Consider the following 144,179-nt stretch of genomic DNA (forward strand, 5'->3'; position numbering starts at 1 on the left):
CTCAGACTGGAATTGTGATCTCGAGACAGGAATAGCAGTTGTGATTCCAAACGGGAATCGTGGCCTCAGACTGGAAATGTGACAACTAGGCTTGAGCTGCAGTTGTGATACCATACCGGAATTGAGTCTTCAGACTGGAATCATCACCTCGAGCAATGTAGAGCAGTTACGATTCAGAGCCGGAATTGGGACCTCAGACTGGAACTGTGACTTCAAACCTTGAAATTAAGTTGTGATTCCAAAGCGGAATTGTGGCCTCAGACGTGAATTGTGACCCTGAGCCTTGTGCTGCATCTGTGATACCAAACCGGAATTGGGTCTTCAGACTGGAATTGTGACCTCGAGACATGAACAGCAGTTGTGATTACAAAACGGAATTGGGGGCTCAGACTGAAATTGTGATATTCACCCTAGAACTGCAAATGTGATTCCAAACGGGATTTGTGACCACACACTGAATTTGTGACCTAGAGATTTGAGCTGCAGTTGTGATACCAAACCGATATTGGGACCTCAGACAGGAATTGTGTTCTCCAGGCTTGTACTGCAATTGTGATTCCAAACTGGAATTGTGACCTAAGACTGGAATCGTGACCTCGAGACATGAGCTGCAGTTGTGATTCCAAACGGGAATTGTGGCCTCAGACTGGAATGGTGACCCCGAGACTTGAACAGCACTTCTGATTCCAAACCGGAATTGTGACGGCAGACTGGAATTGAGACCTCGAACTTTGAACTGCAATTGTGATTCCAAACAGAAACTTTGACCTCAGAGAGTAATTGTGACCTCATTCTATGAACTGCTATTGTGATTCCAAACTGTAATAGTGACCTCGAGCCTTGAACTCCAGTTGTGATTCCAAACAGGACTTGTGACCTCAGACTGGAATTGTGACCTCGAGGCTTGACCGGCAGTTGTGAGTCCAACTGGGAATTGTGACCTCAGACTGGAATTGTGACCTCGAGCCTTGAACTGCAGTTGTGAGTCCAACCGGGAATTGGGGCCTCAGACTGGAATTGTGACTCCTAGCCATGATCTGCAGTACTGATTCCAAACAGGAATTGGGGCCTCAGACTGGAATTGTGATCTCGAGACAGGAATAGCAATTGTGATTCCAAACGGGAATCGTGGCCTCAGACTGGAAATGTGACAACTAGGCTTGAGCTGCAGTTGTGATACCATACCGGAATTGAGTCTTCAGACTGGAATCGTCACCTCGAGCAATGTAGAGCAGTTGCGATTCAGAGCCGGAATTGGGACCTCAAACTGGAACTGTGACTACGAACCTTGAAATTAAGTTGTGATTCCAAAGCGGAATTGGGTCCTCAGACTGGAATTGTGACCCTGAGCCTTGTGCTGCATCTGTGATACCAAACCGGAATTGGGTCCTCAGACTGGAATCGTGATCTCGAGACATGAACATCAGTTGTGATTCCAAACAGGAATATTGACCTAAGACTGGAATTGTGATTTCATTCCATGAACTGCTATTGTGAATCCAAACTGTAATTGTGACCTCAATCCTTGAACTGCAGTTGTGATTCCAAACGGGAATTGTGGCCTCAGACTGGAATTGTGACCCTGAGCCTTGAGCTGCACTTGTGATACCAAACCGGAATTGGGTCCTCAGACTGGAATCGTGATCTCGAGACATGAACATCCGTTGTGATTCCAACACAGAATTGGGGGCTCAGACTGGAATTGAGACCTCGAGCTTTGAACTGCAATTGTGATTCCAAACAGAAACTATGACCTCAGAGAGTAATTGTGACCTCATTCCATGAACTGCTCTTGTGATTCCAAACTGTAATTGTGACCTCGAGCCTTGAACTCCAGTTGTGATTCCAAACTGGAATTGTGACCACAGACTGGAATTGTGACCTCGAGCCTTGACCGGCAGTTGTGAGTCCAACCGGGAATTGGGGCCTCAGACTGGAATTGTGACTCCTAGCCATGATCTGCAGTACTGATTCCAAACAGGAATTGGGGCCTCAGACTGGAATTGTGATCTCGAGACAGGAATAGCAGTTGTGATTCCAAACGGGAATCGTGGCCTCAGACTGGAAATGTGACAACTAGGCTTGGAGCTGCAGTCATGATACCATGCCGGAATTGAGTCTTCAGACTGGAATCGTCACCTCGAGCAATGTAGAACAGTTACGATTCAGAGCCGGAATTGGGACCTCAGACTGGAACAGTGACTTCAAACCTTGAAATTAAGTTGTGATTCCAAAGCGGAATTGTGGCCTCAGACTTGAATTGTGACCCTGAGCCTTGTGCTGCATTTGTGATACCAAACCGGAATTGGGTCCTCAGACTGGAATTGTGATCTCGAGACAGGAATAGCAGTTGTGATTCCAAACAGGAATATTGACCTAAGACTGGAATTGTGATTTCATTCCATGAACTGCTATTGTGAATCCAAACTGTAATTGTGACCTCGATCCTTGAACTGCATTGTGATTCCAAACGGGAATTGTGGCCTCAGACTGGAATTGTGACCCCGAGCCTTGAGCTGCACTTGTGATTCCAAACCAGTATAGGGTCATCAGACTAGAATCGTGTCTTCGAGCCTTGAACTTTAGTAGTGTTTCCTGACAGGATTTGGGGCCTAAGACTGGAATTGTGATCTTGAGAGTTGAAATGCAATTGTGATTCCAAACAGGATTCATGAACTCTGACTGGAATTGTGACCTCGAGCATTGAACATCAATCGTGATTCCCAACATGAATTCTATCCTCATACTGGAATTGTGGCCTCAAGACTTAAAATGCAAATGTGATTTCAAACTGGAATTGTGACCTCAAGCCTTGAAATGCAATTGTTATTTCAAACCGGAATTGTGAAATCAAGCCTTGAACTGCTAATATGATTCCAAACCGGAATTGTGGCCTCAGACTTGAATTGTGACCTCGAGCCTTGAATAGCAGTTGTGATTCCGAACTGTAATTGTGACCTCGGGCCTTGAATTGCAGTTGTGATTCCAAACGGGAATTGTGGCCTCAGACTGGAACTATGACCCCGGAGCCTTGAGCTGCAGTACTGATTCCAAACAGCTATTGCGTCCTCAGACTGCAGTTGTGACTTCGAGCCTTGAATTTTAGTTGTGATTCCAAAGCCGTATTGTGGCCTCAGACTGGAATTGTGACCTCGAGGCTTGAACATCAATTGTGATTCCAAACAGGAATTGTGTCCTCATACTGGAATTGTGGCCTCATGACTTAAAATGCAAATGTGATTTGAAACTGGAATTGTGAACTCAAGCCTTGAACTGCAATTGTGATTCCAAACAGGACTTGTGACCTCAGACTGGAATTGTGACCTCGAGGCTTGACCGGCAGTTGTGAGTCCAACTGGGAATTGTGACCTCAGACTGGAATTGTGACCTCGAGCCTTGAACTGCAGTTGTGAGTCCAACCGGGAATTGGGGCCTCAGACTGGAATTGTGACTCCTAGCCATGATCTGCAGTACTGATTCCAAACAGGAATTGGGGCCTCAGACTGGAATTGTGATCTCGAGACAGGAATAGCAGTTGTGATTCCAAACGGGAATCGTGGCCTCAGACTGGAAATGTGACAACTAGGCTTGAGCTGCAGTTGTGATACCATACCGGAATTGAGTCTTCAGACTGGAATCGTCACCTCGAGCAATGTAGAGCAGTTGCGATTCAGAGCCGGAATTGGGACCTCAAACTGGAACTGTGACTACGAACCTTGAAATTAAGTTGTGATTCCAAAGCGGAATTGGGTCCTCAGACTGGAATTGTGACCCTGAGCCTTGTGCTGCATCTGTGATACCAAACCGGAATTGGGTCCTCAGACTGGAATTGGGGGCTCAGACTGGAATTGTGATCTCGACCCTTGAACTGCAAATGTGATTCCAAACGGGATTTGTGACCACACACTGCATTTGTGACCTAGAGATTTGAGCTGCAGTTCTGATACCAAACCGCAATTGTGATCTCAGACTGGATTTGTGACCCCGAGCCTTGAGCTGCGGTTTTGATACCAAACCGGTATTGGGTCCTCAGACTGCAATTGTGTCTTCGAGCCTTGAACTTTAGTAGTGTTTCCTGACAGGATTTGGGGCCTAAGACTGGAATTGTGATCTGGAGACTTGAAATGTATTTGTGATACCAAACAGGATTCATGAACTCTGACTGCAATTGTGAGCTCAAGCCTTGAAGATCAGTTGTGATTCCAAACAGGAATTGTGTCCTCATACTGGAATTGTGGCCTCATGACTTAAAATGCAAATGTGATTTGAAACTGGAATTGTGTTCTCCAGCCTTGAAATGCAATTGTGATTCCAAACCGGAATTGTGACCTCGAGGCTTGAATAGCAGTTGTAATTCCAAACGGGAATTGTGGCCTCAGACTGGAATTGTGATCTCGACCCTTGAATTGTAAATGTGATTCCAAACGGGATTAGTGACCACACACTGAATTTGTGACCTAGAGATTTGAGCTGCAGTTGTGGAACCAAACCGATATCGGGACCTCAGACTGGAATTGTGACCCTGAACCTTAAGCTGCAGCTCTGAAATCAAACCGGAATTGGGGGCTCAGACTGGAATTGTGATCTCGGGCCTTGAACTGCCATTGTGATTCCAAACGGGAATTGTGGCCTCAGACTGGAATTGTGATCTCTAGCCTTGAACTGCCATTGTGATTCCAAACAGGAATTGTGGCCTCAGACTGCAATTGTGATCTTGAGCCTTGAACTGCAATTTTGATTCCAAACAAGAATTGTGACCTCAGACTGGATTTGTGACCTCGAGCCTTGGACTACAATTGGATTTCAAACAGGAATTGGGGCCTCAGACTGGAATTGTGATCTCGAGACTTGAACTGCAATTGTGATTCCAAACTGGAATTGTAAACTCAAGCCTTGAATAGCAGTTGTGATTCCAAACGGGAATTGTGGCCTCAGACTGGAATTGTGACCCCGAGCATTGAGCAGCAGTTGTGATTCCAAACGGGAATTGAGACCTCAGTCTGGCATTGTGATCTCAAGCCTTGAACTGCAATTGTGATTCCAAACCGGAATTGTGACCGCAGACTGGAATTAAGACCTCGAGCTTTGAACTGCAATTGTGATTCCAAACAGAAATTATGACCTCAGAGAGTAATTGTGACCTCATTCCATGAACTCCTATTGTGATTCCAAACTGTAATAGTGAGCTCGAGCCTTGAACTGCAGTACTGATTCCAAACAGGAATTGGGGCCTCAGACTGGAATTGTGATCTCGAGACAGGAATAGCAGTTGTGATTCCAAACGGGAATCGTGGCCTCAGACTGGAAATGTGACAACTAGGCTTGAGCTGCAGTTGTGATACCATACCGGAATTGAGTCTTCAGACTGGAATCATCACCTCGAGCAATGTAGAGCAGTTACGATTCAGAGCCGGAATTGGGACCTCAGACTGGAACTGTGACTTCAAACCTTGAAATTAAGTTGTGATTCCAAAGCGGAATTGTGGCCTCAGACTTGAATTGTGACCCTGAGCCTTGTGCTGCATCTGTGATACCAAACCGGAATTGGGTCTTCAGACTGGAATTGTGACCTCGAGACATGAACAGCAGTTGTGATTACAAAACGGAATTGGGGGCTCAGACTGAAATTGTGATATTCACCCTAGAACTGCAAATGTGATTCCAAACGGAATTTGTGACCACACACTGAATTTGTGACCTAGAGATTTGAGCTGCAGTTGTGATACCAAACCGATATTGGGACCTCAGACAGGAATTGTGTTCTCCAGGCTTGTACTGCAGTTGTGATTCCAAACGGGAATTGTGGCCTCAGACTGGAATGGTGACCCCGAGACTTGAACAGCACTTCTGATTCCAAACCGGAATTGTGACGGCAGACTGGAATTGAGACCTCGAACTTTGAACTGCAATTGTGATTCCAAACAGAAACTTTGACCTCAGAGAGTAATTGTGACCTCATTCTATGAACTGCTATTGTGATTCCAAACTGTAATTGTGACCTCGAGCCTTGAACTCCAGTTGTGATTCCAAACAGGACTTGTGACCTCAGACTGGAATTGTGACCTCGAGGCTTGACCGGCAGTTGTGAGTCCAACTGGGAATTGTGACCTCAGACTGGAATTGTGACCTAGAGCCTTGAACTGCAGTTGTGAGTCCAACCGGGAATTGGGGCCTCAGACTGGAATTGTGACTCCTAGCCATGATCTGCAGTACTGATTCCAAACAGGAATTGGGGCCTCAGACTGGAATTGTGATCTCGAGACAGGAATAGCAGTTGTGATTCCAAACGGGAATCGTGGCCTCAGACTGGAAATGTGACAACTAGGCTTGAGCTGCAGTTGTGATACCATACCGGAATTGAGTCTTCAGACTGGAATCGTCACCTCGAGCAATGTAGAGCAGTTGCGATTCAGAGCCGGAATTGGGACCTCAAACTGGAACTGTGACTACGAACCTTGAAATTAAGTTGTGATTCCAAAGCGGAATTGGGTCCTCAGACTGGAATTGTGACCCTGAGCCTTGTGCTGCATCTGTGATACCAAACCGGAATTGGGTCCTCAGACTGGAATCGTGATCTCGAGACATGAACATCAGTTGTGATTCCAAACAGGAATATTGACCTAAGACTGGAATTGTGATTTCATTCCATGAACTGCTATTGTGAATCCAAACTGTAATTGTGACCTCAATCCTTGAACTGCAGTTGTGATTCCAAACGGGAATTGGGTCCTCAGACTGGAATCGTGATCTCGAGACATGAACATCCGTTGTGATTCCAACACAGAACTGGGGGCTCAGACTGGAATTGAGACCTCGAGCTTTGAACTGCAATTGTGATTCCAAACAGAAACTATGACCTCAGAGAGTAATTGTGACCTCATTCCATGAACTGCTCTTGTGATTCCAAACTGTAATTGTGACCTCGAGCCTTGAACTCCAGTTGTGATTCCAAACTGGAATTGTGACCACAGACTGGAATTGTGACCTCGAGCCTTGAACGGCAGTTGTGAGTCCAACTGGGAATTGGGGCCTCAGACTGGAATTGTGACTCCTAGCCATGATCTGCAGTACTGATTCCAAACAGGAATTGGGGCCTCAGACTGGAATTGTGATCTCGAGACAGGAATAGCAGTTGTGATTCCAAACGGGAATCGTGGCCTCAGACTGGAAATGTGACAACTAGGCTTGGAGCTGCAGTCATGATACCATACCGGAATTGAGTCTTCAGACTGGAATCGTCACCTCGAGCAATGTAGAGCAGTTACGATTCAGAGCCGGAATTGGGACCTCAGACTGGAACAGTGACTTCAAACCTTGAAATTAAGTTGTGATTCCAAAGCGGAATTGTGGCCTCAGACTTGAATTGTGACCCTGAGCCTTGTGCTGCATTTCTGATACCAAACCGGAATTGGGTCCTCAGACTGGAATTGTGATCTCGAGACAGGAATAGCAGTTGTGATTCCAAACAGGAATATTGACCTAAGACTGGAATTGTGATTTCATTCCATGAACTGCTATTGTGAATCCAAACTGTAATTGTGACCTCGATCCTTGAACTGCATTGTGATTCCAAACGGGAATTGTGGCCTCAGACTGGAATTGTGACCCCGAGCCTTGAGCTGCACTTGTGATTCCAAACCAGTATAGGGTCATCAGACTAAAATCGTGTCTTCGAGCCTTGAACTTTAGTAGTGTTTCCTGACAGGATTTGGGGCCTAAGACTGGAATTGTGATCTTGAGAGTTGAAATGCAATTGTGATTCCAAACAGGATTCATGAACTCTGACTGGAATTGTGACCTCGAGCATTGAACATCAATCGTGATTCCCAACATGAATTCTATCCTCATACTGGAATTGTGGCCTCAAGACTTAAAATGCAAATGTGATTTCAAACTGGAATTGTGACCTCAAGCCTTGAAATGCAATTGTTATTTCAAACCGGAATTGTGAAATCAAGCCTTGAACTGCTAATATGATTCCAAACCGGAATTGTGGCCTCAGACTTGAATTGTGACCTCGAGCCTTGAATAGCAGTTGTGATTCCGAACTGTAATTGTGACCTCGGGCCTTGAATTGCAGTTGTGATTCCAAACGGGAATTGTGGCCTCAGACTGGAACTATGACCCCGGAGCCTTGAGCTGCAGTACTGATTCCAAACAGCTATTGCGTCCTCAGACTGCAGGTGTGACTTTGAGCCTTGAATTTTAGTTGTGATTCCAAAGCCGTATTGTGGCCTCAGACTGGAATTGTGACCTCGAGGCTTGAACATCAATTGTGATTCCAAACAGGAATTGTGTCCTCATACTGGAATTGTGGCCTCATGACTTAAAATGCAAATGTGATTTGAAACTGGAATTGTGAACTCAAGCCTTGAACTGCAATTGTGATTCCAAACAGGACTTGTGACCTCAGACTGGAATTGTGACCTCGAGGCTTGACCAGCAGTTGTGAGTCCAACTGGGAATTGTGACCGCAGACTGGAATTGTGACCTCGAGCCTTGAACTGCAGTTGTGAGTCCAACCGGGAATTGGGGCCTCAGACTGGAATTGTGACTCCTAGCCATGATCTGCAGTACTGATTCCAAACAGGAATTGGGGCCTCAGACTGGAATTGTGATCTCGAGACAGGAATAGCAATTGTGATTCCAAACGGGAATCATGGCCTCAGACTGGAAATGTGACAACTAGGCTTGAGCTGCAGTTGTGATACCATACCGGAATTGAGTCTTCAGACTGGAATCATCACCTCGAGCAATGTAGAGCAGTTGCGATTCAGAGCCGGAATTGGGACCTCAAACTGGAACTGTGACTACGAACCTTGAAATTAAGTTGTGATTCCAAAGCGGAATTGGGTCCTCAGACTGGAATTGTGACCCTGAGCCTTGTGCTGCATCTGTGATACCAAACCGGAATTGGGTCCTCAGACTGGAATTGGGGGCTCAGACTGGAATTGTGATCTCGACCCTTGAACTGCAAATGTGATTCCAAACGGGATTTGTGACCACACACTGCATTTGTGACCTAGAGATTTGAGCTGCAGTTCTGATACCAAACCGCAATTGTGATCTCAGACTGGATTTGTGACCCCGAGCCTTGAGCTGCGGTTTTGATACCAAACCGGTATTGGGTCCTCAGACTGCAATTGTGTCTTCGAGCCTTGAACTTTAGTAGTGTTTCCTGACAGGATTTGGGGCCTAAGACTGGAATTGTGATCTGGAGACTTGAAATGTATTTGTGATACCAAACAGGATTCATGAACTCTGACTGCAATTGTGAGCTCAAGCCTTGAAGATCAGTTGTGATTCCAAACAGGAATTGTGTCCTCATACTGGAATTGTGGCCTCATGACTTAAAATGCAAATGTGATTTGAAACTGGAATTGTGTTCTCCAGCCTTGAAATGCAATTGTGATTCCAAACCGGAATTGTGACCTCGAGCCTTGAATAGCAGTTGTAATTCCAAACGGGAATTGTGGCCTCAGACTGGAATTGTGATCTCGACCCTTGAATTGTAAATGTGATTCCAAACGGGATTAGTGACCACACACTGAATTTGTGACCTAGAGATTTGAGCTGCAGTTGTGGAACCAAACCGATATCGGGACCTCAGACTGGAATTGTGACCCTGAACCTTAAGCTGCAGCTCTGAAATCAAACCGGAATTGGGGGCTCAGACTGGAATTGTGATCTCGGGCCTTGAACTGCCATTGTGATTCCAAACGGGAATTGTGGCCTCAGACTGGAATTGTGATCTCGAGCCTTGAACTGCCATTGTGATTCCAAACAGGAATTGTGGCCTCAGACTGCAATTGTGATCTTGAGCCTTGAACTGCAATTTTGATTCCAAACAAGAATTGTGACCTCAGACTGGATTTGTGACCTCGAGCCTTGGACTACAATTGGATTTCAAACAGGAATTGGGGCCTCAGACTGGAATTGTGATCTCGAGACTTGAACTGCAATTGTGATTCCAAACTGGAATTGTAAACTCAAGCCTTGAATAGCAGTTGTGATTCCAAACGGGAATTGTGGCCTCAGACTGGAATTGTGACCCCGAGCATTGAGCAGCAGTTGTGATTCCAAACGGGAATTGAGACCTCAGTCTGGCATTGTGATCTCAAGCCTTGAACTGCAATTGTGATTCCAAACCGGAATTGTGACCGCAGACTGGAATTAAGACCTCGAGCTTTGAACTGCAATTGTGATTCCAAACAGAAATTATGACCTCAGAGAGTAATTGTGACCTCATTCCATGAACTCCTATTGTGATTCCAAACTGTAATAGTGAGCTCGAGCCTTGAACTGCAGTACTGATTCCAAATAGGAATTGGGGCCTCAGACTGGAATTGTGATCTCGAGACAGGAATAGCAGTTGTGATTCCAAACGGGAATCGTGGCCTCAGACTGGAAATGTGACAACTAGGCTTGAGCTGCAGTTGTGATACCATACCGGAATTGAGTCTTCAGACTGGAATCATCACCTCGAGCAATGTAGAGCAGTTACGATTCAGAGCCGGAATTGGGACCTCAGACTGGAACTGTGACTTCAAACCTTGAAATTAAGTTGTGATTCCAAAGCGGAATTGTGGCCTCAGACTTGAATTGTGACCCTGAGCCTTGTGCTGCATCTGTGATACCAAACCGGAATTGGGTCTTCAGACTGGAATTGTGACCTCGAGACATGAACAGCAGTTGTGATTACAAAACGGAATTGGGGGCTCAGACTGAAATTGTGATATTCACCCTAGAACTGCAAATGTGATTCCAAACGGAATTTGTGACCACACACTGAATTTGTGACCTAGAGATTTGAGCTGCAGTTGTGATACCAAACCGATATTGGGACCTCAGACAGGAATTGTGTTCTCCAGGCTTGTACTGCAATTGTGATTCCAAACTGGAATTGTGACCTAAGACTGGAATCGTGACCTCGAGACATGAGCTGCAGTTGTGATTCCAAACGGGAATTGTGGCCTCAGACTGGAATGGTGACCCCGAGACTTGAACAGCACTTCTGATTCCAAACCGGAATTGTGACGGCAGACTGGAACTGAGACCTCGAACTTTGAACTGCAATTGTGATTCCAAACAGAAACTTTGACCTCAGAGAGTAATTGTGACCTCATTCTATGAACTGCTATTGTGATTCCAAACTGTAATAGTGACCTCGAGCCTTGAACTCCAGTTGTGATTCCAAACAGGACTTGTGACCTCAGACTGGAATTGTGACCTCGAGGCTTGACCGGCAGTTGTGAGTCCAACTGGGAATTGTGACCTCAGACTGGAATTGTGACCTCGAGCCTTGAACTGCAGTTGTGAGTCCAACCGGGAATTGGGGCCTCAGACTGGAATTGTGACTCCTAGCCATGATCTGCAGTACTGATTCCAAACAGGAATTGGGGCCTCAGACTGGAATTGTGATCTCGAGACAGGAATAGCAATTGTGATTCCAAACGGGAATCGTGGCCTCAGACTGGAAATGTGACAACTAGGCTTGAGCTGCAGTTGTGATACCATACCGGAATTGAGTCTTCAGACTGGAATCGTCACCTCGAGCAATGTAGAGCAGTTGCGATTCAGAGCCGGAATTGGGACCTCAAACTGGAACTGTGACTACGAACCTTGAAATTAAGTTGTGATTCCAAAGCGGAATTGGGTCCTCAGACTTGAATTGTGACCCTGAGCCTTGTGCTGCATCTGTGATACCAAACCGGAATTGGGTCCTCAGACTGGAATCGTGATCTCGAGACATGAACATCAGTTGTGATTCCAAACAGGAATATTGACCTAAGACTGGAATTGTGATTTCATTCCATGAACTGCTATTGTGAATCCAAACTGTAATTGTGACCTCAATCCTTAAACTGCAGTTGTGATTCCAAACGGGAATTGTGGCCTCAGACTGGAATTGTGACCCTGAGCCTTGAGCTGCACTTGTGATACCAAACCGGAATTGGGTCCTCAGACTGGAATCGTGATCTCGAGACATGAACATCCGTTGTGATTCCAACACAGAACTGGGGGCTCAGACTGGAATTGAGACCTCGAGCTTTGAACTGCAATTGTGATTCCAAACAGAAACTATGACCTCAGAGAGTAATTGTGACCTCATTCCATGAACTGCTCTTGTGATTCCAAACTGTAATTGTGACCTCGAGCCTTGAACTCCAGTTGTGATTCCAAACTGGAATTGTGACCACAGACTGGAATTGTGACCTCGAGCCTTGAACGGCAGTTGTGAGTCCAACTGGGAATTGGGGCCTCAGACTGGAATTGTGACTCCTAGCCATGATCTGCAGTACTGATTCCAAACAGGAATTGGGGCCTCAGACTGGAATTGTGATCTCGAGACAGGAATAGCAGTTGTGATTCCAAACGGGAATCGTGGCCTCAGACTGGAAATGTGACAACTAGGCTTGGAGCTGCAGTCATGATACCATACCGGAATTGAGTCTTCAGACTGGAATCGTCACCTCGAGCAATGTAGAACAGTTACGATTCAGAGCCGGAATTGGGACCTCAAACTGGAACAGTGACTTCGAACCTTGAAATTAAGTTGTGATTCCAAAGCGGAATTGTGGCCTCAGACTTGAATTGTGACCCTGAGCCTTGTGCTGCATTTGTGATACCAAACCGGAATTGGGTCCTCAGACTGGAATTGTGATCTCGAGACAGGAATAGCAGTTGTGATTCCAAACAGGAATATTGACCTAAGACTGGAATTGTGATTTCATTCCATGAACTGCTATTGTGAATCCAAACTGTAATTGTGACCTCGATCCTTGAACTGCATTGTGATTCCAAACGGGAATTGTGGCCTCAGACTGGAATTGTGACCCCGAGCCTTGAGCTGCACTTGTGATTCCAAACCGGTATAGGGTCATCAGACTAGAATCGTGTCTTCGAGCCTTGAACTTTAGTAGTGTTTCCTGACAGGATTTGGGGCCTAAGACTGGAATTGTGATCTTGAGAGTTGAAATGCAATTGTGATTCCAAACAGGATTCATGAACTCTGACTGGAATTGTGACCTCGAGCATTGAACATCAATCGTGATTCCCAACATGAATTCTATCCTCATACTGGAATTGTGGCCTCAAGACTTAAAATGCAAATGTGATTTCAAACTGGAATTGTGACCTCAAGCCTTGAAATGCAATTGTTATTTCAAACCGGAATTGTGAAATCAAGCCTTGAACTGCTAATATGATTCCAAACCGGAATTGTGGCCTCAGACTTGAATTGTGACCTCGAGCCTTGAATAGCAGTTGTGATTCCGAACTGTAATTGTGACCTCGGGCCTTGAATTGCAGTTGTGATTCCAAACGGGAATTGTGGCCTCAGACTGGAACTATGACCCCGGAGCCTTGAGCTGCAGTACTGATTCCAAACAGCTATTGCGTCCTCAGACTGCAGGTGTGACTTTGAGCCTTGAATTTTAGTTGTGATTCCAAAGCCGTATTGTGGCCTCAGACTGGAATTGTGACCTCGAGGCTTGAACATCAATTGTGATTCCAAACAGGAATTGTGTCCTCATACTGGAATTGTGGCCTCATGACTTAAAATGCAAATGTGATTTGAAACTGGAATTGTGAACTCAAGCCTTGAACTGCAATTGTGATTCCAAACAGGACTTGTGACCTCAGACTGGAATTGTGACCTCGAGGCTTGACCGGCAGTTGTGAGTCCAACTGGGAATTGTGACCGCAGACTGGAATTGTGACCTCGAGCCTTGAACTGCAGTTGTGAGTCCAACCGGGAATTGGGGCCTCAGACTGGAATTGTGACTCCTAGCCATGATCTGCAGTACTGATTCCAAACAGGAATTGGGGCCTCAGACTGGAATTGTGATCTCGAGACAGGAATAGCAATTGTGATTCCAAACGGGAATCATGGCCTCAGACTGGAAATGTGACAACTAGGCTTGAGCTGCAGTTGTGATACCATACCGGAATTGAGTCTTCAGACTGGAATCATCACCTCGAGCAATGTAGAGCAGTTGCGATTCAGAGCCGGAATTGGGACCTCAAACTGGAACTGTGACTACGAACCTTGAAATTAAGTTGTGATTCCAAAGCGGAATTGGGTCCTCAGACTGGAATTGTGACCCTGAGCCTTGTGCTGCATCTGTGATACCAAACCGGAATTGGGTCCTCAGACTGGAATTGGGGGCTCAGACTGGAATTGTGATCTCGACCCTTGAACTGCAAATGTGATTCCAAACGGGATTTGTGACCACACACTGCATTTGTGACCTAGAGATTTGAGCTGCAGTTCTGATACCAAACCGCAATTGTGATCTCAGACTGGATTTGTGACCCCGAGCCTTGAGCTGCGGTTTTGATACCAAACCGGTATTGGGTCCTCAGACTGCAATTGTGTCTTCGAGCCTTGAACTTTAGTAGTGTTTCCTGACAGGATTTGGGGCCTAAGACTGGAATTGTGATCTGGAGACTTGAAATGTATTTGTGATACCAAACAGGATTCATGAACTCTGACTGCAATTGTGAGCTCAAGCCTTGAAGATCAGTTGTGATTCCAAACAGGAATTGTGTCCTCATACTGGAATTGTGGCCTCATGACTTAAAATGCAAATGTGATTTGAAACTGGAATTGTGTTCTCCAGCCTTGAAATGCAATTGTGATTCCAAACCGGAATTGTGACCTCGAGCCTTGAATAGCAGTTGTAATTCCAAACGGGAATTGTGGCCTCAGACTGGAATTGTGATCTCGACCCTTGAATTGTAAATGTGATTCCAAACGGGATTAGTGACCACACACTGAATTTGTGACCTAGAGATTTGAGCTGCAGTTGTGGAACCAAACCGATATCGGGACCTCAGACTGGAATTGTGACCCTGAACCTTAAGCTGCAGCTCTGAAATCAAACCGGAATTGGGGGCTCAGACTGGAATTGTGATCTCGGGCCTTGAACTGCCATTGTGATTCCAAACGGGAATTGTGGCCTCAGACTGGAATTGTGATCTCGAGCCTTGAACTGCCATTGTGATTCCAAACAGGAATTGTGGCCTCAGACTGCAATTGTGATCTTGAGCCTTGAACTGCAATTTTGATTCCAAACAAGAATTGTGACCTCAGACTGGATTTGTGACCTCGAGCCTTGGACTACAATTGGATTTCAAACAGGAATTGGGGCCTCAGACTGGAATTGTGATCTCGAGACTTGAACTGCAATTGTGATTCCAAACTGGAATTGTAAACTCAAGCCTTGAATAGCAGTTGTGATTCCAAACGGGAATTGTGGCCTCAGACTGGAATTGTGACCCCGAGCATTGAGCAGCAGTTGTGATTCCAAACGGGAATTGAGACCTCAGTCTGGCATTGTGATCTCAAGCCTTGAACTGCAATTGTGATTCCAAACCGGAATTGTGACCGCAGACTGGAATTAAGACCTCGAGCTTTGAACTGCAATTGTGATTCCAAACAGAAATTATGACCTCAGAGAGTAATTGTGACCTCATTCCATGAACTCCTATTGTGATTCCAAACTGTAATAGTGAGCTCGAGCCTTGAACTGCAGTACTGATTCCAAATAGGAATTGGGGCCTCAGACTGGAATTGTGATCTCGAGACAGGAATAGCAGTTGTGATTCCAAACGGGAATCGTGGCCTCAGACTGGAAATGTGACAACTAGGCTTGAGCTGCAGTTGTGATACCATACCGGAATTGAGTCTTCAGACTGGAATCATCACCTCGAGCAATGTAGAGCAGTTACGATTCAGAGCCGGAATTGGGACCTCAGACTGGAACTGTGACTTCAAACCTTGAAATTAAGTTGTGATTCCAAAGCGGAATTGTGGCCTCAGACTTGAATTGTGACCCTGAGCCTTGTGCTGCATCTGTGATACCAAACCGGAATTGGGTCTTCAGACTGGAATTGTGACCTCGAGACATGAACAGCAGTTGTGATTACAAAACGGAATTGGGGGCTCAGACTGAAATTGTGATATTCACCCTAGAACTGCAAATGTGATTCCAAACGGAATTTGTGACCACACACTGAATTTGTGACCTAGAGATTTGAGCTGCAGTTGTGATACCAAACCGATATTGGGACCTCAGACAGGAATTGTGTTCTCCAGGCTTGTACTGCAATTGTGATTCCAAACTGGAATTGTGACCTAAGACTGGAATCGTGACCTCGAGACATGAGCTGCAGTTGTGATTCCAAATGGGAATTGTGGCCTCAGACTGGAATGGTGACCCCGAGACTTGAACAGCACTTCTGATTCCAAACCGGAATTGTGACGGCAGACTGGAACTGAGACCTCGAACTTTGAACTGCAATTGTGATTCCAAACAGAAACTTTGACCTCAGAGAGTAATTGTGACCTCATTCTATGAACTGCTATTGTGATTCCAAACTGTAATAGTGACCTCGAGCCTTGAACTCCAGTTGTGATTCCAAACAGGACTTGTGACCTCAGACTGGAATTGTGACCTCGAGGCTTGACCGGCAGTTGTGAGTCCAACTGGGAATTGTGACCTCAGACTGGAATTGTGACCTCGAGCCTTGAACTGCAGTTGTGAGTCCAACCGGGAATTGGGGCCTCAGACTGGAATTGTGACTCCTAGCCATGATCTGCAGTACTGATTCCAAACAGGAATTGGGGCCTCAGACTGGAATTGTGATCTCGAGACAGGAATAGCAATTGTGATTCCAAACGGGAATCGTGGCCTCAGACTGGAAATGTGACAACTAGGCTTGAGCTGCAGTTGTGATACCATACCGGAATTGAGTCTTCAGACTGGAATCGTCACCTCGAGCAATGTAGAGCAGTTGCGATTCAGAGCCGGAATTGGGACCTCAAACTGGAACTGTGATTACGAACCTTGAAATTAAGTTGTGATTCCAAAGCGGAATTGGGTCCTCAGACTTGAATTGTGACCCTGAGCCTTGTGCTGCATCTGAGATACCAAACCGGAATTGGGTCCTCAGACTGGAATCGTGATCTCGAGACATGAACATCAGTTGTGATTCCAAACAGGAATATTGACCTAAGACTGGAATTGTGATTTCATTCCATGAACTGCTATTGTGAATCCAAACTGTAATTGTGACCTCAATCCTTGAACTGCATTGTGATTCCAAACGGGAATTGTGGCCTCAGACTGGAATTGTGACCCTGAGCCTTGAGCTGCACTTGTGATACCAAACCGGAATTGGGTCCTCAGACTGGAATCGTGATCTCGAGACATGAACATCCGTTGTGATTCCAACACAGAACTGGGGGCTCAGACTGGAATTGAGACCTCGAGCTTTGAACTGCAATTGTGATTCCAAACAGAAACTATGACCTCAGAGAGTAATTGTGACCTCATTCCATGAACTGCTATTGTGATTCCAAACTGTAATTGTGACCTCGAGCCTTGAACTCCAGTTGTGATTCCAAACTGGAATTGTGACCACAGACTGGAATTGTGACCTCGAGCCTTGAACTCCAGTTGTGATTCCAAACTGGAATTGTGACCACAGACTGGAATTGTGACCTCGAGCCTTGACCGGCAGTTGTGAGTCCAACTGGGAATTGGGGCCTCAGACTGGAATTGTGACTCCTAGCCATGATCTGCAGTACTGATTCCAAACAGGAATTGGGGCCTCAGACTGGAATTGTGATCTCGAGACAGGAATAGCAGTTGTGATTCCAAACGGGAATCGTGGCCTCAGACTGGAAATGTGACAACTAGGCTTGGAGCTGCAGTCATGATACCATACCGGAATTGAGTCTTCAGACTGGAATCGTCACCTCGAGCAATGTAGAGCAGTTACGATTCAGAGCCGGAATTGGGACCTCAGACTGGAACAGTGACTTCAAACCTTGAAATTAAGTTGTGATTCCAAAGCGGAATTGTGGCCTCAGACTTGAATTGTGACCCTGAGCCTTGTGCTGCATTTGTGATACCAAACCGGAATTGGGTCCTCAGACTGGAATTGTGATCTCGAGACAGGAATAGCAGTTGTGATTCCAAACAGGAATATTGACCTAAGACTGGAATTGTGATTTCATTCCATGAACTGCTATTGTGAATCCAAACTGTAATTGTGACCTCGATCCTTGAACTGCATTGTGATTCCAAACGGGAATTGTGGCCTCAGACTGGAATTGTGACCCCGAGCCTTGAGCTGCACTTGTGATTCCAAACCGGTATAGGGTCATCAGACTTGAATCGTGTCTTCGAGCCTTGAACTTTAGTAGTGTTTCCTGACAGGATTTGGGGCCTAAGACTGGAATTGTGATCTTGAGAGTTGAAATGCAATTGTGATTCCAAACAGGATTCATGAACTCTGACTGGAATTGTGACCTCGAGCATTGAACATCAATCGTGATTCCCAACATGAATTCTATCCTCATACTGGAATTGTGGCCTCAAGACTTAAAATGCAAATGTGATTTCAAACTGGAATTGTGACCTCAAGCCTTGAAATGCAATTGTTATTTCAAACCGGAATTGTGAAATCAAGCCTTGAACTGCTAATATGATTCCAAACCGGAATTGTGGCCTCAGACTTGAATTGTGACCTCGAGCCTTGAATAGCAGTTGTGATTCCGAACTGTAATTGTGACCTCGGGCCTTGAATTGCAGTTGTGATTCCAAACGGGAATTGTGGCCTCAGACTGGAACTATGACCCCGGAGCCTTGAGCTGCAGTACTGATTCCAAACAGCTATTGCGTCCTCAGACTGCAGTTGTGACTTCGAGCCTTGAATTTTAGTTGTGATTCCAAAGCCGTATTGTGGCCTCAGACTGGAATTGTGACCTCGAGGCTTGAACATCAATTGTGATTCCAAACAGGAATTGTGTCCTCATACTGGAATTGTGGCCTCATGACTTAAAATGCAAATGTGATTTGAAACTGGAATTGTGAACTCAAGCCTTGAACTGCAATTGTGATTCCAAACAGGACTTGTGACCTCAGACTGGAATTGTGACCTCGAGGCTTGACCGGCAGTTGTGAGTCCAACTGGGAATTGTGACCTCAGACTGGAATTGTGACCTCGAGCCTTGAACTGCAGTTGTGAGTCCAACTGGGAATTGGGGCCTCAGACTGGAATTGTGACTCCTAGCCATGATCTGCAGTACTGATTCCAAACAGGAATTGGGGCCTCAGACTGGAATTGTGATCTCGAGACAGGAATAGCAGTTGTGATTCCAAACGGGAATCGTGGCCTCAGTCTGGAAATGTGACAACTAGGCTTGAGCTGCAGTTGTGATACCATACCGGAATTGAGTCTTCAGACTGGAATCGTCACCTCGAGCAATGTAGAGCAGTTGCGATTCAGAGCCGGAATTGGGACCTCAAACTGGAACTGTGACTACGAACCTTGAAATTAAGTTGTGATTCCAAAGCGGAATTGGGTCCTCAGACTGGAATTGTGACCCTGAGCCTTGTGCTGCATCTGTGATACCAAACCGGAATTGGGTCCTCAGACTGGAATTGGGCGCTCAGACTGGAATTGTGATCTCGACCCTTGAACTGCAAATGTGATTCCAAACGGGATTTGTGACCACACACTGCATTTGTGACCTAGAGATTTGAGCTGCAGTTCTGATACCAAACCGCAATTGTGATCTCAGACTGGATTTGTGACCCCGAGCCTTGAGCTGCGGTTTTGATACCAAACCGGTATTGGGTCCTCAGACTGCAATTGTGTCTTCGAGCCTTGAACTTTAGTAGTGTTTCCTGACAGGATTTGGGGCCTAAGACTGGAATTGTGATCTGGAGACTTGAAATGTATTTGTGATACCAAACAGGATTCATGAACTCTGACTGCAATTGTGAGCTCAAGCCTTGAAGATCAGTTGTGATTCCAAACAGGAATTGTGTCCTCATACTGGAATTGTGGCCTCATGACTTAAAATGCAAATGTGATTTGAAACTGGAATTGTGTTCTCCAGCCTTGAAATGCAATTGTGATTCCAAACCGGAATTGTGACCTCGAGCCTTGAATAGCAGTTGTAATTCCAAACGGGAATTGTGGCCTCAGACTGGAATTGTGATCTCGACCCTTGAATTGTAAATGTGATTCCAAACGGGATTAGTGACCACACACTGAATTTGTGACCTAGAGATTTGAGCTGCAGTTGTGGAACCAAACCGATATCGGGACCTCAGACTGGAATTGTGACCCTGAACCTTAAGCTGCAGCTCTGAAATCAAACCGGAATTGGGGGCTCAGACTGGAATTGTGATCTCGGGCCTTGAACTGCCATTGTGATTCCAAACGGGAATTGTGGCCTCAGACTGGAATTGTGATCTCTAGCCTTGAACTGCCATTGTGATTCCAAACAGGAATTGTGGCCTCAGACTGCAATTGTGATCTTGAGCCTTGAACTGCAATTTTGATTCCAAACAAGAATTGTGACCTCAGACTGGATTTGTGACCTCGAGCCTTGGACTACAATTGGATTTCAAACAGGAATTGGGGCCTCAGACTGGAATTGTGATCTCGAGACTTGAACTGCAATTGTGATTCCAAACTGGAATTGTAAACTCAAGCCTTGAATAGCAGTTGTGATTCCAAACGGGAATTGTGGCCTCAGACTGGAATTGTGACCCCGAGCATTGAGCAGCAGTTTGATTCCAAACGGGAATTGAGACCTCAGTCTGGCATTGTGATCTCAAGCCTTGAACTGCAATTGTGATTCCAAACCGGAATTGTGACCGCAGACTGGAATTAAGACCTCGAGCTTTGAACTGCAATTGTGATTCCAAACAGAAATTATGACCTCAGAGAGTAATTGTGACCTCATTCCATGAACTCCTATTGTGATTCCAAACTGTAATAGTGAGCTCGAGCCTTGAACTGCAGTACTGATTCCAAATAGGAATTGGGGCCTCAGACTGGAATTGTGATCTCGAGACAGGAATAGCAGTTGTGATTCCAAACGGGAATCGTGGCCTCAGACTGGAAATGTGACAACTAGGCTTGAGCTGCAGTTGTGATACCATACCGGAATTGAGTCTTCAGACTGGAATCATCACCTCGAGCAATGTAGAGCAGTTACAATTCAGAGCCGGAATTGGGACCTCAGACTGGAACTGTGACTTCAAACCTTGAAATTAAGTTTTGATTCCAAAGCGGAATTGTGGCCTCAGACTTGAATTGTGACCCTGAGCCTTGTGCTGCATCTGTGATACCAAACCGGAATTGGGTCTTCAGACTGGAATTGTGACCTCGAGACATGAACAGCAGTTGTGATTACAAAACGGAATTGGGGGCTCAGACTGAAATTGTGATATTCACCCTAGAACTGCAAATGTGATTCCAAACGGGATTTGTGACCACACACTGAATTTGTGACCTAGAGATTTGAGCTGCAGTTGTGATACCAAACCGATATTGGGACCTCAGACAGGAATTGTGTTCTCCAGGCTTGTACTGCAATTGTGATTCCAAACTGGAATTGTGACCTAAGACTGGAATCGTGACCTCGAGACATGAGCTGCAGTTGTGATTCCAAACGGGAATTGTGGCCTCAGACTGGAATGGTGACCCCGAGACTTGAACAGCACTTCTGATTCCAAACCGGAATTGTGACGGCAGACTGGAATTGAGACCTCGAACTTTGAACTGCAATTGTGATTCCAAACAGAAACTTTGACCTCAGAGAGTAATTGTGACCTCATTCTATGAACTGCTATTGTGATTCCAAACTGTAATAGTGACCTCGAGCCTTGAACTCCAGTTGTGATTCCAAACAGGACTTGTGACCTCAGACTGGAATTGTGACCTCGAGGCTTGACCGGCAGTTGTGAGTCCAACTGGGAATTGTGACCTCAGACTGGAATTGTGACCTCGAGCCTTGAACTGCAGTTGTGAGTCCAACCGGGAATTGGGGCCTCAGACTGGAATTGTGACTCCTAGCCATGATCTGCAGTACTGATTCCAAACAGGAATTGGGGCCTCAGACTGGAATTGTGATCTCGAGACAGGAATAGCAATTGTGATTCCAAACGGGAATCGTGGCCTCAGACTGGAAATGTGACAACTAGGCTTGAGCTGCAGTTGTGATACCATACCGGAATTGAGTCTTCAGACTGGAATCGTCACCTCGAGCAATGTAGAGCAGTTGCGATTCAGAGCCGGAATTGGGACCTCAAACTGGAACTGTGACTACGAACCTTGAAATTAAGTTGTGATTCCAAAGCGGAATTGGGTCCTCAGACTGGAATTGTGACCCTGAGCCTTGTGCTGCATCTGTGATACCAAACCGGAATTGGGTCCTCAGACTGGAATCGTGATCTCGAGACATGAACATCAGTTGTGATTCCAAACAGGAATATTGACCTAAGACTGGAATTGTGATTTCATTCCATGAACTGCTATTGTGAATCCAAACTGTAATTGTGACCTCAATCCTTGAACTGCAGTTGTGATTCCAAACGGGAATTGTGGCCTCAGACTGGAATTGTGACCCTGAGCCTTGAGCTGCACTTGTGATACCAAACCGGAATTGGGTCCTCAGACTGGAATCGTGATCTCAAGACATGAACATCCGTTGTGATTCCAACACAGAATTGGGGGCTCAGACTGGAATTGAGACCTCGAGCTTTGAACTGCAATTGTGATTCCAAACAGAAACTATGACCTCAGAGAGTAATTGTGACCTCATTCCATGAACTGCTCTTGTGATTCCAAACTGTAATTGTGACCTCGAGCCTTGAACTCCAGTTGTGATTCCAAACTGGAATTGTGACCACAGACTGGAATTGTGACCTCGAGCCTTGAACGGCAGTTGTGAGTCCAACTGGGAATTGGGGCCTCAGACTGGAATTGTGACTCCTAGCCATGATCTGCAGTACTGATTCCAAACAGGAATTGGGGCCTCAGACTGGAATTGTGATCTCGAGACAGGAATAGCAGTTGTGATTCCAAACGGGAATCGTGGCCTCAGACTGGAAATGTGACAACTAGGCTTGGAGCTGCAGTCATGATACCATACCGGAATTGAGTCTTCAGACTGGAATCGTCACCTCGAGCAATGTAGAACAGTTACGATTCAGAGCCGGAATTGGGACCTCAGACTGGAACAGTGACTTCAAACCTTGAAATTAAGTTGTGATTCCAAAGCGGAATTGTGGCCTCACACTTGAATTGTGACCCTGAGCCTTGTGCTGCATTTGTGATACCAAACCGGAATTGGGTCCTCAGACTGGAATTGTGATCTCGAGACAGGAATAGCAGTTGTGATTCCAAACAGGAATATTGACCTAAGACTGGAATTGTGATTTCATTCCATGAACTGCTATTGTGAATCCAAACTGTAATTGTGACCTCGATCCTTGAACTGCATTGTGATTCCAAACGGGAATTGTGGCCTCAGACTGGAATTGTGACCCCGAGCCTTGAGCTGCACTTGTGATTCCAAACCAGTATAGGGTCATCAGACTAAAATCGTGTCTTTGAGCGTTGAACTTTAGTAGTGTTTCCTGACAGGATTTGGGGCCTAAGACTGGAATTGTGATCTTGAGAGTTGAAATGCAATTGTGATTCCAAACAGGATTCATGAACTCTGACTGGAATTGTGACCTCGAGCATTGAACATCAATCGTGATTCCCAACATGAATTCTATCCTCATACTGGAATTGTGGCCTCAAGACTTAAAATGCAAATGTGATTTCAAACTGGAATTGTGACCTCAAGCCTTGAAATGCAATTGTTATTTCAAACCGGAATTGTGAAATCAAGCCTTGAACTGCTAATATGATTCCAAACCGGAATTGTGGCCTCAGACTTGAATTGTGACCTCGAGCCTTGAATAGCAGTTGTGATTCCGAACTGTAATTGTGACCTCGGGCCTTGAATTGCAGTTGTGATTCCAAACGGGAATTGTGGCCTCAGACTGGAACTATGACCCCGGAGCCTTGAGCTGCAGTACTGATTCCAAACAGCTATTGCGTCCTCAGACTGCAGTTGTGACTTCGAGCCTTGAATTTTAGTTGTGATTCCAAAGCCGTATTGTGGCCTCAGACTGGAATTGTGACCTCGAGGCTTGAACATCAATTGTGATTCCAAACAGGAATTGTGTCCTCATACTGGAATTGTGGCCTCATGACTTAAAATGCAAATGTGATTTGAAACTGGAATTGTGAACTCAAGCCTTGAACTGCAATTGTGATTCCAAACAGGACTTGTGACCTCAGACTGGAATTGTGACCTCGAGGCTTGACCGGCAGTTGTGAGTCCAACTGGGAATTGTGACCTCAGACTGGAATTGTGACCTCGAGCCTTGAACTGCAGTTGTGAGTCCAACTGGGAATTGGGGCCTCAGACTGGAATTGTGACTCCTAGCCATGATCTGCAGTACTGATTCCAAACAGGAATTGGGGCCTCAGACTGGAATTGTGATCTCGAGACAGGAATAGCAGTTGTGATTCCAAACGGGAATCGTGGCCTCAGACTGGAAATGTGACAACTAGGCTTGGAGCTGCAGTCATGATACCATACCGGAATTGAGTCTTCAGACTGGAATCGTCACCTCGAGCAATGTAGAGCAGTTGCGATTCAGAGCCGGAATTGGGACCTCAAACTGGAACTGTGACTACGAACCTTGAAATTAAGTTGTGATTCCAAAGCGGAATTGGGTCCTCAGACTGGAATTGTGACCCTGAGCCTTGTGCTGCATCTGTGATACCAAACCGGAATTGGGTCCTCAGACTGGAATTGGGGGCTCAGACTGGAATTGTGATCTCGACCCTTGAACTGCAAATGTGATTCCAAACGGGATTTGTGACCACACACTGCATTTGTGACCTAGAGATTTGAGCTGCAGTTCTGATACCAAACCGCAATTGTGATCTCAGACTGGATTTGTGACCCCGAGCCTTGAGCTGCGGTTTTGATACCAAACCGGTATTGGGTCCTCAGACTGCAATTGTGTCTTCGAGCCTTGAACTTTAGTAGTGTTTCCTGACAGGATTTGGGGCCTAAGACTGGAATTGTGATCTGGAGACTTGAAATGTATTTGTGATACCAAACAGGATTCATGAACTCTGACTGCAATTGTGAGCTCAAGCCTTGAAGATCAGTTGTGATTCCAAACAGGAATTGTGTCCTCATACTGGAATTGTGGCCTCATGACTTAAAATGCAAATGTGATTTGAAACTGGAATTGTGTTCTCCAGCCTTGAAATGCAATTGTGATTCCAAACCGGAATTGTGACCTCGAGCCTTGAATAGCAGTTGTAATTCCAAACGGGAATTGTGGCCTCAGACTGGAATTGTGATCTCGACCCTTGAATTGTAAATGTGATTCCAAACGGGATTAGTGACCACACACTGAATTTGTGACCTAGAGATTTGAGCTGCAGTTGTGGAACCAAACCGATATCGGGACCTCAGACTGGAATTGTGACCCTGAACCTTAAGCTGCAGCTCTGAAATCAAACCGGAATTGGGGGCTCAGACTGGAATTGTGATCTCGGGCCTTGAACTGCCATTGTGATTCCAAACGTGAATTGTGGCCTCAGACTGGAATTGTGATCTCTAGCCTTGAACTGCCATTGTGATTCCAAACAGGAATTGTGGCCTCAGACTGCAATTGTGATCTTGAGCCTTGAACTGCAATTTTGATTCCAAACAAGAATTGTGACCTCAGACTGGATTTGTGACCTCGAGCCTTGGACTACAATTGGATTTCAAACAGGAATTGGGGCCTCAGACTGGAATTGTGATCTCGAGACTTGAACTGCAATTGTGATTCCAAACTGGAATTGTAAACTCAAGCCTTGAATAGCAGTTGTGATTCCAAACGGGAATTGTGGCCTCAGACTGGAATTGTGACCCCGAGCATTGAGCAGCAGTTTGATTCCAAACGGGAATTGAGACCTCAGTCTGGCATTGTGATCTCAAGCCTTGAACTGCAATTGTGATTCCAAACCGGAATTGTGACCGCAGACTGGAATTAAGACCTCGAGCTTTGAACTGCAATTGTGATTCCAAACAGAAATTATGACCTCAGAGAGTAATTGTGACCTCATTCCATGAACTCCTATTGTGATTCCAAACTGTAATAGTGAGCTCGAGCCTTGAACTGCAGTACTGATTCCAAATAGGAATTGGGGCCTCAGACTGGAATTGTGATCTCGAGACAGGAATAGCAGTTGTGATTCCAAACGGGAATCGTGGCCTCAGACTGGAAATGTGACAACTAGGCTTGAGCTGCAGTTGTGATACCATACCGGAATTGAGTCTTCAGACTGGAATCATCACCTCGAGCAATGTAGAGCAGTTACGATTCAGAGCCGGAATTGGGACCTCAGACTGGAACTGTGACTTCAAACCTTGAAATTAAGTTGTGATTCCAAAGCGGAATTGTGGCCTCAGACTTGAATTGTGACCCTGAGCCTTGTGCTGCATTTCTGATACCAAACCGGAATTGGGTCTTCAGACTGGAATTGTGACCTCGAGACATGAACAGCAGTTGTGATTACAAAACGGAATTGGGGGCTCAGACTGAAATTGTGATATTCACCCTAGAACTGCAAATGTGATTCCAAACGGGATTTGTGACCACACACTGAATTTGTGACCTAGAGATTTGAGCTGCAGTTGTGATACCAAACCGATATTGGGACCTCAGACAGGAATTGTGTTCTCCAGGCTTGTACTGCAATTGTGATTCCAAACTGGAATTGTGACCTAAGACTGGAATCGTGACCTCGAGACATGAGCTGCAGTTGTGATTCCAAACGGGAATTGTGGCCTCAGACTGGAATGGTGACCCCGAGACTTGAACAGCACTTCTGATTCCAAACCGGAATTGTGACGGCAGACTGGAATTGAGACCTCGAACTTTGAACTGCAATTGTGATTCCAAACAGAAACTTTGACCTCAGAGAGTAATTGTGACCTCATTCTATGAACTGCTATTGTGATTCCAAACTGTAATAGTGACCTCGAGCCTTGAACTCCAGTTGTGATTCCAAACAGGACTTGTGACCTCAGACTGGAATTGTGACCTCGAGGCTTGACCGGCAGTTGTGAGTCCAACTGGGAATTGTGACCTCAGACTGGAATTGTGACCTCGAGCCTTGAACTGCAGTTGTGAGTCCAACCGGGAATTGGGGCCTCAGACTGGAATTGTGACTCCTAGCCATGATCTGCAGTACTGATTCCAAACAGGAATTGGGGCCTCAGACTGGAATTGTGATCTCGAGACAGGAATAGCAATTGTGATTCCAAACGGGAATCGTGGCCTCAGACTGGAAATGTGACAACTAGGCTTGAGCTGCAGTTGTGATACCATACCGGAATTGAGTCTTCAGACTGGAATCGTCACCTCGAGCAATGTAGAGCAGTTGCGATTCAGAGCCGGAATTGGGACCTCAAACTGGAACTGTGACTACGAACCTTGAAATTAAGTTGTGATTCCAAAGCGGAATTGGGTCCTCAGACTGGAATTGTGACCCTGAGCCTTGTGCTGCATCTGTGATACCAAACCGGAATTGGGTCCTCAGACTGGAATCGTGATCTCGAGACATGAACATCAGTTGTGATTCCAAACAGGAATATTGACCTAAGACTGGAATTGTGATTTCATTCCATGAACTGCTATTGTGAATCCAAACTGTAATTGTGACCTCAATCCTTGAACTGCAGTTGTGATTCCAAACGGGAATTGTGGCCTCAGACTGGAATTGTGACCCTGAGCCTTGAGCTGCACTTGTGATACCAAACCGGAATTGGGTCCTCAGACTGGAATCGTGATCTCGAGACATGAACATCCGTTGTGATTCCAACACAGAATTGGGGGCTCAGACTGGAATTGAGACCTCGAGCTTTGAACTGCAATTGTGATTCCAAACAGAAACTATGACCTCAGAGAGTAATTGTGACCTCATTCCATGAACTGCTCTTGTGATTCCAAACTGTAATTGTGACCTCGAGCCTTGAACTCCAGTTGTGATTCCAAACTGGAATTGTGACCACAGACTGGAATTGTGACCTCGAGCCTTGAACGGCAGTTGTGAGTCCAACTGGGAATTGGGGCCTCAGACTGGAATTGTGACTCCTAGCCATGATCTGCAGTACTGATTCCAAACAGGAATTGGGGCCTCAGACTGGAATTGTGATCTCGAGACAGGAATAGCAGTTGTGATTCCAAACGGGAATCGTGGCCTCAGACTGGAAATGTGACAACTAGGCTTGGAGCTGCAGTCATGATACCATACCGGAATTGAGTCTTCAGACTGGAATCGTCACCTCGAGCAATGTAGAGCAGTTGCGATTCAGAGCCGGAATTGGGACCTCAGACTGGAACAGTGACTTCAAACCTTGAAATTAAGTTGTGATTCCAAAGCGGAATTGTGGCCTCAGACTTGAATTGTGACCCTGAGCCTTGTGCTGCATTTGTGATACCAAACCGGAATTGGGTCCTCAGACTGGAATTGTGATCTCGAGACAGGAATAGCAGTTGTGATTCCAAACAGGAATATTGACCTAAGACTGGAATTGTGATTTCATTCCATGAACTGCTATTGTGAATCCAAACTGTAATTGTGACCTCGATCCTTGAACTGCATTGTGATTCCAAACGGGAATTGTGGCCTCAGACTGGAATTGTGACCCCGAGCCTTGAGCTGCACTTGTGATTCCAAACCGGTATAGGGTCATCAGACTAGAATCGTGTCTTCGAGCCTTGAACTTTAGTAGTGTTTCCTGACAGGATTTGGGGCCTAAGACTGGAATTGTGATCTTGAGAGTTGAAATGCAATTGTGATTCCAAACAGGATTCATGAACTCTGACTGGAATTGTGACCTCGAGCATTGAACATCAATCGTGATTCCCAACATGAATTCTATCCTCATACTGGAATTGTGGCCTCAAGACTTAAAATGCAAATGTGATTTCAAACTGGAATTGTGACCTCAAGCCTTGAAATGCAATTGTTATTTCAAACCGGAATTGTGAAATCAAGCCTTGAACTGCTAATATGATTCCAAACCGGAATTGTGGCCTCAGACTTGAATTGTGACCTCGAGCCTTGAATAGCAGTTGTGATTCCGAACTGTAATTGTGACCTCGGGCCTTGAATTGCAGTTGTGATTCCAAACGGGAATTGTGGCCTCAGACTGGAACTATGACCCCGGAGCCTTGAGCTGCAGTACTGATTCCAAACAGCTATTGCGTCCTCAGACTGCAGTTGTGACTTCGAGCCTTGAATTTTAGTTGTGATTCCAAAGCCGTATTGTGGCCTCAGACTGGAATTGTGACCTCGAGGCTTGAACATCAATTGTGATTCCAAACAGGAATTGTGTCCTCATACTGGAATTGTGGCCTCATGACTTAAAATGCAAATGTGATTTGAAACTGGAATTGTGAACTCAAGCCTTGAACTGCAATTGTGATTCCAAATTGGAATTGTGAACTCAAGCCTTGAATAGCAGTTGTGATTCCAAACGGGAATTGTGGCCTCAGACTGGAATTGTGATCTCGAGCCTTGAACTGAAATTCTGATTCCAAACAAGAATTGTGACCGCAGACTGGATTTGTGACCTCGAGACTTGAACTACAATTGGATTTCAAACAGGAATTGGGGCCTCAGACTGGAATTGTGACCTCATTCCATGAACTCCTATTGTGATTCCAAACTGTAATAGTGAGCTCGAGCCTTGAACTGCAGTACTGATTCCAAACAGGAATTGGGGCCTCAGACTGGAATTGTGATCTCGAGACAGGAATAGCAGTTGTGATTCCAAACGGGAATCGTGGCCTCAGACTGGAAATGTGACAACTAGGCTTGGAGCTGCAGTCATGATACCATACCGGAATTGAGTCTTCAGACTGGAATCGTCACCTCGAGCAATGTAGAGCAGTTGCGATTCAGAGCCGGAATTGGGACCTCAAACTGGAACTGTGACTACGAACCTTGAAATTAAGTTGTGATTCCAAAGCGGAATTGGGTCCTCAGACTGGAATTGTGACCCTGAGCCTTGTGCTGCATCTGTGATACCAAACCGGAATTGGGTCCTCAGACTGGAATTGGGGGCTCAGACTGGAATTGTGATCTCGACCCTTGAACTGCAAATGTGATTCCAAACGGGATTTGTGACCACACACTGCATTTGTGACCTAGAGATTTGAGCTGCAGTTCTGATACCAAACCGCAATTGTGATCTCAGACTGGATTTGTGACCCCGAGCCTTGAGCTGCGGTTTTGATACCAAACCGGTATTGGGTCCTCAGACTGCAATTGTGTCTTCGAGCCTTGAACTTTAGTAGTGTTTCCTGACAGGATTTGGGGCCTAAGACTGGAATTGTGATCTGGAGACTTGAAATGTATTTGTGATACCAAACAGGATTCATGAACTCTGACTGCAATTGTGAGCTCAAGCCTTGAAGATCAGTTGTGATTCCAAACAGGAATTGTGTCCTCATACTGGAATTGTGGCCTCATGACTTAAAATGCAAATGTGATTTGAAACTGGAATTGTGTTCTCCAGCCTTGAAATGCAATTGTGATTCCAAACCGGAATTGTGACCTCGAGCCTTGAATAGCAGTTGTAATTCCAAACGGGAATTGTGGCCTCAGACTGGAATTGTGATCTCGACCCTTGAATTGTAAATGTGATTCCAAACGGGATTAGTGACCACACACTGAATTTGTGACCTAGAGATTTGAGCTGCAGTTGTGGAACCAAACCGATATCGGGACCTCAGACTGGAATTGTGACCCTGAACCTTAAGCTGCAGCTCTGAAATCAAACCGGAATTGGGGGCTCAGACTGGAATTGTGATCTCGGGCCTTGAACTGCCATTGTGATTCCAAACGTGAATTGTGGCCTCAGACTGGAATTGTGATCTCTAGCCTTGAACTGCCATTGTGATTCCAAACAGGAATTGTGGCCTCAGACTGCAATTGTGATCTTGAGCCTTGAACTGCAATTTTGATTCCAAACAAGAATTGTGACCTCAGACTGGATTTGTGACCTCGAGCCTTGGACTACAATTGGATTTCAAACAGGAATTGGGGCCTCAGACTGGAATTGTGATCTCGAGACTTGAACTGCAATTGTGATTCCAAACTGGAATTGTAAACTCAAGCCTTGAATAGCAGTTGTGATTCCAAACGGGAATTGTGGCCTCAGACTGGAATTGTGACCCCGAGCATTGAGCAGCAGTTTGATTCCAAACGGGAATTGAGACCTCAGTCTGGCATTGTGATCTCAAGCCTTGAACTGCAATTGTGATTCCAAACCGGAATTGTGACCGCAGACTGGAATTAAGACCTCGAGCTTTGAACTGCAATTGTGATTCCAAACAGAAATTATGACCTCAGAGAGTAATTGTGACCTCATTCCATGAACTCCTATTGTGATTCCAAACTGTAATAGTGAGCTCGAGCCTTGAACTGCAGTACTGATTCCAAATAGGAATTGGGGCCTCAGACTGGAATTGTGATCTCGAGACAGGAATAGCAGTTGTGATTCCAAACGGGAATCGTGGCCTCAGACTGGAAATGTGACAACTAGGCTTGAGCTGCAGTTGTGATACCATACCGGAATTGAGTCTTCAGACTGGAATCATCACCTCGAGCAATGTAGAGCAGTTACGATTCAGAGCCGGAATTGGGACCTCAGACTGGAACTGTGACTTCAAACCTTGAAATTAAGTTGTGATTCCAAAGCGGAATTGTGGCCTCAGACTTGAATTGTGACCCTGAGCCTTGTGCTGCATTTCTGATACCAAACCGGAATTGGGTCTTCAGACTGGAATTGTGACCTCGAGACATGAACAGCAGTTGTGATTACAAAACGGAATTGGGGGCTCAGACTGAAATTGTGATATTCACCCTAGAACTGCAAATGTGATTCCAAACGGGATTTGTGACCACACACTGAATTTGTGACCTAGAGATTTGAGCTGCAGTTGTGATACCAAACCGATATTGGGACCTCAGACAGGAATTGTGTTCTCCAGGCTTGTACTGCAATTGTGATTCCAAACTGGAATTGTGACCTAAGACTGGAATCGTGACCTCGAGACATGAGCTGCAGTTGTGATTCCAAACGGGAATTGTGGCCTCAGACTGGAATGGTGACCCCGAGACTTGAACAGCACTTCTGATTCCAAACCGGAATTGTGACGGCAGACTGGAATTGAGACCTCGAACTTTGAACTGCAATTGTGATTCCAAACAGAAACTTTGACCTCAGAGAGTAATTGTGACCTCATTCTATGAACTGCTATTGTGATTCCAAACTGTAATAGTGACCTCGAGCCTTGAACTCCAGTTGTGATTCCAAACAGGACTTGTGACCTCAGACTGGAATTGTGACCTCGAGGCTTGACCGGCAGTTGTGAGTCCAACTGGGAATTGTGACCTCAGACTGGAATTGTGACCTCGAGCCTTGAACTGCAGTTGTGAGTCCAACCGGGAATTGGGGCCTCAGACTGGAATTGTGACTCCTAGCCATGATCTGCAGTACTGATTCCAAACAGGAATTGGGGCCTCAGACTGGAATTGTGATCTCGAGACAGGAATAGCAATTGTGATTCCAAACGGGAATCGTGGCCTCAGACTGGAAATGTGACAACTAGGCTTGAGCTGCAGTTGTGATACCATACCGGAATTGAGTCTTCAGACTGGAATCGTCACCTCGAGCAATGTAGAGCAGTTGCGATTCAGAGCCGGAATTGGGACCTCAAACTGGAACTGTGACTACGAACCTTGAAATTAAGTTGTGATTCCAAAGCGGAATTGGGTCCTCAGACTGGAATTGTGACCCTGAGCCTTGTGCTGCATCTGTGATACCAAACCGGAATTGGGTCCTCAGACTGGAATCGTGATCTCGAGACATGAACATCAGTTGTGATTCCAAACAGGAATATTGACCTAAGACTGGAATTGTGATTTCATTCCATGAACTGCTATTGTGAATCCAAACTGTAATTGTGACCTCAATCCTTGAACTGCAGTTGTGATTCCAAACGGGAATTGTGGCCTCAGACTGGAATTGTGACCCTGAGCCTTGAGCTGCACTTGTGATACCAAACCGGAATTGGGTCCTCAGACTGGAATCGTGATCTCGAGACATGAACATCCGTTGTGATTCCAACACAGAATTGGGGGCTCAGACTGGAATTGAGACCTCGAGCTTTGAACTGCAATTGTGATTCCAAACAGAAACTATGACCTCAGAGAGTAATTGTGACCTCATTCCATGAACTGCTCTTGTGATTCCAAACTGTAATTGTGACCTCGAGCCTTGAACTCCAGTTGTGATTCCAAACTGGAATTGTGACCACAGACTGGAATTGTGACCTCGAGCCTTGAACGGCAGTTGTGAGTCCAACTGGGAATTGGGGCCTCAGACTGGAATTGTGACTCCTAGCCATGATCTGCAGTACTGATTCCAAACAGGAATTGGGGCCTCAGACTGGAATTGTGATCTCGAGACAGGAATAGCAGTTGTGATTCCAAACGGGAATCGTGGCCTCAGACTGGAAATGTGACAACTAGGCTTGGAGCTGCAGTCATGATACCATACCGGAATTGAGTCTTCAGACTGGAATCGTCACCTCGAGCAATGTAGAGCAGTTGCGATTCAGAGCCGGAATTGGGACCTCAGACTGGAACAGTGACTTCAAACCTTGAAATTAAGTTGTGATTCCAAAGCGGAATTGTGGCCTCAGACTTGAATTGTGACCCTGAGCCTTGTGCTGCATTTGTGATACCAAACCGGAATTGGGTCCTCAGACTGGAATTGTGATCTCGAGACAGGAATAGCAGTTGTGATTCCAAACAGGAATATTGACCTAAGACTGGAATTGTGATTTCATTCCATGAACTGCTATTGTGAATCCAAACTGTAATTGTGACCTCGATCCTTGAACTGCATTGTGATTCCAAACGGGAATTGTGGCCTCAGACTGGAATTGTGACCCCGAGCCTTGAGCTGCACTTGTGATTCCAAACCGGTATAGGGTCATCAGACTAGAATCGTGTCTTCGAGCCTTGAACTTTAGTAGTGTTTCCTGACAGGATTTGGGGCCTAAGACTGGAATTGTGATCTTGAGAGTTGAAATGCAATTGTGATTCCAAACAGGATTCATGAACTCTGACTGGAATTGTGACCTCGAGCATTGAACATCAATCGTGATTCCCAACATGAATTCTATCCTCATACTGGAATTGTGGCCTCAAGACTTAAAATGCAAATGTGATTTCAAACTGGAATTGTGACCTCAAGCCTTGAAATGCAATTGTTATTTCAAACCGGAATTGTGAAATCAAGCCTTGAACTGCTAATATGATTCCAAACCGGAATTGTGGCCTCAGACTTGAATTGTGACCTCGAGCCTTGAATAGCAGTTGTGATTCCGAACTGTAATTGTGACCTCGGGCCTTGAATTGCAGTTGTGATTCCAAACGGGAATTGTGGCCTCAGACTGGAACTATGACCCCGGAGCCTTGAGCTGCAGTACTGATTCCAAACAGCTATTGCGTCCTCAGACTGCAGTTGTGACTTCGAGCCTTGAATTTTAGTTGTGATTCCAAAGCCGTATTGTGGCCTCAGACTGGAATTGTGACCTCGAGGCTTGAACATCAATTGTGATTCCAAACAGGAATTGTGTCCTCATACTGGAATTGTGGCCTCATGACTTAAAATGCAAATGTGATTTGAAACTGGAATTGTGAACTCAAGCCTTGAACTGCAATTGTGATTCCAAATTGGAATTGTGAACTCAAGCCTTGAATAGCAGTTGTGATTCCAAACGGGAATTGTGGCCTCAGACTGGAATTGTGATCTCGAGCCTTGAACTGAAATTCTGATTCCAAACAAGAATTGTGACCGCAGACTGGATTTGTGACCTCGAGACTTGAACTACAATTGGATTTCAAACAGGAATTGGGGCCTCAGACTGGAATTGTGACCTCATTCCATGAACACCTATTGTGATTCCAAACTGTAATAGTGAGCTCGAGCCTTGAACTGCAGTACTGATTCCAAACAGGAATTGGGGCCTCAGACTGGAATTGTGATCTCGAGACAGGAATAGCAGTTGTGATTCCAAACGGGAATCGTGGCCTCAGACTGGAAATGTGACAACTAGGCTTGAGCTGCAGTTGTGATACCATACCGGAATTGAGTCTTCAGACTGGAATCGTCACCTCGAGCAATGTAGAGCAGTTGCGATTCAGAGCCGGAATTGGGACCTCAAACTGGAACTGTGACTACGAACCTTGAAATTAAGTTGTGATTCCAAAGCGGAATTGGGTCCTCAGACTGGAATTGTGACCCTGAGCCTTGTGCTGCATCTGTGATACCAAACCGGAATTGGGTCCTCAGACTGGAATTGGGGGCTCAGACTGGAATTGTGATCTCGACCCTTGAACTGCAAATGTGATTCCAAACGGGATTTGTGACCACACACTGCATTTGTGACCTAGAGATTTGAGCTGCAGTTCTGATACCAAACCGCAATTGTGATCTCAGACTGGATTTGTGACCCCGAGCCTTGAGCTGCGGTTTTGATACCAAACCGGTATTGGGTCCTCAGACTGCAATTGTGTCTTCGAGCCTTGAACTTTAGTAGTGTTTCCTGACAGGATTTGGGGCCTAAGACTGGAATTGTGATCTGGAGACTTGAAATGTATTTGTGATACCAAACAGGATTCATGAACTCTGACTGCAATTGTGAGCTCAAGCCTTGAAGATCAGTTGTGATTCCAAACAGGAATTGTGTCCTCATACTGGAATTGTGGCCTCATGACTTAAAATGCAAATGTGATTTGAAACTGGAATTGTGTTCTCCAGCCTTGAAATGCAATTGTGATTCCAAACCGGAATTGTGACCTCGAGGCTTGAATAGCAGTTGTAATTCCAAACGGGAATTGTGGCCTCAGACTGGAATTGTGATCTCGACCCTTGAATTGTAAATGTGATTCCAAACGGGATTAGTGACCACACACTGAATTTGTGACCTAGAGATTTGAGCTGCAGTTGTGGAACCAAACCGATATCGGGACCTCAGACTGGAATTGTGACCCTGAACCTTAAGCTGCAGCTCTGAAATCAAACCGGAATTGGGGGCTCAGACTGGAATTGTGATCTCGGGCCTTGAACTGCCATTGTGATTCCAAACGGGAATTGTGGCCTCAGACTGGAATTGTGATCTCTAGCCTTGAACTGCCATTGTGATTCCAAACAGGAATTGTGGCCTCAGACTGCAATTGTGATCTTGAGCCTTGAACTGCAATTTTGATTCCAAACAAGAATTGTGACCTCAGACTGGATTTGTGACCTCGAGCCTTGGACTACAATTGGATTTCAAACAGGAATTGGGGCCTCAGACTGGAATTGTGATCTCGAGACTTGAACTGCAATTGTGATTCCAAACTGGAATTGTAAACTCAAGCCTTGAATAGCAGTTGTGATTCCAAACGGGAATTGTGGCCTCAGACTGGAATTGTGACCCCGAGCATTGAGCAGCAGTTGTGATTCCAAACGGGAATTGAGACCTCAGTCTGGCATTGTGATCTCAAGCCTTGAACTGCAATTGTGATTCCAAACCGGAATTGTGACCGCAGACTGGAATTAAGACCTCGAGCTTTGAACTGCAATTGTGATTCCAAACAGAAATTATGACCTCAGAGAGTAATTGTGACCTCATTCCATGAACTCCTATTGTGATTCCAAACTGTAATAGTGAGCTCGAGCCTTGAACTGCAGTACTGATTCCAAACAGGAATTGGGGCCTCAGACTGGAATTGTGATCTCGAGACAGGAATAGCAGTTGTGATTCCAAACGGGAATCGTGGCCTCAGACTGGAAATGTGACAACTAGGCTTGAGCTGCAGTTGTGATACCATACCGGAATTGAGTCTTCAGACTGGAATCATCACCTCGAGCAATGTAGAGCAGTTACGATTCAGAGCCGGAATTGGGACCTCAGACTGGAACTGTGACTTCAAACCTTGAAATTAAGTTGTGATTCCAAAGCGGAATTGTGGCCTCAGACTTGAATTGTGACCCTGAGCCTTGTGCTGCATCTGTGATACCAAACCGGAATTGGGTCTTCAGACTGGAATTGTGACCTCGAGACATGAACAGCAGTTGTGATTACAAAACGGAATTGGGGGCTCAGACTGAAATTGTGATATTCACCCTAGAACTGCAAATGTGATTCCAAACGGAATTTGTGACCACACACTGAATTTGTGACCTAGAGATTTGAGCTGCAGTTGTGATACCAAACCGATATTGGGACCTCAGACAGGAATTGTGTTCTCCAGGCTTGTACTGCAATTGTGATTCCAAACTGGAATTGTGACCTAAGACTGGAATCGTGACCTCGAGACATGAGCTGCAGTTGTGATTCCAAACGGGAATTGTGGCCTCAGACTGGAATGGTGACCCCGAGACTTGAACAGCACTTCTGATTCCAAACCGGAATTGTGACGGCAGACTGGAATTGAGACCTCGAACTTTGAACTGCAATTGTGATTCCAAACAGAAACTTTGACCTCAGAGAGTAATTGTGACCTCATTCTATGAACTGCTATTGTGATTCCAAACTGTAATAGTGACCTCGAGCCTTGAACTCCAGTTGTGATTCCAAACAGGACTTGTGACCTCAGACTGGAATTGTGACCTCGAGGCTTGACCGGCAGTTGTGAGTCCAACTGGGAATTGTGACCTCAGACTGGAATTGTGACCTAGAGCCTTGAACTGCAGTTGTGAGTCCAACCGGGAATTGGGGCCTCAGACTGGAATTGTGACTCCTAGCCATGATCTGCAGTACTGATTCCAAACAGGAATTGGGGCCTCAGACTGGAATTGTGATCTCGAGACAGGAATAGCAGTTGTGATTCCAAACGGGAATCGTGGCCTCAGACTGGAAATGTGACAACTAGGCTTGAGCTGCAGTTGTGATACCATACCGGAATTGAGTCTTCAGACTGGAATCGTCACCTCGAGCAATGTAGAGCAGTTGCGATTCAGAGCCGGAATTGGGACCTCAAACTGGAACTGTGACTACGAACCTTGAAATTAAGTTTTGATTCCAAAGCGGAATTGGGTCCTCAGACTGGAATTGTGACCCTGAGCCTTGTGCTGCATCTGTGATACCAAACCGGAATTGGGTCCTCAGACTGGAATCGTGATCTCGAGACATGAACATCAGTTGTGATTCCAAACAGGAATATTGACCTAAGACTGGAATTGTGATTTCATTCCATGAACTGCTATTGTGAATTCAAACTGTAATTGTGACCTCAATCCTTGAACTGCAGTTGTGATTCCAAACGGGAATTGGGTCCTCAGACTGGAATCGTGATCTCGAGACATGAACATCCGTTGTGATTCCAACACAGAACTGGGGGCTCAGACTGGAATTGAGACCTCGAGCTTTGAACTGCAATTGTGATTCCAAACAGAAACTATGACCTCAGAGAGTAATTGTGACCTCATTCCATGAACTGCTCTTGTGATTCCAAACTGTAATTGTGACCTCGAGCCTTGAACTCCAGTTGTGATTCCAAACTGGAATTGTGACCACAGACTGGAATTGTGACCTCGAGCCTTGAACGGCAGTTGTGAGTCCAACTGGGAATTGGGGCCTCAGACTGGAATTGTGACTCCTAGCCATGATCTGCAGTACTGATTCCAAACAGGAATTGGGGCCTCAGACTGGAATTGTGATCTCGAGACAGGAATAGCAGTTGTGATTCCAAACGGGAATCGTGGCCTCAGACTGGAAATGTGACAACTAGGCTTGGAGCTGCAGTCATGATACCATACCGGAATTGAGTCTTCAGACTGGAATCGTCACCTCGAGCAATGTAGAGCAGTTACGATTCAGAGCCGGAATTGGGACCTCAGACTGGAACAGTGACTTCAAACCTTGAAATTAAGTTGTGATTCCAAAGCGGAATTGTGGCCTCAGACTTGAATTGTGACCCTGAGCCTTGTGCTGCATTTCTGATACCAAACCGGAATTGGGTCCTCAGACTGGAATTGTGATCTCGAGACAGGAATAGCAGTTGTGATTCCAAACAGGAATATTGACCTAAGACTGGAATTGTGATTTCATTCCATGAACTGCTATTGTGAATCCAAACTGTAATTGTGACCTCGATCCTTGAACTGCATTGTGATTCCAAACGGGAATTGTGGCCTCAGACTGGAATTGTGACCCCGAGCCTTGAGCTGCACTTGTGATTCCAAACCAGTATAGGGTCATCAGACTAAAATCGTGTCTTCGAGCCTTGAACTTTAGTAGTGTTTCCTGACAGGATTTGGGGCCTAAGACTGGAATTGTGATCTTGAGAGTTGAAATGCAATTGTGATTCCAAACAGGATTCATGAACTCTGACTGGAATTGTGACCTCGAGCATTGAACATCAATCGTGATTCCCAACATGAATTCTATCCTCATACTGGAATTGTGGCCTCAAGACTTAAAATGCAAATGTGATTTCAAACTGGAATTGTGACCTCAAGCCTTGAAATGCAATTGTTATTTCAAACCGGAATTGTGAAATCAAGCCTTGAACTGCTAATATGATTCCAAACCGGAATTGTGGCCTCAGACTTGAATTGTGACCTCGAGCCTTGAATAGCAGTTGTGATTCCGAACTGTAATTGTGACCTCGGGCCTTGAATTGCAGTTGTGATTCCAAACGGGAATTGTGGCCTCAGACTGGAACTATGACCCCGGAGCCTTGAGCTGCAGTACTGATTCCAAACAGCTATTGCGTCCTCAGACTGCAGGTGTGACTTTGAGCCTTGAATTTTAGTTGTGATTCCAAAGCCGTATTGTGGCCTCAGACTGGAATTGTGACCTCGAGGCTTGAACATCAATTGTGATTCCAAACAGGAATTGTGTCCTCATACTGGAATTGTGGCCTCATGACTTAAAATGCAAATGTGATTTGAAACTGGAATTGTGAACTCAAGCCTTGAACTGCAATTGTGATTCCAAACAGGACTTGTGACCTTAGACTGGAATTGTGACCTCGAGGCTTGACCAGCAGTTGTGAGTCCAACTGGGAATTGTGACCGCAGACTGGAATTGTGACCTCGAGCCTTGAACTGCAGTTGTGAGTCCAACCGGGAATTGGGGCCTCAGACTGGAATTGTGACTCCTAGCCATGATCTGCAGTACTGATTCCAAACAGGAATTGGGGCCTCAGACTGGAATTGTGATCTCGAGACAGGAATAGCAATTGTGATTCCAAACGGGAATCATGGCCTCAGACTGGAAATGTGACAACTAGGCTTGAGCTGCAGTTGTGATACCATACCGGAATTGAGTCTTCAGACTGGAATCATCACCTCGAGCAATGTAGAGCAGTTGCGATTCAGAGCCGGAATTGGGACCTCAAACTGGAACTGTGACTAGGAACCTTGAAATTAAGTTGTGATTCCAAAGCTGAATTGGGTCCTCAGACTGGAATTGTGACCCTGAGCCTTGTGCTGCATCTGTGATACCAAACCGGAATTGGGTCCTCAGACTGGAATTGGGGGCTCAGACTGGAATTGTGATCTCGACCCTTGAACTGCAAATGTGATTCCAAACGGGATTTGTGACCACACACTGCATTTGTGACCTAGAGATTTGAGCTGCAGTTCTGATACCAAACCGCAATTGTGATCTCAGACTGGATTTGTGACCCCGAGCCTTGAGCTGCGGTTTTGATACCAAACCGGTATTGGGTCCTCAGACTGCAATTGTGTCTTCGAGCCTTGAACTTTAGTAGTGTTTCCTGACAGGATTTGGGGCCTAAGACTGGAATTGTGATCTGGAGACTTGAAATGTATTTGTGATACCAAACAGGATTCATGAACTCTGACTGCAATTGTGAGCTCAAGCCTTGAAGATCAGTTGTGATTCCAAACAGGAATTGTGTCCTCATACTGGAATTGTGGCCTCATGACTTAAAATGCAAATGTGATTTGAAACTGGAATTGTGTTCTCCAGCCTTGAAATGCAATTGTGATTCCAAACCGGAATTGTGACCTCGAGCCTTGAATAGCAGTTGTAATTCCAAACGGGAATTGTGGCCTCAGACTGGAATTGTGATCTCGACCCTTGAATTGTAAATGTGATTCCAAACGGGATTAGTGACCACACACTGAATTTGTGACCTAGAGATTTGAGCTGCAGTTGTGGAACCAAACCGATATCGGGACCTCAGACTGGAATTGTGACCCTGAACCTTAAGCTGCAGCTCTGAAATCAAACCGGAATTGGGGGCTCAGACTGGAATTGTGATCTCGGGCCTTGAACTGCCATTGTGATTCCAAACGGGAATTGTGGCCTCAGACTGGAATTGTGATCTCGAGCCTTGAACTGCCATTGTGATTCCAAACAGGAATTGTGGCCTCAGACTGCAATTGTGATCTTGAGCCTTGAACTGCAATTTTGATTCCAAACAAGAATTGTGACCTCAGACTGGATTTGTGACCTCGAGCCTTGGACTACAATTGGATTTCAAACAGGAATTGGGGCCTCAGACTGGAATTGTGATCTCGAGACTTGAACTGCAATTGTGATTCCAAACTGGAATTGTAAACTCAAGCCTTGAATAGCAGTTGTGATTCCAAACGGGAATTGTGGCCTCAGACTGGAATTGTGACCCCGAGCATTGAGCAGCAGTTGTGATTCCAAACGGGAATTGAGACCTCAGTCTGGCATTGTGATCTCAAGCCTTGAACTGCAATTGTGATTCCAAACCGGAATTGTGACCGCAGACTGGAATTAAGACCTCGAGCTTTGAACTGCAATTGTGATTCCAAACAGAAATTATGACCTCAGAGAGTAATTGTGACCTCATTCCATGAACTCCTATTGTGATTCCAAACTGTAATAGTGAGCTCGAGCCTTGAACTGCAGTACTGATTCCAAATAGGAATTGGGGCCTCAGACTGGAATTGTGATCTCGAGACAGGAATAGCAGTTGTGATTCCAAACGGGAATCGTGGCCTCAGACTGGAAATGTGACAACTAGGCTTGAGCTGCAGTTGTGATACCATACCGGAATTGAGTCTTCAGACTGGAATCATCACCTCGAGCAATGTAGAGCAGTTACGATTCAGAGCCGGAATTGGGACCTCAGACTGGAACTGTGACTTCAAACCTTGAAATTAAGTTGTGATTCCAAAGCGGAATTGTGGCCTCAGACTTGAATTGTGACCCTGAGCCTTGTGCTGCATCTGTGATACCAAACCGGAATTGGGTCTTCAGACTGGAATTGTGACCTCGAGACATGAACAGCAGTTGTGATTACAAAACGGAATTGGGGGCTCAGACTGAAATTGTGATATTCACCCTAGAACTGCAAATGTGATTCCAAACGGAATTTGTGACCACACACTGAATTTGTGACCTAGAGATTTGAGCTGCAGTTGTGATACCAAACCGATATTGGGACCTCAGACAGGAATTGTGTTCTCCAGGCTTGTACTGCAATTGTGATTCCAAACTGGAATTGTGACCTAAGACTGGAATCGTGACCTCGAGACATGAGCTGCAGTTGTGATTCCAAACGGGAATTGTGGCCTCAGACTGGAATGGTGACCCCGAGACTTGAACAGCACTTCTGATTCCAAACCGGAATTGTGACGGCAGACTGGAACTGAGACCTCGAACTTTGAACTGCAATTGTGATTCCAAACAGAAACTTTGACCTCAGAGAGTAATTGTGACCTCATTCTATGAACTGCTATTGTGATTCCAAACTGTAATAGTGACCTCGAGCCTTGAACTCCAGTTGTGATTCCAAACAGGACTTGTGACCTCAGACTGGAATTGTGACCTCGAGGCTTGACCGGCAGTTGTGAGTCCAACTGGGAATTGTGACCTCAGACTGGAATTGTGACCTCGAGCCTTGAACTGCAGTTGTGAGTCCAACCGGGAATTGGGGCCTCAGACTGGAATTGTGACTCCTAGCCATGATCTGCAGTACTGATTCCAAACAGGAATTGGGGCCTCAGACTGGAATTGTGATCTCGAGACAGGAATAGCAATTGTGATTCCAAACGGGAATCGTGGCCTCAGACTGGAAATGTGACAACTAGGCTTGAGCTGCAGTTGTGATACCATACCGGAATTGAGTCTTCAGACTGGAATCGTCACCTCGAGCAATGTAGAGCAGTTGCGATTCAGAGCCGGAATTGGGACCTCAAACTGGAACTGTGACTACGAACCTTGAAATTAAGTTGTGATTCCAAAGCGGAATTGGGTCCTCAGACTTGAATTGTGACCCTGAGCCTTGTGCTGCATCTGTGATACCAAACCGGAATTGGGTCCTCAGACTGGAATCGTGATCTCGAGACATGAACATCAGTTGTGATTCCAAACAGGAATATTGACCTAAGACTGGAATTGTGATTTCATTCCATGAACTGCTATTGTGAATCCAAACTGTAATTGTGACCTCAATCCTTAAACTGCAGTTGTGATTCCAAACGGGAATTGTGGCCTCAGACTGGAATTGTGACCCTGAGCCTTGAGCTGCACTTGTGATACCAAACCGGAATTGGGTCCTCAGACTGGAATCGTGATCTCGAGACATGAACATCCGTTGTGATTCCAACACAGAACTGGGGGCTCAGACTGGAATTGAGACCTCGAGCTTTGAACTGCAATTGTGATTCCAAACAGAAACTATGACCTCAGAGAGTAATTGTGACCTCATTCCATGAACTGCTCTTGTGATTCCAAACTGTAATTGTGACCTCGAGCCTTGAACTCCAGTTGTGATTCCAAACTGGAATTGTGACCACAGACTGGAATTGTGACCTCGAGCCTTGAACGGCAGTTGTGAGTCCAACTGGGAATTGGGGCCTCAGACTGGAATTGTGACTCCTAGCCATGATCTGCAGTACTGATTCCAAACAGGAATTGGGGCCTCAGACTGGAATTGTGATCTCGAGACAGGAATAGCAGTTGTGATTCCAAATGGGAATCGTGGCCTCAGACTGGAAATGTGACAACTAGGCTTGGAGCTGCAGTCATGATACCATACCGGAATTGAGTCTTCAGACTGGAATCGTCACCTCGAGCAATGTAGAACAGTTACGATTCAGAGCCGGAATTGGGACCTCAAACTGGAACAGTGACTTCGAACCTTGAAATTAAGTTGTGATTCCAAAGCGGAATTGTGGCCTCAGACTTGAATTGTGACCCTGAGCCTTGTGCTGCATTTGTGATACCAAACCGGAATTGGGTCCTCAGACTGGAATTGTGATCTCGAGACAGGAATAGCAGTTGTGATTCCAAACAGGAATATTGACCTAAGACTGGAATTGTGATTTCATTCCATGAACTGCTATTGTGAATCCAAACTGTAATTGTGACCTCGATCCTTGAACTGCATTGTGATTCCAAACGGGAATTGTGGCCTCAGACTGGAATTGTGACCCCGAGCCTTGAGCTGCACTTGTGATTCCAAACCGGTATAGGGTCATCAGACTAGAATCGTGTCTTCGAGCCTTGAACTTTAGTAGTGTTTCCTGACAGGATTTGGGGCCTAAGACTGGAATTGTGATCTTGAGAGTTGAAATGCAATTGTGATTCCAAACAGGATTCATGAACTCTGACTGGAATTGTGACCTCGAGCATTGAACATCAATCGTGATTCCCAACATGAATTCTATCCTCATACTGGAATTGTGGCCTCAAGACTTAAAATGCAAATGTGATTTCAAACTGGAATTGTGACCTCAAGCCTTGAAATGCAATTGTTATTTCAAACCGGAATTGTGAAATCAAGCCTTGAACTGCTAATATGATTCCAAACCGGAATTGTGGCCTCAGACTTGAATTGTGACCTCGAGCCTTGAATAGCAGTTGTGATTCCGAACTGTAATTGTGACCTCGGGCCTTGAATTGCAGTTGTGATTCCAAACGGGAATTGTGGCCTCAGACTGGAACTATGACCCCGGAGCCTTGAGCTGCAGTACTGATTCCAAACAGCTATTGCGTCCTCAGACTGCAGGTGTGACTTTGAGCCTTGAATTTTAGTTGTGATTCCAAAGCCGTATTGTGGCCTCAGACTGGAATTGTGACCTCGAGGCTTGAACATCAATTGTGATTCCAAACAGGAATTGTGTCCTCATACTGGAATTGTGGCCTCATGACTTAAAATGCAAATGTGATTTGAAACTGGAATTGTGAACTCAAGCCTTGAACTGCAATTGTGATTCCAAACAGGACTTGTGACCTCAGACTGGAATTGTGACCTCGAGGCTTGACCGGCAGTTGTGAGTCCAACTGGGAATTGTGACCGCAGACTGGAATTGTGACCTCGAGCCTTGAACTGCAGTTGTGAGTCCAACCGGGAATTGGGGCCTCAGACTGGAATTGTGACTCCTAGCCATGATCTGCAGTACTGATTCCAAACAGGAATTGGGGCCTCAGACTGGAATTGTGATCTCGAGACAGGAATAGCAATTGTGATTCCAAACGGGAATCATGGCCTCAGACTGGAAATGTGACAACTAGGCTTGAGCTGCAGTTGTGATACCATACCGGAATTGAGTCTTCAGACTGGAATCATCACCTCGAGCAATGTAGAGCAGTTGCGATTCAGAGCCGGAATTGGGACCTCAAACTGGAACTGTGACTACGAACCTTGAAATTAAGTTGTGATTCCAAAGCGGAATTGGGTCCTCAGACTGGAATTGTGACCCTGAGCCTTGTGCTGCATCTGTGATACCAAACCGGAATTGGGTCCTCAGACTGGAATTGGGGGCTCAGACTGGAATTGTGATCTCGACCCTTGAACTGCAAATGTGATTCCAAACGGGATTTGTGACCACACACTGCATTTGTGACCTAGAGATTTGAGCTGCAGTTCTGATACCAAACCGCAATTGTGATCTCAGACTGGATTTGTGACCCCGAGCCTTGAGCTGCGGTTTTGATACCAAACCGGTATTGGGTCCTCAGACTGCAATTGTGTCTTCGAGCCTTGAACTTTAGTAGTGTTTCCTGACAGGATTTGGGGCCTAAGACTGGAATTGTGATCTGGAGACTTGAAATGTATTTGTGATACCAAACAGGATTCATGAACTCTGACTGCAATTGTGAGCTCAAGCCTTGAAGATCAGTTGTGATTCCAAACAGGAATTGTGTCCTCATACTGGAATTGTGGCCTCATGACTTAAAATGCAAATGTGATTTGAAACTGGAATTGTGTTCTCCAGCCTTGAAATGCAATTGTGATTCCAAACCGGAATTGTGACCTCGAGCCTTGAATAGCAGTTGTAATTCCAAACGGGAATTGTGGCCTCAGACTGGAATTGTGATCTCGACCCTTGAATTGTAAATGTGATTCCAAACGGGATTAGTGACCACACACTGAATTTGTGACCTAGAGATTTGAGCTGCAGTTGTGGAACCAAACCGATATCGGGACCTCAGACTGGAATTGTGACCCTGAACCTTAAGCTGCAGCTCTGAAATCAAACCGGAATTGGGGGCTCAGACTGGAATTGTGATCTCGGGCCTTGAACTGCCATTGTGATTCCAAACGGGAATTGTGGCCTCAGACTGGAATTGTGATCTCGAGCCTTGAACTGCCATTGTGATTCCAAACAGGAATTGTGGCCTCAGACTGCAATTGTGATCTTGAGCCTTGAACTGCAATTTTGATTCCAAACAAGAATTGTGACCTCAGACTGGATTTGTGACCTCGAGCCTTGGACTACAATTGGATTTCAAACAGGAATTGGGGCCTCAGACTGGAATTGTGATCTCGAGACTTGAACTGCAATTGTGATTCCAAACTGGAATTGTAAACTCAAGCCTTGAATAGCAGTTGTGATTCCAAACGGGAATTGTGGCCTCAGACTGGAATTGTGACCCCGAGCATTGAGCAGCAGTTGTGATTCCAAACGGGAATTGAGACCTCAGTCTGGCATTGTGATCTCAAGCCTTGAACTGCAATTGTGATTCCAAACCGGAATTGTGACCGCAGACTGGAATTAAGACCTCGAGCTTTGAACTGCAATTGTGATTCCAAACAGAAATTATGACCTCAGAGAGTAATTGTGACCTCATTCCATGAACTCCTATTGTGATTCCAAACTGTAATAGTGAGCTCGAGCCTTGAACTGCAGTACTGATTCCAAATAGGAATTGGGGCCTCAGACTGGAATTGTGATCTCGAGACAGGAATAGCAGTTGTGATTCCAAACGGGAATCGTGGCCTCAGACTGGAAATGTGACAACTAGGCTTGAGCTGCAGTTGTGATACCATACCGGAATTGAGTCTTCAGACTGGAATCATCACCTCGAGCAATGTAGAGCAGTTACGATTCAGAGCCGGAATTGGGACCTCAGACTGGAACTGTGACTTCAAACCTTGAAATTAAGTTGTGATTCCAAAGCGGAATTGTGGCCTCAGACTTGAATTGTGACCCTGAGCCTTGTGCTGCATCTGTGATACCAAACCGGAATTGGGTCTTCAGACTGGAATTGTGACCTCGAGACATGAACAGCAGTTGTGATTACAAAACGGAATTGGGGGCTCAGACTGAAATTGTGATATTCACCCTAGAACTGCAAATGTGATTCCAAACGGAATTTGTGACCACACACTGAATTTGTGACCTAGAGATTTGAGCTGCAGTTGTGATACCAAACCGATATTGGGACCTCAGACAGGAATTGTGTTCTCCAGGCTTGTACTGCAATTGTGATTCCAAACTGGAATTGTGACCTAAGACTGGAATCGTGACCTCGAGACATGAGCTGCAGTTGTGATTCCAAACGGGAATTGTGGCCTCAGACTGGAATGGTGACCCCGAGACTTGAACAGCACTTCTGATTCCAAACCGGAATTGTGACGGCAGACTGGAACTGAGACCTCGAACTTTGAACTGCAATTGTGATTCCAAACAGAAACTTTGACCTCAGAGAGTAATTGTGACCTCATTCTATGAACTGCTATTGTGATTCCAAACTGTAATAGTGACCTCGAGCCTTGAACTCCAGTTGTGATTCCAAACAGGACTTGTGACCTCAGACTGGAATTGTGACCTCGAGGCTTGACCGGCAGTTGTGAGTCCAACTGGGAATTGTGACCTCAGACTGGAATTGTGACCTCGAGCCTTGAACTGCAGTTGTGAGTCCAACCGGGAATTGGGGCCTCAGACTGGAATTGTGACTCCTAGCCATGATCTGCAGTACTGATTCCAAACAGGAATTGGGGCCTCAGACTGGAATTGTGATCTCGAGACAGGAATAGCAATTGTGATTCCAAACGGGAATCGTGGCCTCAGACTGGAAATGTGACAACTAGGCTTGAGCTGCAGTTGTGATACCATACCGGAATTGAGTCTTCAGACTGGAATCGTCACCTCGAGCAATGTAGAGCAGTTGCGATTCAGAGCCGGAATTGGGACCTCAAACTGGAACTGTGATTACGAACCTTGAAATTAAGTTGTGATTCCAAAGCGGAATTGGGTCCTCAGACTTGAATTGTGACCCTGAGCCTTGTGCTGCATCTGTGATACCAAACCGGAATTGGGTCCTCAGACTGGAATCGTGATCTCGAGACATGAACATCAGTTGTGATTCCAAACAGGAATATTGACCTAAGACTGGAATTGTGATTTCATTCCATGAACTGCTATTGTGAATCCAAACTGTAATTGTGACCTCAATCCTTGAACTGCATTGTGATTCCAAACGGGAATTGTGGCCTCAGACTGGAATTGTGACCCTGAGCCTTGAGCTGCACTTGTGATACCAAACCGGAATTGGGTCCTCAGACTGGAATCGTGATCTCGAGACATGAACATCCGTTGTGATTCCAACACAGAACTGGGGGCTCAGACTGGAATTGAGACCTCGAGCTTTGAACTGCAATTGTGATTCCAAACAGAAACTATGACCTCAGAGAGTAATTGTGACCTCATTCCATGAACTGCTCTTGTGATTCCAAACTGTAATTGTGACCTCGAGCCTTGAACTCCAGTTGTGATTCCAAACTGGAATTGTGACCACAGACTGGAATTGTGACCTCGAGCCTTGAACTCCAGTTGTGATTCCAAACTGGAATTGTGACCACAGACTGGAATTGTGACCTCGAGCCTTGACCGGCAGTTGTGAGTCCAACTGGGAATTGGGGCCTCAGACTGGAATTGTGACTCCTAGCCATGATCTGCAGTACTGATTCCAAACAGGAATTGGGGCCTCAGACTGGAATTGTGATCTCGAGACAGGAATAGCAGTTGTGATTCCAAACGGGAATCGTGGCCTCAGACTGGAAATGTGACAACTAGGCTTGGAGCTGCAGTCATGATACCATACCGGAATTGAGTCTTCAGACTGGAATCGTCACCTCGAGCAATGTAGAGCAGTTACGATTCAGAGCCGGAATTGGGACCTCAGACTGGAACAGTGACTTCAAACCTTGAAATTAAGTTGTGATTCCAAAGCGGAATTGTGGCCTCAGACTTGAATTGTGACCCTGAGCCTTGTGCTGCATTTGTGATACCAAACCGGAATTGGGTCCTCAGACTGGAATTGTGATCTCGAGACAGGAATAGCAGTTGTGATTCCAAACAGGAATATTGACCTAAGACTGGAATTGTGATTTCATTCCATGAACTGCTATTGTGAATCCAAACTGTAATTGTGACCTCGATCCTTGAACTGCATTGTGATTCCAAACGGGAATTGTGGCCTCAGACTGGAATTGTGACCCCGAGCCTTGAGCTGCACTTGTGATTCCAAACCGGTATAGGGTCATCAGACTAGAATCGTGTCTTCGAGCCTTGAACTTTAGTAGTGTTTCCTGACAGGATTTGGGGCCTAAGACTGGAATTGTGATCTTGAGAGTTGAAATGCAATTGTGATTCCAAACAGGATTCATGAACTCTGACTGGAATTGTGACCTCGAGCATTGAACATCAATCGTGATTCCCAACATGAATTCTATCCTCATACTGGAATTGTGGCCTCAAGACTTAAAATGCAAATGTGATTTCAAACTGGAATTGTGACCTCAAGCCTTGAAATGCAATTGTTATTTCAAACCGGAATTGTGAAATCAAGCCTTGAACTGCTAATATGATTCCAAACCGGAATTGTGGCCTCAGACTTGAATTGTGACCTCGAGCCTTGAATAGCAGTTGTGATTCCGAACTGTAATTGTGACCTCGGGCCTTGAATTGCAGTTGTGATTCCAAACGGGAATTGTGGCCTCAGACTGGAACTATGACCCCGGAGCCTTGAGCTGCAGTACTGATTCCAAACAGCTATTGCGTCCTCAGACTGCAGTTGTGACTTCGAGCCTTGAATTTTAGTTGTGATTCCAAAGCCGTATTGTGGCCTCAGACTGGAATTGTGACCTCGAGGCTTGAACATCAATTGTGATTCCAAACAGGAATTGTGTCCTCATACTGGAATTGTGGCCTCATGACTTAAAATGCAAATGTGATTTGAAACTGGAATTGTGAACTCAAGCCTTGAACTGCAATTGTGATTCCAAACAGGACTTGTGACCTCAGACTGGAATTGTGACCTCGAGGCTTGACCGGCAGTTGTGAGTCCAACTGGGAATTGTGACCTCAGACTGGAATTGTGACCTCGAGCCTTGAACTGCAGTTGTGAGTCCAACTGGGAATTGGGGCCTCAGACTGGAATTGTGACTCCTAGCCATGATCTGCAGTACTGATTCCAAACAGGAATTGGGGCCTCAGACTGGAATTGTGATCTCGAGACAGGAATAGCAGTTGTGATTCCAAACGGGAATCGTGGCCTCAGTCTGGAAATGTGACAACTAGGCTTGAGCTGCAGTTGTGATACCATACCGGAATTGAGTCTTCAGACTGGAATCGTCACCTCGAGCAATGTAGAGCAGTTGCGATTCAGAGCCGGAATTGGGACCTCAAACTGGAACTGTGACTACGAACCTTGAAATTAAGTTGTGATTCCAAAGCGGAATTGGGTCCTCAGACTGGAATTGTGACCCTGAGCCTTGTGCTGCATCTGTGATACCAAACCGGAATTGGGTCCTCAGACTGGAATTGGGGGCTCAGACTGGAATTGTGATCTCGACCCTTGAACTGCAAATGTGATTCCAAACGGGATTTGTGACCACACACTGCATTTGTGACCTAGAGATTTGAGCTGCAGTTCTGATACCAAACCGCAATTGTGATCTCAGACTGGATTTGTGACCCCGAGCCTTGAGCTGCGGTTTTGATACCAAACCGGTATTGGGTCCTCAGACTGCAATTGTGTCTTCGAGCCTTGAACTTTAGTAGTGTTTCCTGACAGGATTTGGGGCCTAAGACTGGAATTGTGATCTGGAGACTTGAAATGTATTTGTGATACCAAACAGGATTCATGAACTCTGACTGCAATTGTGAGCTCAAGCCTTGAAGATCAGTTGTGATTCCAAACAGGAATTGTGTCCTCATACTGGAATTGTGGCCTCATGACTTAAAATGCAAATGTGATTTGAAACTGGAATTGTGTTCTCCAGCCTTGAAATGCAATTGTGATTCCAAACCGGAATTGTGACCTCGAGCCTTGAATAGCAGTTGTAATTCCAAACGGGAATTGTGGCCTCAGACTGGAATTGTGATCTCGACCCTTGAATTGTAAATGTGATTCCAAACGGGATTAGTGACCACACACTGAATTTGTGACCTAGAGATTTGAGCTGCAGTTGTGGAACCAAACCGATATCGGGACCTCAGACTGGAATTGTGACCCTGAACCTTAAGCTGCAGCTCTGAAATCAAACCGGAATTGGGGGCTCAGACTGGAATTGTGATCTCGGGCCTTGAACTGCCATTGTGATTCCAAACGTGAATTGTGGCCTCAGACTGGAATTGTGATCTCTAGCCTTGAACTGCCATTGTGATTCCAAACAGGAATTGTGGCCTCAGACTGCAATTGTGATCTTGAGCCTTGAACTGCAATTTTGATTCCAAACAAGAATTGTGACCTCAGACTGGATTTGTGACCTCGAGCCTTGGACTACAATTGGATTTCAAACAGGAATTGGGGCCTCAGACTGGAATTGTGATCTCGAGACTTGAACTGCAATTGTGATTCCAAACTGGAATTGTAAACTCAAGCCTTGAATAGCAGTTGTGATTCCAAACGGGAATTGTGGCCTCAGACTGGAATTGTGACCCCGAGCATTGAGCAGCAGTTTGATTCCAAACGGGAATTGAGACCTCAGTCTGGCATTGTGATCTCAAGCCTTGAACTGCAATTGTGATTCCAAACCGGAATTGTGACCGCAGACTGGAATTAAGACCTCGAGCTTTGAACTGCAATTGTGATTCCAAACAGAAATTATGACCTCAGAGAGTAATTGTGACCTCATTCCATGAACTCCTATTGTGATTCCAAACTGTAATAGTGAGCTCGAGCCTTGAACTGCAGTACTGATTCCAAATAGGAATTGGGGCCTCAGACTGGAATTGTGATCTCGAGACAGGAATAGCAGTTGTGATTCCAAACGGGAATCGTGGCCTCAGACTGGAAATGTGACAACTAGGCTTGAGCTGCAGTTGTGATACCATACCGGAATTGAGTCTTCAGACTGGAATCATCACCTCGAGCAATGTAGAGCAGTTACAATTCAGAGCCGGAATTGGGACCTCAGACTGGAACTGTGACTTCAAACCTTGAAATTAAGTTTTGATTCCAAAGCGGAATTGTGGCCTCAGACTTGAATTGTGACCCTGAGCCTTGTGCTGCATCTGTGATACCAAACCGGAATTGGGTCTTCAGACTGGAATTGTGACCTCGAGACATGAACAGCAGTTGTGATTACAAAACGGAATTGGGGGCTCAGACTGAAATTGTGATATTCACCCTAGAACTGCAAATGTGATTCCAAACGGGATTTGTGACCACACACTGAATTTGTGACCTAGAGATTTGAGCTGCAGTTGTGATACCAAACCGATATTGGGACCTCAGACAGGAATTGTGTTCTCCAGGCTTGTACTGCAATTGTGATTCCAAACTGGAATTGTGACCTAAGACTGGAATCGTGACCTCGAGACATGAGCTGCAGTTGTGATTCCAAACGGGAATTGTGGCCTCAGACTGGAATGGTGACCCCGAGACTTGAACAGCACTTCTGATTCCAAACCGGAATTGTGACGGCAGACTGGAATTGAGACCTCGAACTTTGAACTGCAATTGTGATTCCAAACAGAAACTTTGACCTCAGAGAGTAATTGTGACCTCATTCTATGAACTGCTATTGTGATTCCAAACTGTAATAGTGACCTCGAGCCTTGAACTCCAGTTGTGATTCCAAACAGGACTTGTGACCTCAGACTGGAATTGTGACCTCGAGGCTTGACCGGCAGTTGTGAGTCCAACTGGGAATTGTGACCTCAGACTGGAATTGTGACCTCGAGCCTTGAACTGCAGTTGTGAGTCCAACCGGGAATTGGGGCCTCAGACTGGAATTGTGACTCCTAGCCATGATCTGCAGTACTGATTCCAAACAGGAATTGGGGCCTCAGACTGGAATTGTGATCTCGAGACAGGAATAGCAATTGTGATTCCAAACGGGAATCGTGGCCTCAGACTGGAAATGTGACAACTAGGCTTGAGCTGCAGTTGTGATACCATACCGGAATTGAGTCTTCAGACTGGAATCGTCACCTCGAGCAATGTAGAGCAGTTGCGATTCAGAGCCGGAATTGGGACCTCAAACTGGAACTGTGACTACGAACCTTGAAATTAAGTTGTGATTCCAAAGCGGAATTGGGTCCTCAGACTGGAATTGTGACCCTGAGCCTTGTGCTGCATCTGTGATACCAAACCGGAATTGGGTCCTCAGACTGGAATCGTGATCTCGAGACATGAACATCAGTTGTGATTCCAAACAGGAATATTGACCTAAGACTGGAATTGTGATTTCATTCCATGAACTGCTATTGTGAATCCAAACTGTAATTGTGACCTCAATCCTTGAACTGCAGTTGTGATTCCAAACGGGAATTGTGGCCTCAGACTGGAATTGTGACCCTGAGCCTTGAGCTGCACTTGTGATACCAAACCGGAATTGGGTCCTCAGACTGGAATCGTGATCTCAAGACATGAACATCCGTTGTGATTCCAACACAGAATTGGGGGCTCAGACTGGAATTGAGACCTCGAGCTTTGAACTGCAATTGTGATTCCAAACAGAAACTATGACCTCAGAGAGTAATTGTGACCTCATTCCATGAACTGCTCTTGTGATTCCAAACTGTAATTGTGACCTCGAGCCTTGAACTCCAGTTGTGATTCCAAACTGGAATTGTGACCACAGACTGGAATTGTGACCTCGAGCCTTGAACGGCAGTTGTGAGTCCAACTGGGAATTGGGGCCTCAGACTGGAATTGTGACTCCTAGCCATGATCTGCAGTACTGATTCCAAACAGGAATTGGGGCCTCAGACTGGAATTGTGATCTCGAGACAGGAATAGCAGTTGTGATTCCAAACGGGAATCGTGGCCTCAGACTGGAAATGTGACAACTAGGCTTGGAGCTGCAGTCATGATACCATACCGGAATTGAGTCTTCAGACTGGAATCGTCACCTCGAGCAATGTAGAACAGTTACGATTCAGAGCCGGAATTGGGACCTCAGACTGGAACAGTGACTTCAAACCTTGAAATTAAGTTGTGATTCCAAAGCGGAATTGTGGCCTCAGACTTGAATTGTGACCCTGAGCCTTGTGCTGCATTTGTGATACCAAACCGGAATTGGGTCCTCAGACTGGAATTGTGATCTCGAGACAGGAATAGCAGTTGTGATTCCAAACAGGAATATTGACCTAAGACTGGAATTGTGATTTCATTCCATGAACTGCTATTGTGAATCCAAACTGTAATTGTGACCTCGATCCTTGAACTGCATTGTGATTCCAAACGGGAATTGTGGCCTCAGACTGGAATTGTGACCCCGAGCCTTGAGCTGCACTTGTGATTCCAAACCAGTATAGGGTCATCAGACTAAAATCGTGTCTTTGAGCCTTGAACTTTAGTAGTGTTTCCTGACAGGATTTGGGGCCTAAGACTGGAATTGTGATCTTGAGAGTTGAAATGCAATTGTGATTCCAAACAGGATTCATGAACTCTGACTGGAATTGTGACCTCGAGCATTGAACATCAATCGTGATTCCCAACATGAATTCTATCCTCATACTGGAATTGTGGCCTCAAGACTTAAAATGCAAATGTGATTTCAAACTGGAATTGTGACCTCAAGCCTTGAAATGCAATTGTTATTTCAAACCGGAATTGTGAAATCAAGCCTTGAACTGCTAATATGATTCCAAACCGGAATTGTGGCCTCAGACTTGAATTGTGACCTCGAGCCTTGAATAGCAGTTGTGATTCCGAACTGTAATTGTGACCTCGGGCCTTGAATTGCAGTTGTGATTCCAAACGGGAATTGTGGCCTCAGACTGGAACTATGACCCCGGAGCCTTGAGCTGCAGTACTGATTCCAAACAGCTATTGCGTCCTCAGACTGCAGTTGTGACTTCGAGCCTTGAATTTTAGTTGTGATTCCAAAGCCGTATTGTGGCCTCAGACTGGAATTGTGACCTCGAGGCTTGAACATCAATTGTGATTCCAAACAGGAATTGTGTCCTCATACTGGAATTGTGGCCTCATGACTTAAAATGCAAATGTGATTTGAAACTGGAATTGTGAACTCAAGCCTTGAACTGCAATTGTGATTCCAAATTGGAATTGTGAACTCAAGCCTTGAATAGCAGTTGTGATTCCAAACGGGAATTGTGGCCTCAGACTGGAATTGTGATCTCGAGCCTTGAACTGAAATTCTGATTCCAAACAAGAATTGTGACCGCAGACTGGATTTGTGACCTCGAGACTTGAACTACAATTGGATTTCAAACAGGAATTGGGGCCTCAGACTGGAATTGTGACCTCATTCCATGAACTCCTATTGTGATTCCAAACTGTAATAGTGAGCTCGAGCCTTGAACTGCAGTACTGATTCCAAACAGGAATTGGGGCCTCAGACTGGAATTGTGATCTCGAGACAGGAATAGCAGTTGTGATTCCAAACGGGAATCGTGGCCTCAGACTGGAAATGTGACAACTAGGCTTGAGCTGCAGTTGTGATACCATACCGGAATTGAGTCTTCAGACTGGAATCGTCACCTCGAGCAATGTAGAGCAGTTGCGATTCAGAGCCGGAATTGGGACCTCAAACTGGAACTGTGACTACGAACCTTGAAATTAAGTTGTGATTCCAAAGCGGAATTGGGTCCTCAGACTGGAATTGTGACCCTGAGCCTTGTGCTGCATCTGTGATACCAAACCGGAATTGGGTCCTCAGACTGGAATTGGGGGCTCAGACTGGAATTGTGATCTCGACCCTTGAACTGCAAATGTGATTCCAAACGGGATTTGTGACCACACACTGCATTTGTGACCTAGAGATTTGAGCTGCAGTTCTGATACCAAACCGCAATTGTGATCTCAGACTGGATTTGTGACCCCGAGCCTTGAGCTGCGGTTTTGATACCAAACCGGTATTGGGTCCTCAGACTGCAATTGTGTCTTCGAGTCTTGAACTTTAGTAGTGTTTCCTGACAGGATTTGGGGCCTAAGACTGGAATTGTGATCTGGAGACTTGAAATGTATTTGTGATACCAAACAGGATTCATGAACTCTGACTGCAATTGTGAGCTCAAGCCTTGAAGATCAGTTGTGATTCCAAACAGGAATTGTGTCCTCATACTGGAATTGTGGCCTCATGACTTAAAATGCAAATGTGATTTGAAACTGGAATTGTGTTCTCCAGCCTTGAAATGCAATTGTGATTCCAAACCGGAATTGTGACCTCGAGGCTTGAATAGCAGTTGTAATTCCAAACGGGAATTGTGGCCTCAGACTGGAATTGTGATCTCGACCCTTGAATTGTAAATGTGATTCCAAACGGGATTAGTGACCACACACTGAATTTGTGACCTAGAGATTTGAGCTGCAGTTGTGGAACCAAACCGATATCGGGACCTCAGACTGGAATTGTGACCCTGAACCTTAAGCTGCAGCTCTGAAATCAAACCGGAATTGGGGGCTCAGACTGGAATTGTGATCTCGGGCCTTGAACTGCCATTGTGATTCCAAACGGGAATTGTGGCCTCAGACTGGAATTGTGATCTCTAGCCTTGAACTGCCATTGTGATTCCAAACAGGAATTGTGGCCTCAGACTGCAATTGTGATCTTGAGCCTTGAACTGCAATTTTGATTCCAAACAAGAATTGTGACCTCAGACTGGATTTGTGACCTCGAGCCTTGGACTACAATTGGATTTCAAACAGGAATTGGGGCCTCAGACTGGAATTGTGATCTCGAGACTTGAACTGCAATTGTGATTCCAAACTGGAATTGTAAACTCAAGCCTTGAATAGCAGTTGTGATTCCAAACGGGAATTGAGAGCTCAGTCTGGCATTGTGATCTCAAGCCTTGAACTGCAATTGTGATTCCAAACCGGAATTGTGACCGCAGACTGGAATTAAGACCTCGAGCTTTGAACTGCAATTGTGATTCCAAACAGAAATTATGACCTCAGAGAGTAATTGTGACCTCATTCCATGAACTCCTATTGTGATTCCAAACTGTAATAGTGAGCTCGAGCCTTGAACTGCAGTACTGATTCCAAATAGGAATTGGGGCCTCAGACTGGAATTGTGATCTCGAGACAGGAATAGCAGTTGTGATTCCAAACGGGAATCGTGGCCTCAGACTGGAATTGTGACCCCGAGCATTGAGCAGCAGTTGTGATTCCAAACTGGAATTGTGACCTAAGACTGGAATCGTGACCTCGAGACATGAGCTGCAGTTGTGATTCCAAACTGGAATTGTGGCCTCAGACTGGAATGGTGACCCTGAGACTTGAACAGCACTTCTGATTCCAAACCGGAATTGTGACGGCAGACTGGAATTGAGACCTCGAACTTTGAACTGCAATTGTGATTCCAAACAGAAACTTTGACCTCAGAGAGTAATTGTGACCTCATTCTATGAACTGCTATTGTGATTCCAAACTGTAATAGTGACCTCGAGCCTTGAACTCCAGTTGTGATTCCAAACAGGACTTGTGACCTCAGACTGGAATTGTGACCTCGAGGCTTGACCGGCAGTTGTGAGTCCAACTGGGAATTGTGACCTCAGACTGGAATTGTGACCTCGAGCCTTGAACTGCAGTTGTGAGTCCAACCGGGAATTGGGGCCTCAGACTGGAATTGTGACTCCTAGCCATGATCTGCAGTACTGATTCCAAACAGGAATTGGGGCCTCAGACTGGAATTGTGATCTCGAGACAGGAATAGCAATTGTGATTCCAAACGGGAATCGTGGCCTCAGACTGGAAATGTGACAACTAGGCTTGAGCTGCAGTTGTGATACCATACCGGAATTGAGTCTTCAGACTGGAATCGTCACCTCGAGCAATGTAGAGCAGTTGCGATTCAGAGCCGGAATTGGGACCTCAAACTGGAACTGTGACTACGAACCTTGAAATTAAGTTGTGATTCCAAAGCGGAATTGGGTCCTCAGACTGGAATTGTGACCCTGAGCCTTGTGCTGCATCTGTGATACCAAACCGGAATTGGGTCCTCAGACTGGAATCGTGATCTCGAGACATGAACATCAGTTGTGATTCCAAACAGGAATATTGACCTAAGACTGGAATTGTGATTTCATTCCATGAACTGCTATTGTGAATCCAAACTGTAATTGTGACCTCAATCCTTGAACTGCAGTTGTGATTCCAAACGGGAATTGTGGCCTCAGACTGGAATTGTGACCCTGAGCCTTGAGCTGCACTTGTGATACCAAACCGGAATTGGGTCCTCAGACTGGAATCGTGATCTCGAGACATGAACATCCGTTGTGATTCCAACACAGAATTGGGGGCTCAGACTGGAATTGAGACCTCGAGCTTTGAACTGCAATTGTGATTCCAAACAGAAACTATGACCTCAGAGAGTAATTGTGACCTCATTCCATGAACTGCTCTTGTGATTCCAAACTGTAATTGTGACCTCGAGCCTTGAACTCCAGTTGTGATTCCAAACTGGAATTGTGACCACAGACTGGAATTGTGACCTCGAGCCTTGAACGGCAGTTGTGAGTCCAACTGGGAATTGGGGCCTCAGACTGGAATTGTGACTCCTAGCCATGATCTGCAGTACTGATTCCAAACAGGAATTGGGGCCTCAGACTGGAATTGTGATCTCGAGACAGGAATAGCAGTTGTGATTCCAAACGGGAATCGTGGCCTCAGACTGGAAATGTGACAACTAGGCTTGGAGCTGCAGTCATGATACCATACCGGAATTGAGTCTTCAGACTGGAATCGTCACCTCGAGCAATGTAGAGCAGTTGCGATTCAGAGCCGGAATTGGGACCTCAGACTGGAACAGTGACTTCAAACCTTGAAATTAAGTTGTGATTCCAAAGCGGAATTGTGGCCTCAGACTTGAATTGTGACCCTGAGCCTTGTGCTGCATTTGTGATACCAAACCGGAATTGGGTCCTCAGACTGGAATTGTGATCTCGAGACAGGAATAGCAGTTGTGATTCCAAACAGGAATATTGACCTAAGACTGGAATTGTGATTTCATTCCATGAACTGCTATTGTGAATCCAAACTGTAATTGTGACCTCGATCCTTGAACTGCATTGTGATTCCAAACGGGAATTGTGGCCTCAGACTGGAATTGTGACCCCGAGCCTTGAGCTGCACTTGTGATTCCAAACCGGTATAGGGTCATCAGACTAGAATCGTGTCTTCGAGCCTTGAACTTTAGTAGTGTTTCCTGACAGGATTTGGGGCCTAAGACTGGAATTGTGATCTTGAGAGTTGAAATGCAATTGTGATTCCAAACAGGATTCATGAACTCTGACTGGAATTGTGACCTCGAGCATTGAACATCAATCGTGATTCCCAACATGAATTCTATCCTCATACTGGAATTGTGGCCTCAAGACTTAAAATGCAAATGTGATTTCAAACTGGAATTGTGACCTCAAGCCTTGAAATGCAATTGTTATTTCAAACCGGAATTGTGAAATCAAGCCTTGAACTGCTAATATGATTCCAAACCGGAATTGTGGCCTCAGACTTGAATTGTGACCTCGAGCCTTGAATAGCAGTTGTGATTCCGAACTGTAATTGTGACCTCGGGCCTTGAATTGCAGTTGTGATTCCAAACGGGAATTGTGGCCTCAGACTGGAACTATGACCCCGGAGCCTTGAGCTGCAGTACTGATTCCAAACAGCTATTGCGTCCTCAGACTGCAGTTGTGACTTCGAGCCTTGAATTTTAGTTGTGATTCCAAAGCCGTATTGTGGCCTCAGACTGGAATTGTGACCTCGAGGCTTGAACATCAATTGTGATTCCAAACAGGAATTGTGTCCTCATACTGGAATTGTGGCCTCATGACTTAAAATGCAAATGTGATTTGAAACTGGAATTGTGAACTCAAGCCTTGAACTGCAATTGTGATTCCAAACAGGACTTGTGACCTCAGACTGGAATTGTGACCTCGAGGCTTGACCGGCAGTTGTGAGTCCAACTGGGAATTGTGACCTCAGACTGGAATTGTGACCTCGAGCCTTGAACTGCAGTTGTGAGTCCAACCGGGAATTGGGGCCTCAGACTGGAATTGTGATCTCGAGACAGGAATAGCAGTTGTGATTCCAAACGGGAATCGTGGCCTCAGACTGGAAATGTGACAACTAGGCTTGAGCTGCAGTTGTGATACCATACCGGAATTGAGTCTTCAGACTGGAATCGTCACCTCGAGCAATGTAGAGCAGTTGCGATTCAGAGCCGGAATTGGGACCTCAGACTGGAACTGTGACTTCGAACCTTGAAATTAAGTTGTGATTCCAAAGCGGAATTGGGTCCTCAGACTGGAATTGTGACCCTGAGCCTTGTGCTGCATCTGTGATACCAAACCGGAATTGGGTCCTCAGACTGGAATTGGGGGCTCAGACTGGAATTGTGATCTCGACCCTTGAACTGCAAATGTGATTCCAAACGGGATTTGTGACCACACACTGCATTTGTGACCTAGAGATTTGAGCTGCAGTTCTGATACCAAACCGCAATTGTGATCTCAGACTGGATTTGTGACCCCGAGCCTTGAGCTGCGGTTTTGATACCAAACCGGTATTGGGTCCTCAGACTGCAATTGTGTCTTCGAGTCTTGAACTTTAGTAGTGTTTCCTGACAGGATTTGGGGCCTAAGACTGGAATTGTGATCTTGAGACTTGAAATGTATTTGTGATACCAAACAGGATTCATGAACTCTGACTGCAATTGTGAGCTCAAGCCTTGAAGATCAGTTGTGATTCCAAACAGGAATTGTGTCCTCATACTGGAATTGTGGCCTCATGACTTAAAATGCAAATGTGATTTGAAACTGGAATTGTGTTCTCCAGCCTTGAAATGCAATTGTGATTCCAAACCGGAATTGTGACCTCGAGCCTTGAATAGCAGTTGTAATTCCAAACGGGAATTGTGGCCTCAGACTGGAATTGTGATCTCGACCCTTGAATTGTAAATGTGATTCCAAACGGGATTAGTGACCACACACTGAATTGTGATCTCGAGATTTGAGCTGCAGTTGTGGAACCAAACCGATATCGGGACCTCAGACTGGAATTGTGACCCTGAACCTTAAGCTGCAGCTCTGAAATCAAACCGGAATTGGGGGCTCAGACTGGAATTGTGATCTCGGGCCTTGAACTGCCATTGTGATTCCAAACGGGAATTGTGGCCTCAGACTGGAATTGTGATCTCTAGCCTTGAACTGCCATTGTGATTCCAAACAGGAATTGTGGCCTCAGACTGCAATTGTGATCTTGAGCCTTGAACTGCAATTTTGATTCCAAACAAGAATTGTGACCTCAGACTGGATTTGTGACCTCGAGCCTTGGACTACAATTGGATTTCAAACAGGAATTGGGGCCTCAGACTGGAATTGTGATCTCGAGACAGGAATAGCAGTTGTGATTCCAAACGGGAATCGTGGCCTCAGACTGGAAATGTGACAACTAGGCTTGAGCTGCAGTTGTGATACCATACCGGAATTGAGTCTTCAGACTGGAATCATCACCTCGAGCAATGTAGAGCAGTTACGATTCAGAGCCGGAATTGGGACCTCAGACTGGAACTGTGACTTCAAACCTTGAAATTAAGTTGTGATTCCAAAGCGGAATTGTGGCCTCAGACTTGAATTGTGACCCTGAGCCTTGTGCTGCATCTGTGATACCAAACCGGAATTGGGTCTTCAGACTGGAATTGTGACCTCGAGACATGAACAGCAGTTGTGATTACAAAACGGAATTGGGGGCTCAGACTGAAATTGTGATATTCACCCTAGAACTGCAAATGTGATTCCAAACGGGATTTGTGACCACACACTGAATTTGTGACCTAGAGATTTGAGCTGCAGTTGTGATACCCAACCGATATTGGGACCTCAGACAGGAATTGTGTTCTCCAGGCTTGTACTGCAATTGTGATTCCAAACTGGAATTGTGACCTAAGACTGGAATCGTGACCTCGAGACATGAGCTGCAGTTGTGATTCCAAACGGGAATTGTGGCCTCAGACTGGAATGGTGACCCTGAGACTTGAACAGCACTTCTGATTCCAAACCGGAATTGTGACGGCAGACTGGAATTGAGACCTCGAACTTTGAACTGCAATTGTGATTCCAAACAGAAACTTTGACCTCAGAGAGTAATTGTGACCTCATTCTATGAACTGCTATTGTGATTCCAAACTGTAATAGTGACCTCGAGCCTTGAACTGCAGTTGTGATTCCAAACAGGACTTGTGACCTCAGACTGGAATTGTGACCTCGAGGCTTGACCGGCAGTTGTGAGTCCAACTGGGAATTGTGACCTCAGACTGGAATTGTGACCTCGAGCCTTGAACTGCAGTTGTGAGTCCAACCGGGAATTGGGGCCTCAGACTGGAATTGTGACTCCTAGCCATGATCTGCAGTACTGATTCCAAACAGGAATTGGGGCCTCAGACTGGAATTGTGATCTCGAGACAGGAATAGCAATTGTGATTCCAAACGGGAATCGTGGCCTCAGACTGGAAATGTGACAACTAGGCTTGAGCTGCAGTTGTGATACCATACCGGAATTGAGTCTTCAGACTGGAATCGTCACCTCGAGCAATGTAGAGCAGTTGCGATTCAGAGCCGGAATTGGGACCTCAGACTGGAACTGTGACTACGAACCTTGAAATTAAGTTGTGATTCCAAAGCGGAATTGGGTCCTCAGACTGGAATTGTGACCCTGAGCCTTGTGCTGCATCTGTGATACCAAACCGGAATTGGGTCCTCAGACTGGAATCGTGATCTCGAGACATGAACATCAGTTGTGATTCCAAACAGGAATATTGACCTAAGACTGGAATTGTGATTTCATTCCATGAACTGCTATTGTGAATCCAAACTGTAATTGTGACCTCAATCCTTGAACTGCAGTTGTGATTCCAAACGGGAATTGTGGCCTCAGACTGGAATTGTGACCCTGAGCCTTGAGCTGCACTTGTGATACCAAACCGGAATTGGGTCCTCAGACTGGAATCGTGATCTCGAGACATGAACATCCGTTGTGATTCCAACACAGAATTGGGGGCTCAGACTGGAATTGAGACCTCGAGCTTTGAACTGCAATTGTGATTCCAAACAGAAACTATGACCTCAGAGAGTAATTGTGACCTCATTCCATGAACTGCTCTTGTGATTCCAAACTGTAATTGTGACCTCGAGCCTTGAACTCCAGTTGTGATTCCAAACTGGAATTGTGACCACAGACTGGAATTGTGACCTCGAGCCTTGAACGGCAGTTGTGAGTCCAACTGGGAATTGGGGCCTCAGACTGGAATTGTGACTCCTAGCCATGATCTGCAGTACTGATTCCAAACAGGAATTGGGGCCTCAGACTGGAATTGTGATCTCGAGACAGGAATAGCAGTTGTGATTCCAAACGGGAATCGTGGCCTCAGACTGGAAATGTGACAACTAGGCTTGGAGCTGCAGTCATGATACCATACCGGAATTGAGTCTTCAGACTGGAATCGTCACCTCGAGCAATGTAGAGCAGTTGCGATTCAGAGCCGGAATTGGGACCTCAGACTGGAACAGTGACTTCAAACCTTGAAATTAAGTTGTGATTCCAAAGCGGAATTGTGGCCTCAGACTTGAATTGTGACCCTGAGCCTTGTGCTGCATTTGTGATACCAAACCGGAATTGGGTCCTCAGACTGGAATTGTGATCTCGAGACAGGAATAGCAGTTGTGATTCCAAACAGGAATATTGACCTAAGACTGGAATTGTGATTTCATTCCATGAACTGCTATTGTGAATCCAAACTGTAATTGTGACCTCGATCCTTGAACTGCATTGTGATTCCAAACGGGAATTGTGGCCTCAGACTGGAATTGTGACCCCGAGCCTTGAGCTGCACTTGTGATTCCAAACCGGTATAGGGTCATCAGACTAGAATCGTGTCTTCGAGCCTTGAACTTTAGTAGTGTTTCCTGACAGGATTTGGGGCCTAAGACTGGAATTGTGATCTTGAGAGTTGAAATGCAATTGTGATTCCAAACAGGATTCATGAACTCTGACTGGAATTGTGACCTCGAGCATTGAACATCAATCGTGATTCCCAACATGAATTCTATCCTCATACTGGAATTGTGGCCTCAAGACTTAAAATGCAAATGTGATTTCAAACTGGAATTGTGACCTCAAGCCTTGAAATGCAATTGTTATTTCAAACCGGAATTGTGAAATCAAGCCTTGAACTGCTAATATGATTCCAAACCGGAATTGTGGCCTCAGACTTGAATTGTGACCTCGAGCCTTGAATAGCAGTTGTGATTCCGAACTGTAATTGTGACCTCGGGCCTTGAATTGCAGTTGTGATTCCAAACGGGAATTGTGGCCTCAGACTGGAACTATGACCCCGGAGCCTTGAGCTGCAGTACTGATTCCAAACAGCTATTGCGTCCTCAGACTGCAGTTGTGACTTCGAGCCTTGAATTTTAGTTGTGATTCCAAAGCCGTATTGTGGCCTCAGACTGGAATTGTGACCTCGAGGCTTGAACATCAATTGTGATTCCAAACAGGAATTGTGTCCTCATACTGGAATTGTGGCCTCATGACTTAAAATGCAAATGTGATTTGAAACTGGAATTGTGAACTCAAGCCTTGAACTGCAATTGTGATTCCAAATTGGAATTGTGAACTCAAGCCTTGAATAGCAGTTGTGATTCCAAACGGGAATTGTGGCCTCAGACTGGAATTGTGATCTCGAGCCTTGAACTGAAATTCTGATTCCAAACAAGAATTGTGACCGCAGACTGGATTTGTGACCTCGAGACTTGAACTACAATTGGATTTCAAACAGGAATTGGGGCCTCAGACTGGAATTGTGACCTCATTCCATGAACTCCTATTGTGATTCCAAACTGTAATAGTGAGCTCGAGCCTTGAACTGCAGTACTGATTCCAAACAGGAATTGGGGCCTCAGACTGGAATTGTGATCTCGAGACAGGAATAGCAGTTGTGATTCCAAACGGGAATCGTGGCCTCAGACTGGAAATGTGACAACTAGGCTTGAGCTGCAGTTGTGATACCATACCGGAATTGAGTCTTCAGACTGGAATCGTCACCTCGAGCAATGTAGAGCAGTTGCGATTCAGAGCCGGAATTGGGACCTCAAACTGGAACTGTGACTACGAACCTTGAAATTAAGTTGTGATTCCAAAGCGGAATTGGGTCCTCAGACTGGAATTGTGACCCTGAGCCTTGTGCTGCATCTGTGATACCAAACCGGAATTGGGTCCTCAGACTGGAATTGGGGGCTCAGACTGGAATTGTGATCTCGACCCTTGAACTGCAAATGTGATTCCAAACGGGATTTGTGACCACACACTGCATTTGTGACCTAGAGATTTGAGCTGCAGTTCTGATACCAAACCGCAATTGTGATCTCAGACTGGATTTGTGACCCCGAGCCTTGAGCTGCGGTTTTGATACCAAACCGGTATTGGGTCCTCAGACTGCAATTGTGTCTTCGAGTCTTGAACTTTAGTAGTGTTTCCTGACAGGATTTGGGGCCTAAGACTGGAATTGTGATCTGGAGACTTGAAATGTATTTGTGATACCAAACAGGATTCATGAACTCTGACTGCAATTGTGAGCTCAAGCCTTGAAGATCAGTTGTGATTCCAAACAGGAATTGTGTCCTCATACTGGAATTGTGGCCTCATGACTTAAAATGCAAATGTGATTTGAAACTGGAATTGTGTTCTCCAGCCTTGAAATGCAATTGTGATTCCAAACCGGAATTGTGACCTCGAGGCTTGAATAGCAGTTGTAATTCCAAACGGGAATTGTGGCCTCAGACTGGAATTGTGATCTCGACCCTTGAATTGTAAATGTGATTCCAAACGGGATTAGTGACCACACACTGAATTTGTGACCTAGAGATTTGAGCTGCAGTTGTGGAACCAAACCGATATCGGGACCTCAGACTGGAATTGTGACCCTGAACCTTAAGCTGCAGCTCTGAAATCAAACCGGAATTGGGGGCTCAGACTGGAATTGTGTGTAGAGAGCCTGGTGCAGGAATAGCTGGAAGAAAAAGGCCATAGTCAGATCAACTTAGTAAAGCTAGCAAAGTGGGCCTCAGTCTCACGGATACAGTGTCCTTGAGATAAGGAAGACACGCAGAATTGAGAAAAACATGAATGCCGAAGTGCTTAGCTAAGCCGCACAGCTAGACCAATGATGAGCTCAGATTTTGCACTATGCATGAGCTAATTAAGCACTGTATTTAATCGCCACTCTGCATATCAATAAACGAGACTTTGCTGATGACCGAATTGGTGTCCGCGTCTCCCTTCTCCGACATTTGGTGAACCCCGACGTGCCTCCGTCGCTGAAAAGAAAACAGTTTCAGAAAACGGGGGAGAACGCGCCACGGTCGGTGAAGTAGAGTTGGGGCCTGCTGCAACCGGGTCGGTGTCAAACGACGTAGGGAAGACACCCCCAGGAGCCATAAAGGTGGTCCTGGGCCATACGTGCTGCCGAAGCCGGAGAGTTGCAACAGCGCTGACGACGAAAAATGGACAGGCAAGCAGCATATGATTTATTTATAGTACATATACATATACTACATATATACATATATATATACTATATACTACATATAGATAAGTTAAGGTTAAAAGAAATTAATCCCAGGAAGGACATACCGGGGTTGTTAGCCTGGGATTATGCTAAAGGTTTATTCTCTAATCCTCACACCGTGCATGATTTGAATGAGTGGCGTAAGTTAGGGGATGCACTGTGGGAGGCGGTATTAGAGGATGATAAAACAGCAAAAAAGCTGGGAAAGATCTGGCGGGTAGTTCACAACGCACTGCTAAAGCAGCAGGCGGAGAGAAAGGCGGCTCGGGAGGCAGTAAAGGCATATAAAAGGAATGCTCAGTATGGTGATAATGAGCCCCGAGCACCCAGCACGACCAGAGTAGAAATACCTATCTCTGGGGAGGCGGCAGGAATGACAGACATGGCTAGCTGTGCTTGGCCCTCGGCACCCCCCTTAAAAGAGCTTGAGGAGGATTCCGCCGCGGCGGCGGAGACAATTGCAGAAGGCGGAGTAACCCCGCCTTCCGAGGGCGAAGGGCCCCAGACCGGCGGCGAAAAATCCCCTTGCCGGTCTGAGCCTACCGCCCCTAAGCCCACCGTGGAGCCAGCTCCGGTCCCTAGGGCGGAAAGCGACCTGTGGGAGGAGATGGCAAGACGGCGGGGGGAGGCGTGGAGTATGCTAGCCAGACACGGCTTGGAGACTGGGGACGAGAGCGCTGTTGACGCAGCGAAAGCCTGGGCTTTTCCCGTCACGTATACACAGGGAATAAATCAACAAAAACAAGCCGTCCAAGTGGGAGCGTACTCGCCTCCCGATTGGAAGTTGCTAGCCCAGCTGAGACAGACAGTGAGTCAGTTTAGTTTCCGGAGTGAGCCAGCTAAGCAAATGCTAGATTTCTTGTTTAATACATACCTGCTGTTGCCAAATAATATGAGAAGTATAGTGAAACTGATTTTCACGCAACATCAGCAGTTGCTATTTAACGCGCATTGGCAGGCTCTTGTTCAGGAGTCAGTTGCAACACAGAGGGGCCCGGGAAATCCGTTAGCTGGAATTACCATAGACAAACTAATGGGATTGGGTCAATACCGCAGGACAGAGGCTCAAATGATTTCGGGACCCGACAAGGTTAGGGAAGCCATGCGTCTAGTAAGGAATGCCATCAATCAAGTCAAAGATAGCTCAGGCATACCCATGTATATGAGGATAAAACAGGGAAGAAATAAATCCTTTAGGGACTTTGTAGATAAGGCTGCTGCTGCTATTGAAAAGGCAGGAGTCCCAGAGTATATGAGAGGGGCGCAGGTTTTCTTAGTTAATGCACTAAAAGAATTAGGCTTAGGGCTGCAGAAACAAGCCGAGTCCACACAGTCACAGGTGTTAGCCGCTCTTGCTCCGCTCCGTGCTTCTACGGCGGCCCCAGCCACATCGAACGACCACCGGCCTCCCTCGGCGCGCTGCTACAGATGCGGGTGGATGCGGCGCGGCCCGACGGGCGCCGCCGATCAGCCCCCGGCGGCCACCGCCTTATTGGCCCCGGTCACAAGTAGCCGCCGTGACACCAGCGCCATCTCCTGTCTACAACCAGCCACAACAGAGAGCCTGGGACTCGACCTGGCAGCCGCAGTAAAAACATCTTTGATAACAGATCGCCCTGTCAAAGTCCCAACTGGAGTTTATAGCCCGATAAATATCAAAGGACAAGCTTATGGAGGACTAATAGTGGGACGCTCGTCGAGCTCCATTGTAGGACTGTTTGTGCTGCCAGGTGTCATCGATGCAGACTACACGGGAGAAATACAAATAATGGTTTATACTCCTTTTCCTCCTCTGACAATTGAGGCAGGTCAGCGTATTGCTCAATTTATTCCACTTCCACAGTTGAGCCGGGGTGTTCAACCACAAAGACAAACCCCACGTGGAGACCAAGGATTCGGATCATCAGGCATTGCTATGCTCACAATGGATCTCCATACCAGACCCAAAAAGAAGGTGAAACTAACCTATGCAGGAGAGACAATAGAAATGATGGGACTCCTAGACACTGGGGCAGATACTAGCATTGTCTCACCAGAAAAATGGCCCCACAACTGGCCATCAATGCAGACCACGGATACCGTGACAGGCGTCGGAGGATTCACCCTTGCCAGAAAAACTCCTCCAATAAGGGTCACTATAGATGGGCAAGATTTGGTGACTGTGTTGTCCGTAGTTGCGTTACCACCATCGGTACATTGCTTGATTGGAAGGGACATTTTGGCTCAGATGGGGGTCGTTTTATCCAACGAGCACCCTTTGGGGTAATTGCCATTGCTTGGACTTTCCCAATCCCAATCACCTGGACTACCAATGAACCGGTAATGGTTAAGCAATGGCCTCTAAAAAGGGAAAGTCTAATACAAGCACATCAACTCGTAAAAGAACAATTCCAACAAGGACATTTAAAACTCTCAACAAGCCCATGGAACACGCCAATTTTTGTGATCAAAAAGAAGTCAGGAAAATATCGTCTTCTACATGATTTAAGGGCAGTAAATAATCAGATGGAGGCAATGGGGGCATTACAGCCAGGCCTCCCCAACCCAGCAATGCTCCCACAGCATTGGCCTCTTCTAATCATTGATCTAAAGGACTGCTTCTTCACTATTGCCTTACACCCTCAAGATACTAAAAGATTTGCGTTCACCCTACCAGCAATAAACAGAGAAGAACCTGATAAACGGTATGAATGGACTGTTCTTCCACAAGGAATGAAAAACTCGCCTACCCTGTGCCAACTGTATGTGGATGCCGCACTACAACCATTGAGGATACAGTGGCCCAACACAATTATTTATCATTATATGGATGATATCCTCTTTGCTCAAGAATCAGCATTTACAGACACTCAAATGCAGGAAATTCAAAGCACCCTAGCAAAGGCATCCCTCATAATAGCTCAAGAAAAAATACAGCAATCCACACCATGGAAGTACTTGGGGTGGTCTATCACAGACCAAATCGTACAGCCACAGAAGCTCCAGCTTGCAACAAAGATCACCACTCTAAATGAGGCACAGCGACTGCTAGGAGATCTACAATGGCTCAAGCCGATTGTTAGAATACCCAACTCCTTGCTAGACTCCCACAGGCCACTACTTAAAGGAACTGACCCAACCGCACCCGTAACCGTAACCCCGCAACAACAGGAAGCCCTCAAGGGTATTATACGCTACATCGATGAGGGGTTTGTCTCCCGCCGAGATATCTCCTCACCCATCGATCTTACCATCTGGAGTACTGCCAGCCACCTACTCGGTGCACTCACACAGCTACAAAAGTAAACGCGGGAGACACGGGTACTAGAATGGATAACCCCACCTTTTTGGGACACTATAACAGCGCTGCCCGTGAGACGCTAAGGCAGCCACCACCGAATTGGGCTGATTGGATTGAGAGCCACGTCCACCAAGAAGAACAGCCTCTCAGCAGCCGTCCTTGTTGTGCGTGTGGGGGGTCATGGTGTGAAGCCTGGGTAGCCCTAAAGTGCGGGGGCTGTGGGGACTGCTCATGGGTGGAACAGAGAGCAGTGTTTAGTTTGTGGTGCTGGAGGTGTCAAAGTGACGACCTAAGAAATTCAAATTGGGGTCGGGCCCTAGAAAAAGAAGCAGGAGTGCCATATGCCCAGGTACGAAACCTATACGAGACACCAGAACAGCTCCTGTTAGCTTGGGCCCGGTGGGAACTTACCAACTGGATTAAAAGGCAGCACATCTATGCAAATTCACACATTATCGCTGCAAGATGCAGACATAAAGTCCCACACCTGCCTTGGCCTCAGGTAGGACCAATTAAGCCCGGTACAGACCCAGAGGAGGTATTAAATCAAAGTATAGAAGAGGTAAAACAACTGCAGATAACAGGGAGCAATACAGGGCGTAAAAAGAATAGGCCGCCAAAGAAATCAAAATGATGATCATTACACTGCTTATGCTTGCTAACTTTGCTCACACAAAATCTTTTCCAATGCAGCATGCGCCTCGGGAAAACGTATAGGTAACATTCACTAACATAACAAGACAAGAATCAATCTGCTTAAGTCTAGGAGGAGTACAAAATCCTTTTAAAACCTGTCTAGTAAGGTTGCCAGTATGGTTGCAAGAAGTTCAAGGGAATGTGCTGCATGAATTTATCTAACCACTCTGAGTCCATCCACAAAAAGATACAAAACACGCAGCAGAAATTACACAACCTAAAAGAAAAAGATGGTTGGGGCATTGACGAGTGGTTAAAAAGCCTAGGTCTTAGGGGATGGATTCAAACCATTATTAAGTATGCTATTATGGTGTTAGATATATTCTTGTGCTTAGCTTTATTGCTACCTTGCTTGATAACTTGCTTACAAAATTTTATTCAAAAGACTGTCAGCAAAGCTTGGCATGCCACTCTTCTAGCTCAAAAAGAAAACGGGGGAAGTGTAGAGAGCCTGGTGCAGGAATAGCTGGAAGAAAAAGGCCATAGTCAGATCAACTTAGTAAAGCTAGCAAAGTGGGCCTCAGTCTCACGGATACAGTGTCCTTGAGATAAGGAAGACACGCAGAATTGAGAAAAACATGAATGCCGAAGTGCTTAGCTAAGCCGCACAGCTAGACCAATGATGAGCTCAGATTTTGCACTATGCATGAGCTAATTAAGCACTGTATTTAATCGCCACTCTGCATATCAATAAACGAGACATTGCTGATGACCGAATTGGTGTCCGCGTCTCCCTTCTCCGACAATTGTGATCTCGGGCCTTGAACTGCCATTGTGATTCCAAACGGGAATTGTGGCCTCAGACTGGAATTGTGATCTCTAGCCTTGAACTGCCATTGTGATTCCAAACAGGAATTGTGGCCTCAGACTGCAATTGTGATCTTGAGCCTTGAACTGCAATTTTGATTCCAAACAAGAATTGTGACCTCAGACTGGATTTGTGACCTCGAGCCTTGGACTACAATTGGATTTCAAACAGGAATTGGGGCCTCAGACTGGAATTGTGATCTCGAGACTTGAACTGCAATTGTGATTCCAAACTGGAATTGTAAACTCAAGCCTTGAATAGCAGTTGTGATTCCAAACGGGAATTGAGAGCTCAGTCTGGCATTGTGATCTCAAGCCTTGAACTGCAATTGTGATTCCAAACCGGAATTGTGACCGCAGACTGGAATTAAGACCTCGAGCTTTGAACTGCAATTGTGATTCCAAACAGAAATTATGACCTCAGAGAGTAATTGTGACCTCATTCCATGAACTCCTATTGTGATTCCAAACTGTAATAGTGAGCTCGAGCCTTGAACTGCAGTACTGATTCCAAATAGGAATTGGGGCCTCAGACTGGAATTGTGATCTCGAGACAGGAATAGCAGTTGTGATTCCAAACGGGAATCGTGGCCTCAGACTGGAATTGTGACCCCGAGCATTGAGCAGCAGTTGTGATTCCAAACGGGAATTGAGACCTCAGTCTGGCATTGTGATCTCAAGCCTTGAACTGCAATTGTGATTCCAAACCGGAATTGTGACCGCAGACTGGAATTAAGACCTCGAGCTTTGAACTGCAATTGTGATTCCAAACAGAAATTATGACCTCAGAGAGTAATTGTGACCTCATTCCATGAACTCCTATTGTGATTCCAAACTGTAATAGTGAGCTCGAGCCTTGAACTGCAGTACTGATTCCAAATAGGAATTGGGGCCTCAGACTGGAATTGTGATCTCGAGACAGGAATAGCAGTTGTGATTCCAAACGGGAATCGTGGCCTCAGACTGGAAATGTGACATCTAGGCTTGAGCTGCAGTTGTGATACCATACCGGAATTGAGTCTTCAGACTGGAATCATCACCTCGAGCAATGTAGAGCAGTTACGATTCAGAGCCGGAATTGGGACCTCAGACTGGAACTGTGACTTCAAACCTTGAAATTAAGTTGTGATTCCAAAGCGGAATTGTGGCCTCAGACTTGAATTGTGACCCTGAGCCTTGTGCTGCATCTGTGATACCAAACCGGAATTGGGTCTTCAGACTGGAATTGTGACCTCGAGACATGAACAGCAGTTGTGATTACAAAACGGAATTGGGGGCTCAGACTGGAATTGTGATCTCGACCCTTGAACTGCAAATGTGATTCCAAACGGAATTTGTGACCACACACTGAATTTGTGACCTAGAGATTTGAGCTGCAGTTGTGATACCAAACCGATATTGGGACCTCAGACAGGAATTGTGTTCTCCAGGCTTGTACTGCAATTGTGATTCCAAACTGGAATTGTGACCTAAGACTGGAATCGTGACCTCGAGACATGAGCTGCAGTTGTGATTCCAAACGGGAATTGTGGCCTCAGACTGGAATGGTGACCCCGAGACTTGAACAGCACTTCTGATTCCAAACCGGAATTGTGACGGCAGACTGGAATTGAGACCTCGAACTTTGAACTGCAATTGTGATTCCAAACAGAAACTTTGACCTCAGAGAGTAATTGTGACCTCATTCTATGAACTGCTATTGTGATTCCAAACTGTAATAGTGACCTCGAGCCTTGAACTCCAGTTGTGATTCCAAACAGGACTTGTGACCTCAGACTGGAATTGTGACCTCGAGGCTTGACCGGCAGTTGTGAGTCCAACTGGGAATTGTGACCTCAGACTGGAATTGTGACCTCGAGCCTTGAACTGCAGTTGTGAGTCCAACCGGGAATTGGGGCCTCAGACTGGAATTGTGACTCCTAGCCATGATCTGCAGTACTGATTCCAAACAGGAATTGGGGCCTCAGACTGGAATTGTGATCTCGAGACAGGAATAGCAATTGTGATTCCAAACGGGAATCGTGGCCTCAGACTGGAAATGTGACAACTAGGCTTGAGCTGCAGTTGTGATACCATACCGGAATTGAGTCTTCAGACTGGAATCGTCACCTCGAGCAATGTAGAGCAGTTGCGATTCAGAGCCGGAATTGGGACCTCAAACTGGAACTGTGACTACGAACCTTGAAATTAAGTTGTGATTCCAAAGCGGAATTGGGTCCTCAGACTGGAATTGTGACCCTGAGCCTTGTGCTGCATCTGTGATACCAAACCGGAATTGGGTCCTCAGACTGGAATCGTGATCTCGAGACATGAACATCAGTTGTGATTCCAAACAGGAATATTGACCTAAGACTGAAATTGTGATTTCATTCCATGAACTGCTATTGTGAATCCAAACTGTAATTGTGACCTCAATCCTTGAACTGCAGTTGTGATTCCAAACGGGAATTGTGGCCTCAGACTGGAATTGTGACCCTGAGCCTTGAGCTGCACTTGTGATACCAAACCGGAATTGGGTCCTCAGACTGGAATCGTGATCTCGAGACATGAACATCCGTTGTGATTCCAACACAGAATTGGGGGCTCAGACTGGAATTGAGACCTCGAGCTTTGAACTGCAATTGTGATTCCAAACAGAAACTATGACCTCAGAGAGTAATTGTGACCTCATTCCATGAACTGCTCTTGTGATTCCAAACTGTAATTGTGACCTCGAGCCTTGAACTCCAGTTGTGATTCCAAACTGGAATTGTGACCACAGACTGGAATTGTGACCTCGAGCCTTGAACGGCAGTTGTGAGTCCAACTGGGAATTGGGGCCTCAGACTGGAATTGTGACTCCTAGCCATGATCTGCAGTACTGATTCCAAACAGGAATTGGGGCCTCAGACTGGAATTGTGATCTCGAGACAGGAATAGCAGTTGTGATTCCAAACGGGAATCGTGGCCTCAGACTGGAAATGTGACAACTAGGCTTGGAGCTGCAGTCATGATACCATACCGGAATTGAGTCTTCAGACTGGAATCGTCACCTCGAGCAATGTAGAGCAGTTGCGATTCAGAGCCGGAATTGGGACCTCAGACTGGAACAGTGACTTCAAACCTTGAAATTAAGTTGTGATTCCAAAGCGGAATTGTGGCCTCAGACTTGAATTGTGACCCTGAGCCTTGTGCTGCATTTGTGATACCAAACCGGAATTGGGTCCTCAGACTGGAATTGTGATCTCGAGACAGGAATAGCAGTTGTGATTCCAAACAGGAATATTGACCTAAGACTGGAATTGTGATTTCATTCCATGAACTGCTATTGTGAATCCAAACTGTAATTGTGACCTCGATCCTTGAACTGCATTGTGATTCCAAACGGGAATTGTGGCCTCAGACTGGAATTGTGACCCCGAGCCTTGAGCTGCACTTGTGATTCCAAACCGGTATAGGGTCATCAGACTAGAATCGTGTCTTCGAGCCTTGAACTTTAGTAGTGTTTCCTGACAGGATTTGGGGCCTAAGACTGGAATTGTGATCTTGAGAGTTGAAATGCAATTGTGATTCCAAACAGGATTCATGAACTCTGACTGGAATTGTGACCTCGAGCATTGAACATCAATCGTGATTCCCAACATGAATTCTATCCTCATACTGGAATTGTGGCCTCAAGACTTAAAATGCAAATGTGATTTCAAACTGGAATTGTGACCTCAAGCCTTGAAATGCAATTGTTATTTCAAACCGGAATTGTGAAATCAAGCCTTGAACTGCTAATATGATTCCAAACCGGAATTGTGGCCTCAGACTTGAATTGTGACCTCGAGCCTTGAATAGCAGTTGTGATTCCGAACTGTAATTGTGACCTCGGGCCTTGAATTGCAGTTGTGATTCCAAACGGGAATTGTGGCCTCAGACTGGAACTATGACCCCGGAGCCTTGAGCTGCAGTACTGATTCCAAACAGCTATTGCGTCCTCAGACTGCAGTTGTGACTTCGAGCCTTGAATTTTAGTTGTGATTCCAAAGCCGTATTGTGGCCTCAGACTGGAATTGTGACCTCGAGGCTTGAACATCAATTGTGATTCCAAACAGGAATTGTGTCCTCATACTGGAATTGTGGCCTCATGACTTAAAATGCAAATGTGATTTGAAACTGGAATTGTGAACTCAAGCCTTGAACTGCAATTGTGATTCCAAACAGGACTTGTGACCTCAGACTGGAATTGTGACCTCGAGGCTTGACCGGCAGTTGTGAGTCCAACTGGGAATTGTGACCTCAGACTGGAATTGTGACCTCGAGCCTTGAACTGCAGTTGTGAGTCCAACCGGGAATTGGGGCCTCAGACTGGAATTGTGATCTCGAGACAGGAATAGCAGTTGTGATTCCAAACGGGAATCGTGGCCTCAGACTGGAAATGTGACAACTAGGCTTGAGCTGCAGTTGTGATACCATACCGGAATTGAGTCTTCAGACTGGAATCGTCACCTCGAGCAATGTAGAGCAGTTGCGATTCAGAGCCGGAATTGGGACCTCAGACTGGAACTGTGACTTCGAACCTTGAAATTAAGTTGTGATTCCAAAGCGGAATTGGGTCCTCAGACTGGAATTGTGACCCTGAGCCTTGTGCTGCATCTGTGATACCAAACCGGAATTGGGTCCTCAGACTGGAATTGGGGGCTCAGACTGGAATTGTGATCTCGACCCTTGAACTGCAAATGTGATTCCAAACGGGATTTGTGACCACACACTGCATTTGTGACCTAGAGATTTGAGCTGCAGTTCTGATACCAAACCGCAATTGTGATCTCAGACTGGATTTGTGACCCCGAGCCTTGAGCTGCGGTTTTGATACCAAACCGGTATTGGGTCCTCAGACTGCAATTGTGTCTTCGAGTCTTGAACTTTAGTAGTGTTTCCTGACAGGATTTGGGGCCTAAGACTGGAATTGTGATCTGGAGACTTGAAATGTATTTGTGATACCAAACAGGATTCATGAACTCTGACTGCAATTGTGAGCTCAAGCCTTGAAGATCAGTTGTGATTCCAAACAGGAATTGTGTCCTCATACTGGAATTGTGGCCTCATGACTTAAAATGCAAATGTGATTTGAAACTGGAATTGTGTTCTCCAGCCTTGAAATGCAATTGTGATTCCAAACCGGAATTGTGACCTCGAGGCTTGGATAGCAGTTGTAATTCCAAACGGGAATTGTGGCCTCAGACTGGAATTGTGATCTCGACCCTTGAATTGTAAATGTGATTCCAAACGGGATTAGTGACCACACACTGAATTGTGATCTCGAGATTTGAGCTGCAGTTGTGGAACCAAACCGATATCGGGACCTCAGACTGGAATTGTGACCCTGAACCTTAAGCTGCAGCTCTGAAATCAAACCGGAATTGGGGGCTCAGACTGGAATTGTGATCTCGGGCCTTGAACTGCCATTGTGATTCCAAACGGGAATTGTGGCCTCAGACTGGAATTGTGATCTCTAGCCTTGAACTGCCATTGTGATTCCAAACAGGAATTGTGGCCTCAGACTGCAATTGTGATCTTGAGCCTTGAACTGCAATTTTGATTCCAAACAAGAATTGTGACCTCAGACTGGATTTGTGACCTCGAGCCTTGGACTACAATTGGATTTCAAACAGGAATTGGGGCCTCAGACTGGAATTGTGATCTCGAGACTTGAACTGCAATTGTGATTCCAAACTGGAATTGTAAACTCAAGCCTTGAATAGCAGTTGTGATTCCAAACGGGAATTGAGAGCTCAGTCTGGCATTGTGATCTCAAGCCTTGAACTGCAATTGTGATTCCAAACCGGAATTGTGACCGCAGACTGGAATTAAGACCTCGAGCTTTGAACTGCAATTGTGATTCCAAACAGAAATTATGACCTCAGAGAGTAATTGTGACCTCATTCCATGAACTCCTATTGTGATTCCAAACTGTAATAGTGAGCTCGAGCCTTGAACTGCAGTACTGATTCCAAATAGGAATTGGGGCCTCAGACTGGAATTGTGATCTCGAGACAGGAATAGCAGTTGTGATTCCAAACGGGAATCGTGGCCTCAGACTGGAAATGTGACAACTAGGCTTGAGCTGCAGTTGTGATACCATACCGGAATTGAGTCTTCAGACTGGAATCATCACCTCGAGCAATGTAGAGCAGTTACGATTCAGAGCCGGAATTGGGACCTCAGACTGGAACTGTGACTTCAAACCTTGAAATTAAGTTTTGATTCCAAAGCGGAATTGTGGCCTCAGACTTGAATTGTGACCCTGAGCCTTGTGCTGCATCTGTGATACCAAACCGGAATTGGGTCTTCAGACTGGAATTGTGACCTCGAGACATGAACAGCAGTTGTGATTACAAAACGGAATTGGGGGCTCAGACGGGAATTGTGATCTCGACCCTTGAACTGCAAATGTGATTCCAAACGGAATTTGTGACCACACACTGAATTTGTGACCTAGAGATTTGAGCTGCAGTTGTGATACCAAACCGATATTGGGACCTCAGACAGGAATTGTGTTCTCCAGGCTTGTACTGCAATTGTGATTCCAAACTGGAATTGTGACCTAAGACTGGAATCGTGACCTCGAGACATGAGCTGCAGTTGTGATTCCAAACGGGAATTGTGGCCTCAGACTGGAATGGTGACCCCGAGACTTGAACAGCACTTCTGATTCCAAACCGGAATTGTGACGGCAGACTGGAATTGAGACCTCGAACTTTGAACTGCAATTGTGATTCCAAACAGAAACTTTGACCTCAGAGAGTAATTGTGACCTCATTCTATGAACTGCTATTGTGATTCCAAACTGTAATAGTGACCTCGAGCCTTGAACTCCAGTTGTGATTCCAAACAGGACTTGTGACCTCAGACTGGAATTGTGACCTCGAGGCTTGACCGGCAGTTGTGAGTCCAACTGGGAATTGTGACCTCAGACTGGAATTGTGACCTCGAGCCTTGAACTGCAGTTGTGAGTCCAACCGGGAATTGGGGCCTCAGACTGGAATTGTGACTCCTAGCCATGATCTGCAGTACTGATTCCAAACAGGAATTGGGGCCTCAGACTGGAATTGTGATCTCGAGACAGGAATAGCAATTGTGATTCCAAACGGGAATCGTGGCCTCAGACTGGAAATGTGACAACTAGGCTTGAGCTGCAGTTGTGATACCATACCGGAATTGAGTCTTCAGACTGGAATCGTCACCTCGAGCAATGTAGAGCAGTTGCGATTCAGAGCCGGAATTGGGACCTCAAACTGGAACTGTGACTACGAACCTTGAAATTAAGTTGTGATTCCAAAGCGGAATTGGGTCCTCAGACTGGAATTGTGACCCTGAGCCTTGTGCTGCATCTGTGATACCAAACCGGAATTGGGTCCTCAGACTGGAATCGTGATCTCGAGACATGAACATCAGTTGTGATTCCAAACAGGAATATTGACCTAAGACTGGAATTGTGATTTCATTCCATGAACTGCTATTGTGAATCCAAACTGTAATTGTGACCTCAATCCTTGAACTGCAGTTGTGATTCCAAACGGGAATTGTGGCCTCAGACTGGAATTGTGACCCTGAGCCTTGAGCTGCACTTGTGATACCAAACCGGAATTGGGTCCTCAGACTGGAATCGTGATCTCGAGACATGAACATCCGTTGTGATTCCAACACAGAATTGGGGGCTCAGACTGGAATTGAGACCTCGAGCTTTGAACTGCAATTGTGATTCCAAACAGAAACTATGACCTCAGAGAGTAATTGTGACCTCATTCCATGAACTGCTCTTGTGATTCCAAACTGTAATTGTGACCTCGAGCCTTGAACTCCAGTTGTGATTCCAAACTGGAATTGTGACCACAGACTGGAATTGTGACCTCGAGCCTTGAACGGCAGTTGTGAGTCCAACTGGGAATTGGGGCCTCAGACTGGAATTGTGACTCCTAGCCATGATCTGCAGTACTGATTCCAAACAGGAATTGGGGCCTCAGACTGGAATTGTGATCTCGAGACAGGAATAGCAGTTGTGATTCCAAACGGGAATCGTGGCCTCAGACTGGAAATGTGACAACTAGGCTTGGAGCTGCAGTCATGATACCATACCGGAATTGAGTCTTCAGACTGGAATCGTCACCTCGAGCAATGTAGAGCAGTTGCGATTCAGAGCCGGAATTGGGACCTCAGACTGGAACAGTGACTTCAAACCTTGAAATTAAGTTGTGATTCCAAAGCGGAATTGTGGCCTCAGACTTGAATTGTGACCCTGAGCCTTGTGCTGCATTTGTGATACCAAACCGGAATTGGGTCCTCAGACTGGAATTGTGATCTCGAGACAGGAATAGCAGTTGTGATTCCAAACAGGAATATTGACCTAAGACTGGAATTGTGATTTCATTCCATGAACTGCTATTGTGAATCCAAACTGTAATTGTGACCTCGATCCTTGAACTGCATTGTGATTCCAAACGGGAATTGTGGCCTCAGACTGGAATTGTGACCCCGAGCCTTGAGCTGCACTTGTGATTCCAAACCGGTATAGGGTCATCAGACTAGAATCGTGTCTTCGAGCCTTGAACTTTAGTAGTGTTTCCTGACAGGATTTGGGGCCTAAGACTGGAATTGTGATCTTGAGAGTTGAAATGCAATTGTGATTCCAAACAGGATTCATGAACTCTGACTGGAATTGTGACCTCGAGCATTGAACATCAATCGTGATTCCCAACATGAATTCTATCCTCATACTGGAATTGTGGCCTCAAGACTTAAAATGCAAATGTGATTTCAAACTGGAATTGTGACCTCAAGCCTTGAAATGCAATTGTTATTTCAAACCGGAATTGTGAAATCAAGCCTTGAACTGCTAATATGATTCCAAACCGGAATTGTGGCCTCAGACTTGAATTGTGACCTCGAGCCTTGAATAGCAGTTGTGATTCCGAACTGTAATTGTGACCTCGGGCCTTGAATTGCAGTTGTGATTCCAAACGGGAATTGTGGCCTCAGACTGGAACTATGACCCCGGAGCCTTGAGCTGCAGTACTGATTCCAAACAGCTATTGCGTCCTCAGACTGCAGTTGTGACTTCGAGCCTTGAATTTTAGTTGTGATTCCAAAGCCGTATTGTGGCCTCAGACTGGAATTGTGACCTCGAGGCTTGAACATCAATTGTGATTCCAAACAGGAATTGTGTCCTCATACTGGAATTGTGGCCTCATGACTTAAAATGCAAATGTGATTTGAAACTGGAATTGTGAACTCAAGCCTTGAACTGCAATTGTGATTCCAAATTGGAATTGTGAACTCAAGCCTTGAATAGCAGTTGTGATTCCAAACGGGAATTGTGGCCTCAGACTGGAATTGTGATCTCGAGCCTTGAACTGAAATTCTGATTCCAAACAAGAATTGTGACCGCAGACTGGATTTGTGACCTCGAGACTTGAACTACAATTGGATTTCAAACAGGAATTGGGGCCTCAGACTGGAATTGTGACCTCATTCCATGAACTCCTATTGTGATTCCAAACTGTAATAGTGAGCTCGAGCCTTGAACTGCAGTACTGATTCCAAACAGGAATTGGGGCCTCAGACTGGAATTGTGATCTCGAGACAGGAATAGCAGTTGTGATTCCAAACGGGAATCGTGGCCTCAGACTGGAAATGTGACAACTAGGCTTGAGCTGCAGTTGTGATACCATACCGGAATTGAGTCTTCAGACTGGAATCGTCACCTCGAGCAATGTAGAGCAGTTGCGATTCAGAGCCGGAATTGGGACCTCAAACTGGAACTGTGACTACGAACCTTGAAATTAAGTTGTGATTCCAAAGCGGAATTGGGTCCTCAGACTGGAATTGTGACCCTGAGCCTTGTGCTGCATCTGTGATACCAAACCGGAATTGGGTCCTCAGACTGGAATTGGGGGCTCAGACTGGAATTGTGATCTCGACCCTTGAACTGCAAATGTGATTCCAAACGGGATTTGTGACCACACACTGCATTTGTGACCTAGAGATTTGAGCTGCAGTTCTGATACCAAACCGCAATTGTGATCTCAGACTGGATTTGTGACCCCGAGCCTTGAGCTGCGGTTTTGATACCAAACCGGTATTGGGTCCTCAGACTGCAATTGTGTCTTCGAGTCTTGAACTTTAGTAGTGTTTCCTGACAGGATTTGGGGCCTAAGACTGGAATTGTGATCTGGAGACTTGAAATGTATTTGTGATACCAAACAGGATTCATGAACTCTGACTGCAATTGTGAGCTCAAGCCTTGAAGATCAGTTGTGATTCCAAACAGGAATTGTGTCCTCATACTGGAATTGTGGCCTCATGACTTAAAATGCAAATGTGATTTGAAACTGGAATTGTGTTCTCCAGCCTTGAAATGCAATTGTGATTCCAAACCGGAATTGTGACCTCGAGGCTTGAATAGCAGTTGTAATTCCAAACGGGAATTGTGGCCTCAGACTGGAATTGTGATCTCGACCCTTGAATTGTAAATGTGATTCCAAACGGGATTAGTGACCACACACTGAATTTGTGACCTAGAGATTTGAGCTGCAGTTGTGGAACCAAACCGATATCGGGACCTCAGACTGGAATTGTGACCCTGAACCTTAAGCTGCAGCTCTGAAATAAAACCGGAATTGGGGGCTCAGACTGGAATTGTGATCTCGGGCCTTGAACTGCCATTGTGATTCCAAACGGGAATTGTGGCCTCAGACTGGAATTGTGATCTCTAGCCTTGAACTGCCATTGTGATTCCAAACAGGAATTGTGGCCTCAGACTGCAATTGTGATCTTGAGCCTTGAACTGCAATTTTGATTCCAAACAAGAATTGTGACCTCAGACTGGATTTGTGACCTCGAGCCTTGGACTACAATTGGATTTCAAACAGGAATTGGGGCCTCAGACTGGAATTGTGATCTCGAGACTTGAACTGCAATTGTGATTCCAAACTGGAATTGTAAACTCAAGCCTTGAATAGCAGTTGTGATTCCAAACGGGAATTGAGACCTCAGTCTGGCATTGTGATCTCAAGCCTTGAACTGCAATTGTGATTCCAAACCGGAATTGTGACCGCAGACTGGAATTAAGACCTCGAGCTTTGAACTGCAATTGTGATTCCAAACAGAAATTATGACCTCAGAGAGTAATTGTGACCTCATTCCATGAACTCCTATTGTGATTCCAAACTGTAATAGTGAGCTCGAGCCTTGAACTGCAGTACTGATTCCAAATAGGAATTGGGGCCTCAGACTGGAATTGTGATCTCGAGACAGGAATAGCAGTTGTGATTCCAAACGGGAATCGTGGCCTCAGACTGGAATTGTGACCCCGAGCATTGAGCAGCAGTTGTGATTCCAAACGGGAATTGAGACCTCAGTCTGGCATTGTGATCTCAAGCCTTGAACTGCAATTGTGATTCCAAACCGGAATTGTGACCGCAGACTGGAATTAAGACCTCGAGCTTTGAACTGCAATTGTGATTCCAAACAGAAATTATGACCTCAGAGAGTAATTGTGACCTCATTCCATGAACTCCTATTGTGATTCCAAACTGTAATAGTGAGCTCGAGCCTTGAACTGCAGTACTGATTCCAAATAGGAATTGGGGCCTCAGACTGGAATTGTGATCTCGAGACAGGAATAGCAGTTGTGATTCCAAACGGGAATCGTGGCCTCAGACTGGAAATGTGACAACTAGGCTTGAGCTGCAGTTGTGATACCATACCGGAATTGAGTCTTCAGACTGGAATCATCACCTCGAGCAATGTAGAGCAGTTACGATTCAGAGCCGGAATTGGGACCTCAGACTGGAACTGTGACTTCAAACCTTGAAATTAAGTTGTGATTCCAAAGCGGAATTGTGGCCTCAGACTTGAATTGTGACCCTGAGCCTTGTGCTGCATCTGTGATACCAAACCGGAATTGGGTCTTCAGACTGGAATTGTGACCTCGAGACATGAACAGCAGTTGTGATTACAAAACGGAATTGGGGGCTCAGACTGGAATTGTGATCTCGACCCTTGAACTGCAAATGTGATTCCAAACGGAATTTGTGACCACACACTGAATTTGTGACCTAGAGATTTGAGCTGCAGTTGTGATACCAAACCGATATTGGGACCTCAGACAGGAATTGTGTTCTCCAGGCTTGTACTGCAATTGTGATTCCAAACTGGAATTGTGACCTAAGACTGGAATCGTGACCTCGAGACATGAGCTGCAGTTGTGATTCCAAACGGGAATTGTGGCCTCAGACTGGAATGGTGACCCCGAGACTTGAACAGCACTTCTGATTCCAAACCGGAATTGTGACGGCAGACTGGAATTGAGACCTCGAACTTTGAACTGCAATTGTGATTCCAAACAGAAACTTTGACCTCAGAGAGTAATTGTGACCTCATTCTATGAACTGCTATTGTGATTCCAAACTGTAATAGTGACCTCGAGCCTTGAACTCCAGTTGTGATTCCAAACAGGACTTGTGACCTCAGACTGGAATTGTGACCTCGAGGCTTGACCGGCAGTTGTGAGTCCAACTGGGAATTGTGACCTCAGACTGGAATTGTGACCTCGAGCCTTGAACTGCAGTTGTGAGTCCAACCGGGAATTGGGGCCTCAGACTGGAATTGTGACTCCTAGCCATGATCTGCAGTACTGATTCCAAACAGGAATTGGGGCCTCAGACTGGAATTGTGATCTCGAGACAGGAATAGCAATTGTGATTCCAAACGGGAATCGTGGCCTCAGACTGGAAATGTGACAACTAGGCTTGAGCTGCAGTTGTGATACCATACCGGAATTGAGTCTTCAGACTGGAATCGTCACCTCGAGCAATGTAGAGCAGTTGCGATTCAGAGCCGGAATTGGGACCTCAAACTGGAACTGTGACTACGAACCTTGAAATTAAGTTGTGATTCCAAAGCGGAATTGGGTCCTCAGACTGGAATTGTGACCCTGAGCCTTGTGCTGCATCTGTGATACCAAACCGGAATTGGGTCCTCAGACTGGAATCGTGATCTCGAGACATGAACATCAGTTGTGATTCCAAACAGGAATATTGACCTAAGACTGAAATTGTGATTTCATTCCATGAACTGCTATTGTGAATCCAAACTGTAATTGTGACCTCAATCCTTGAACTGCAGTTGTGATTCCAAACGGGAATTGTGGCCTCAGACTGGAATTGTGACCCTGAGCCTTGAGCTGCACTTGTGATACCAAACCGGAATTGGGTCCTCAGACTGGAATCGTGATCTCGAGACATGAACATCCGTTGTGATTCCAACACAGAATTGGGGGCTCAGACTGGAATTGAGACCTCGAGCTTTGAACTGCAATTGTGATTCCAAACAGAAACTATGACCTCAGAGAGTAATTGTGACCTCATTCCATGAACTGCTCTTGTGATTCCAAACTGTAATTGTGACCTCGAGCCTTGAACTCCAGTTGTGATTCCAAACTGGAATTGTGACCACAGACTGGAATTGTGACCTCGAGCCTTGAACGGCAGTTGTGAGTCCAACTGGGAATTGGGGCCTCAGACTGGAATTGTGACTCCTAGCCATGATCTGCTGTACTGATTCCAAACAGGAATTGGGGCCTCAGACTGGAATTGTGATCTCGAGACAGGAATAGCAGTTGTGATTCCAAACGGGAATCGTGGCCTCAGACTGGAAATGTGACAACTAGGCTTGGAGCTGCAGTCATGATACCATACCGGAATTGAGTCTTCAGACTGGAATCGTCACCTCGAGCAATGTAGAGCAGTTGCGATTCAGAGCCGGAATTGGGACCTCAGACTGGAACAGTGACTTCAAACCTTGAAATTAAGTTGTGATTCCAAAGCGGAATTGTGGCCTCAGACTTGAATTGTGACCCTGAGCCTTGTGCTGCATTTGTGATACCAAACCGGAATTGGGTCCTCAGACTGGAATTGTGATCTCGAGACAGGAATAGCAGTTGTGATTCCAAACAGGAATATTGACCTAAGACTGGAATTGTGATTTCATTCCATGAACTGCTATTGTGAATCCAAACTGTAATTGTGACCTCGATCCTTGAACTGCATTGTGATTCCAAACGGGAATTGTGGCCTCAGACTGGAATTGTGACCCCGAGCCTTGAGCTGCACTTGTGATTCCAAACCGGTATAGGGTCATCAGACTAGAATCGTGTCTTCGAGCCTTGAACTTTAGTAGTGTTTCCTGACAGGATTTGGGGCCTAAGACTGGAATTGTGATCTTGAGAGTTGAAATGCAATTGTGATTCCAAACAGGATTCATGAACTCTGACTGGAATTGTGACCTCGAGCATTGAACATCAATCGTGATTCCCAACATGAATTCTATCCTCATACTGGAATTGTGGCCTCAAGACTTAAAATGCAAATGTGATTTCAAACTGGAATTGTGACCTCAAGCCTTGAAATGCAATTGTTATTTCAAACCGGAATTGTGAAATCAAGCCTTGAACTGCTAATATGATTCCAAACCGGAATTGTGGCCTCAGACTTGAATTGTGACCTCGAGCCTTGAATAGCAGTTGTGATTCCGAACTGTAATTGTGACCTCGGGCCTTGAATTGCAGTTGTGATTCCAAACGGGAATTGTGGCCTCAGACTGGAACTATGACCCCGGAGCCTTGAGCTGCAGTACTGATTCCAAACAGCTATTGCGTCCTCAGACTGCAGTTGTGACTTCGAGCCTTGAATTTTAGTTGTGATTCCAAAGCCGTATTGTGGCCTCAGACTGGAATTGTGACCTCGAGGCTTGAACATCAATTGTGATTCCAAACAGGAATTGTGTCCTCATACTGGAATTGTGGCCTCATGACTTAAAATGCAAATGTGATTTGAAACTGGAATTGTGAACTCAAGCCTTGAACTGCAATTGTGATTCCAAACAGGACTTGTGACCTCAGACTGGAATTGTGACCTCGAGGCTTGACCGGCAGTTGTGAGTCCAACTGGGAATTGTGACCTCAGACTGGAATTGTGACCTCGAGCTTTGAACTGCAGTTGTGAGTCCAACCGGGAATTGGGGCCTCAGACTGGAATTGTGATCTCGAGACAGGAATAGCAGTTGTGATTCCAAACGGGAATCGTGGCCTCAGACTGGAAATGTGACAACTAGGCTTGAGCTGCAGTTGTGATACCATACCGGAATTGAGTCTTCAGACTGGAATCGTCACCTCGAGCAATGTAGAGCAGTTGCGATTCAGAGCCGGAATTGGGACCTCAGACTGGAACTGTGACTTCGAACCTTGAAATTAAGTTGTGATTCCAAAGCGGAATTGGGTCCTCAGACTGGAATTGTGACCCTGAGCCTTGTGCTGCATCTGTGATACCAAACCGGAATTGGGTCCTCAGACTGGAATTGGGGGCTCAGACTGGAATTGTGATCTCGACCCTTGAACTGCAAATGTGATTCCAAACGGGATTTGTGACCACACACTGCATTTGTGACCTAGAGATTTGAGCTGCAGTTCTGATACCAAACCGCAATTGTGATCTCAGACTGGATTTGTGACCCCGAGCCTTGAGCTGCGGTTTTGATACCAAACCGGTATTGGGTCCTCAGACTGCAATTGTGTCTTCGAGTCTTGAACTTTAGTAGTGTTTCCTGACAGGATTTGGGGCCTAAGACTGGAATTGTGATCTCGAGACTTGAAATGTATTTGTGATACCAAACAGGATTCATGAACTCTGACTGCAATTGTGAGCTCAAGCCTTGAAGATCAGTTGTGATTCCAAACAGGAATTGTGTCCTCATACTGGAATTGTGGCCTCATGACTTAAAATGCAAATGTGATTTGAAACTGGAATTGTGTTCTCCAGCCTTGAAATGCAATTGTGATTCCAAACCGGAATTGTGACCTCGAGGCTTGAATAGCAGTTGTAATTCCAAACGGGAATTGTGGCCTCAGACTGGAATTGTGATCTCGACCCTTGAATTGTAAATGTGATTCCAAACGGGATTAGTGACCACACACTGAATTGTGATCTCGAGATTTGAGCTGCAGTTGTGGAACCAAACCGATATCGGGACCTCAGACTGGAATTGTGACCCTGAACCTTAAGCTGCAGCTCTGAAATCAAACCGGAATTGGGGGCTCAGACTGGAATTGTGATCTCGGGCCTTGAACTGCCATTGTGATTCCAAACGGGAATTGTGGCCTCAGACTGGAATTGTGATCTCTAGCCTTGAACTGCCATTGTGATTCCAAACAGGAATTGTGGCCTCAGACTGCAATTGTGATCTTGAGCCTTGAACTGCAATTTTGATTCCAAACAAGAATTGTGACCTCAGACTGGATTTGTGACCTCGAGCCTTGGACTACAATTGGATTTCAAACAGGAATTGGGGCCTCAGACTGGAATTGTGATCTCGAGACAGGAATAGCAGTTGTGATTCCAAACGGGAATCATGGCCTCAGACTGGAAATGTGACAACTAGGCTTGAGCTGCAGTTGTGATACCATACCGGAATTGAGTCTTCAGACTGGAATCATCACCTCGAGCAATGTAGAGCAGTTACGATTCAGAGCCGGAATTGGGACCTCAGACTGGAACTGTGACTTCAAACCTTGAAATTAAGTTGTGATTCCAAAGCGGAATTGTGGCCTCAGACTTGAATTGTGACCCTGAGCCTTGTGCTGCATCTGTGATACCAAACCGGAATTGGGTCTTCAGACTGGAATTGTGACCTCGAGACATGAACAGCAGTTGTGATTACAAAACGGAATTGGGGGCTCAGACTGGAATTGTGATCTCGACCCTTGAACTGCAAATGTGATTCCAAACGGAATTTGTGACCACACACTGAATTTGTGACCTAGAGATTTGAGCTGCAGTTGTGATACCAAACCGATATTGGGACCTCAGACAGGAATTGTGTTCTCCAGGCTTGTACTGCAATTGTGATTCCAAACTGGAATTGTGACCTAAGACTGGAATCGTGACCTCGAGACATGAGCTGCAGTTGTGATTCCAAACGGGAATTGTGGCCTCAGACTGGAATGGTGACCCCGAGACTTGAACAGCACTTCTGATTCCAAACCGGAATTGTGACGGCAGACTGGAATTGAGACCTCGAACTTTGAACTGCAATTGTGATTCCAAACAGAAACTTTGACCTCAGAGAGTAATTGTGACCTCATTCTATGAACTGCTATTGTGATTCCAAACTGTAATAGTGACCTCGAGCCTTGAACTCCAGTTGTGATTCCAAACAGGACTTGTGACCTCAGACTGGAATTGTGACCTCGAGGCTTGACCGGCAGTTGTGAGTCCAACTGGGAATTGTGACCTCAGACTGGAATTGTGACCTCGAGCCTTGAACTGCAGTTGTGAGTCCAACCGGGAATTGGGGCCTCAGACTGGAATTGTGACTCCTAGCCATGATCTGCAGTACTGATTCCAAACAGGAATTGGGGCCTCAGACTGGAATTGTGACTCCTAGCCATGATCTGCAGTACTGATTCCAAACAGGAATTGGGGCCTCAGACTGGAATTGTGATCTCGAGACAGGAATAGCAATTGTGATTCCAAACGGGAATCGTGGCCTCAGACTGGAAATGTGACAACTAGGCTTGAGCTGCAGTTGTGATACCATACCGGAATTGAGTCTTCAGACTGGAATCGTCACCTCGAGCAATGTAGAGCAGTTGCGATTCAGAGCCGGAATTGGGACCTCAAACTGGAACTGTGACTACGAACCTTGAAATTAAGTTGTGATTCCAAAGCGGAATTGGGTCCTCAGACTGGAATTGTGACCCTGAGCCTTGTGCTGCATCTGTGATACCAAACCGGAATTGGGTCCTCAGACTGGAATCGTGATCTCGAGACATGAACATCAGTTGTGATTCCAAACAGGAATATTGACCTAAGACTGGAATTGTGATTTCATTCCATGAACTGCTATTGTGAATCCAAACTGTAATTGTGACCTCAATCCTTGAACTGCAGTTGTGATTCCAAACGGGAATTGTGGCCTCAGACTGGAATTGTGACCCTGAGCCTTGAGCTGCACTTGTGATACCAAACCGGAATTGGGTCCTCAGACTGGAATCGTGATCTCGAGACATGAACATCCGTTGTGATTGCAACACAGAATTGGGGGCTCAGACTGGAATTGAGACCTCGAGCTTTGAACTGCAATTGTGATTCCAAACAGAAACTATGACCTCAGAGAGTAATTGTGACCTCATTCCATGAACTGCTCTTGTGATTCCAAACTGTAATTGTGACCTCGAGCCTTGAACTCCAGTTGTGATTCCAAACTGGAATTGTGACCACAGACTGGAATTGTGACCTCGAGCCTTGAACGGCAGTTGTGAGTCCAACTGGGAATTGGGGCCTCAGACTGGAATTGTGACTCCTAGCCATGATCTGCAGTACTGATTCCAAACAGGAATTGGGGCCTCAGACTGGAATTGTGATCTCGAGACAGGAATAGCAGTTGTGATTCCAAACGGGAATCGTGGCCTCAGACTGGAAATGTGACAACTAGGCTTGAGCTGCAGTTGTGATACCATACCGGAATTGAGTCTTCAGACTGGAATCGTCACCTCGAGCAATGTAGAGCAGTTGCGATTCAGAGCCGGAATTGGGACCTCAAACTGGAACTGTGACTACGAACCTTGAAATTAAGTTGTGATTCCAAAGCGGAATTGGGTCCTCAGACTGGAATTGTGACCCTGAGCCTTGTGCTGCATCTGTGATACCAAACCGGAATTGGGTCCTCAGACTGGAATTGGGGGCTCAGACTGGAATTGTGATCTCGACCCTTGAACTGCAAATGTGATTCCAAACGGGATTTGTGACCACACACTGCATTTGTGACCTAGAGATTTGAGCTGCAGTTCTGATACCAAACCGCAATTGTGATCTCAGACTGGATTTGTGACCCCGAGCCTTGAGCTGCGGTTTTGATACCAAACCGGTATTGGGTCCTCAGACTGCAATTGTGTCTTCGAGTCTTGAACTTTAGTAGTGTTTCCTGACAGGATTTGGGGCCTAAGACTGGAATTGTGATCTGGAGACTTGAAATGTATTTGTGATACCAAACAGGATTCATGAACTCTGACTGCAATTGTGAGCTCAAGCCTTGAAGATCAGTTGTGATTCCAAACAGGAATTGTGTCCTCATACTGGAATTGTGGCCTCATGACTTAAAATGCAAATGTGATTTGAAACTGGAATTGTGTTCTCCAGCCTTGAAATGCAATTGTGATTCCAAACCGGAATTGTGACCTCGAGGCTTGAATAGCAGTTGTAATTCCAAACGGGAATTGTGGCCTCAGACTGGAATTGTGATCTCGACCCTTGAATTGTAAATGTGATTCCAAACGGGATTAGTGACCACACACTGAATTTGTGACCTAGAGATTTGAGCTGCAGTTGTGGAACCAAACCGATATCGGGACCTCAGACTGGAATTGTGACCCTGAACCTTAAGCTGCAGCTCTGAAATAAAACCGGAATTGGGGGCTCAGACTGGAATTGTGATCTCGGGCCTTGAACTGCCATTGTGATTCCAAACGGGAATTGTGGCCTCAGACTGGAATTGTGATCTCTAGCCTTGAACTGCCATTGTGATTCCAAACAGGAATTGTGGCCTCAGACTGCAATTGTGATCTTGAGCCTTGAACTGCAATTTTGATTCCAAACAAGAATTGTGACCTCAGACTGGATTTGTGACCTCGAGCCTTGGACTACAATTGGATTTCAAACAGGAATTGGGGCCTCAGACTGGAATTGTGATCTCGAGACTTGAACTGCAATTGTGATTCCAAACTGGAATTGTAAACTCAAGCCTTGAATAGCAGTTGTGATTCCAAACGGGAATTGAGAGCTCAGTCTGGCATTGTGATCTCAAGCCTTGAACTGCAATTGTGATTCCAAACCGGAATTGTGACCGCAGACTGGAATTAAGACCTCGAGCTTTGAACTGCAATTGTGATTCCAAACAGAAATTATGACCTCAGAGAGTAATTGTGACCTCATTCCATGAACTCCTATTGTGATTCCAAACTGTAATAGTGAGCTCGAGCCTTGAACTGCAGTACTGATTCCAAATAGGAATTGGGGCCTCAGACTGGAATTGTGATCTCGAGACAGGAATAGCAGTTGTGATTCCAAACGGGAATCGTGGCCTCAGACTGGAATTGTGACCCCGAGCATTGAGCAGCAGTTGTGATTCCAAACGGGAATTGAGACCTCAGTCTGGCATTGTGATCTCAAGCCTTGAACTGCAATTGTGATTCCAAACCGGAATTGTGACCGCAGACTGGAATTAAGACCTCGAGCTTTGAACTGCAATTGTGATTCCAAACAGAAATTATGACCTCAGAGAGTAATTGTGACCTCATTCCATGAACTCCTATTGTGATTCCAAACTGTAATAGTGAGCTCGAGCCTTGAACTGCAGTACTGATTCCAAATAGGAATTGGGGCCTCAGACTGGAATTGTGATCTCGAGACAGGAATAGCAGTTGTGATTCCAAACGGGAATCGTGGCCTCAGACTGGAAATGTGACAACTAGGCTTGAGCTGCAGTTGTGATACCATACCGGAATTGAGTCTTCAGACTGGAATCATCACCTCGAGCAATGTAGAGCAGTTACGATTCAGAGCCGGAATTGGGACCTCAGACTGGAACTGTGACTTCAAACCTTGAAATTAAGTTGTGATTCCAAAGCGGAATTGTGGCCTCAGACTTGAATTGTGACCCTGAGCCTTGTGCTGCATCTGTGATACCAAACCGGAATTGGGTCTTCAGACTGGAATTGTGACCTCGAGACATGAACAGCAGTTGTGATTACAAAACGGAATTGGGGGCTCAGACTGGAATTGTGATCTCGACCCTTGAACTGCAAATGTGATTCCAAACGGAATTTGTGACCACACACTGAATTTGTGACCTAGAGATTTGAGCTGCAGTTCTGATACCAAACCGATATTGGGACCTCAGACAGGAATTGTGTTCTCCAGGCTTGTACTGCAATTGTGATTCCAAACTGGAATTGTGACCTAAGACTGGAATCGTGACCTCGAGACATGAGCTGCAGTTGTGATTCCAAACGGGAATTGTGGCCTCAGACTGGAATGGTGACCCCGAGACTTGAACAGCACTTCTGATTCCAAACCGGAATTGTGACGGCAGACTGGAATTGAGACCTCGAACTTTGAACTGCAATTGTGATTCCAAACAGAAACTTTGACCTCAGAGAGTAATTGTGACCTCATTCTATGAACTGCTATTGTGATTCCAAACTGTAATAGTGACCTCGAGCCTTGAACTCCAGTTGTGATTCCAAACAGGACTTGTGACCTCAGACTGGAATTGTGACCTCGAGGCTTGACCGGCAGTTGTGAGTCCAACTGGGAATTGTGACCTCAGACTGGAATTGTGACCTCGAGCCTTGAACTGCAGTTGTGAGTCCAACCGGGAATTGGGGCCTCAGACTGGAATTGTGACTCCTAGCCATGATCTGCAGTACTGATTCCAAACAGGAATTGGGGCCTCAGACTGGAATTGTGATCTCGAGACAGGAATAGCAATTGTGATTCCAAACGGGAATCGTGGCCTCAGACTGGAAATGTGACAACTAGGCTTGAGCTGCAGTTGTGATACCATACCGGAATTGAGTCTTCAGACTGGAATCGTCACCTCGAGCAATGTAGAGCAGTTGCGATTCAGAGCCGGAATTGGGACCTCAAACTGGAACTGTGACTACGAACCTTGAAATTAAGTTGTGATTCCAAAGCGGAATTGGGTCCTCAGACTGGAATTGTGACCCTGAGCCTTGTGCTGCATCTGTGATACCAAACCGGAATTGGGTCCTCAGACTGGAATCGTGATCTCGAGACATGAACATCAGTTGTGATTCCAAACAGGAATATTGACCTAAGACTGGAATTGTGATTTCATTCCATGAACTGCTATTGTGAATCCAAACTGTAATTGTGACCTCAATCCTTGAACTGCAGTTGTGATTCCAAACGGGAATTGTGGCCTCAGACTGGAATTGTGACCCTGAGCCTTGAGCTGCACTTGTGATACCAAACCGGAATTGGGTCCTCAGACTGGAATCGTGATCTCGAGACATGAACATCCGTTGTGATTCCAACACAGAATTGGGGGCTCAGACTGGAATTGAGACCTCGAGCTTTGAACTGCAATTGTGATTCCAAACAGAAACTATGACCTCAGAGAGTAATTGTGACCTCATTCCATGAACTGCTCTTGTGATTCCAAACTGTAATTGTGACCTCGAGCCTTGAACTCCAGTTGTGATTCCAAACTGGAATTGTGACCACAGACTGGAATTGTGACCTCGAGCCTTGAACGGCAGTTGTGAGTCCAACTGGGAATTGGGGCCTCAGACTGGAATTGTGACTCCTAGCCATGATCTGCAGTACTGATTCCAAACAGGAATTGGGGCCTCAGACTGGAATTGTGATCTCGAGACAGGAATAGCAGTTGTGATTCCAAACGGGAATCGTGGCCTCAGACTGGAAATGTGACAACTAGGCTTGAGCTGCAGTTGTGATACCATACCGGAATTGAGTCTTCAGACTGGAATCGTCACCTCGAGCAATGTAGAGCAGTTGCGATTCAGAGCCGGAATTGGGACCTCAAACTGGAACTGTGACTACGAACCTTGAAATTAAGTTGTGATTCCAAAGCGGAATTGGGTCCTCAGACTGGAATTGTGACCCTGAGCCTTGTGCTGCATCTGTGATACCAAACCGGAATTGGGTCCTCAGACTGGAATTGGGGGCTCAGACTGGAATTGTGATCTCGACCCTTGAACTGCAAATGTGATTCCAAACGGGATTTGTGACCACACACTGCATTTGTGACCTAGAGATTTGAGCTGCAGTTCTGATACCAAACCGCAATTGTGATCTCAGACTGGATTTGTGACCCCGAGCCTTGAGCTGCGGTTTTGATACCAAACCGGTATTGGGTCCTCAGACTGCAATTGTGTCTTCGAGTCTTGAACTTTAGTAGTGTTTCCTGACAGGATTTGGGGCCTAAGACTGGAATTGTGATCTGGAGACTTGAAATGTATTTGTGATACCAAACAGGATTCATGAACTCTGACTGCAATTGTGAGCTCAAGCCTTGAAGATCAGTTGTGATTCCAAACAGGAATTGTGTCCTCATACTGGAATTGTGGCCTCATGACTTAAAATGCAAATGTGATTTGAAACTGGAATTGTGTTCTCCAGCCTTGAAATGCAATTGTGATTCCAAACCGGAATTGTGACCTCGAGGCTTGAATAGCAGTTGTAATTCCAAACGGGAATTGTGGCCTCAGACTGGAATTGTGATCTCGACCCTTGAATTGTAAATGTGATTCCAAACGGGATTAGTGACCACACACTGAATTTGTGACCTAGAGATTTGAGCTGCAGTTGTGGAACCAAACCGATATCGGGACCTCAGACTGGAATTGTGACCCTGAACCTTAAGCTGCAGCTCTGAAATCAAACCGGAATTGGGGGCTCAGACTGGAATTGTGATCTCGGGCCTTGAACTGCCATTGTGATTCCAAACGGGAATTGTGGCCTCAGACTGGAATTGTGATCTCTAGCCTTGAACTGCCATTGTGATTCCAAACAGGAATTGTGGCCTCAGACTGCAATTGTGATCTTGAGCCTTGAACTGCAATTTTGATTCCAAACAAGAATTGTGACCTCAGACTGGATTTGTGACCTCGAGCCTTGGACTACAATTGGATTTAAAACAGGAATTGGGGCCTCAGACTGGAATTGTGATCTCGAGACTTGAACTGCAATTGTGATTCCAAACTGGAATTGTAAACTCAAGCCTTGAATAGCAGTTGTGATTCCAAACGGGAATTGAGAGCTCAGTCTGGCATTGTGATCTCAAGCCTTGAACTGCAATTGTGATTCCAAACCGGAATTGTGACCGCAGACTGGAATTAAGACCTCGAGCTTTGAACTGCAATTGTGATTCCAAACAGAAATTATGACCTCAGAGAGTAATTGTGACCTCATTCCATGAACTCCTATTGTGATTCCAAACTGTAATAGTGAGCTCGAGCCTTGAACTGCAGTACTGATTCCAAATAGGAATTGGGGCCTCAGACTGGAATTGTGATCTCGAGACAGGAATAGCAGTTGTGATTCCAAACGGGAATCGTGGCCTCAGACTGGAATTGTGACCCCGAGCATTGAGCAGCAGTTGTGATTCCAAACGGGAATTGAGACCTCAGTCTGGCATTGTGATCTCAAGCCTTGAACTGCAATTGTGATTCCAAACCGGAATTGTGACCGCAGACTGGAATTAAGACCTCGAGCTTTGAACTGCAATTGTGATTCCAAACAGAAATTATGACCTCAGAGAGTAATTGTGACCTCATTCCATGAACTCCTATTGTGATTCCAAACTGTAATAGTGAGCTCGAGCCTTGAACTGCAGTACTGATTCCAAATAGGAATTGGGGCCTCAGACTGGAATTGTGATCTCGAGACAGGAATAGCAGTTGTGATTCCAAACGGGAATCGTGGCCTCAGACTGGAAATGTGACAACTAGGCTTGAGCTGCAGTTGTGATACCATACCGGAATTGAGTCTTCAGACTGGAATCATCACCTCGAGCAATGTAGAGCAGTTACGATTCAGAGCCGGAATTGGGACCTCAGACTGGAACTGTGACTTCAAACCTTGAAATTAAGTTGTGATTCCAAAGCGGAATTGTGGCCTCAGACTGGAATTGTGACCCTGAGCCTTGTGCTGCATCTGTGATACCAAACCGGAATTGGGTCTTCAGACTGGAATTGTGACCTCGAGACATGAACAGCAGTTGTGATTACAAAACGGAATTGGGGGCTCAGACTGGAATTGTGATCTCGACCCTTGAACTGCAAATGTGATTCCAAACGGAATTTGTGACCACACACTGAATTTGTGACCTAGAGATTTGAGCTGCAGTTCTGATACCAAACCGATATTGGGACCTCAGACAGGAATTGTGTTCTCCAGGCTTGTACTGCAATTGTGATTCCAAACTGGAATTGTGACCTAAGACTGGAATCGTGACCTCGAGACATGAGCTGCAGTTGTGATTCCAAACGGGAATTGTGGCCTCAGACTGGAATGGTGACCCCGAGACTTGAACAGCACTTCTGATTCCAAACCGGAATTGTGACGGCAGACTGGAATTGAGACCTCGAACTTTGAACTGCAATTGTGATTCCAAACAGAAACTTTGACCTCAGAGAGTAATTGTGACCTCATTCTATGAACTGCTATTGTGATTCCAAACTGTAATAGTGACCTCGAGCCTTGAACTCCAGTTGTGATTCCAAACAGGACTTGTGACCTCAGACTGGAATTGTGACCTCGAGGCTTGACCGGCAGTTGTGAGTCCAACTGGGAATTGTGACCTCAGACTGGAATTGTGACCTCGAGCCTTGAACTGCAGTTGTGAGTCCAACCGGGAATTGGGGCCTCAGACTGGAATTGTGACTCCTAGCCATGATCTGCAGTACTGATTCCAAACAGGAATTGGGGCCTCAGACTGGAATTGTGATCTCGAGACAGGAATAGCAATTGTGATTCCAAACGGGAATCGTGGCCTCAGACTGGAAATGTGACAACTAGGCTTGAGCTGCAGTTGTGATACCATACCGGAATTGAGTCTTCAGACTGGAATCGTCACCTCGAGCAATGTAGAGCAGTTGCGATTCAGAGCCGGAATTGGGACCTCAAACTGGAACTGTGACTTCGAACCTTGAAATTAAGTTGTGATTCCAAAGCGGAATTGGGTCCTCAGACTGGAATTGTGACCCTGAGCCTTGTGCTGCATCTGTGATACCAAACCGGAATTGGGTCCTCAGACTGGAATCGTGATCTCGAGACATGAACATCAGTTGTGATTCCAAACAGGAATATTGACCTAAGACTGGAATTGTGATTTCATTCCATGAACTGCTATTGTGAATCCAAACTGTAATTGTGACCTCAATCCTTGAACTGCAGTTGTGATTCCAAACGGGAATTGTGGCCTCAGACTGGAATTGTGACCCTGAGCCTTGAGCTGCACTTGTGATACCAAACCGGAATTGGGTCCTCAGACTGGAATCGTGATCTCGAGACATGAACATCCGTTGTGATTCCAACACAGAATTGGGGGCTCAGACTGGAATTGAGACCTCGAGCTTTGAACTGCAATTGTGATTCCAAACAGAAACTATGACCTCAGAGAGTAATTGTGACCTCATTCCATGAACTGCTCTTGTGATTCCAAACTGTAATTGTGACCTCGAGCCTTGAACTCCAGTTGTGATTCCAAACTGGAATTGTGACCACAGACTGGAATTGTGACCTCGAGCCTTGAACGGCAGTTGTGAGTCCAACTGGGAATTGGGGCCTCAGACTGGAATTGTGACTCCTAGCCATGATCTGCAGTACTGATTCCAAACAGGAATTGGGGCCTCAGACTGGAATTGTGATCTCGAGACAGGAATAGCAGTTGTGATTCCAAACGGGAATCGTGGCCTCAGACTGGAAATGTGACAACTAGGCTTGGAGCTGCAGTCATGATACCATACCGGAATTGAGTCTTCAGACTGGAATCGTCACCTCGAGCAATGTAGAGCAGTTGCGATTCAGAGCCGGAATTGGGACCTCAGACTGGAACTGTGACTTCAAACCTTGAAATTAAGTTGTGATTCCAAAGCGGAATTGTGGCCTCAGACTTGAATTGTGACCCTGAGCCTTGTGCTGCATTTGTGATACCAAACCGGAATTGGGTCCTCAGACTGGAATTGTGATCTCGAGACAGGAATAGCAGTTGTGATTCCAAACAGGAATATTGACCTAAGACTGGAATTGTGATTTCATTCCATGAACTGCTATTGTGAATCCAAACTGTAATTGTGACCTCGATCCTTGAACTGCATTGTGATTCCAAACGGGAATTGTGGCCTCAGACTGGAATTGTGACCCCGAGCCTTGAGCTGCACTTGTGATTCCAAACCGGTATAGGGTCATCAGACTAGAATCGTGTCTTCGAGCCTTGAACTTTAGTAGTGTTTCCTGACAGGATTTGGGGCCTAAGACTGGAATTGTGATCTTGAGAGTTGAAATGCAATTGTGATTCCAAACAGGATTCATGAACTCTGACTGGAATTGTGACCTCGAGCATTGAACATCAATCGTGATTCCCAACATGAATTCTATCCTCATACTGGAATTGTGGCCTCAAGACTTAAAATGCAAATGTGATTTCAAACTGGAATTGTGACCTCAAGCCTTGAAATGCAATTGTTATTTCAAACCGGAATTGTGAAATCAAGCCTTGAACTGCTAATATGATTCCAAACCGGAATTGTGGCCTCAGACTTGAATTGTGACCTCGAGCCTTGAATAGCAGTTGTGATTCCGAACTGTAATTGTGACCTCGGGCCTTGAATTGCAGTTGTGATTCCAAACGGGAATTGTGGCCTCAGACTGGAACTATGACCCCGGAGCCTTGAGCTGCAGTACTGATTCCAAACAGCTATTGCGTCCTCAGACTGCAGTTGTGACTTCGAGCCTTGAATTTTAGTTGTGATTCCAAAGCCGTATTGTGGCCTCAGACTGGAATTGTGACCTCGAGGCTTGAACATCAATTGTGATTCCAAACAGGAATTGTGTCCTCATACTGGAATTGTGGCCTCATGACTTAAAATGCAAATGTGATTTGAAACTGGAATTGTGAACTCAAGCCTTGAACTGCAATTGTGATTCCAAACAGGACTTGTGACCTCAGACTGGAATTGTGACCTCGAGGCTTGACCGGCAGTTGTGAGTCCAACTGGGAATTGTGACCTCAGACTGGAATTGTGACCTCGAGCCTTGAACTGCAGTTGTGAGTCCAACCGGGAATTGGGGCCTCAGACTGGAATTGTGATCTCGAGACAGGAATAGCAGTTGTGATTCCAAACGGGAATCGTGGCCTCAGACTGGAAATGTGACAACTAGGCTTGAGCTGCAGTTGTGATACCATACCGGAATTGAGTCTTCAGACTGGAATCGTCACCTCGAGCAATGTAGAGCAGTTGCGATTCAGAGCCGGAATTGGGACCTCAGACTGGAACTGTGACTTCGAACCTTGAAATTAAGTTGTGATTCCAAAGCGGAATTGGGTCCTCAGACTGGAATTGTGACCCTGAGCCTTGTGCTGCATCTGTGATACCAAACCGGAATTGGGTCCTCAGACTGGAATTGGGGGCTCAGACTGGAATTGTGATCTCGACCCTTGAACTGCAAATGTGATTCCAAACGGGATTTGTGACCACACACTGCATTTGTGACCTAGAGATTTGAGCTGCAGTTCTGATACCAAACCGCAATTGTGATCTCAGACTGGATTTGTGACCCCGAGCCTTGAGCTGCGGTTTTGATACCAAACCGGTATTGGGTCCTCAGACTGCAATTGTGTCTTCGAGTCTTGAACTTTAGTAGTGTTTCCTGACAGGATTTGGGGCCTAAGACTGGAATTGTGATCTCGAGACTTGAAATGTATTTGTGATACCAAACAGGATTCATGAACTCTGACTGCAATTGTGAGCTCAAGCCTTGAAGATCAGTTGTGATTCCAAACAGGAATTGTGTCCTCATACTGGAATTGTGGCCTCATGACTTAAAATGCAAATGTGATTTGAAACTGGAATTGTGTTCTCCAGCCTTGAAATGCAATTGTGATTCCAAACCGGAATTGTGACCTCGAGCCTTGAATAGCAGTTGTAATTCCAAACGGGAATTGTGGCCTCAGACTGGAATTGTGATCTCGACCCTTGAATTGTAAATGTGATTCCAAACGGGATTAGTGACCACACACTGAATTGTGATCTCGAGATTTGAGCTGCAGTTGTGGAACCAAACCGATATCGGGACCTCAGACTGGAATTGTGACCCTGAACCTTAAGCTGCAGCTCTGAAATCAAACCGGAATTGGGGGCTCAGACTGGAATTGTGATCTCGGGCCTTGAACTGCCATTGTGATTCCAAACGGGAATTGTGGCCTCAGACTGGAATTGTGATCTCTAGCCTTGAACTGCCATTGTGATTCCAAACAGGAATTGTGGCCTCAGACTGCAATTGTGATCTTGAGCCTTGAACTGCAATTTTGATTCCAAACAAGAATTGTGACCTCAGACTGGATTTGTGACCTCGAGCCTTGGACTACAATTGGATTTCAAACAGGAATTGGGGCCTCAGACTGGAATTGTGATCTCGAGACAGGAATAGCAGTTGTGATTCCAAACGGGAATCATGGCCTCAGACTGGAAATGTGACAACTAGGCTTGAGCTGCAGTTGTGATACCATACCGGAATTGAGTCTTCAGACTGGAATCATCACCTCGAGCAATGTAGAGCAGTTACGATTCAGAGCCGGAATTGGGACCTCAGACTGGAACTGTGACTTCAAACCTTGAAATTAAGTTGTGATTCCAAAGCGGAATTGGGTCCTCAGACTTGAATTGTGACCCTGAGCCTTGTGCTGCATCTGTGATACCAAACCGGAATTGGGTCTTCAGACTGGAATTGTGACCTCGAGACATGAACAGCAGTTGTGATTACAAAACGGAATTGGGGGCTCAGACTGGAATTGTGATCTCGACCCTTGAACTGCAAATGTGATTCCAAACGGAATTTGTGACCACACACTGAATTTGTGACCTAGAGATTTGAGCTGCAGTTCTGATACCAAACCGATATTGGGACCTCAGACAGGAATTGTGTTCTCCAGGCTTGTACTGCAATTGTGATTCCAAACTGGAATTGTGACCTAAGACTGGAATCGTGACCTCGAGACATGAGCTGCAGTTGTGATTCCAAACGGGAATTGTGGCCTCAGACTGGAATGGTGACCCCGAGACTTGAACAGCACTTCTGATTCCAAACCGGAATTGTGACGGCAGACTGGAATTGAGACCTCGAACTTTGAACTGCAATTGTGATTCCAAACAGAAACTTTGACCTCAGAGAGTAATTGTGACCTCATTCTATGAACTGCTATTGTGATTCCAAACTGTAATAGTGACCTCGAGCCTTGAACTCCAGTTGTGATTCCAAACAGGACTTGTGACCTCAGACTGGAATTGTGACCTCGAGGCTTGACCGGCAGTTGTGAGTCCAACTGGGAATTGTGACCTCAGACTGGAATTGTGACCTCGAGCCTTGAACTGCAGTTGTGAGTCCAACCGGGAATTGGGGCCTCAGACTGGAATTGTGACTCCTAGCCATGATCTGCAGTACTGATTCCAAACAGGAATTGGGGCCTCAGACTGGAATTGTGATCTCGAGACAGGAATAGCAATTGTGATTCCAAACGGGAATCGTGGCCTCAGACTGGAAATGTGACAACTAGGCTTGAGCTGCAGTTGTGATACCATACCGGAATTGAGTCTTCAGACTGGAATCGTCACCTCGAGCAATGTAGAGCAGTTGCGATTCAGAGCCGGAATTGGGACCTCAAACTGGAACTGTGACTACGAACCTTGAAATTAAGTTGTGATTCCAAAGCGGAATTGGGTCCTCAGACTGGAATTGTGACCCTGAGCCTTGTGCTGCATCTGTGATACCAAACCGGAATTGGGTCCTCAGACTGGAATCGTGATCTCGAGACATGAACATCAGTTGTGATTCCAAACAGGAATATTGACCTAAGACTGGAATTGTGATTTCATTCCATGAACTGCTATTGTGAATCCAAACTGTAATTGTGACCTCAATCCTTGAACTGCAGTTGTGATTCCAAACGGGAATTGTGGCCTCAGACTGGAATTGTGACCCTGAGCCTTGAGCTGCACTTGTGATACCAAACCGGAATTGGGTCCTCAGACTGGAATCGTGATCTCGAGACATGAACATCCGTTGTGATTCCAACACAGAATTGGGGGCTCAGACTGGAATTGAGACCTCGAGCTTTGAACTGCAATTGTGATTCCAAACAGAAACTATGACCTCAGAGAGTAATTGTGACCTCATTCCATGAACTGCTCTTGTGATTCCAAACTGTAATTGTGACCTCGAGCCTTGAACTCCAGTTGTGATTCCAAACTGGAATTGTGACCACAGACTGGAATTGTGACCTCGAGCCTTGAACGGCAGTTGTGAGTCCAACTGGGAATTGGGGCCTCAGACTGGAATTGTGACTCCTAGCCATGATCTGCAGTACTGATTCCAAACAGGAATTGGGGCCTCAGACTGGAATTGTGATCTCGAGACAGGAATAGCAGTTGTGATTCCAAACGGGAATCGTGGCCTCAGACTGGAAATGTGACAACTAGGCTTGAGCTGCAGTTGTGATACCATACCGGAATTGAGTCTTCAGACTGGAATCGTCACCTCGAGCAATGTAGAGCAGTTGCGATTCAGAGCCGGAATTGGGACCTCAAACTGGAACTGTGACTACGAACCTTGAAATTAAGTTGTGATTCCAAAGCGGAATTGGGTCCTCAGACTGGAATTGTGACCCTGAGCCTTGTGCTGCATCTGTGATACCAAACCGGAATTGGGTCCTCAGACTGGAATTGGGGGCTCAGACTGGAATTGTGATCTCGACCCTTGAACTGCAAATGTGATTCCAAACGGGATTTGTGACCACACACTGCATTTGTGACCTAGAGATTTGAGCTGCAGTTCTGATACCAAACCGCAATTGTGATCTCAGACTGGATTTGTGACCCCGAGCCTTGAGCTGCGGTTTTGATACCAAACCGGTATTGGGTCCTCAGACTGCAATTGTGTCTTCGAGTCTTGAACTTTAGTAGTGTTTCCTGACAGGATTTGGGGCCTAAGACTGGAATTGTGATCTGGAGACTTGAAATGTATTTGTGATACCAAACAGGATTCATGAACTCTGACTGCAATTGTGAGCTCAAGCCTTGAAGATCAGTTGTGATTCCAAACAGGAATTGTGTCCTCATACTGGAATTGTGGCCTCATGACTTAAAATGCAAATGTGATTTGAAACTGGAATTGTGTTCTCCAGCCTTGAAATGCAATTGTGATTCCAAACCGGAATTGTGACCTCGAGGCTTGAATAGCAGTTGTAATTCCAAACGGGAATTGTGGCCTCAGACTGGAATTGTGATCTCGACCCTTGAATTGTAAATGTGATTCCAAACGGGATTAGTGACCACACACTGAATTTGTGACCTAGAGATTTGAGCTGCAGTTGTGGAACCAAACCGATATCGGGACCTCAGACTGGAATTGTGACCCTGAACCTTAAGCTGCAGCTCTGAAATAAAACCGGAATTGGGGGCTCAGACTGGAATTGTGATCTCGGGCCTTGAACTGCCATTGTGATTCCAAACGGGAATTGTGGCCTCAGACTGGAATTGTGATCTCTAGCCTTGAACTGCCATTGTGATTCCAAACAGGAATTGTGGCCTCAGACTGCAATTGTGATCTTGAGCCTTGAACTGCAATTTTGATTCCAAACAAGAATTGTGACCTCAGACTGGATTTGTGACCTCGAGCCTTGGACTACAATTGGATTTCAAACAGGAATTGGGGCCTCAGACTGGAATTGTGATCTCGAGACTTGAACTGCAATTGTGATTCCAAACTGGAATTGTAAACTCAAGCCTTGAATAGCAGTTGTGATTCCAAACGGGAATTGAGAGCTCAGTCTGGCATTGTGATCTCAAGCCTTGAACTGCAATTGTGATTCCAAACCGGAATTGTGACCGCAGACTGGAATTAAGACCTCGAGCTTTGAACTGCAATTGTGATTCCAAACAGAAATTATGACCTCAGAGAGTAATTGTGACCTCATTCCATGAACTCCTATTGTGATTCCAAACTGTAATAGTGAGCTCGAGCCTTGAACTGCAGTACTGATTCCAAATAGGAATTGGGGCCTCAGACTGGAATTGTGATCTCGAGACAGGAATAGCAGTTGTGATTCCAAACGGGAATCGTGGCCTCAGACTGGAATTGTGACCCCGAGCATTGAGCAGCAGTTGTGATTCCAAACGGGAATTGAGAGCTCAGTCTGGCATTGTGATCTCAAGCCTTGAACTGCAATTGTGATTCCAAACCGGAATTGTGACCGCAGACTGGAATTAAGACCTCGAGCTTTGAACTGCAATTGTGATTCCAAACAGAAATTATGACCTCAGAGAGTAATTGTGACCTCATTCCATGAACTCCTATTGTGATTCCAAACTGTAATAGTGAGCTCGAGCCTTGAACTGCAGTACTGATTCCAAATAGGAATTGGGGCCTCAGACTGGAATTGTGATCTCGAGACAGGAATAGCAGTTGTGATTCCAAACGGGAATCGTGGCCTCAGACTGGAAATGTGACAACTAGGCTTGAGCTGCAGTTGTGATACCATACCGGAATTGAGTCTTCAGACTGGAATCATCACCTCGAGCAATGTAGAGCAGTTACGATTCAGAGCCGGAATTGGGACCTCAGACTGGAACTGTGACTTCAAACCTTGAAATTAAGTTGTGATTCCAAAGCGGAATTGTGGCCTCAGACTTGAATTGTGACCCTGAGCCTTGTGCTGCATCTGTGATACCAAACCGGAATTGGGTCTTCAGACTGGAATTGTGACCTCGAGACATGAACAGCAGTTGTGATTACAAAACGGAATTGGGGGCTCAGACTGGAATTGTGATCTCGACCCTTGAACTGCAAATGTGATTCCAAACGGAATTTGTGACCACACACTGAATTTGTGACCTAGAGATTTGAGCTGCAGTTCTGATACCAAACCGATATTGGGACCTCAGACAGGAATTGTGTTCTCCAGGCTTGTACTGCAATTGTGATTCCAAACTGGAATTGTGACCTAAGACTGGAATCGTGACCTCGAGACATGAGCTGCAGTTGTGATTCCAAACGGGAATTGTGGCCTCAGACTGGAATGGTGACCCCGAGACTTGAACAGCACTTCTGATTCCAAACCGGAATTGTGACGGCAGACTGGAATTGAGACCTCGAACTTTGAACTGCAATTGTGATTCCAAACAGAAACTTTGACCTCAGAGAGTAATTGTGACCTCATTCTATGAACTGCTATTGTGATTCCAAACTGTAATAGTGACCTCGAGCCTTGAACTCCAGTTGTGATTCCAAACAGGACTTGTGACCTCAGACTGGAATTGTGACCTCGAGGCTTGACCGGCAGTTGTGAGTCCAACTGGGAATTGTGACCTCAGACTGGAATTGTGACCTCGAGCCTTGAACTGCAGTTGTGAGTCCAACCGGGAATTGGGGCCTCAGACTGGAATTGTGACTCCTAGCCATGATCTGCAGTACTGATTCCAAACAGGAATTGGGGCCTCAGACTGGAATTGTGATCTCGAGACAGGAATAGCAATTGTGATTCCAAACGGGAATCGTGGCCTCAGACTGGAAATGTGACAACTAGGCTTGAGCTGCAGTTGTGATACCATACCGGAATTGAGTCTTCAGACTGGAATCGTCACCTCGAGCAATGTAGAGCAGTTGCGATTCAGAGCCGGAATTGGGACCTCAAACTGGAACTGTGACTACGAACCTTGAAATTAAGTTGTGATTCCAAAGCGGAATTGGGTCCTCAGACTGGAATTGTGACCCTGAGCCTTGTGCTGCATCTGTGATACCAAACCGGAATTGGGTCCTCAGACTGGAATCGTGATCTCGAGACATGAACATCAGTTGTGATTCCAAACAGGAATATTGACCTAAGACTGGAATTGTGATTTCATTCCATGAACTGCTATTGTGAATCCAAACTGTAATTGTGACCTCAATCCTTGAACTGCAGTTGTGATTCCAAACGGGAATTGTGGCCTCAGACTGGAATTGTGACCCTGAGCCTTGAGCTGCACTTGTGATACCAAACCGGAATTGGGTCCTCAGACTGGAATCGTGATCTCGAGACATGAACATCCGTTGTGATTCCAACACAGAATTGGGGGCTCAGACTGGAATTGAGACCTCGAGCTTTGAACTGCAATTGTGATTCCAAACAGAAACTATGACCTCAGAGAGTAATTGTGACCTCATTCCATGAACTGCTCTTGTGATTCCAAACTGTAATTGTGACCTCGAGCCTTGAACTCCAGTTGTGATTCCAAACTGGAATTGTGACCACAGACTGGAATTGTGACCTCGAGCCTTGAACGGCAGTTGTGAGTCCAACTGGGAATTGGGGCCTCAGACTGGAATTGTGACTCCTAGCCATGATCTGCAGTACTGATTCCAAACAGGAATTGGGGCCTCAGACTGGAATTGTGATCTCGAGACAGGAATAGCAGTTGTGATTCCAAACGGGAATCGTGGCCTCAGACTGGAAATGTGACAACTAGGCTTGGAGCTGCAGTCATGATACCATACCGGAATTGAGTCTTCAGACTGGAATCGTCACCTCGAGCAATGTAGAGCAGTTGCGATTCAGAGCCGGAATTGGGACCTCAGACTGGAACAGTGACTTCAAACCTTGAAATTAAGTTGTGATTCCAAAGCGGAATTGTGGCCTCAGACTTGAATTGTGACCCTGAGCCTTGTGCTGCATTTGTGATACCAAACCGGAATTGGGTCCTCAGACTGGAATTGTGATCTCGAGACAGGAATAGCAGTTGTGATTCCAAACAGGAATATTGACCTAAGACTGGAATTGTGATTTCATTCCATGAACTGCTATTGTGAATCCAAACTGTAATTGTGACCTCGATCCTTGAACTGCATTGTGATTCCAAACGGGAATTGTGGCCTCAGACTGGAATTGTGACCCCGAGCCTTGAGCTGCACTTGTGATTCCAAACCGGTATAGGGTCATCAGACTAGAATCGTGTCTTCGAGCCTTGAACTTTAGTAGTGTTTCCTGACAGGATTTGGGGCCTAAGACTGGAATTGTGATCTTGAGAGTTGAAATGCAATTGTGATTCCAAACAGGATTCATGAACTCTGACTGGAATTGTGACCTCGAGCATTGAACATCAATCGTGATTCCCAACATGAATTCTATCCTCATACTGGAATTGTGGCCTCAAGACTTAAAATGCAAATGTGATTTCAAACTGGAATTGTGACCTCAAGCCTTGAAATGCAATTGTTATTTCAAACCGGAATTGTGAAATCAAGCCTTGAACTGCTAATATGATTCCAAACCGGAATTGTGGCCTCAGACTTGAATTGTGACCTCGAGCCTTGAATAGCAGTTGTGATTCCGAACTGTAATTGTGACCTCGGGCCTTGAATTGCAGTTGTGATTCCAAACGGGAATTGTGGCCTCAGACTGGAACTATGACCCCGGAGCCTTGAGCTGCAGTACTGATTCCAAACAGCTATTGCGTCCTCAGACTGCAGTTGTGACTTCGAGCCTTGAATTTTAGTTGTGATTCCAAAGCCGTATTGTGGCCTCAGACTGGAATTGTGACCTCGAGGCTTGAACATCAATTGTGATTCCAAACAGGAATTGTGTCCTCATACTGGAATTGTGGCCTCATGACTTAAAATGCAAATGTGATTTGAAACTGGAATTGTGAACTCAAGCCTTGAACTGCAATTGTGATTCCAAACAGGACTTGTGACCTCAGACTGGAATTGTGACCTCGAGGCTTGACCGGCAGTTGTGAGTCCAACTGGGAATTGTGACCTCAGACTGGAATTGTGACCTCGAGCCTTGAACTGCAGTTGTGAGTCCAACCGGGAATTGGGGCCTCAGACTGGAATTGTGATCTCGAGACAGGAATAGCAGTTGTGATTCCAAACGGGAATCGTGGCCTCAGACTGGAAATGTGACAACTAGGCTTGAGCTGCAGTTGTGATACCATACCGGAATTGAGTCTTCAGACTGGAATCGTCACCTCGAGCAATGTAGAGCAGTTGCGATTCAGAGCCGGAATTGGGACCTCAGACTGGAACTGTGACTTCGAACCTTGAAATTAAGTTGTGATTCCAAAGCGGAATTGGGTCCTCAGACTGGAATTGTGACCCTGAGCCTTGTGCTGCATCTGTGATACCAAACCGGAATTGGGTCCTCAGACTGGAATTGGGGGCTCAGACTGGAATTGTGATCTCGACCCTTGAACTGCAAATGTGATTCCAAACGGGATTTGTGACCACACACTGCATTTGTGACCTAGAGATTTGAGCTGCAGTTCTGATACCAAACCGCAATTGTGATCTCAGACTGGATTTGTGACCCCGAGCCTTGAGCTGCGGTTTTGATACCAAACCGGTATTGGGTCCTCAGACTGCAATTGTGTCTTCGAGTCTTGAACTTTAGTAGTGTTTCCTGACAGGATTTGGGGCCTAAGACTGGAATTGTGATCTCGAGACTTGAAATGTATTTGTGATACCAAACAGGATTCATGAACTCTGACTGCAATTGTGAGCTCAAGCCTTGAAGATCAGTTGTGATTCCAAACAGGAATTGTGTCCTCATACTGGAATTGTGGCCTCATGACTTAAAATGCAAATGTGATTTGAAACTGGAATTGTGTTCTCCAGCCTTGAAATGCAATTGTGATTCCAAACCGGAATTGTGACCTCGAGCCTTGAATAGCAGTTGTAATTCCAAACGGGAATTGTGGCCTCAGACTGGAATTGTGATCTCTACCCTTGAATTGTAAATGTGATTCCAAACGGGATTAGTGACCACACACTGAATTGTGATCTCGAGATTTGAGCTGCAGTTGTGGAACCAAACCGATATCGGGACCTCAGACTGGAATTGTGACCCTGAACCTTAAGCTGCAGCTCTGAAATCAAACCGGAATTGGGGGCTCAGACTGGAATTGTGATCTCGGGCCTTGAACTGCCATTGTGATTCCAAACGGGAATTGTGGCCTCAGACTGGAATTGTGATCTCTAGCCTTGAACTGCCATTGTGATTCCAAACAGGAATTGTGGCCTCAGACTGCAATTGTGATCTTGAGCCTTGAACTGCAATTTTGATTCCAAACAAGAATTGTGACCTCAGACTGGATTTGTGACCTCGAGCCTTGGACTACAATTGGATTTCAAACAGGAATTGGGGCCTCAGACTGGAATTGTGATCTCGAGACAGGAATAGCAGTTGTGATTCCAAACGGGAATCGTGGCCTCAGACTGGAAATGTGACAACTAGGCTTGAGCTGCAGTTGTGATACCATACCGGAATTGAGTCTTCAGACTGGAATCATCACCTCGAGCAATGTAGAGCAGTTACGATTCAGAGCCGGAATTGGGACCTCAGACTGGAACTGTGACTTCAAACCTTGAAATTAAGTTGTGATTCCAAAGCGGAATTGTGGCCTCAGACTTGAATTGTGACCCTGAGCCTTGTGCTGCATCTGTGATACCAAACCGGAATTGGGTCTTCAGACTGGAATTGTGACCTCGAGACATGAACAGCAGTTGTGATTACAAAACGGAATTGGGGGCTCAGACTGAAATTGTGATATTCACCCTAGAACTGCAAATGTGATTCCAAACGGGATTTGTGACCACACACTGAATTTGTGACCTAGAGATTTGAGCTGCAGTTGTGATACCCAACCGATATTGGGACCTCAGACAGGAATTGTGTTCTCCAGGCTTGTACTGCAATTGTGATTCCAAACTGGAATTGTGACCTAAGACTGGAATCGTGACCTCGAGACATGAGCTGCAGTTGTGATTCCAAACGGGAATTGTGGCCTCAGACTGGAATGGTGACCCTGAGACTTGAACAGCACTTCTGATTCCAAACCGGAATTGTGACGGCAGACTGGAATTGAGACCTCGAACTTTGAACTGCAATTGTGATTCCAAACAGAAACTTTGACCTCAGAGAGTAATTGTGACCTCATTCTATGAACTGCTATTGTGATTCCAAACTGTAATAGTGACCTCGAGCCTTGAACTGCAGTTGTGATTCCAAACAGGACTTGTGACCTCAGACTGGAATTGTGACCTCGAGGCTTGACCGGCAGTTGTGAGTCCAACTGGGAATTGTGACCTCAGACTGGAATTGTGACCTCGAGCCTTGAACTGCAGTTGTGAGTCCAACCGGGAATTGGGGCCTCAGACTGGAATTGTGATCTCGAGACAGGAATAACAATTGTGATTCCAAACGGGAATCGTGGCCTCAGACTGGAAATGTGACAACTAGGCTTGAGCTCCAGTTGTGATACCATACCGGAATTGAGTCTTCAGACTGGAATCGTCACCTCGAGCAATGTAGAGCAGTTGCGATTCAGAGCCGGAATTGGGACCTCAAACTGGAACTGTGACTACGAACCTTGAAATTAAGTTGTGATTCCAAAGCGGAATTGGGTCCTCAAACTGGAATTGTGACCCTGAGCCTTGTGCTGCATCTGTGATACCAAACCGGAATTGGGTCCTCAGACTGGAATCGTGATCTCGAGACATGAACATCAGTTGTGATTCCAAACAGGAATATTGACCTAAGACTGGAATTGTGATTTCATTCCATGAACTGCTATTGTGAATCCAAACTGTAATTGTGACCTCAATCCTTGAACTGCAGTTGTGATTCCAAACGGGAATTGTGGCCTCAGACTGGAATTGTGACCCTGAGCCTTGAGCTGCACTTGTGATACCAAACCGGAATTGGGTCCTCAGACTGGAATCGTGATCTCGAGACATGAACATCCGTTGTGATTCCAACACAGAATTGGGGGCTCAGACTGGAATTGAGACCTCGAGCTTTGAACTGCAATTGTGATTCCAAACAGAAACTATGACCTCAGAGAGTAATTGTGACCTCATTCCATGAACTGCTCTTGTGATTCCAAACTGTAATTGTGACCTCGAGCCTTGAACTCCAGTTGTGATTCCAAACTGGAATTGTGACCACAGACTGGAATTGTGACCTCGAGCCTTGAACGGCAGTTGTGAGTCCAACTGGGAATTGGGGCCTCAGACTGGAATTGTGACTCCTAGCCATGATCTGCAGTACTGATTCCAAACAGGAATTGGGGCCTCAGACTGGAATTGTGATCTCGAGACAGGAATAGCAGTTGTGATTCCAAACGGGAATCGTGGCCTCAGACTGGAAATGTGACAACTAGGCTTGGAGCTGCAGTCATGATACCATACCGGAATTGAGTCTTCAGACTGGAATCGTCACCTCGAGCAATGTAGAACAGTTACGATTCAGAGCCGGAATTGGGACCTCAGACTGGAACTGTGACTTCAAACCTTGAAATTAAGTTGTGATTCCAAAGCGGAATTGTGGCCTCAGACTTGAATTGTGACCCTGAGCCTTGTGCTGCATTTGTGATACCAAACCGGAATTGGGTCCTCAGACTGGAATTGTGATCTCGAGACAGGAATAGCAGTTGTGATTCCAAACAGGAATATTGACCTAAGACTGGAATTGTGATTTCATTCCATGAACTGCTATTGTGAATCCAAACTGTAATTGTGACCTCGATCCTTGAACTGCATTGTGATTCCAAACGGGAATTGTGGCCTCAGACTGGAATTGTGACCCCAAGCCTTGAGCTGCACTTGTGATTCCAAACCAGTATAGGGTCATCAGACTAGAATCGTGTCTTCGAGCCTTGAACTTTAGTAGTGTTTCCTGACAGGATTTGGGGCCTAAGACTGGAATTGTGATCTTGAGAGTTGAAATGCAATTGTGATTCCAAACAGGATTCATGAACTCTGACTGGAATTGTGACCTCGAGCATTGAACATCAATCGTGATTCCCAACATGAATTCTATCCTCATACTGGAATTGTGGCCTCAAGACTTAAAATGCAAATGTGATTTCAAACTGGAATTGTGACCTCAAGCCTTGAAATGCAATTGTTATTTCAAACCGGAATTGTGAAATTAAGCCTTGAACTGCTAATATGATTCCAAACCGGAATTGTGGCCTCAGACTTGAATTGTGACCTCGAGCCTTGAATAGCAGTTGTGATTCCGAACTGTAATTGTGACCTCGGGCCTTGAATTGCAGTTGTGATTCCAAACGGGAATTGTGGCCTCAGACTGGAACTATGACCCCGGAGCCTTGAGCTGCAGTACTGATTCCAAACAGCTATTGCGTCCTCAGACTGCAGTTGTGACTTCGAGCCTTGAATTTTAGTTGTGATTCCAAAGCCGTATTGTGGCCTCAGACTGGAATTGTGACCTCGAGGCTTGAACATCAATTGTGATTCCAAACAGGAATTGTGTCCTCATACTGGAATTGTGGCCTCATGACTTAAAATGCAAATGTGATTTGAAACTGGAATTGTGAACTCAAGCCTTGAACTGCAATTGTGATTCCAAACAGGACTTGTGACCTCAGACTGGAATTGTGACCTCGAGGCTTGACCGGCAGTTGTGAGTCCAACTGGGAATTGTGACCTCAGACTGGAATTGTGACCTCGAGCCTTGAACGGCAGTTGTGAGTCCAACCGGGAATTGGGGCCTCAGACTGGAATTGTGACTCCTAGCCATGATCTGCAGTACTGATTCCAAACAGGAATTGGGGCCTCAGACTGGAATTGTGATCTCGAGACAGGAATAGCAGTTGTGATTCCAAACGGGAATCGTGGCCTCAGACTGGAAATGTGACAACTAGGCTTGAGCTGCAGTTGTGATACCATACCGGAATTGAGTCTTCAGACTGGAATCGTCACCTCGAGCAATGTAGAGCAGTTGCGATTCAGAGCCGGAATTGGGACCTCAAACTGGAACTGTGACTACGAACCTTGAAATTAAGTTGTGATTCCAAAGCGGAATTGGGTCCTCAGACTGGAATTGTGACCCTGAGCCTTGTGCTGCATCTGTGATACCAAACCGGAATTGGGTCCTCAGACTGGAATTGGGGGCTCAGACTGGAATTGTGATCTCGACCCTTGAACTGCAAATGTGATTCCAAACGGGATTTGTGACCACACACTGCATTTGTGACCTAGAGATTTGAGCTGCAGTTCTGATACCAAACCGCAATTGTGATCTCAGACTGGATTTGTGACCCCGAGCCTTGAGCTGCGGTTTTGATACCAAACCGGTATTGGGTCCTCAGACTGCAATTGTGTCTTCGAGTCTTGAACTTTAGTAGTGTTTCCTGACAGGATTTGGGGCCTAAGACTGGAATTGTGATCTCGAGACTTGAAATGTATTTGTGATACCAAACAGGATTCATGAACTCTGACTGCAATTGTGAGCTCAAGCCTTGAAGATCAGTTGTGATTCCAAACAGGAATTGTGTCCTCATACTGGAATTGTGGCCTCATGACTTAAAATGCAAATGTGATTTGAAACTGGAATTGTGTTCTCCAGCCTTGAAATGCAATTGTGATTCCAAACCGGAATTGTGACCTCGAGGCTTGAATAGCAGTTGTAATTCCAAATGGGAATTGTGGCCTCAGACTGGAATTGTGATCTCGACCCTTGAATTGTAAATGTGATTCCAAACGGGATTAGTGACCACACACTGAATTGTGATCTCGAGATTTGAGCTGCAGTTGTGGAACCAAACCGATATCGGGACCTCAGACTGGAATTGTGACCCTGAACCTTAAGCTGCAGCTCTGAAATCAAACCGGAATTGGGGGCTCAGACTGGAATTGTGATCTCGGGCCTTGAACTGCCATTGTGATTCCAAACGGGAATTGTGGCCTCAGACTGGAATTGTGATCTCTAGCCTTGAACTGCCATTGTGATTCCAAACAGGAATTGTGGCCTCAGACTGCAATTGTGATCTTGAGCCTTGAACTGCAATTTTGATTCCAAACAAGAATTGTGACCTCAGACTGGATTTGTGACCTCGAGCCTTGGACTACAATTGGATTTCAAACAGGAATTGGGGCCTCAGACTGGAATTGTGATCTCGAGACAGGAATAGCAGTTGTGATTCCAAACGGGAATCGTGGCCTCAGACTGGAAATGTGACAACTAGGCTTGAGCTGCAGTTGTGATACCATACCGGAATTGAGTCTTCAGACTGGAATCATCACCTCGAGCAATGTAGAGCAGTTACGATTCAGAGCCGGAATTGGGACCTCAGACTGGAACTGTGACTTCAAACCTTGAAATTAAGTTGTGATTCCAAAGCGGAATTGTGGCCTCAGACTTGAATTGTGACCCTGAGCCTTGTGCTGCATCTGTGATACCAAACCGGAATTGGGTCTTCAGACTGGAATTGTGACCTCGAGACATGAACAGCAGTTGTGATTACAAAACGGAATTGGGGGCTCAGACTGAAATTGTGATATTCACCCTAGAACTGCAAATGTGATTCCAAACGGGATTTGTGACCACACACTGAATTTGTGACCTAGAGATTTGAGCTGCAGTTCTGATACCAAACCGATATTGGGACCTCAGACAGGAATTGTGTTCTCCAGGCTTGTACTGCAATTGTGATTCCAAACTGGAATTGTGACCTAAGACTGGAATCGTGACCTCGAGACATGAGCTGCAGTTGTGATTCCAAACGGGAATTGTGGCCTCAGACTGGAATGGTGACCCTGAGACTTGAACAGCACTTCTGATTCCAAACCGGAATTGTGACGGCAGACTGGAATTGAGACCTCGAACTTTGAACTGCAATTGTGATTCCAAACAGAAACTTTGATCTCAGAGAGTAATTGTGACCTCATTCTATGAACTGCTATTGTGATTCCAAACTGTAATAGTGACCTCGAGCCTTGAACTCCAGTTGTGATTCCAAACAGGACTTGTGACCTCAGACTGGAATTGTGACCTCGAGGCTTGACCGGCAGTTGTGAGTCCAACTGGGAATTGTGACCTCAGACTGGAATTGTGACCTCGAGCCTTGAACTGCAGTTGTGAGTCCAACCGGGAATTGGGGCCTCAGACTGGAATTGTGACTCCTAGCCATGATCTGCAGTACTGATTCCAAACAGGAATTGGGGCCTCAGACTGGAATTGTGATCTCGAGACAGGAATAGCAATTGTGATTCCAAACGGGAATCGTGGCCTCAGACTGGAAATGTGACAACTAGGCTTGAGCTGCAGTTGTGATACCATACCGGAATTGAGTCTTCAGACTGGAATCGTCACCTCGAGCAATGTAGAGCAGTTGCGATTCAGAGCCGGAATTGGGACCTCAAACTGGAACTGTGACTACGAACCTTGAAATTAAGTTGTGATTCCAAAGCGGAATTGGGTCCTCAGACTGGAATTGTGACCCTGAGCCTTGTGCTGCATCTGTGATACCAAACCGGAATTGGGTCCTCAGACTGGAATCGTGATCTCGAGACATGAACATCAGTTGTGATTCCAAACAGGAATATTGACCTAAGACTGGAATTGTGATTTCATTCCATGAACTGCTATTGTGAATCCAAACTGTAATTGTGACCTCAATCCTTGAACTGCAGTTGTGATTCCAAACGGGAATTGTGGCCTCAGACTGGAATTGTGACCCTGAGCCTTGAGCTGCACTTGTGATACCAAACCGGAATTGGGTCCTCAGACTGGAATCGTGATCTCGAGACATGAACATCCGTTGTGATTCCAACACAGAATTGGGGGCTCAGACTGGAATTGAGACCTCGAGCTTTGAACTGCAATTGTGATTCCAAACAGAAACTATGACCTCAGAGAGTAATTGTGACCTCATTCCATGAACTGCTCTTGTGATTCCAAACTGTAATTGTGACCTCGAGCCTTGAACTCCAGTTGTGATTCCAAACTGGAATTGTGACCACAGACTGGAATTGTGACCTCGAGCCTTGAACGGCAGTTGTGAGTCCAACTGGGAATTGGGGCCTCAGACTGGAATTGTGACTCCTAGCCATGATCTGCAGTACTGATTCCAAACAGGAATTGGGGCCTCAGACTGGAATTGTGATCTCGAGACAGGAATAGCAGTTGTGATTCCAAACGGGAATCGTGGCCTCAGACTGGAAATGTGACAACTAGGCTTGGAGCTGCAGTCATGATACCATACCGGAATTGAGTCTTCAGACTGGAATCGTCACCTCGAGCAATGTAGAACAGTTACGATTCAGAGCCGGAATTGGGACCTCAGACTGGAACTGTGACTTCAAACCTTGAAATTAAGTTGTGATTCCAAAGCGGAATTGTGGCCTCAGACTTGAATTGTGACCCTGAGCCTTGTGCTGCATTTGTGATACCAAACCGGAATTGGGTCCTCAGACTGGAATTGTGATCTCGAGACAGGAATAGCAGTTGTGATTCCAAACAGGAATATTGACCTAAGACTGGAATTGTGATTTCATTCCATGAACTGCTATTGTGAATCCAAACTGTAATTGTGACCTCGATCCTTGAACTGCATTGTGATTCCAAACGGGAATTGTGGCCTCAGACTGGAATTGTGACCCCGAGCCTTGAGCTGCACTTGTGATTCCAAACCGGTATAGGGTCATCAGACTAGAATCGTGTCTTCGAGCCTTGAACTTTAGTAGTGTTTCCTGACAGGATTTGGGGCCTAAGACTGGAATTGTGATCTTGAGAGTTGAAATGCAATTGTGATTCCAAACAGGATTCATGAACTCTGACTGGAATTGTGACCTCGAGCATTGAACATCAATCGTGATTCCCAACATGAATTCTATCCTCATACTGGAATTGTGGCCTCAAGACTTAAAATGCAAATGTGATTTCAAACTGGAATTGTGACCTCAAGCCTTGAAATGCAATTGTTATTTCAAACCGGAATTGTGAAATCAAGCCTTGAACTGCTAATATGATTCCAAACCGGAATTGTGGCCTCAGACTTGAATTGTGACCTCGAGCCTTGAATAGCAGTTGTGATTCCGAACTGTAATTGTGACCTCGGGCCTTGAATTGCAGTTGTGATTCCAAACGGGAATTGTGGCCTCAGACTGGAACTATGACCCCGGAGCCTTGAGCTGCAGTACTGATTCCAAACAGCTATTGCGTCCTCAGACTGCAGTTGTGACTTCGAGCCTTGAATTTTAGTTGTGATTCCAAAGCCGTATTGTGGCCTCAGACTGGAATTGTGACCTCGAGGCTTGAACATCAATTGTGATTCCAAACAGGAATTGTGTCCTCATACTGGAATTGTGGCCTCATGACTTAAAATGCAAATGTGATTTGAAACTGGAATTGTGAACTCAAGCCTTGAACTGCAATTGTGATTCCAAATTGGAATTGTGAACTCAAGCCTTGAATAGCAGTTGTGATTCCAAACGGGAATTGTGGCCTCAGACTGGAATTGTGATCTCGAGCCTTGAACTGAAATTCTGATTCCAAACAAGAATTGTGACCGCAGACTGGATTTGTGACCTCGAGACTTGAACTACAATTGGATTTCAAACAGGAATTGGGGCCTCAGACTGGAATTGTGACCTCATTCCATGAACTCCTATTGTGATTCCAAACTGTAATAGTGAGCTCGAGCCTTGAACTGCAGTACTGATTCCAAACAGGAATTGGGGCCTCAGACTGGAATTGTGATCTCGAGACAGGAATAGCAGTTGTGATTCCAAACGGGAATCGTGGCCTCAGACTGGAAATGTGACAACTAGGCTTGAGCTGCAGTTGTGATACCATACCGGAATTGAGTCTTCAGACTGGAATCGTCACCTCGAGCAATGTAGAGCAGTTACGATACAGAGCCGGAATTGGGACCTCAAACTGGAACTGTGACTACGAACCTTGAAATTAAGTTGTGATTCCAAAGCGGAATTGGGTCCTCAGACTGGAATTGTGACCCTGAGCCTTGTGCTGCATCTGTGATACCAAACCGGAATTGGGTCCTCAGACTGGAATTGGGGGCTCAGACTGGAATTGTGATCTCGACCCTTGAACTGCAAATGTGATTCCAAACGGGATTTGTGACCACACACTGCATTTGTGACCTAGAGATTTGAGCTGCAGTTCTGATACCAAACCGCAATTGTGATCTCAGACTGGATTTGTGACCCCGAGCCTTGAGCTGCGGTTTTGATACCAAACCGGTATTGGGTCCTCAGACTGCAATTGTGTCTTCGAGTCTTGAACTTTAGTAGTGTTTCCTGACAGGATTTGGGGCCTAAGACTGGAATTGTGATCTGGAGACTTGAAATGTATTTGTGATACCAAACAGGATTCATGAACTCTGACTGCAATTGTGAGCTCAAGCCTTGAAGATCAGTTGTGATTCCAAACAGGAATTGTGTCCTCATACTGGAATTGTGGCCTCATGACTTAAAATGCAAATGTGATTTGAAACTGGAATTGTGTTCTCCAGCCTTGAAATGCAATTGTGATTCCAAACCGGAATTGTGACCTCGAGGCTTGAATAGCAGTTGTAATTCCAAACGGGAATTGTGGCCTCAGACTGGAATTGTGATCTCGACCCTTGAATTGTAAATGTGATTCCAAACGGGATTAGTGACCACACACTGAATTTGTGACCTAGAGATTTGAGCTGCAGTTGTGGAACCAAACCGATATCGGGACCTCAGACTGGAATTGTGACCCTGAACCTTAAGCTGCAGCTCTGAAATCAAACCGGAATTGGGGGCTCAGACTGGAATTGTGATCTCGGGCCTTGAACTGCCATTGTGATTCCAAACGGGAATTGTGGCCTCAGACTGGAATTGTGATCTCGAGCCTTGAACTGCCATTGTGATTCCAAACAGGAATTGTGGCCTCAGACTGCAATTGTGATCTTGAGCCTTGAACTGCAATTTTGATTCCAAACAAGAATTGTGACCTCAGACTGGATTTGTGACCTCGAGCCTTGGACTACAATTGGATTTCAAACAGGAATTGGGGCCTCAGACTGGAATTGTGATCTCGAGACTTGAACTGCAATTGTGATTCCAAACTGGAATTGTAAACTCAAGCCTTGAATAGCAGTTGTGATTCCAAACGGGAATTGAGACCTCAGTCTGGCATTGTGATCTCAAGCCTTGAACTGCAATTGTGATTCCAAACCGGAATTGTGACCGCAGACTGGAATTAAGACCTCGAGCTTTGAACTGCAATTGTGATTCCAAACAGAAATTATGACCTCAGAGAGTAATTGTGACCTCATTCCATGAACTCCTATTGTGATTCCAAACTGTAATAGTGAGCTCGAGCCTTGAACTGCAGTACTGATTCCAAATAGGAATTGGGGCCTCAGACTGGAATTGTGATCTCGAGACAGGAATAGCAGTTGTGATTCCAAACGGGAATCGTGGCCTCAGACTGGAATTGTGACCCCGAGCATTGAGCAGCAGTTGTGATTCCAAACGGGAATTGAGACCTCAGTCTGGCATTGTGATCTCAAGCCTTGAACTGCAATTGTGATTCCAAACCGGAATTGTGACCGCAGACTGGAATTAAGACCTCGAGCTTTGAACTGCAATTGTGATTCCAAACAGAAATTATGACCTCAGAGAGTAATTGTGACCTCATTCCATGAACTCCTATTGTGATTCCAAACTGTAATAGTGAGCTCGAGCCTTGAACTGCAGTACTGATTCCAAATAGGAATTGGGGCCTCAGACTGGAATTGTGATCTCGAGACAGGAATAGCAGTTGTGATTCCAAACGGGAATCGTGGCCTCAGACTGGAAATGTGACAACTAGGCTTGAGCTGCAGTTGTGATACCATACCGGAATTGAGTCTTCAGACTGGAATCATCACCTCGAGCAATGTAGAGCAGTTACGATTCAGAGCCGGAATTGGGACCTCAGACTGGAACTGTGACTTCAAACCTTGAAATTAAGTTTTGATTCCAAAGCAGAATTGTGGCCTCAGACTTGAATTGTGACCCTGAGCCTTGTGCTGCATCTGTGATACCAAACCGGAATTGGGTCTTCAGACTGGAATCGTGACCTCGAGACATGAGCTGCAGTTGTGATTCCAAACGGGAATTGTGGCCTCAGACTGGAATGGTGACCCCGAGACTTGAACAGCACTTCTGATTCCAAACCGGAATTGTGACGGCAGACTGGAATTGAGACCTCGAACTTTGAACTGCAATTGTGATTCCAAACAGAAACTTTGACCTCAGAGAGTAATTGTGACCTCATTCTATGAACTGCTATTGTGATTCCAAACTGTAATAGTGACCTCGAGCCTTGAACTCCAGTTGTGATTCCAAACAGGACTTGTGACCTCAGACTGGAATTGTGACCTCGAGGCTTGACCGGCAGTTGTGAGTCCAACTGGGAATTGTGACCTCAGACTGGAATTGTGACCTCGAGCCTTGAACTGCAGTTGTGAGTCCAACCGGGAATTGGGGCCTCAGACTGGAATTGTGACTCCTAGCCATGATCTGCAGTACTGATTCCAAACAGGAATTGGGGCCTCAGACTGGAATTGTGATCTCGAGACAGGAATAGCAATTGTGATTCCAAACGGGAATCGTGGCCTCAGACTGGAAATGTGACAACTAGGCTTGAGCTGCAGTTGTGATACCATACCGGAATTGAGTCTTCAGACTGGAATCGTCACCTCGAGCAATGTAGAGCAGTTGCGATTCAGAGCCGGAATTGGGACCTCAAACTGGAACTGTGACTACGAACCTTGAAATTAAGTTGTGATTCCAAAGCGGAATTGGGTCCTCAGACTGGAATTGTGACCCTGAGCCTTGTGCTGCATCTGTGATACCAAACCGGAATTGGGTCCTCAGACTGGAATCGTGATCTCGAGACATGAACATCAGTTGTGATTCCAAACAGGAATATTGACCTAAGACTGGAATTGTGATTTCATTCCATGAACTGCTATTGTGAATCCAAACTGTAATTGTGACCTCAATCCTTGAACTGCAGTTGTGATTCCAAACGGGAATTGTGGCCTCAGACTGGAATTGTGACCCTGAGCCTTGAGCTGCACTTGTGATACCAAACCGGAATTGGGTCCTCAGACTGGAATCGTGATCTCGAGACATGAACATCCGTTGTGATTCCAACACAGAATTGGGGGCTCAGACTGGAATTGAGACCTCGAGCTTTGAACTGCAATTGTGATTCCAAACAGAAACTATGACCTCAGAGAGTAATTGTGACCTCATTCCATGAACTGCTCTTGTGATTCCAAACTGTAATTGTGACCTCGAGCCTTGAACTCCAGTTGTGATTCCAAACTGGAATTGTGACCACAGACTGGAATTGTGACCTCGAGCCTTGAACGGCAGTTGTGAGTCCAACTGGGAATTGGGGCCTCAGACTGGAATTGTGACTCCTAGCCATGATCTGCAGTACTGATTCCAAACAGGAATTGGGGCCTCAGACTGGAATTGTGATCTCGAGACAGGAATAGCAGTTGTGATTCCAAACGGGAATCGTGGCCTCAGACTGGAAATGTGACAACTAGGCTTGAGCTGCAGTTGTGATACCATACCGGAATTGAGTCTTCAGACTGGAATCGTCACCTCGAGCAATGTAGAGCAGTTACGATTCAGAGCCGGAATTGGGACCTCAAACTGGAACTGTGACTACGAACCTTGAAATTAAGTTGTGATTCCAAAGCGGAATTGGGTCCTCAGACTGGAATTGTGACCCTGAGCCTTGTGCTGCATCTGTGATACCAAACCGGAATTGGGTCCTCAGACTGGAATTGGGGGCTCAGACTGGAATTGTGATCTCGACCCTTGAACTGCAAATGTGATTCCAAACGGGATTTGTGACCACACACTGCATTTGTGACCTAGAGATTTGAGCTGCAGTTCTGATACCAAACCGCAATTGTGATCTCAGACTGGATTTGTGACCCCGAGCCTTGAGCTGCGGTTTTGATACCAAACCGGTATTGGGTCCTCAGACTGCAATTGTGTCTTCGAGTCTTGAACTTTAGTAGTGTTTCCTGACAGGATTTGGGGCCTAAGACTGGAATTGTGATCTGGAGACTTGAAATGTATTTGTGATACCAAACAGGATTCATGAACTCTGACTGCAATTGTGAGCTCAAGCCTTGAAGATCAGTTGTGATTCCAAACAGGAATTGTGTCCTCATACTGGAATTGTGGCCTCATGACTTAAAATGCAAATGTGATTTGAAACTGGAATTGTGTTCTCCAGCCTTGAAATGCAATTGTGATTCCAAACCGGAATTGTGACCTCGAGCCTTGAATAGCAGTTGTAATTCCAAACGGGAATTGTGGCCTCAGACTGGAATTGTGATCTCGACCCTTGAATTGTAAATGTGATTCCAAACGGGATTAGTGACCACACACTGAATTTGTGACCTAGAGATTTGAGCTGCAGTTGTGGAACCAAACCGATATCGGGACCTCAGACTGGAATTGTGACCCTGAACCTTAAGCTGCAGCTCTGAAATCAAACCGGAATTGGGGGCTCAGACTGGAATTGTGATCTCGGGCCTTGAACTGCCATTGTGATTCCAAACGGGAATTGTGGCCTCAGACTGGAATTGTGATCTCTAGCCTTGAACTGCCATTGTGATTCCAAACAGGAATTGTGGCCTCAGACTGCAATTGTGATCTTGAGCCTTGAACTGCAATTTTGATTCCAAACAAGAATTGTGACCTCAGACTGGATTTGTGACCTCGAGCCTTGGACTACAATTGGATTTCAAACAGGAATTGGGGCCTCAGACTGGAATTGTGATCTCGAGACTTGAACTGCAATTGTGATTCCAAACTGGAATTGTAAACTCAAGCCTTGAATAGCAGTTGTGATTCCAAACGGGAATTGAGACCTCAGTCTGGCATTGTGATCTCAAGCCTTGAACTGCAATTGTGATTCCAAACCGGAATTGTGACCGCAGACTGGAATTAAGACCTCGAGCTTTGAACTGCAATTGTGATTCCAAACAGAAATTATGACCTCAGAGAGTAATTGTGACCTCATTCCATGAACTCCTATTGTGATTCCAAACTGTAATAGTGAGCTCGAGCCTTGAACTGCAGTACTGATTCCAAATAGGAATTGGGGCCTCAGACTGGAATTGTGATCTCGAGACAGGAATAGCAGTTGTGATTCCAAACGGGAATCGTGGCCTCAGACTGGAATTGTGACCCCGAGCATTGAGCAGCAGTTGTGATTCCAAACGGGAATTGAGACCTCAGTCTGGCATTGTGATCTCAAGCCTTGAACTGCAATTGTGATTCCAAACCGGAATTGTGACCGCAGACTGGAATTAAGACCTCGAGCTTTGAACTGCAATTGTGATTCCAAACAGAAATTATGACCTCAGAGAGTAATTGTGACCTCATTCCATGAACTCCTATTGTGATTCCAAACTGTAATAGTGAGCTCGAGCCTTGAACTGCAGTACTGATTCCAAATAGGAATTGGGGCCTCAGACTGGAATTGTGATCTCGAGACAGGAATAGCAGTTGTGATTCCAAACGGGAATCGTGGCCTCAGACTGGAAATGTGACAACTAGGCTTGAGCTGCAGTTGTGATACCATACCGGAATTGAGTCTTCAGACTGGAATCATCACCTCGAGCAATGTAGAGCAGTTACGATTCAGAGCCGGAATTGGGACCTCAGACTGGAACTGTGACTTCAAACCTTGAAATTAAGTTTTGATTCCAAAGCGGAATTGTGGCCTCAGACTTGAATTGTGACCCTGAGCCTTGTGCTGCATCTGTGATACCAAACCGGAATTGGGTCTTCAGACTGGAATTGTGACCTCGAGACATGAACAGCAGTTGTGATTACAAAACGGAATAGGGGGCTCAGACTGAAATTGTGATATTCACCCTAGAACTGCAAATGTGATTCCAAACGGGATTTGTGACCACACACTGAATTTGTGACCTAGAGATTTGAGCTGCAGTTGTGATACCAAACCGATATTGGGACCTCAGACAGGAATTGTGTTCTCCAGGCTTGTACTGCAATTGTGATTCCAAACTGGAATTGTGACCTAAGACTGGAATCGTGACCTCGAGACATGAGCTGCAGTTGTGATTCCAAACGGGAATTGTGGCCTCAGACTGGAATGGTGACCCTGAGACTTGAACAGCACTTCTGATTCCAAACCGGAATTGTGACGGCAGACTGGAATTGAGACCTCGAACTTTGAACTGCAATTGTGATTCCAAACAGAAACTTTGACCTCAGAGAGTAATTGTGACCTCATTCTATGAACTGCTATTGTGATTCCAAACTGTAATAGTGACCTCGAGCCTTGAACTGCAGTTGTGATTCCAAACAGGACTTGTGACCTCAGACTGGAATTGTGACCTCGAGGCTTGACCGGCAGTTGTGAGTCCAACTGGGAATTGTGACCTCAGACTGGAATTGTGACCTCGAGCCTTGAACTGCAGTTGTGAGTCCAACCGGGAATTGGGGCCTCAGACTGGAATTGTGATCTCGAGACAGGAATAGCAATTGTGATTCCAAACGGGAATCGTGGCCTCAGACTGGAAATGTGACAACTAGGCTTGAGCTCCAGTTGTGATACCATACCGGAATTGAGTCTTCAGACTGGAATCGTCACCTCGAGCAATGTAGAGCAGTTGCGATTCAGAGCCGGAATTGGGACCTCAAACTGGAACTGTGACTACGAACCTTGAAATTAAGTTGTGATTCCAAAGCGGAATTGGGTCCTCAAACTGGAATTGTGACCCTGAGCCTTGTGCTGCATCTGTGATACCAAACCGGAATTGGGTCCTCAGACTGGAATCGTGATCTCGAGACATGAACATCAGTTGTGATTCCAAACAGGAATATTGACCTAAGACTGGAATTGTGATTTCATTCCATGAACTGCTATTGTGAATCCAAACTGTAATTGTGACCTCAATCCTTGAACTGCAGTTGTGATTCCAAACGGGAATTGTGGCCTCAGACTGGAATTGTGACCCTGAGCCTTGAGCTGCACTTGTGATACCAAACCGGAATTGGGTCCTCAGACTGGAATCGTGATCTCGAGACATGAACATCCGTTGTGATTCCAACACAGAATTGGGGGCTCAGACTGGAATTGAGACCTCGAGCTTTGAACTGCAATTGTGATTCCAAACAGAAACTATGACCTCAGAGAGTAATTGTGACCTCATTCCATGAACTGCTCTTGTGATTCCAAACTGTAATTGTGACCTCGAGCCTTGAACTCCAGTTGTGATTCCAAACTGGAATTGTGACCACAGACTGGAATTGTGACCTCGAGCCTTGAACGGCAGTTGTGAGTCCAACTGGGAATTGGGGCCTCAGACTGGAATTGTGACTCCTAGCCATGATCTGCAGTACTGATTCCAAACAGGAATTGGGGCCTCAGACTGGAATTGTGATCTCGAGACAGGAATAGCAGTTGTGATTCCAAACGGGAATCGTGGCCTCAGACTGGAAATGTGACAACTAGGCTTGGAGCTGCAGTCATGATACCATACCGGAATTGAGTCTTCAGACTGGAATCGTCACCTCGAGCAATGTAGAACAGTTACGATTCAGAGCCGGAATTGGGACCTCAGACTGGAACTGTGACTTCAAACCTTGAAATTAAGTTGTGATTCCAAAGCGGAATTGTGGCCTCAGACTTGAATTGTGACCCTGAGCCTTGTGCTGCATTTGTGATACCAAACCGGAATTGGGTCCTCAGACTGGAATTGTGATCTCGAGACAGGAATAGCAGTTGTGATTCCAAACAGGAATATTGACCTAAGACTGGAATTGTGATTTCATTCCATGAACTGCTATTGTGAATCCAAACTGTAATTGTGACCTCGATCCTTGAACTGCATTGTGATTCCAAACGGGAATTGTGGCCTCAGACTGGAATTGTGACCCCAAGCCTTGAGCTGCACTTGTGATTCCAAACCAGTATAGGGTCATCAGACTAGAATCGTGTCTTCGAGCCTTGAACTTTAGTAGTGTTTCCTGACAGGATTTGGGGCCTAAGACTGGAATTGTGATCTTGAGAGTTGAAATGCAATTGTGATTCCAAACAGGATTCATGAACTCTGACTGGAATTGTGACCTCGAGCATTGAACATCAATCGTGATTCCCAACATGAATTCTATCCTCATACTGGAATTGTGGCCTCAAGACTTAAAATGCAAATGTGATTTCAAACTGGAATTGTGACCTCAAGCCTTGAAATGCAATTGTTATTTCAAACCGGAATTGTGAAATTAAGCCTTGAACTGCTAATATGATTCCAAACCGGAATTGTGGCCTCAGACTTGAATTGTGACCTCGAGCCTTGAATAGCAGTTGTGATTCCGAACTGTAATTGTGACCTCGGGCCTTGAATTGCAGTTGTGATTCCAAACGGGAATTGTGGCCTCAGACTGGAACTATGACCCCGGAGCCTTGAGCTGCAGTACTGATTCCAAACAGCTATTGCGTCCTCAGACTGCAGTTGTGACTTCGAGCCTTGAATTTTAGTTGTGATTCCAAAGCCGTATTGTGGCCTCAGACTGGAATTGTGACCTCGAGGCTTGAACATCAATTGTGATTCCAAACAGGAATTGTGTCCTCATACTGGAATTGTGGCCTCATGACTTAAAATGCAAATGTGATTTGAAACTGGAATTGTGAACTCAAGCCTTGAACTGCAATTGTGATTCCAAACAGGACTTGTGACCTCAGACTGGAATTGTGACCTCGAGGCTTGACCGGCAGTTGTGAGTCCAACTGGGAATTGTGACCTCAGACTGGAATTGTGACCTCGAGCCTTGAACGGCAGTTGTGAGTCCAACTGGGAATTGGGGCCTCAGACTGGAATTGTGACTCCTAGCCATGATCTGCAGTACTGATTCCAAACAGGAATTGGGGCCTCAGACTGGAATTGTGATCTCGAGACAGGAATAGCAGTTGTGATTCCAAACGGGAATCGTGGCCTCAGACTGGAAATGTGACAACTAGGCTTGAGCTGCAGTTGTGATACCATACCGGAATTGAGTCTTCAGACTGGAATCGTCACCTCGAGCAATGTAGAGCAGTTGCGATTCAGAGCCGGAATTGGGACCTCAAACTGGAACTGTGACTACGAACCTTGAAATTAAGTTGTGATTCCAAAGCGGAATTGGGTCCTCAGACTGGAATTGTGACCCTGAGCCTTGTGCTGCATCTGTGATACCAAACCGGAATTGGGTCCTCAGACTGGAATTGGGGGCTCAGACTGGAATTGTGATCTCGACCCTTGAACTGCAAATGTGATTCCAAACGGGATTTGTGACCACACACTGCATTTGTGACCTAGAGATTTGAGCTGCAGTTCTGATACCAAACCGCAATTGTGATCTCAGACTGGATTTGTGACCCCGAGCCTTGAGCTGCGGTTTTGATACCAAACCGGTATTGGGTCCTCAGACTGCAATTGTGTCTTCGAGTCTTGAACTTTAGTAGTGTTTCCTGACAGGATTTGGGGCCTAAGACTGGAATTGTGATCTGGAGACTTGAAATGTATTTGTGATACCAAACAGGATTCATGAACTCAGACTGCAATTGTGAGCTCAAGCCTTGAAGATCAGTTGTGATTCCAAACAGGAATTGTGTCCTCATACTGGAATTGTGGCCTCATGACTTAAAATGCAAATGTGATTTGAAACTGGAATTGTGTTCTCCAGCCTTGAAATGCAATTGTGATTCCAAACCGGAATTGTGACCTCGAGCCTTGAATAGCAGTTGTAATTCCAAACGGGAATTGTGGCCTCAGACTGGAATTGTGATCTCGACCCTTGAATTGTAAATGTGATTCCAAACGGGATTAGTGACCACACACTGAATTTGTGACCTAGAGATTTGAGCTGCAGTTGTGGAACCAAACCGATATCGGGACCTCAGACTGGAATTGTGACCCTGAACCTTAAGCTGCAGCTCTGAAATCAAACCGGAATTGGGGGCTCAGACTGGAATTGTGATCTCGGGCCTTGAACTGCCATTGTGATTCCAAACGGGAATTGTGGCCTCAGACTGGAATTGTGATCTCGAGCCTTGAACTGCCATTGTGATTCCAAACAGGAATTGTGGCCTCAGACTGCAATTGTGATCTTGAGCCTTGAACTGCAATTTTGATTCCAAACAAGAATTGTGACCTCAGACTGGATTTGTGACCTCGAGCCTTGGACTACAATTGGATTTCAAACAGGAATTGTGGCCTCAGATTGGAATTGTGATCTCGAGACTTGAACTGCAATTGTGATTCCAAACTGGAATTGTAAACTCAAGCCTTGAATAGCAGTTGTGATTCCAAACGGGAATTGTGGCCTCAGACTGGAATTGTGACCGCGAGCATTGAGCAGCAGTTGTGATTCCAAACGGGAATTGAGACCTCAGTCTGGCATTGTGATCTCAAGCCTCGAACTGCAATTGTGATTCCAAACCGGAATTGTGACCGCAGACTGGAATTAAGACCTCGAGCTTTGAACTGCAATTGTGATTCCAAACAGAAATTATGACCTCAGAGAGTAATTGTGACCTCATTCCATGAACTCCTATTGTGATTCCAAACTGTAATAGTGAGCTCGAGCCTTGAACTGCAGTACTGATTCCAAACAGGAATTGGGGCCTCAGACTGGAATTGTGATCTCGAGACAGGAATAGCAGTTGTGATTCCAAACGGGAATCGTGGCCTCAGACTGGAAATGTGACAACTAGGCTTGAGCTCCAGTTGTGATACCATACCGGAATTGAGTCTTCAGACTGGAATCATCACCTCGAGCAATGTAGAGCAGTTACGATTCAGAGCCGGAATTGGGACCTCAGACTGGAACTGTGACTTCAAACCTTGAAATTAAGTTGTGATTCCAAAGCGGAATTGTGGCCTCAGACTTGAATTGTGACCCTGAGCCTTGTGCTGCATCTGTGATACCAAACCGGAATTGGGTCTTCAGACTGGAATTGTGACCTCGAGACATGAACAGCAGTTGTGATTACAAAACGGAACTGGGGGCTCAGACTGAAATTGTGATATTCACCCTAGAACTGCAAATGTGATTCCAAACGGGATTTGTGACCACACACTGAATTTGTGACCTAGAGATGTGAGCTGCAGTTGTGATACCCAACCGATATTGGGACCTCAGACAGGAATTGTGTTCTCCAGGCTTGTACTGCAATTGTGATTCCAAACTGGAATTGTGACCTAAGACTGGAATCGTGACCTCGAGACATGAGCTGCAGTTGTGATTCCAAACGGGAATTGTGGCCTCAGACTGGAATGGTGACCCCGAGACTTGAACAGCACTTCTGATTCCAAACCGGAATTGTGACGGCAGACTGGAATTGAGACCTCGAACTTTGAACTGCAATTGTGATTCCAAACTGTAATAGTGACCTCGAGCCTTGAACTCCAGTTGTGATTCCAAACAGGACTTGTGACCTCAGACTGGAATTGTGACCTCGAGGCTTGACCGGCAGTTGTGAGTCCAACTGGGAATTGTGACCTCAGACTGGAATTGTGACCTCGAGCCTTGAACTGCAGTTGTGAGTCCAACCGGGAATTGGGGCCTCAGACTGGAATTGTGACTCCTAGCCATGATCTGCAGTACTGATTCCAAACAGGAATTGGGGCCTCAGACTGGAATTGTGATCTCGAGACAGGAATAGCAATTGTGATTCCAAACGGGAATCGTGGCCTCAGACTGGAAATGTGACAACTAGGCTTGAGCTGCAGTTGTGATACCATACCGGAATTGAGTCTTCAGACTGGAATCGTCACCTCGAGCAATGTAGAGCAGTTGCGATTCAGAGCCGGAATTGGGACCTCAAACTGGAACTGTGACTACGAACCTTGAAATTAAGTTGTGATTCCAAAGCGGAATTGGGTCCTCAGACTGGAATTGTGACCCTGAGCCTTGTGCTGCATCTGTGATACCAAACCGGAATTGGGTCCTCAGACTGGAATCGTGATCTCGAGACATGAACATCAGTTGTGATTCCAAACAGGAATATTGACCTAAGACTGGAATTGTGATTTCATTCCATGAACTGCTATTGTGAATCCAAACTGTAATTGTGACCTCAATCCTTGAACTGCAGTTGTGATTCCAAACGGGAATTGTGGCCTCAGACTGGAATTGTGACCCTGAGCCTTGAGCTGCACTTGTGATACCAAACCGGAATTGGGTCCTCAGACTGGAATCGTGATCTCGAGACATGAACATCCGTTGTGATTCCAACACAGAATTGGGGGCTCAGACTGGAATTGAGACCTCGAGCTTTGAACTGCAATTGTGATTCCAAACAGAAACTATGACCTCAGAGAGTAATTGTGACCTCATTCCATGAACTGCTCTTGTGATTCCAAACTGTAATTGTGACCTCGAGCCTTGAACTCCAGTTGTGATTCCAAACTGGAATTGTGACCACAGACTGGAATTGTGACCTCGAGCCTTGAACGGCAGTTGTGAGTCCAACTGGGAATTGGGGCCTCAGACTGGAATTGTGACTCCTAGCCATGATCTGCAGTACTGATTCCAAACAGGAATTGGGGCCTCAGACTGGAATTGTGATCTCGAGACAGGAATAGCAGTTGTGATTCCAAACGGGAATCGTGGCCTCAGACTGGAAATGTGACAACTAGGCTTGGAGCTGCAGTCATGATACCATACCGGAATTGAGTCTTCAGACTGGAATCGTCACCTCGAGCAATGTAGAACAGTTACGATTCAGAGCCGGAATTGGGACCTCAGACTGGAACTGTGACTTCAAACCTTGAAATTAAGTTGTGATTCCAAAGCGGAATTGTGGCCTCAGACTTGAATTGTGACCCTGAGCCTTGTGCTGCATTTGTGATACCAAACCGGAATTGGGTCCTCAGACTGGAATTGTGATCTCGAGACAGGAATAGCAGTTGTGATTCCAAACAGGAATATTGACCTAAGACTGGAATTGTGATTTCATTCCATGAACTGCTATTGTGAATCCAAACTGTAATTGTGACCTCGATCCTTGAACTGCATTGTGATTCCAAACGGGAATTGTGGCCTCAGACTGGAATTGTGACCCCGAGCCTTGAGCTGCACTTGTGATTCCAAACCGGTATAGGGTCATCAGACTAGAATCGTGTCTTCGAGCCTTGAACTTTAGTAGTGTTTCCTGACAGGATTTGGGGCCTAAGACTGGAATTGTGATCTTGAGAGTTGAAATGCAATTGTGATTCCAAACAGGATTCATGAACTCTGACTGGAATTGTGACCTCGAGCATTGAACATCAATCGTGATTCCCAACATGAATTCTATCCTCATACTGGAATTGTGGCCTCAAGACTTAAAATGCAAATGTGATTTCAAACTGGAATTGTGACCTCAAGCCTTGAAATGCAATTGTTATTTCAAACCGGAATTGTGAAATCAAGCCTTGAACTGCTAATATGATTCCAAACCGGAATTGTGGCCTCAGACTTGAATTGTGACCTCGAGCCTTGAATAGCAGTTGTGATTCCGAACTGTAATTGTGACCTCGGGCCTTGAATTGCAGTTGTGATTCCAAACGGGAATTGTGGCCTCAGACTGGAACTATGACCCCGGAGCCTTGAGCTGCAGTACTGATTCCAAACAGCTATTGCGTCCTCAGACTGCAGTTGTGACTTCGAGCCTTGAATTTTAGTTGTGATTCCAAAGCCGTATTGTGGCCTCAGACTGGAATTGTGACCTCGAGGCTTGAACATCAATTGTGATTCCAAACAGGAATTGTGTCCTCATACTGGAATTGTGGCCTCATGACTTAAAATGCAAATGTGATTTGAAACTGGAATTGTGAACTCAAGCCTTGAACTGCAATTGTGATTCCAAATTGGAATTGTGAACTCAAGCCTTGAATAGCAGTTGTGATTCCAAACGGGAATTGTGGCCTCAGACTGGAATTGTGATCTCGAGCCTTGAACTGAAATTCTGATTCCAAACAAGAATTGTGACCGCAGACTGGATTTGTGACCTCGAGACTTGAACTACAATTGGATTTCAAACAGGAATTGGGGCCTCAGACTGGAATTGTGACCTCATTCCATGAACTCCTATTGTGATTCCAAACTGTAATAGTGAGCTCGAGCCTTGAACTGCAGTACTGATTCCAAACAGGAATTGGGGCCTCAGACTGGAATTGTGATCTCGAGACAGGAATAGCAGTTGTGATTCCAAACGGGAATCGTGGCCTCAGACTGGAAATGTGACAACTAGGCTTGAGCTGCAGTTGTGATACCATACCGGAATTGAGTCTTCAGACTGGAATCGTCACCTCGAGCAATGTAGAGCAGTTACGATTCAGAGCCGGAATTGGGACCTCAAACTGGAACTGTGACTACGAACCTTGAAATTAAGTTGTGATTCCAAAGCGGAATTGGGTCCTCAGACTGGAATTGTGACCCTGAGCCTTGTGCTGCATCTGTGATACCAAACCGGAATTGGGTCCTCAGACTGGAATTGGGGGCTCAGACTGGAATTGTGATCTCGACCCTTGAACTGCAAATGTGATTCCAAACGGGATTTGTGACCACACACTGCATTTGTGACCTAGAGATTTGAGCTGCAGTTCTGATACCAAACCGCAATTGTGATCTCAGACTGGATTTGTGACCCCGAGCCTTGAGCTGCGGTTTTGATACCAAACCGGTATTGGGTCCTCAGACTGCAATTGTGTCTTCGAGTCTTGAACTTTAGTAGTGTTTCCTGACAGGATTTGGGGCCTAAGACTGGAATTGTGATCTGGAGACTTGAAATGTATTTGTGATACCAAACAGGATTCATGAACTCTGACTGCAATTGTGAGCTCAAGCCTTGAAGATCAGTTGTGATTCCAAACAGGAATTGTGTCCTCATACTGGAATTGTGGCCTCATGACTTAAAATGCAAATGTGATTTGAAACTGGAATTGTGAACTCAAGCCTTGAACTGCAATTGTGATTCCAAACAGGACTTGTGACCTCGAGGCTTGAATAGCAGTTGTAATTCCAAACGGGAATTGTGGCCTCAGACTGGAATTGTGATCTCGACCCTTGAATTGTAAATGTGATTCCAAACGGGATTAGTGACCACACACTGAATTTGTGACCTAGAGATTTGAGCTGCAGTTGTGGAACCAAACCGATATCGGGACCTCAGACTGGAATTGTGACCCTGAACCTTAAGCTGCAGCTCTGAAATCAAACCGGAATTGGGGGCTCAGACTGGAATTGTGATCTCGGGCCTTGAACTGCCATTGTGATTCCAAACGGGAATTGTGGCCTCAGACTGGAATTGTGATCTCGAGCCTTGAACTGCCATTGTGATTCCAAACAGGAATTGTGGCCTCAGACTGCAATTGTGATCTTGAGCCTTGAACTGCAATTTTGATTCCAAACAAGAATTGTGACCTCAGACTGGATTTGTGACCTCGAGCCTTGGACTACAATTGGATTTCAAACAGGAATTGGGGCCTCAGACTGGAATTGTGATCTCGAGACTTGAACTGCAATTGTGATTCCAAACTGGAATTGTAAACTCAAGCCTTGAATAGCAGTTGTGATTCCAAACGGGAATTGAGAGCTCAGTCTGGCATTGTGATCTCAAGCCTTGAACTGCAATTGTGATTCCAAACCGGAATTGTGACCGCAGACTGGAATTAAGACCTCGAGCTTTGAACTGCAATTGTGATTCCAAACAGAAATTATGACCTCAGAGAGTAATTGTGACCTCATTCCATGAACTCCTATTGTGATTCCAAACTGTAATAGTGAGCTCGAGCCTTGAACTGCAGTACTGATTCCAAATAGGAATTGGGGCCTCAGACTGGAATTGTGATCTCGAGACAGGAATAGCAGTTGTGATTCCAAACGGGAATCGTGGCCTCAGACTGGAATTGTGACCCCGAGCATTGAGCAGCAGTTGTGATTCCAAACGGGAATTGAGACCTCAGTCTGGCATTGTGATCTCAAGCCTTGAACTGCAATTGTGATTCCAAACCGGAATTGTGACCGCAGACTGGAATTAAGACCTCGAGCTTTGAACTGCAATTGTGATTCCAAACAGAAATTATGACCTCAGAGAGTAATTGTGACCTCATTCCATGAACTCCTATTGTGATTCCAAACTGTAATAGTGAGCTCGAGCCTTGAACTGCAGTACTGATTCCAAATAGGAATTGGGGCCTCAGACTGGAATTGTGATCTCGAGACAGGAATAGCAGTTGTGATTCCAAACGGGAATCGTGGCCTCAGACTGGAAATGTGACAACTAGGCTTGAGCTGCAGTTGTGATACCATACCGGAATTGAGTCTTCAGACTGGAATCATCACCTCGAGCAATGTAGAGCAGTTACGATTCAGAGCCGGAATTGGGACCTCAGACTGGAACTGTGACTTCAAACCTTGAAATTAAGTTTTGATTCCAAAGCAGAATTGTGGCCTCAGACTTGAATTGTGACCCTGAGCCTTGTGCTGCATCTGTGATACCAAACCGGAATTGGGTCTTCAGACTGGAATTGTGACCTCGAGACATGAACAGCAGTTGTGATTACAAAACGGAATTGGGGGCTCAGACTGGAATTGTGATCTCGACCCTTGAACTGCAAATGTGATTCCAAACGGGATTTGTGACCACACACTGAATTTGTGACCTAGAGATTTGAGCTGCAGTTGTGATACCAAACCGATATTGGGACCTCAGACAGGAATTGTGTTCTCCAGGCTTGTACTGCAATTGTGATTCCAAACTGGAATTGTGACCTAAGACTGGAATCGTGACCTCGAGACATGAGCTGCAGTTGTGATTCCAAACGGGAATTGTGGCCTCAGACTGGAATGGTGACCCCGAGACTTGAACAGCACTTCTGATTCCAAACCGGAATTGTGACGGCAGACTGGAATTGAGACCTCGAACTTTGAACTGCAATTGTGATTCCAAACAGAAACTTTGACCTCAGAGAGTAATTGTGACCTCATTCTATGAACTGCTATTGTGATTCCAAACTGTAATAGTGACCTCGAGCCTTGAACTCCAGTTGTGATTCCAAACAGGACTTGTGACCTCAGACTGGAATTGTGACCTCGAGGCTTGACCGGCAGTTGTGAGTCCAACTGGGAATTGTGACCTCAGACTGGAATTGTGACCTCGAGCCTTGAACTGCAGTTGTGAGTCCAACCGGGAATTGGGGCCTCAGACTGGAATTGTGACTCCTAGCCATGATCTGCAGTACTGATTCCAAACAGGAATTGGGGCCTCAGACTGGAATTGTGATCTCGAGACAGGAATAGCAATTGTGATTCCAAACGGGAATCGTGGCCTCAGACTGGAAATGTGACAACTAGGCTTGAGCTGCAGTTGTGATACCATACCGGAATTGAGTCTTCAGACTGGAATCGTCACCTCGAGCAATGTAGAGCAGTTGCGATTCAGAGCCGGAATTGGGACCTCAAACTGGAACTGTGACTACGAACCTTGAAATTAAGTTGTGATTCCAAAGCGGAATTGGGTCCTCAGACTGGAATTGTGACCCTGAGCCTTGTGCTGCATCTGTGATACCAAACCGGAATTGGGTCCTCAGACTGGAATCGTGATCTCGAGACATGAACATCAGTTGTGATTCCAAACAGGAATATTGACCTAAGACTGGAATTGTGATTTCATTCCATGAACTGCTATTGTGAATCCAAACTGTAATTGTGACCTCAATCCTTGAACTGCAGTTGTGATTCCAAACGGGAATTGTGGCCTCAGACTGGAATTGTGACCCTGAGCCTTGAGCTGCACTTGTGATACCAAACCGGAATTGGGTCCTCAGACTGGAATCGTGATCTCGAGACATGAACATCCGTTGTGATTCCAACACAGAATTGGGGGCTCAGACTGGAATTGAGACCTCGAGCTTTGAACTGCAATTGTGATTCCAAACAGAAACTATGACCTCAGAGAGTAATTGTGACCTCATTCCATGAACTGCTCTTGTGATTCCAAACTGTAATTGTGACCTCGAGCCTTGAACTCCAGTTGTGATTCCAAACTGGAATTGTGACCACAGACTGGAATTGTGACCTCGAGCCTTGAACGGCAGTTGTGAGTCCAACTGGGAATTGGGGCCTCAGACTGGAATTGTGACTCCTAGCCATGATCTGCAGTACTGATTCCAAACAGGAATTGGGGCCTCAGACTGGAATTGTGATCTCGAGACAGGAATAGCAGTTGTGATTCCAAACGGGAATCATGGCCTCAGACTGGAAATGTGACAACTAGGCTTGAGCTGCAGTTGTGATACCATACCGGAATTGAGTCTTCAGACTGGAATCGTCACCTCGAGCAATGTAGAGCAGTTGCGATTCAGAGCCGGAATTGGGACCTCAAACTGGAACTGTGACTACGAACCTTGAAATTAAGTTGTGATTCCAAAGCGGAATTGGGTCCTCAGACTGGAATTGTGACCCTGAGCCTTGTGCTGCATCTGTGATACCAAACCGGAATTGGGTCCTCAGACTGGAATCGTGATCTCGAGACATGAACATCAGTTGTGATTCCAAACAGGAATATTGACCTAAGACTGGAATTGTGATTTCATTCCATGAACTGCTATTGTGAATCCAAACTGTAATTGTGACCTCAATCCTTGAACTGCAGTTGTGATTCCAAACGGGAATTGTGGCCTCAGACTGGAATTGTGACCTTGAGCCTTGAGCTGCTCTTGTGATACCAAACCGGAATTGGGTCCTCAGACTGGAATCGTGATCTCGAGACATGAACATCCGTTGTGATTCCAACACAGAATTGGGGGCTCAGACTGGAATTGAGACCTCGAGCTTTGAACTGCAATTGTGATTCCAAACAGAAACTATGACCTCAGAGAGTAATTGTGACCTCATTCCATGAACTGCTCTTGTGATTCCAAACTGTAATTGTGACCTCGAGCCTTGAACTCCAGTTGTGATTCCAAACTGGAATTGTGACCACAGACTGGAATTGTGACCTCGAGCCTTGAACGGCAGTTGTGAGTCCAACTGGGAATTGGGGCCTCAGACTGGAATTGTGACTCCTAGCCATGATCTGCAGTACTGATTCCAAACAGGAATTGGGGCCTCAGACTGGAATTGTGATCTCGAGACAGGAATAGCAGTTGTGATTCCAAACGGGAATCGTGGCCTCAGACTGGAAATGTGACAACTAGGCTTGGAGCTGCAGTCATGATACCATACCGGAATTGAGTCTTCAGACTGGAATCGTCACCTCGAGCAATGTAGAACAGTTGCGATTCAGAGCCGGAATTGGGACCTCAGACTGGAACAGTGACTTCAAACCTTGAAATTAAGTTGTGATTCCAAAGCGGAATTGTGGCCTCAGACTTGAATTGTGACCCTGAGCCTTGTGCTGCATTTGTGATACCAAACCGGAATTGGGTCCTCAGACTGGAATTGTGATCTCGAGACAGGAATAGCAGTTGTGATTCCAAACAGGAATATTGACCTAAGACTGGAATTGTGATTTCATTCCATGAACTGCTATTGTGAATCCAAACTGTAATTGTGACCTCGATCCTTGAACTGCATTGTGATTCCAAACGGGAATTGTGGCCTCAGACTGGAATTGTGACCCCAAGCCTTGAGCTGCACTTGTGATTCCAAACCAGTATAGGGTCATCAGACTAGAATCGTGTCTTCGAGCCTTGAACTTTAGTAGTGTTTCCTGACAGGATTTGGGGCCTAAGACTGGAATTGTGATCTTGAGAGTTGAAATGCAATTGTGATTCCAAACAGGATTCATGAACTCTGACTGGAATTGTGACCTCGAGCATTGAACATCAATCGTGATTCCCAACATGAATTCTATCCTCATACTGGAATTGTGGCCTCAAGACTTAAAATGCAAATGTGATTTCAAACTGGAATTGTGACCTCAAGCCTTGAAATGCAATTGTTATTTCAAACCGGAATTGTGAAATTAAGCCTTGAACTGCTAATATGATTCCAAACCGGAATTGTGGCCTCAGACTTGAATTGTGACCTCGAGCCTTGAATAGCAGTTGTGATTCCGAACTGTAATTGTGACCTCGGGCCTTGAATTGCAGTTGTGATTCCAAACGGGAATTGTGGCCTCAGACTGGAACTATGACCCCGGAGCCTTGAGCTGCAGTACTGATTCCAAACAGCTATTGCGTCCTCAGACTGCAGTTGTGACTTCGAGCCTTGAATTTTAGTTGTGATTCCAAAGCCGTATTGTGGCCTCAGACTGGAATTGTGACCTCGAGGCTTGAACATCAATTGTGATTCCAAACAGGAATTGTGTCCTCATACTGGAATTGTGGCCTCATGACTTAAAATGCAAATGTGATTTGAAACTGGAATTGTGAACTCAAGCCTTGAACTGCAATTGTGATTCCAAATTGGAATTGTGAACTCAAGCCTTGAATAGCAGTTGTGATTCCAAACGGGAATTGTGGCCTCAGACTGGAATTGTGATCTCGAGCCTTGAACTGCAATTTTGATTCCAAACAAGAATTGTGACCGCAGACTGGATTTGTGACCTCGAGACTTGAACTACAATTGGATTTCAAACAGGAATTGGGGCCTCAGACTGGAATTGTGACCTCATTCCATGAACTCCTATTGTGATTCCAAACTGTAATAGTGAGCTCGAGCCTTGAACTGCAGTACTGATTCCAAACAGGAATTGGGGCCTCAGACTGGAATTGTGATCTCGAGACAGGAATAGCAGTTGTGATTCCAAACGGGAATCGTGGCCTCAGACTGGAAATGTGACAACTAGGCTTGAGCTGCAGTTGTGATACCATACCGGAATTGAGTCTTCAGACTGGAATCGTCACCTCGAGCAATGTAGAGCAGTTGCGATTCAGAATTGGAGGAGGAATTGGGACCTCAAACTGGAACTGTGACTACGAACCTTGAAATTAAGTTGTGATTCCAAAGCGGAATTGGGTCCTCAGACTGGAATTGTGACCCTGAGCCTTGTGCTGCATCTGTGATACCAAACGGGAATTGGGTCCTCAGACTGGAATTGGGGGCTCAGACTGGAATTGTGATCTCGACCCTTGAACTGCAAATGTGATTCCAAACGGGATTTGTGACCACACACTGCATTTGTGACCTAGAGATTTGAGCTGCAGTTCTGATACCAAACCGCAATTGTGATCTCAGACTGGATTTGTGACCCCGAGCCTTGAGCTGCGGTTTTGATACCAAACCGGTATTGGGTCCTCAGACTGCAATTGTGTCTTCGAGCCTTGAACTTTAGTAGTGTTTCCTGACAGGATTTGGGACCTAAGACTGGAATTGTGATCTGGAGACTTGAAATGTATTTGTGATACCAAACAGGATTCATGAACTCTGACTGCAATTGTGAGCTCAAGCCTTGAAGATCAGTTGTGATTCCAAACAGGAATTGTGTCCTCATACTGGAATTGTGGCCTCATGACTTAAAATGCAAATGTGATTTGAAACTGGAATTGTGAACTCAAGCCTTGAACTGCAATTGTGATTCCAAACCGGAATTGTGACCTCGAGGCTTGAATAGCAGTTGTAATTCCAAACGGGAATTGTGGCCTCAGACTGGAATTGTGATCTCGACCCTTGAATTGTAAATGTGATTCCAAACGGGATTAGTGACCACACACTGAATTTGTGACCTAGAGATTTGAGCTGCAGTTGTGGAACCAAACCGATATCGGGACCTCAGACTGGAATTGTGACCCTGAACCTTAAGCTGCAGCTCTGAAATCAAACCGGAATTGGGGGCTCAGACTGGAATTGTGATCTCGGGCCTTGAACTGCCATTGTGATTCCAAACGGGAATTGTGGCCTCAGACTGGAATTGTGATCTCTAGCCTTGAACTGCCATTGTGATTCCAAACAGGAATTGTGGCCTCAGACTGCAATTGTGATCTTGAGCCTTGAACTGCAATTTTGATTCCAAACAAGAATTGTGACCTCAGACTGGATTTGTGACCTCGAGCCTTGGACTACAATTGGATTTCAAACAGGAATTGGGGCCTCAGACTGGAATTGTGATCTCGAGACTTGAACTGCAATTGTGATTCCAAACTGGAATTGTAAACTCAAGCCTTGAATAGCAGTTGTGATTCCAAACGGGAATTGTGGCCTCAGACTGGAATTGTGACCCCGAGCATTGAGCAGCAGTTGTGATTCCAAACGGGAATTGAGACCTCAGTCTGGCATTGTGATCTCAAGCCTTGAACTGCAATTGTGATTCCAAACCGGAATTGTGACCGCAAACTGGAATTAAGACCTCGAGCTTTGAACTGCAATTGTGATTCCAAACAGAAATTATGACCTCAGAGAGTAATTGTGACCTCATTCCATGAACTCCTATTGTGATTCCAAACTGTAATAGTGAGCTCGAGCCTTGAACTGCAGTACTGATTCCAAATAGGAATTGGGGCCTCAGACTGGAATTGTGATCTCGAGACAGGAATAGCAGTTGTGATTCCAAACGGGAATCGTGGCCTCAGACTGGAAATGTGACAACTAGGCTTGAGCTGCAGTTGTGATACCATACCGGAATTGAGTCTTCAGACTGGAATCATCACCTCGAGCAATGTAGAGCAGTTACGATTCAGAGCCGGAATTGGGACCTCAGACTGGAACTGTGACTTCAAACCTTGAAATTAAGTTGTGATTCCAAAGCGGAATTGTGGCCTCAGACTTGAATTGTGACCCTGAGCCTTGTGCTGCATCTGTGATACCAAACCGGAATTGGGTCTTCAGACTGGAATTGTGACCTCGAGACATGAACAGCAGTTGTGATTACAAAACGGAATTGGGGGCTCAGACTGAAATTGTGATATTCACCCTAGAACTGCAAATGTGATTCCAAACGGAATTTGTGACCACACACTGAATTTGTGACCTAGAGATTTGAGCTGCAGTTGTGATACCAAACCGATATTGGGACCTCAGACAGGAATTGTGTTCTCCAGGCTTGTACTGCAATTGTGATTCCAAACTGGAATTGTGACCTAAGACTGGAATCGTGACCTCGAGACATGAGCTGCAGTTGTGATTCCAAACGGGAATTGTGGCCTCAGACTGGAATGGTGACCCCGAGACTTGAACAGCACTTCTGATTCCAAACCGGAATTGTGAAGGCAGACTGGAATCGAGACCTCGAACTTTGAACTGCAATTGTGATTCCAAACAGAAACTTTGACCTCAGAGAGTAATTGTGACCTCATTCTATGAACTGCTATTGTGATTCCAAACTGTAATTGTGACCTCGAGCCTTGAACTCCAGTTGTGATTCCAAACAGGACTTGTGACCTCAGACTGGAATTGTGACCTCGAGCCTTGAACGGCAGTTGTGAGTCCAACTGGGAATTGGGGCCTCAGACTGGAATTGTGACTCCTAGCCATGATCTGCAGTACTGATTCCAAACGGGAATTGGGGCCTCAGACTGGAATTGTGATCTCGAGACAGGAATAGCAGTTGTGATTCCAAACAGGAATCGTGGCCTCAGACTGGAAATGTGACAACTAGGCTTGAGCTGCAGTTGTGATACCATACCGGAATTGAGTCTTCAGACTGGAATCGTCACCTCGAGCAATGTAGAGCAGTTACGATTCAGAGCCGGAATTGGGACCTCAGACTGGAACAGTGACTTCGAACCTTGAAATTAAGTTGTGATTCCAAAGCGGAATTGTGGCCTCAGACTTGAATTGTGACCCTGAGCCTTGTGCTGCATCTGTGATACCAAACCGGAATTGGGTCCTCAGACTGGAATCGTGATCTCGAGACATGAACATCAGTTGTGATTCCAACACGGAATTGGGGGCTCAGACTGGAATTGTGATCTCGAGCCTTGAACTGCCATTGTGATTTCAAATCGGAATTGGGTCCTCAGACTGGAATCGTGACCTCGAGACAGGATCAGCAGTTGTGATTCCAAACGGGAATTGTGGCCTCAGACTGGAATTGTGACCCCGAGCATTGAGCAGCAGTTGTGATTCCAGAGCGGAATTGTGGCCTCACACTTGAATTGTGACCCTGAGCCTTGTGCTGCATTTCTGATACCAAACCGGAATTGGGTCCTCAGACTGGAATTGTGATCTCGAGACAGGAATAGCAGTTGTGATTCCAAACAGGAATATTGACCTAAGACTGGAATTGTGATTTCATTCCATGAACTGCTATTGTGAATCCAAACTGTGATTGTGACCTCGATCCTTGAACTGCATTGTGATTCCAAACGGGAATTGTGGCCTCAGACTGGAATTGTGACCCCGAGCCTTGAGCTGCACTTGTGATTCCAAACCAGTATAGGGTCATCAGACTAGAATCGTGTCTTCGAGCCTTGAACTTTAGTAGTGTTTCCTGACAGGATTTGGGGCCTAAGACTGGAATTGTGATCTTGAGAGTTGAAATGCAATTGTGATTCCAAACAGGATTCATGAACTCTGACTGGAATTGTGACCTCGAGCATTGAACATCAATCGTGATTCCCAACATGAATTCTATCCTCATACTGGAATTGTGGCCTCAAGACTTAAAATGCAAATGTGATTTCAAACTGGACTTGTGACCTCAAGCCTTGAAATGCAATTGTTATTTCAAACCGGAATTGTGAAATCAAGCCTTGAACTGCTAATATGATTCCAAACCGGAATTGTGGCCTCAGACTTGAATTGTGACCTCGAGCCTTGAATAGCAGTTGTGATTCCGAACTGTAATTGTGACCTCGAGCCTTGAATTGCAGTTGTGATTCCAAACGGGAATTGTGGCCTCAGACTGGAACTATGACCCCGGAGCCTTGAGCTGCAGTACTGATTCCAAACAGCTATTGCGTCCTCAGACTGCAGTTGTGACTTCGAGCCTTGAATTTTAGTTGTGATTCCAAAGCCGTATTGTGGCCTCAGACTGGAATTGTGACCTCGAGGCTTGAACATCAATTGTGATTCCAAACAGGAATTGTGTCCTCATACTGGAATTGTGGCCTCATGACTTAAAATGCAAATGTGATTTGAAACTGGAATTGTGAACTCAAGCCTTGAACTGCAATTGTGATTCCAAATTGGAATTGTGAACTCAAGCCTTGAATAGCAGTTGTGATTCCAAACGGGAATTGTGGCCTCAGTCTGGCATTGTGATCTTGAGCCTTGAACTGCAATTTTGATTCCAAACAAGAATTGTGACCGCAGACTGGATTTGTGACCTCGAGACTTGAACTACAATTGGATTTCAAACAGGAATTGGGGCCTCAGACTGGAATTGTGACTCCTAGCCATGATCTGCAGTACTGATTCCAAACAGGAATTGGGGCCTCAGACTGGAATTGTGATCTCGAGACAGGAATAGCAGTTGTGATTCCAAACGGGAATCGTGGCCTCAGACTGGAAATGTGACAACTAGGCTTGAGCTGCAGTTGTGATACCATACCGGAATTGAGTCTTCAGACTGG

The sequence above is a fragment of the Sturnus vulgaris genome, unplaced genomic scaffold, assembly GCF_052056855.1.
Source record: "Sturnus vulgaris isolate bStuVul1 unplaced genomic scaffold, bStuVul1.hap1 Scaffold_384, whole genome shotgun sequence".
Classification (NCBI taxonomy): domain Eukaryota; kingdom Metazoa; phylum Chordata; class Aves; order Passeriformes; family Sturnidae; genus Sturnus; species Sturnus vulgaris.